This window comes from Oxyura jamaicensis, chromosome 2, assembly GCF_011077185.1.
Source record: "Oxyura jamaicensis isolate SHBP4307 breed ruddy duck chromosome 2, BPBGC_Ojam_1.0, whole genome shotgun sequence".
In the NCBI taxonomy this organism is placed as follows: Eukaryota; Metazoa; Chordata; class Aves; order Anseriformes; family Anatidae; genus Oxyura; species Oxyura jamaicensis.
This window is the reverse complement of record NC_048894.1, coordinates 148,633,906-148,778,084: the sequence shown is the minus strand read 5'-3', so window position 1 is coordinate 148,778,084 and position 144,179 is coordinate 148,633,906.

Genomic DNA, 144,179 nt, shown 5'->3' with positions numbered 1-144,179 from the left:
TGACTGATGTTTAAGACTCCCCAGCACTGTCTGGAGCACTTCAGCTGAAAGGGCAATTCCTCTTGGTTGGGGTGAGCACGTCAGCCCCAGTCCCTCACCTCTGGAGCTGAAATTTTCTTATAAAAATGCACCTGCAGCAGCTATGCTCTTATCTTCCCTTGTCAGTCATAGCTATCTGCAGGCTGCTTCTGCATTTTTCATCTTCCATGCAAGTTGGAGGGAAAAGAATAATACATAGCTCAGCTGTTTCTGTCTGTAGGCATTTAAGCTGGTAAGACTCAGCTGTGTAAATCTTCCCAGCTGTGAGAACCTCAGTGCTTTTATTCCCATGATAAAGCCTTTGGCTCTAAATGTGTTTCAGGGATATTCAAAGTGGAAATCTTTCTCTCCATCTGTGGAATTGCTTGGTGTCGACTGACAAGGAAATGGGAGGTCAATAGCATTAAAAAAAAAAAAAAAAAAAAAAAAAAAAAAAAAAAGATCACTGAATCCCTGTGTTATAGAATTAACTTTATACTAAACCTCAGTGTGTGTTTTAGGAAGAGAGAAGAGGAGAGAAGGCATGGGGGAGGGGAAGTTTGACTTATGCGAAGCCTTTCATTGGAAAAATAACACAGCCATCCCCAAGGTGCTGCGCTGCTAAGATCTGCCATTTTTGTGCTCCAATGGAAAAGGAAGACCGATACTTTCTCTTATAGTAACCTTTGCTGATTAATCAGTGTAGTGACATTGAAGTCAGTTCCAGTGGGAAATAATTGCTGTCACTCTCAGACACAATATGGAAATAAGATGGCATGGTGACAGCAACCGTTTTGAAAGGCTGGCAAGAAAATCCAGATCAAAAATCAATGTCTGGCAGGCAAAGCGTTTACTTAAAATCAAGGAGGGAAGAATTTAGGCATAAAGATTTCTCCTAAAACTGACAAGATTTGGACAACAGATGGACAAATTTTGATAAAAATCTGGATACAATAAAATTTTCGTTGCTGCATCTTGGACTAAAACCCAGGGCTCAGACTTGCAGCTGAATATGAGTGTCTCCAAATCTAAAGGATATCGCAAAGGTCAGCTACTTAGACAAGTAAGGTAGGTTCATTGCAACAGTTCTAGGTCTTGGCTTCCATACCATGTTCCACCAAGGACTCCCTGTTGGTGACCTTGCACATGATCCTAGGTTGCTTTTGTTGCTTCCATTTCTAACCTTTAAAAAGAGCAATGAGCGCTCTCCTATCTGTGTTGAAATGATAACAAAATGCCTAGTGTTTGGACACATGGTAATGACCTGAGATGAGCTTGAGGTGCTTTTGTTTTTCAGATTCAATTAATTAAAGAAAGATATCCCATTGGCATATAACTCTCGATTTTTTTAATGTGCCCAGATAAGCTCTATTTGTGGGGAAAAAATATACTAGCTAATACGTGAAAGCAATTCTGAACGATTAAGTTCAGTTTTATTCTTGAGTTCCCCAAAATAGAGCCAAATTATTACTTCTTCACCTCACTAAGGACCACTGTTTCAAGATTGAATACCTTGCTGCAATCCATGTCCTCAGACAGGACTTGGAGTCTATGTGAAAGCTAATGGGAATCCCTGCTGCAGAGACAGAAAGTGAACAATGATAATAGCCTACAAATAAAATTGATCTTAAATATGTAACTGAGAGTTTTCCAAGCTTGTAATATTGCAATTAGCTGAATTTTTAAATAATAATAATAACAAAATATTTTACCTTGCTTTAAAGAGGAATATATGTCAGCATTAGTAATATCTTAATGATGTTTCTTATATGGGAATAAATGCATGGATTTGAATAATATACAGAGTTATCAACAAAACAAAGGCAAATACAACACATCATTTCCCCTGACTCCCGTATTTCTAGGAGGATAGTGGAAACAAACCAAAGCAAATCACTGTGATCATGAAAACAAGGAACTGCACCACACTGGTTACATGGGAAACAGAATCTGATTGCCACCAAAATTATCAGAATTTGTTCCCATGTTGTTCTGAAAATGCAGACCTCATCCAGAAGGATAAACCTGCTGGTACGTGTTGATAAATTGAATTATTTTATGTTTCCACTGAACTTTTGTGATCTAGGAATGTGACTTTTTGTTTGTCCATTAGCAGGACTTGGATTGCCCATTGCTGCCTGCAGTAAATGAGCCTGGATAAGCAAGATCTCTCAGGATCCTACTACAAGAAAACAAACCAACAGCCTTCCCTTAGAAACACCCAGTGGCGTAGTCAAATGGTGTATGGGCAATAAAAGCATTAAGACCTCTGGTACTGGAAAACCTTCAGCTACATAGGTTCAGAGAGGGAGGAACTGAGAAAAGTGATGAATTTGCCTGGGTAGGAAACATTAATAACTTGAATCATAGTCTGTATTTCACCACTGATGTCTCACTTCTAAGACATTTGGAAAGAAAGATATAGCTCTCATGAACTAGTGGGGTGTACTCTTAAAATGTTGCCTTCAAGTCACAACAGTGACTTGGTAAACAGTCAAACCAAGAAGACACCCTGAAGGAGGGAAATTTACTCACCATGGGAAAGGTTTTACAGTCCAATAGAGACAAGACTATTACCCTTCCTTTTAAATCAGGAAAAATACACACACACACAAAAAAAGTTATAATTCTGTACTAAGACTTGAAAAGATTTTGGCTGTAGACCACAAGTTTCCCATGTGAGAAACAAATTGCTCCTCTTCTCAGTGCTGCCTACTGAAGTTATTTTTGAAAATTGATTTAAGTGGGAAATGGCAGGTAAATTCTTTTGAAGATGGAAGTTAAGCAATTTTGGAACAAAATATGGTGATAAAAAGATCATCTACCAAAATGAGACTTTTCTGAGGGTTAATGTAATACTAAATTATAATCTTTTCACTATATTTGTAATGGATGGTGTATTTTACTTAGTAATTGAAGTAGCACTTCCTGTGTCCACCTTCTCTTTTCCTCACCTATTATGTCATGGATGTATGATGACCATCAATCACTATGAGTCATGTGTCAGTGCATGTTTTAGCCTGCTCTGAGAAGACTGTGCACTTAAAGTGGCAGAAAGTAAATTAATGACCTACAAGGCACAAATCACAACTGCAACATTTCAAAAGTTTTATTAAAAAATCTAATTAAACTTACTGCCATACACCCAGGACAAGAAACTGGGAAATGTGCCAAAGTAGTTCCCAAAATGCCTCCTTTTAAAATGAAGACTTTTTGGTTGGTTGTGTCAGTTTTTTTTGTGTGTGTGTTTGTTGTTGTTGTGGTTTTGGTTGGTGGTTTTGTTAATGTTTTATTATTATTATTTGTTTGTTTGTTTGCTTTGCTGGTTAGTGGTTAACTTCAACTTTATAATAATTTGTCATTATTGTCTAACATTGCACATGGGTTCCATTACTTGCCTCCCATTTGTTGCCACCATCCTGACGTGTATTCCTGCACAGAGAATTCAGACAGCACCTTTCTTTCATGCTCCGTAGCAAATGCCAAAATTCAGGGTTACTATACTGAACATAAAAACTTTATTCCCCATTGAAATCTGGGACATCTCACAGGAAAGTAACATACATCTGATTGTAGCAAAAAGCCATCCCTCTGTCAGCACTCTGGCTAGATAGACCTCTACTTTGTGACTTAGAGAAACAACAAGCAAGATGGAGTGCCGTGACAATGAGATGAAGAAAAATAAGGTGAAAGAGCAAAAATAAGTAAAGTCCAGTGACAACTGTCTGGAGAGAGGTGACACACATATGAGTTTGCAAAGAGGAAGAAATCTCCTCATCCTACGGTGTTAGACAGAAGATCTATGTGTCATCTCTGTCTGAATATTTCCTGTATATGACACTGGAAGACTCACATTTTCTGTGCACTTCAATGCACAATCTAGAAAATAAAGTTATGATATTTGGTTAGGCCGATAGTAGCTCTTCAAAAAATTCTTGTTATTTATCCATGTAATAATGTTCTCTATAGATTCTTTAGTAATAAAAATTGTACAGCATCCCTTTGTGACTACAGTATCTCTTCATTTGCAGTCTAGCATTCAAGTACAATTGAAAGAAACATCTTTGATTTACATCAGATAAACATATCCACACACAACTTTAAATATGCCATTAAACTTCTGATGAATTATAATTCAGAACTGGAGCATTGTTATAAAGTGAATAAAAAAATCAGGAGGTATTTCTGTATCCCAGATGTCAGAGTATACCTTACTTCCAAGCTCATGTAACTGAGAATTCCTTCTCTAAAGACACTGTAGTCTTCTAAAGGGGAAAGGCTGTTTATTTTCTTGTCCTGAGATTAGTCTGAGCTGGTAGTAATACCTTTACCTTCAAAAACATGCTTATTTACACAAAAGATACCTAACAGAGAGAGAGGTATAAAATAGCTGTTACAGCTTAATCAAGACTCCTATTTTCAGAAGACAAATCTTGAGGAAGAGAACTGTCTAAAGGATCTGGGAGATGGATGCATTGTTTTCACTTGACATTGGGAAGACAGAAGACACCTTGAAGCAAAGCTGTTAGAGGGTAGGAAGGCTCTGCAGGAGGATCTGGATGGGTTGGACCGATGAGCTGAGGCCAACTGTTCAACAAGGCCAAGTGCTGGGTCCTGCACCTGGGGCGCAACAACCCCAAGCAGCGCTACAGGCTGGGAGATGAGTGGTTGGAGAGCTGCCAGGCAGAGAAGGACCTGGGAGTATTGGTTGATAGTCAGCTGAATATGAGCCAAGAAGGCCAGCAGCATCCTGGCTTTCATAAGAAATAGCGTGGCCAGCAGGGCTAGGGAAGTGATTGTCCCCCTCTACTCGGCTCTGGTGAGGCCGCACCTCGAGTACTGTGTTCAGTTTTGGGCCCCTCACTACAAGAAGGACATGGAGGTGCTTGAGTGAATCCAGAGAAGGGCAACAAGGCTGGTGAGGGGCCTGGAGAACAAGTCTTATGAGGGGCAGCTGAAGGAGCTGAGGTTGTTTAGTTTGGAGAAGAGGAGGCTCAGGGGAGACCTTATCACACTCTACAAGTACCTGAAAAGAGGCTGCAGCGAGGTGGGGGTTGGTCTACTCTCCCATGTGCCTGGTGACAGGACGAGGGGGAATGGGCTAAAGTTGCACCAGGGGAGGTTTAGGTTGGATATTAGGAAGAACTTCTTTCCTGAACGGGTTGTTAGTCACTGGAATCGGCTGCCCAGGGAAGTGGTTGAGTCACCATCCCTGGAGGTCTTTAAAAGACGATTAGATGTAGAGCTTAGGGGTATGGTTTAGTGGGGACTTGTTAGTGTTAGGTCAGACGTTGGACTCGGTGATCTTGGAGGTCTCTTCCAGCCTAGATGATTCTGTGATTCTGTTCTGTACGTCTTCAAATGAAATATCTAGTCCACAAGCTTAAAATTTTAAAGAATAAACATTTTTATTTTTTTTAACTAACTTTTTAATCAACAAACTCAATAGAGTTTCTCCATACAGGATGAGAAGTTTCCGGAGTATCATCAAGCCCTTCTCTACTAAAATGAACAGGCCAACTCGCAAGTCATCATCATCATCAAGATGCTGATTAGGAAGACAAACTTTACGATGACAATTTGAACCACTTTTAACAGGAGGCAGCTGGATCCTAGAGCCTGTGACACCAGCTCCTTAATCCTGTGTCTTAGTACTAGGTAATGCAGTATAGGTTCACTACTCCATCCCAGTGCAGAGCTGGCATGTAATTCATACCAGAAGACATAGGTATCCTGCAACTTGGGGAAAGTTTCTTTATTTATCACCCAAAAGACATTCAGCTTTTTTTTTTTTTTTTTTTTTTTTTTTGTCCAAATGACCTATTATTAGCCATTTCATTTTTTCATGGAACTAACCCATTTTCAACATGAAACTCTGCCCACATCAAGCTATGTGCACAGTCTGACACAGGTTAAACCCTGATATTCTTGTTCGTGTCTCACCTCATATAAAAATTTCAAAATCAAATAAATATCTTAGAACCCTGATTCACTGTCATAATTTTAACATATATGAATTTACATCTCAGTGAAGTTGCAAACAGTCATGAGCTTAGATGACTGTTGGAAAATAATTTCATTTGTCTTAAGTAACTTAGGCACTTTTGAAGATGCTCTCTTACTTTTTAATTGAATGAAAGCCCACAGACAGCCTGAGGGAGAATTGAAGGGGGCTTAGCCCATATACTTATGGTCTATGTTAAGTATTTTGTGTTTGGATTATTTTCTCAAAAAAAGATTAAATTTTTTAGACCAAGATACAATGACAAACCTCAAACATGTTTACTTGTGGGTGAAGAGCAGCAACAATTTAGAAGATAAATTTCTAATCCTTTATGCAATAGATCCAGGGCACAGTGAACTAAATGCCATTTCTCCAGGCTTTATATATGCACTTAAATCAGCCTTCTGGGATATAGGAGTCTGCGCTGGAAGTTCACCTGAAGTTTAAAGCACTAAAATAGCATTTCAGACATAGCAGAAGTCATTTGATTTTAGAGAATTTGTGACCATAAGATTAACTATTGCTTAACCAGGTTTCCCCCAGCACAGTATCCTCCTCTCTTTAGCAAAAAGAGGCATGTTCGTTGGTGGCCCCTCTTTAGCAGAGAGGGGAGGGCCATAAGGGCCACAAAAGGAACATGCCACACATTGCATGGTCAAACTGGCAATGAACTTGAGCTCTGTCATTTTGTTTCCAGATAGCTCTAAATTTCTGCACAGAAGAACACTTGCATCAGCAGGTGGGATCAGTAGGAGGCAGAGATATATCAACAGTCCACATTTTTAAATAGAATATGCATATACTTGCACACTCTAGCCACCTAAGCTGACCCCTATTTCTTTCTGATTCTCTTGTCCTCATATTTTCTGCCTTGGAGTGGTGATGGCAGTAACCCCCTGAAATACAGACTACCAGCAAGACACTGAACTGCTGCTGTCTGTAATTTCCTAGGTCATGCCTGGGACGTAGAAGTTGTTACAGAATGCTCAATTGCTCTGATTTTTGATGTGTTCCTGTTCCAGACCAGTCCAAAACCCAGAAATAGCAAGGTGGTCAATAGCTCTGTCTTGGGTCCATTTCTCCCATGGTTAAATGTAGTTTGGGGTAAGTAGTTTCTTTCTAACTGATCAGTCTTGTCAGAAGTATAGTCAGTTAGTAAGTATTCACTCATTTTTCTGGATGGGTTAAATGAGTCATAGACATTAAATGACTGGCTTGGGTACCTGCAGCTACCTCACATTAGTCCTAGACAATAGCTGACATCAAATTCTGACTATAGGACACAGGATTCACCATCATGTCCAACACAAATATGCACTGCAAGGTATAAAGACAAAATTAAAAGAAATCCTAGTCTTAATACCATAAAATCTGATTAGTACATAATGGGAAACTCTGACCTGATATTTGATAGCAGTGATGATCATATTTAACCCCATTAGTCATTCCTGATTTGCTTAGCATGTGGATCATGCTGGACAAAAAATATTCACAGAGACACAATCAATATGCTTCTTCTAACACTGGGTGTGCCCTAGGTTCTTTCAGATCACAATGACCTAAAATGCTAACATCCACTTTTTATCCAAAGTTTTGTTTTCCTTTACAAAGGTAAGCAGAATAGAGAATTAATTCCAGCACTAAGGGAAACAGGAGTTACAGTATTTCTGCTAATATAATACATATTATTTCATATATCACTGTCTATCCAGTGGCATCATTGATGCCATTGATCTTCTGTGCCTAAAAGGTTGCAACAGAGTTATTTGCCAGCATCTATTAAGCATAACAATAGTTATGATTGGGAAAATATTGACCACTTTCAATGCTGATATTATCCCTTCTCACAGCCCTTTTTTAGCTGGGTTATTATACTATGACCTGTCTTGAAACACCTGTTTTCAAGCAAATTCTTGTTATATTTTCTCCTTTTCTCTTTTACTCTCTGTGAAAACATATCTCTAACAGGGACTTTGGAAAGCCTCACAACTGTTTTGTTTATTCTGAAGAAAAGTCACCCCATCAGTTCACAAAGGAACCAACTTCGTTTTTCTTTATGACACTGCCATTGTGTGGGTCCATAAAACATCCTGCTTCACAAAGTTTGCACAGCCAGCAGCTGTCATGTTATTTGATTTGGCTCTTTGGAATTCTGGTTTTGGTTAAAACTGGAATTTTACTCTTGGAAAATGTTGTAGGGGGAGAAAGGGAGCAAAATTTAAGAAAGAGAAAAAAAAAAAACTGATGTTCAATAAATAATGAAAAACATCGGTGCTGCCAGTGATGCAGCCGAAAAGATGTCATGACTCAATGAGTCAGCTGGACAAAGGCATGTCGAGAGCTAGGAGTCAGGGAGACATGTAGACATTTGGCAAATCTAATAAGCTCTAATAATAGATATATTTAGCACTGTTGTATGATGTGAAGGATGAGTCCTGTAATCAGGTTAACCCTTTCACAATGACAGGCACGTTGCTAGTCATCTTCCTAAACACTGGCTGAGATGAGAGGTAGAAAAAGTACCATCTTCTCATGGGGAGATATTCATGCAAGTTGGTGGATAAAAGAGACACTTTTCTATTCCTCTATTGTATTCATGGGATTGCCATCCACATGCAAAACTCCTCAGTAGAAGACTATCTAAACAGGTTCAGAGAAAAAAATATATATATATTTGTTCTAAGAATGACAGTGTCTTTATGCCTCTTAACAAGGCAGATGGGAGGGGCTTTCTACTATGATATTGAAAGCCAAACTGAGATCTGACACTGCAGGTTTTATGAAGTCTGGGATCAGTAACAGTGCCACACAAAGGTGTAGAAGGGCAGAACAGAACTGTCAAAATCAGTCTATTGTTTCCACAAATGGCCAAGCAGAACATTGCCTAGAGCAAATCTGTCTGGGAAAGTCTTGCACAAGAGACAGGAAAGTAAGCTACACTGAGCCATGAAGCAGTCAAGAGATTTTGAATTAGAACTATTTGAAGTACATCAGAGAGGTGGAAGATTAGATTCCAGTATTACAACTGCTTTATTTATAAATTTATCCATCATCTTCCACCGTGAGGAAACCTGCTCAGCTCGGGTAAGCTCTTGGTAGGACAGACTACTTCTTGCTTGATAGTATTTTTCAGGTTGTTGTCTAGTAACTACAAGTGGATAGGTTATATATATATATATATATATATATATGTTTTCTCTCCAGAATTTAATCTCAGGGAATATCTTTATATTCCATTCAATTTCCAAATTAAGAAAATGGAATCCTTTACCATGAGAGTGGTGAGGCACTGGCCCAGGCTGCCCAGAGAAGCTGTGGATTCCCCATCTCTGGAAGTGTTCAAGGCCAGGCTGGATGGGGCTTTGGGCAACCTGGTCTGGTGGGAGGTGTCCCTGCCCACGGCAGGGGTATAGGAAATAGATGATCTTTAAGGTCCCAACCCAAGCTGTTCTATGATCCTGTGATTCTATGAATAACAACCACTGTTTACTTCTCTCTGAAAACCTTGTTTCTGGTCACCTCTAAGTGATATGGTTAATATGCTTGTGAAGTCCACCCAAGGTCACTGAGAAAATATTTAGCTAAATGTCAGCCCTAGACACTCTGGGGGAGGTTACCCTCTTTTAGAGAGGTTAACACAATGCAGTTTTAACACAGAAAAAGGTTAACTGTGTTATTGATACTTGTGCTAACTATTCAATTTTTTTCACCCCAGGGTAGGAAAAGACTATGACAAACACTACAGAAAGACAAAAATAGAAAGCTTAGGAAAAAATAACTCTATGTCCACAAAAAATGTGTTCCATTTCACCAATACTAATTGAAAGAATATTTCCAAACATAAGAAAGAATATTTCCAAACATAAGAAAGAATATTTCCAAACATAAGAAAGAATATTTCCAAACATCTCTGTTTCAGTTAAGTGTTTCAGTTAAGTGTTTTTAGTGAATTCAGTTAAATGTTTCAGTTAAGTGAGAGCAAAATTTATAGTCTTGGCCACTCAATCATTGTGTAGTTCAGGTCTTCATCAGTAAAATGAGTCTCATGTTGCTTATTCCCTGATCATTTATTTTCCCACAGGATTGAAGCCCAGTGTGGCCCCCCTTCTTCCCAGAAGGGGTACATGAGCCCAGGGCAGAAACCCCAGATTGTTGTCGTCGTGTTATCTGTAGTCATACAAATGTCCTGCTAGTGCTGGAGGGTGGGGACATGGTCTCTAGATGTTACTTCAACATACACAGTTGCATGTTACTCCATAGTAACAATAATATTATATTTGAACTATACATTAGCTTTTTATAACCACATCTAACAGTCTTACAAGGATCAAGAAAACAAACAAACAAACAAACAAATAAATAAATAAAGTAAAAAACACCACCACAGATAGATTAGTAAGTAGCCCAACTAAAATTTCAAACATTTGCAGTGTATTTCTTGTGAGCAATCTGTAAACTAAGAATGATGCAATTCATTAGAAAATGTATTTACTGGTAAATTTACGTAACAGAAAGATCTGACATCTCCTAAGTAATCATAGCAAATGATTTATCCAAAGTCAAAACAGAGCATGAAAGGTCCTTCCTTCCACAGTTTGTAGAGCAATTTATAGCTGATAAAAATGGTAGCATTCAGGCAGTCAATCTCTATCAAACCCAAACAAATTTATTACAGTAGCTCAGAGCTTAATACTTCCTTTTCACAGAGCAAAACCACAAAATATGTGTAAGCTAGGTCAGTGGCATGTGTTAATGACCCAAAAAAGAGTTTTTGAGATGGAAGGAATACCACACAACATACCTTCTGTGCATTTAGTGAACATCAAAAATAAGCAGATTCTAACTGCAGTGTTTCTTGTTGCAGTTTTCTGGAAAGACAGTATACCTTGAAACTTCAGCACACAGAAAGATGGAGGAATGAGTACAGGAGTACTTAGCCAGTCTCTTTTCAGCATTGTCTGATAATACAGACAGTAAAGCCAGGCAGATTTGTGAAGGGGAAACAGAAACCTTACTGTTACCATTGGAAGTGCCATGCTTTGGAAAGAAATGAAAATAGAAGTCACAGTTGAGTTATCTGTCCCTAAACCTTGCCCTGATGATCTATATATTTTAATAAAAATCTCAGAACTCAAAAATGCATGTCTTAAAGGCTTGCAAAGTCTCCAGCAGATGGTGTTTTATTTATGCATCACCATTGGGTCACATTTGCTAAGGCTGGCATCTATTTATTCTTCTGCCCCAAAATATTATTATTGTAATTTGTATATTTAAGTGCCAGATTTTCTGATCTGGCTGAGCTGCTCTCATCACTAGAACAGGCACAACTGGCTTTAAGCCACTTATATCTTCCCCTGGAGTCTGGAGGCAGCCAGATGTCAGTCCAGTGCCTTGCATAAATTAGAGCAGCCTTTGGAATGCTCCGCCTGTATCTACACACACAAAGGGCTACTCTGGTGCCCAAGAACAGCCAAGACTGTGAGCACTCCATTTATGTTTCTTTAGCCCCTGATATTTCTTTCCCACTAGGGGAATAAAAAACACAGTGCAGATCTTGAAAAGTCTCTGCCTTATGCTGTGAAGAGATTTCATGTATATGGGAAATATTAAGGGGCAAGTGCCACCAGTTCCATGGTTGCCTGCATTGGAGGACTGGGAGAGAGAGACAGTAGCATGACTGGGGTTTTATTACCAAGTATTAGATTTGTCTTTCTCCTTAGTACCAAAGAATACAGAGGAGGGGGGAAGTTCTGCTTACTAAAATATATTGGATACCTTCTATGACATCAATGAGACATTATATCACCTAATGTACATTACAGCTTGGTAATTTAGGGCATAGTCTATTGCTACCTGTTCCAGGGACCTAAATTACACCAACAAATTGCAGATGCAAAATTGTACCATAATTTTACAGGCTTAAAAATCAGATTTTGGGTTAAAGCCAGTCTGAAAAATTGAATATAATATGTGTGCATGCATACAGATATGGGATGTAAATTCTGACTGGTTTTCAAGGAAACATCAGTAAAACATTGCCAAAGGGAGAGAACAAAGTTAGTATGTCTTTGATATAATCACTCTCAGACATTATTTCATGACCAAAGTAATTTTTCTGTCTCTTTGGCAATATTTTACACAAATAATGCTAAAGAAATCTGTCCCTATTTGTTTCATTATGCTTCTCAGTGTAAATCTTCATCGAAGAGCCTTCTGAAACAGAAAGTGAATGCTGAATTGATGGGCTTGTGTCTGCAAGCATGGTGTGGGACAGCTAATGCCTGAGTCACTGGGAAATGACAATTTTTTCTACTGTATAATCACCTCCTCACAGGAGGGAACAGGTGTGCGCATGTGTCTGTATTGGTATATATCTTTAGCATGGAAAGTGAATTTTTCTTTCATATCCATATCTTTCTGCTTCCTTGAAACATCTTAACATAGCAGGTGGCTAATATTTCACACATTTCTTCTTTAATCTGTGCCCCATTCCTTTAGTCTATGTTTCTTGTAGGGATCCTTCTTTAAAATCTCTCTTTCTACATAGTCCTGATCACACCCATTTTATATAATGAATGAAACATATTTTTTTTTTTTTTCATGAAAAAATCCTTGAAATTACATCCATATTATTTTCATATAGTTCCTAAGCATGCAGTTTCCCCACATTTTAAATCATCAAATCATGAAATGGGAAAAAAAGTAGACATTTTGATGCACAGAGTAATGCTGACACCCACACAAGTCAATTGGAGGTTGGTAACTTGAGATCTACCTCTGCCACAAGGCTTAAAGGAGAAACTAATAGCAATAGCAGGTTGTCAAACTCTCTGTGAACAGCTCTGAAGTAGAACTGGACATTTTTTTGCAGAGGGTTTTATAGAGGTTTGCTGATAGCAAACTCAAGAAATCTGGGTTCCACTTTGGGATTTGATGGGGAATACAATCTAGAGAGTACGCTTTTCTGAAGAGTAAACCTTTCTGTATTTTCTCTTGTAACTTTTCTTGTGTCTGTTTAGTCTCCATTGTTTACCCCAAGAGATGCACTCATCTCTCAGGGTGGGACCAAAATCCTGAACTTTTCACCTGTATCATCTTGCCCTAGTGGAAGCTCCTCTACCAAGCAGGCAATAGGGGATATTGCTCAGGTCCTAGTGGCTTTTTGAAAGAAGACCATTGTCCCCCACCTCATTGTATAGTTACATTATATGGGTATAGTTGTATTCACCCTAAATATGAAATGGTGTGGAAGTGTGTATCCACCAGCTCTGAGTATGAGCCTATCTTCTCCCTGTTGTCACAATCTCTTTGCCTTCTTTCTACATCTTAATTCCCTCTGAACCCTCCTACTTCCTTACTGACTGCTTTTGTCATTGTCAATGTGCCTGTCTCTTCTCTTACTGTGTCATATGCTCTCTCACCCTGAGCCTAGTTTCCTCCATCCACCCTATTTCTGTCTGTGGTGTTCTCCCTATTCCAGGTCTATTCAATGTCCTGTCGAGAAGTAAATGGCCTGTCTTCCTTCTCCACGTAAATATTAAGGGCCAGAACAACAGAACAACCTGTAATAGGACTGAGTGAATTTCATTAGCAAATCAGCCTGGGTGACAGCATAGTCAGGAAAAAAAAAAAAAAAAAAAAAAAAAAAAAAAAAAAAAAGATACCACCGTAGAAGACGTAAACCAATCCATGGAAAGCCAGTATAAGGTACCATAAGGTACCAGGAGTTTCTAGAAGTAATTTCACTTCTCTTATATATATACTTATATGATAAGTGAATATGTGAATACATATATATATGTATGGATAATATTATTATTATTATAGTATATATATATATATAATAATAATATATATAATCTTGAGCAAAACCAAACCAAACTACCTCTTTCTGGTATTTTTTTTCCTAACTTCATTTATGCAATTAGCTGACCCTATCTGGTTAGGGAAAAAATGAAGGCATGTAACAGGGAATATCAAATGCCAAATTGTTAAAGATTAGAAAAATGATAAGCAGATGAAAAACAAACTTCTTTAATGGGATGCATCAAGCTGACATTACCAGCTGGCATATGATAACATATTCCACATTCAGTGGCTGAAAGATTCAAAAAAAATTTGGGGAGTTAAGTCTTCAGTACAAAATTGGACACATAACACCTATTGCCTTTCTTGAAAATCATACACATCTGTAATATGAAAAAAAAAAAAAAAAAGCATTGAGTTTAAGTGTGTTCTCATAGCAGAACAGATAGCAGGATGCTCTGTTTTTTTTAGTGGTGATTGAGGCAAGTTTTAGGACAGTCGTTTCATTTAGTGCCTGGAAATCACGTAAACAGAGCTCATTTGCTTCTGTTACCTAGCATGGCTGTTTCAGGACATAGTCTTTCAGTTCCAGCTTTTCCATGAGAAGTTTACTCTCCACAGACATTCATCACTGCATTCATACTGGAAATTACTACCCTATCTGATCTATCAGTGCAGTGGCTCACACGAGAAAGTCCCCAGCTTTGTCTAACCAGGTTAACTAACCTGGTGAAAATGGTGGTCCTCTTTGTCTAAATTATCAGGGAAACACTCATCATGCAAGTGGGAGAGGAAGAATACTCACGGGCAGGTGTGGAAAGAACAAGTGAGGAACAGATAAAGTGATCTCTTTAGGAACCACATCTGGAGAATGAAAGGCAGGTCTTTGTGAGCAGCAGTCCATTGCCATTTCAGTGCAAATGCAGAATATCAGCATGCTTCAGCTTCATTCCTGTCTTGGAAAGTATCCCATATCTACCAGGTAGTCTGAAAATTTTTGCTTTGTGTGGGGTTGGAGATGTTTCTACCTCTGGCAGGTTAATCACATCTCCAGAGCACTGGAAGCTGTGGAGAGAATGTTTTCCTTTTAGAAACAGTCTCACATTAATACCTCTATGAGTAGGAAAATAAAGAACTTGGCAAAGATGATTTGAACAGATCCCAGAAAAGAGGCAGAGAGAGGTTATAGGTTAAACAATATCTCACATTAGGATGCAAGTCTATTCTCTTCCTCTCCTCACCTTACTCTTATCAATTTTTCCTACAGAAATCAAAGTTCATTACTTCCCAAAGGTAGAGGGATCCACTTATTGACAACAGAGCCCCAAAGACAAATCTATGTCCTTGGTGAGCCATGAAAAAGTTAGGGATTGCAGAGTTAAAAATATTCATGGAAAAAATGAATCTCATAACAGATTAGAATTTAGTAGAGAGTGACTTGTCCAAAACATATCCTGTTTCCAGCTGCACTTGTTTGGCTGGCACAATTAGTCACATGTATAGCATAGTATTGTTATCTTCTCTTCACATTCCCTGTCATCCTTTCTTTGTTTTCTCCTCCTGAAAAGAGGAGGGATGGATTTGATGACTCCTAATCTCTATGATTCTTTCATAGTAACTTCCAACTTCCTAGCTAAAGTGTTTATCAGAGTGAAATTAATGATTTAGAACAATAAATGCACTGCAAAGGAAGTGGAAGTATGATGGCAAGACCTAACCTAGTAAAGCTAAAAGTAGACTGTACAGAAATGTATTCTTCATCATAACAAAGTACCACAATAAGGATAAAAATCATGAAGAATCGAAGGTGCCAGCTGAAGTAATACTCTCCATGGTGGCAATTCTGTGCACTGAATTCTCTTTGCCGTTGTTAGATTTTGAAAGCTTATGGTTGAATTTGTCTCTCATATGGTTCTCAAAACACATTGTTTGACTTTCCATCATCTCCTAAGGTCTGCTAGGGTGATCTGAGGAGTGTATGTTGAGAAGCATACAGATTTTTTTGCCTCTTGCAAACAGTCAAACAAGGTAATGTTCTCTTGCTTCATTGAGTGGGCAGAAAAAAGGTCTTGTCCTCAAACATTTTCACAAGCTCTTTAGTAGCAGGTGTATCAAAGGTAATTTTCCTACTCCTTTATGATGCTCTGAAAACAGTCTGTAGGAGGTACACATTAATACAAATCTTACGCCCTTCAAGCTTATCAAAGTGTACTTGGATCGGTATCATTAGGGTTTCAGAGTCTTTATAGTTTTTGTGATAGTGAATAACAACATGTACTTGAATTATAGATTGATATATGTGTTGTTCACATAACTTTTGACACAGTTGGATCAGAATAACATCAAACCTGTTGCAGCGATAAGAGGGTCAGTAAATGATTAAGCGATCTTCTGAAACAGCCCAAATGACAGCAAATTGTTTATAGCTTTTAATATACTTCTGACTGCATTAGATCCATGTATCACTCCCTTCCCCAAAAATTCTCATGTACATTTTTTGTAGATTTGTTTCCCTAGAGATTGTACTGCATTTCTGTGAAACAAACTGGCTGTGAAGGCTAAATCTGGTCACAACCCAGAGGACCCTATTCCAGCCGAAGCCTATTTAGGAAGGGAACAGCAATTTGTTTTCAATGACTTCACTCACCCTTACTGCAATGTTTCCAGTAAATTCAGGCGTTGTTCTTCTCATGTGAGCTCAGCATGTCATTTCTAATGTGCCCCTGACTGAAATTTTGCAGTAGTTACTGAAATAAGTTTTTTGTTGTTGTTTAAATGTTCTTTATCTCCCATGTAATTATGCTGAATCATTGTAAAAAGAAAAAAAATCTGATGAGCTATCCATATAAATACTAAAAGACATTAGATCATCACAACTTGTGCTGTTAAAGCAAACGTAAATACCTAATTATTAGCCAGCAGATCTAAATGCTGCCAAATAGGTTTTGGTCACTATGTTTATACAGTGACAGATTTTCATGTTAGTCATATCCTTCTGAACAAATGTTTTGGATGGACTCTTAAATCAGTGTCCACAAGGAAATAGAAGGAGGCAGCCAAACTCTCTTGAATGTCTGCCATTGACAAAGGTTAAGCATTTACAGTCACTCTCCGCCTAAGTATTCTAAGGAAATATTAAGGAGTGAAAAACAGAAGGCGAGGATGTTCTGTACTCTCAGCAACAATGCAGCAAGGGCGACAGAAACAGATCCAAAACAGCCAGTTACTGGGCCAGATCCTGTTCCCATTAACGTCAATGGTAAAACTCCCTTTTGGTCTAGAGGGACTAGGATGGGGCAATGGGTCTTTAAGCTGACTGAGGAAGAAATAGTGAGGTCTTGACTTCTCTCTTTTTGCTTCCACTTCTTGTTCATGATGTGGACTTTTTTTTTTTTTTTTTTTACTCAGTCCCAAAGGGGACTGAGTAAAATTGATTCAGGATGTACCTTAACCGGCCTGTTAGGAAGGCTAATACATTTTATATCTACTTAAAGTAATTTCCCTAAAAATTATACCCATTTTCCCCGTTTCTTTTTTTGGACATTTATAACATTTAAATCTATTCTGTCCCATTTAGTTTCACTCACAAAATCAGTTGGAGTAGAACAATGGAGAAATTTGGTTTGAGGGAAAATAGCAATAGGGCTGGGACACATTTTAACCTAGGGGAATATTGTTGTTGCAGTCACCACTTCATATGGATATAAGGCCATATATTTTCAGATGAGTTCATGGTCTCTGCCCCAGCTTTTAAACTTTACCCTTCACATAAATCTCATTACAGGGCTTAAGACAGATGGATGGATGTAATTTGCTGACCGAGCGGCCAGGTCCTGGTATTTCTATAGTAAAATGAATATACCTGCAGGCATCCCAAGGAATGGACAGGGATGGAGAACTGCTTGCAAGCTTACAGGAGACAGGAGATATGTCCCTCCTTCTCACCTGAACTACATGTCCATTATTTTGCCTTTTCATCTCCTTCTCTCTCTCTCTTTTTTTTTTTTTTTTTTTTTTTGACAAATAGACAAGACAGAAGGACACATTAACAGGTACTTCACCATTCCTTGTCTTTCAGCACTGAAGATCCAAGGGCAAAACTTCTCTGAATTTTGTATACTTATGTACTTGTGAAAAAATATTGCAGAATAGGGGAGACAAATATATCCGGAATTTAGATCCTCACTGTTTTTATCCTTTAGTATTTTACGTTTCTTATCCCTTAATGAGCAAGAGATGAAGATATGTGCATAAACTGAAAATATAGATTTTACTCCTGAAGTCAGACAGTGTCTACAGAATGAAAAATTGCTTTCCTAAATCTCTGTTTTGCAGTCCTTAAAAGAAGTGTCATTGAGAATATAAAGCTATTAAGACATTACTTTAGTCTTTTGGGGCTTTTAAAGATTGGTTTTTATAAATTAAGATATGCTTCAATTTGCACTGTAGTCAATGACAAGACCTGTGAATGTATGTGGAAGACAGATTGCACCTTTGGTCTGGAGGCTGCAGAATGCACAACAGCTGTACCTGTGATGTACCTGCTGTACCATGGAAAAAGCAAGGGCAGAAACCACATAGAAAACTTTGATGAGAAGGATCAACAGGCACTAGTGGACCTGAAAGCCACTGCTCCCTTGCTTTGCTCTGATCTATTAGTAGTAACTTCTTTAAGAAAGAGATGATGGAATGGAATGAGTTATCAAATATTTCATGTTCAGGCCATATACTGACCCCAGCATTAATTAATTCTCATTCCATCACCGTCCTTATGAGAAACATAGGGCCCTCTGAGCCAGAAGTTTCTTGAAATCAGCCAAACCTTCCCAGGTCAACCTCTTGCACCATGAACTTAGAGTTCACCTTCCCCCTTTCCCCCCTTATTTTTTTTCATTTATTCTCCTCCAAATAGAAAAAGCTACACGTAGTTCCTCTGTTTCTCAGACCATAGAAACTCTTCCAAACAGAAGGAGAAATCTTTGCTTGGCCCTGGCCTTTAGCCTTTTTACAGGTCTATAATTGTTAGCAGTGACATACAAAGCAATTTCACGGAGGAACAGAGCCAGGGGGAATCTGGGCCACAACCTTATCTCCTACATCAGGAAATTTTCCCTCACTAAGACTGACACATGGCAGACTTCTGCTCATATCTTGGTATAACTGGTCAGTTCATTCCTCTGCTTTGTCACATTTCTAAGTCCACTTGAACCAGTAGCAGCATTAGTGAATAAAATGTTTCACTGATGGGAGACAAATCAGACACATTTTGTGAGCATGATACACTCTGAGAGAGATTTTAAGTATGCATTTAGACCAAGAGATGTGAGGGTTATTTGCATGACATGAGGGTTCATATCTGTACAAACATGTTGAGATAACCACTAATATATATATATATATTATTTGGTTAAGAACCAGTGACAACACTTAGCTAGCCCAGATGGGTCAGTGTTTTCACTAGAAAGAGTTAAGTTGTAAGACCTTATCCATACAAAATACTCTAAACATGAAACTCATGACAGCATTCTGCTAGAACCAAATCTGAGTGGGGTTCAACATATATATTTAAAAGCAATATAATCCTGCAGGTTGTTGGTTTAAAAATTTTAGAACAAAGGAACAAAGAATTGGAAGTCTTCCAGAGGAAGTGTTAATTTGATGATTCTCCATATAAATACAATAATTTTTTATCTTTTATAAATGGAATTTTGCAGGTCATTAGTCCCTTAATGTTGTATGTCTATCAGTTGTGGGGATTTTGTGTGTGTGCATGTGTGCATGTGTGTGTACAAAAAAGAAAAAAAAAAAAAGACATTAAAATGGTTGAGATATAGAGAAAATTGACTGCTGCACAGTCACCACTTTTCATAAAGATTTTTATGGCACCCTTGGTATTATGGATCTATAATATGCAAATGTGTAGCATCATTAATATGCATTTGCTGCATACACCCTCCTTAACAGAGTATGTTATGGGAATACAAATTAAAAACAATACACTCGACTCAGCTAAATTTTAATGGCCCATTGTAAGAGCAACCCCTTATTGGAAGATACCTAGAGTCCTTTGTCTTCAATACTTCCCTTTCTTTCCCACATCCATTTTCTTTCTTTATTTTTGTTTTTACTGACACCTCCATATTTGAATTATTTAAACCTCAGCATAAAAAATGCATACATAAGTAGTATGCATGTTTCTCCTTGTTACTTTCAGTGAAGGTAGCTGGCACAGAATGGGAAAACAAAAATTAGAAATAATTCCAGCCCAGACTCCCCATGGTGGAATACACTGTACAGCCCAATCTACTGGGTGAATGTGTCCTGACGTTACTTTGGCTCCTATTTGTTGCTGATGGGAGGTTAGGCATTGCCTAACGGAGGTGAGTCATCTGAGCACATCTCTTGGCACACTTATCTACTCATCTTCCCTTTCTGGCTGTTTGTCCAGGGAAAAGAGTCTTCTGATACCCTTCTCTTCAGGAAAACAAACAAACAAACAAAGTAACAAACAAACAAAACCTCAGTGCAACATCTCTGCAGAAACAAGCTGACTTCATCTAGGAAAGCAGACCAAGAGCTGTCTCTGGAAACCTAAATGGATTGATTTACTTATACCAGAAGCTTAAAAATTATCAGCAGATGTGATCACTTGTCACAGGTTTTTCATTCTGCGTCTCTGCTAGAGTTGACACCTGTGCAACAAAGACAGATCTAAACATGAATTGCTTTTTAAAAAAAATGAAAATTACATCCCAGCATTTTAAAGTCAGCTGGTGTTGATTCTGGCTTGTCCTAAGAAGGTGAGCTTTAGAATAAAGCCTTTCAGAAGACAGTTCTCAAGCAGCTCAGACAGGGGTACAGTTGCTGTTAAGGAAAGTAGATGCTATCCAGAAAATACCCATGCCCTTTAGTCAGTGCATGCAGTCAAACTTAATAATGAGCTTGCTGTTCTCATCAGAGCTCTTTGACTGCAGGCAGTAAACTTCGTAGGTCAGATGAACCTCCAAAAACGCTGTGGGGAGAGTGCCATCTGACAGAGGGTATGACAAGGATCAGTAGGGAAGGTAATTCTTTCCACTGCCCCAATTAAATCCAATGAAGATTTGGGTTAAAGCCCTTAGTGGTCACTAAGTGTTTAACATACTGCCATTTCATCATCAAGTATTTAAGGTAAACCTGCCAACTTCTTTGTGAACATGCAGGCTTATAAAAACTGAAAAAAAAAAAAAAAAAAGAAGAAGAAGAACATGCATGCACCTCTATAGTTTCCTTACAATTAATTATTTAGTGATGGACTCTGGTGTTATTTTCCTTTACTTGGCAATGACTGTTCCAGAACTTAATCCTTTCAAAATGCAATGGGGAGAAAAATAACACAGCAAGACACAGTCTGCTGTGTTAATTGGTCTTCCCAATATGGTATGAGGACATTTGTCGCTAAGCCTGCTTATTCAGAGTGCTGCATATTCAAGCTGTATCAGCAGGTCTAGCTACTCTTATGGGAAATTAAGCTGCAATCAGATTCTGCAGTCATCCAGGTCTAGACTGTGATATTGATCACAGCAAAAACTGAAGGAACAAGGTTGAAATGGCCTCTTTGTATACAAATGCAGTTACTCAACAGAAAATGACCTTTTGTGGATGCAAATCTGCTATATGAGGCATAATGTGGCTGATTCTGAAAGCTGCAGAAGAGCTGGGAAGCCATTGCATAGAAAAGATCCTGTTTATTTTCATTACACATTTTTCATTCATTTTTTTCCGAGTCATACTTGACCAAGAAGCTGCATTATATTGAACTTTAGAGTAATGATCAGGAACATTTCTAGATTTATGATCAGGTAATTACTATGTGTTTCACAAGTATTTCATCACAGATGTAAATAAAAGAAAAAACATGCTGCCCGGCTGCAGAGATTGCAGAATCTTAGAAGCAGCTGTTTCATTGCCAAATACTTTGATATATCACAGCTCCTACCTACTACAGGAATCTCATATCTGAAAGCTCCAGGAGACTGAGACAAGTTCCCATCCATGTGGCATATTTTCAGCTGAAACACCTATCAGTTTTTATTCTTTTAGCAATATCTGATAACTAGTGAACACACATTGTTGAAGTTCTTCATAGTTTTAAATTTATTTTGTCACAAGTATAACTAAGATGTTGACTAATGAGGAAGGAATAAGATGACATAATGGAAACAAATATTTTATTCTCCCTGTTTCAACTAGCTGATAATTAGATGTGAAATGTAATATTGGTAACTTTCTAAATGTTCCAGTCCAGAGATGAGTGAAAGGATGTATGCAATGTGAACAGACCTCTATTTGTATAAATATAATTCTGGCCAGGACAGGCAAAAAACCCTATGTAAAAATAAACACCTTGAACCCAGAGATATAAAACACATTTAAATTTCAGGGGACAAGTGATGACAGAGATAAACATGATAGTTGTGAACAAGGGTATTATTAGTTCCTGAATGTTACTTCATAAAAAAATATATATAAAATCAGTCACCATATATTTTATTCTTAACCAATATTTAAAGTACCTGTTGTATACATGTCACTCAGAGAAAAATGATATATCCAGTGCATTGACACAGTAAACCTAGGCTGTAAAATAAATACAGTGAGCACTACTATGAATGAAAAGAAAATGACTTTTACACGGGATAACCATAGCTGTAGGTTTTAACAAACCTCCTAAAACATAACTACCCAAATAACATTTGATTGTATCTTACAGACTCACAATACTCTTTGTATAGTGTTTTCCTACATGAAAAGAATGACTGAACTTCACATACCTGTTGAAATAAAACAACCAAACATAAAATAATCACCCTTTAAAATAAAGAATTTCTTTCATTTCTTATCAAATATGGTCTGATAAACCTAAAAGTTAACAAAATTGTTGATTCATTTAAAATAGACTCAAAGAGATTTTAAGTCCCCTTGCAACTTGGTCTGACTCTGAAAGATATGATCTATTACTTTCTTCTCAGTGGATGAATGTATCTGAAGAAAGTCCTTGGTTAAATCTTGAATAGACTGCAAAATGCTCAGAAGTGATTTTCTTTTCAGATCCCCACAGTATCTGTCAGCAGTGACCAACTGTTGACTTAATTGCTGTAACTGCTGTGGAGAGTCCCCAGGAAACCAAAGACCTTCACGGAAGCCTCATTTTGGTGTGCTACAGCAAGGTTTGCTGACAGTATTGTCCAATGTTTGGGTGGCTTTCTAACTTTCAACATAAAATGTTTGTGCCAAATTCCTTTCTAGGACCTCACTGGTGCCAAAGATCTTCCCCCCTCTCACCCCCCTGAAAAAACAACAACAACAACAACAAACAGTACTCTGTCAGAGAGAAATAGCTTATATGTCTTACTGCAGTCAAATGATCTCCTATGCTCTAGTATAGAGTTGCTTCACCTTATTGCTTCAGAATAAATTCAAAGCAACAGTTGGTAAAACAGACTGGATTAATTGTGTCTGCCATCCATAAGAGGAAGATGGCAGGTCGCAATACCCCTAGCTAAAGGTGAAAAGAACTTCACTGAAATTCCTGTGCCTCTATAAAGACTTTCCTTTCAAAAGAAGATGAAAGATGTGGAAAATGATGGACAAAGAGGCTCAGTCTGGCTTGGATTGATTGGCTTTGAAGCACCAGCCTCTGAAACACTTATTACAATTAACACATCTCATTGCTCATTAATATTGATCCCAGCTGGTTCAAGCCCTATGTGCATGGTTCATCTGGCACCCTGATGAGATGAGTGGAGGAACATAAATACAACAGAAGTTAAGCCATCAAAATAAGTTTTGATGGCAGTATAAGAAAATAACTACTTTATATACACACACACACAATTTCTCTTTCTGTAACTGTTAATATCAGCTGGGGAATTACTCAACACCCTGGGAAAGAAAAAAAAAAAAAAAAAAAAGCTAAAAAGCTAATAGATATGACACAGTACTAGGGAGGATTAAAATAAAGGAAATAAAGGACAAGAGGAAAAACAGTTCTAGCTCAGTACAGAAGTTTGTTTTGTTTTGTTTCTTATTTTTCCTTTGGGAAATTGATGACTTTGTTTCTGTTAAAATGAAAAAATATTAAGCCAGATAAATGTATAAATACAAAACTTTGGAATTGATAGGCTCAGTATATAGTGTTTTCCATCTAGGGATATCTAAATACTTTAGAAGATTTGATTAGATTCAAATGCATTTGAGAATGTTATCTGCCTCATCTGAAAAAAACTGAGAAACAAAGGAAAATATATATATATATTTTGCTGCTGTCATAAAACAAATGTGTAACAAAGTGTGAGCCAAAACTGCTAAATCTTGACCTCTGTTTCTGAGGGATGTTATGCTCAACTCCATTAACTCTGGGCATTACAAACACTTTCTTTTCATAGACTAAGTCATACACATGCATATTGATAAAAACATGTTAAACAAGTTCTTTGCTTCTTTAGGAAGCCAATGTTTTGACTGATCTAAACAACTGCTCTGTAAAAGCTCTGCAATAGCTTTGTTTTATCAACTTCTCTCTTTTTGAAACAGAAACAGGGAAGAGAACATCTCTTTTCATTAAGTTGACATCCACTGCAACGCTCAAGTCTTCAAAACATCCAAGATTTCCACTTCTGTAAATTAGCAAAGTGGCACCTGTGCACACTCACTCATTTTTCACACAGGCCCGTTAAATAGTGACTGCACTGATGAGTTTATAATACCTGCACTTCCTGCAGGTGATGTCTCTTCTTGACAGGCATCCTTGTTTTGAGTGTTTCTCTGGCAGAACCTGGAGCCCAGGGAGCAGTGCACCCTGCTAAAAATGCGAGAAAGTAATGACTTCCAGAGCTGTTTAAAAGGCTTATTATGGGAAGAAAATTGTTATTGCAAGTAAGATCATGAGTATTTTAAAAGCTTAATTCTTCATAAGTCTGTGTTCAGTGAACTTGACAGGCTGTGAGGGCATTTGTCCTGGGGCAAATGGTCATACTGTCATCCCAAGGGATCCCTGATCTCCAGAAATTTATCTAGAATACCACAGTGGATGAATCACTCTTCTGGTAAAAGCAATCCTGTGTGTACTATTAAGAAGGAAAATAGGACCCAGAGTGAATTTAGCAGATCTTTAGCAGGAGTTGAGTAATGTGGCCTAGCCCCAAACTTTAGCAACACATGCTGCTCTGCCCTCCCAGTACTCATAAACAAAGTGTTTCCTTGCTGCTTTCCAGCCAGTTCACTTCCTTTCTAATCCCAGGAAGTCACTGCCCACCCTTAAAGGCTGAAAGATACATTTTAATCAAGCGGGCAACCGAACAGTAGCATAGTTTTACTTAAAGCGCACATCAGGCCACACTTTAGAGCTATTTGGGGAAGAAACTAACCACAGCTTGGCAGCCCCCCTTACAGAGTTCAGGCTGGGTGGTCATTAAAGCCAGGGACAATGTAGTCAATTCAGACAGATGGCTGCTAAGTCAGCCCAGCATGTTCAGGGAATTCAGCCCTGCCAATATCCAGGACATCAGAAAAGGAGATGTACACCTTCAACTCCCTGTCTCTGACCAGTCCAGACCTGCAGGAAGAAAAAGATGTATTTTTTTTTTTTTTTTTTTTCAGTAGCTCACCTGGAGAACAAAAAAAACAAAACAAAAAAAAAAAAAAAAAAAAAAAAATGCAGTTCAGGCTGAAGAGATTTTTTTTTTTTCCTAACAAAATATGTGTGTGTGTGTGTTTATGCACATGTGAGCTGAGACTGTTAAAACAAAATATTTTGACATTTCAAAATTCTCCCCACATTTTTTTGGTCATAATATCATTAGTTGAAATCAACCTGTATTCACAAGCAGCTTAACAACTCAATTTTTCTGTGACTCCATTTTTTTTTCTTTTTTCTTTTTTTTTTTTTTTTTTTTTTTTTTTTTTTGTGACTTTTCCATCCTTCATTATCCACTCTACCTGTTCTACTCCCTAGTCCATATCTTTGGATATATTCACTGGGGTATGTGTGCCACAGTTCTTGGTATGTTAACTGATATGAGAGAGCTGGGACACCACTCTTACACATCTCAACAGCCATTTCAGAAGATGGAGAAGAGAGGAACTGGACTTTCATCCCTTTAGGACATAATGAGACCCAAGGAATTTGGTGCAGAGGACAATGATCACCAGAGGCCTGCTGAAGACCTCTAATTGGAAGAAAGATGGGCTTTCATGCCTGCAGAAGACAATGAATAGAAAAGGGACAGGAAGAATCCACCTTGCATTAAAGGAGGAACACCAAAATTTATCTTTTACTGCATCCTCCAGATGATGTCCACCCATAAAGCAGGGGAAAGAACAGAAAAATCTAAAAGATTCATATGTGCTTTACAGCCACTATCTGACAAAGACTTAGAGAAAGATGGGACAAAGTCCCCATCATACTTTGTCCTTTCATGCATGTCATCTCAAGGTCAATAACTCCCACTACTTGCTAGCTGTAGTCACTGAAATTAAAATTAGTAGTCTTTGGGTCCCTTTAACTATCACAGAGGGAGGCCCAAACCTCTTTAACCATAAAGATAACATCTGCTTCAAAAATGCAAAGCCAGAGAAAAATGCCCAGACAAAACCAGTTGACTAACATCCTAATAAAGCATTAGGATGTTCATGAAATACAAAAGACATGCATGCAACAGAAAAACCTGTAACAGAAATTCAAAAAGCCCTGAAAACACTGGATTTTTGATATCTACATCTCTGTGTTGTATATCATTAAAGATCTGGGAAAAAAAAAAAAAAAAAAAAATCTGCTAAAAATAATGTAAAAAAAAGGTATCTTTAACATATCTAGAAATGTCACAATTTTACCAAAGTCACTTGGAAAGTTAGCAAAAAGAGGTCATGTTTCCAGTCAGATTAATGTACTAACGTGCCCAGCAGTAGATTTCATTAATTTTAACAGTAATTTTTAATACTTGTAATGCATTACATTGCTTGATAGGATTTCTAAGCCTTCTCAGAGTTTATTAGTCTGCCTTTATAAACCAAATGTCAGCTTTATCAAAGCCAGACATTAATTACTAGTGATGGGTGAACCTCAAAAGGTTCAGAGGTTTGGTTTAGTTTGACTAGACAGGCATAAGACCAGCTGTTTTTGCAGATCATTTGGACGACAGATTTAAACTCCTGATTCCACAAATGTTGCACACTTACTGAAATGTAAGCAGCCAGACAGAGCCAACTGTGTTTGAGGAGACTACCAATGTGCATTCAGCTCAGCAAATGTGGTGCAGCCTGACTCCAGGCCTGCAAAGCCAGTGTTAGGCTGCAACACTGCAAACTTCCCCACTCGATGAATGGTGCAAAGGGTGTAATAGGATAGTTCATTGTAACAAAACATTTATAAGGAAAAAAGCAAGGAGAAAGAAAATGAGAGGAGAGGAGTTTATGATATCATGACTTATTATACTAATGAGGAGTCATATAAATATCTGAGGACAGGTCTGTAGAGATGTGTACAGGCTAAATGACACATTAGAAGCCATAAACCTGTAAGCCTGAACCCAAATCAATATATTTGCAAGTGCTGTGCTTGAGCTAAGTAGCCCAGCCTCTTAACAGGGTTTACTGGATCAAGCAGAGTGACTTATTGCTTGAACAGTGCATGCCAACCAACATGGTTATATGGCTTCTGGGCTGAAGCTGGTAATAAAGAATACTGGGTGTGACTGCATACATCCTGAAAACAGGCCTGAGGGGGGACATGTGAGGGGCTGAGGTTTTGCCTGGAATTATGATTACTTACAAGAAAATTGGAAAGTTTTTCTGTTTGTTTGTTTCTGTGCTTTTATGAGTAAGCAGGAGAGCTTTACTATATGGCAGAGAGATAGTGAGAAAACCTGTGAATATATAAAACAACAGTAGGATTTCATTAACTAGTGTTCTTGAATGTCCCTCAATAGTCCTTCTTCAGAACACAGTTCTAGTGTTGCTTATTTAAAAAAAAAAAAAAAAAAAAAAAAAAAAAAAAAAAACTGAAGGTATTATTCTACTTAGGTATCTTCAGTGCCACTTGTGGGACAAACTTGCCAGCTCAGATTTCTTTGGACGAGAGTGCTTGGATTATAAATACTGGAAGTGTGAAGTACTATTCTCAATCTGATTTCCTTACCAAGTAGAGGTTGTTGCTAACCACAGGATATGGCAGATTCTGGATGCTGAGTTTCTAAATGGCATACCAGTATCACAGTGAGCAGGTCTAGGTTAGATTTCACTGCTTTGTGTGGTTGTCAGTTGATGTCATTCAAGGCCATCAGGGTTATCAAAAATGTCTTTTAAGACCTCTTTTTGTTAGTATTCTCTCAGAGCATGTTATCATGAGTGAGCACACAAATATTAGTTAAGATTTAGTAAGCTTTTTAGGCTCGGGGGATGTTATGCAATACATGGGCAACTTTCAGATCACGGGCTATATCATAAAAAGGCTAAATCAACTAAATCTTACAGAGATGTGATAAAACTTACCCTAGTCCCCCTCTTAAAATAATAATAATAATAATAATAATAATAAAACAATTAAACAAACCAAATAACAAAAACTACAAAACACAGAACTTAAATTAACCCTTCACTGGCTTTTCTCTATCCATGGATTCCTGGCAACTCTGAATCACTTTTGATGATGAAATTGTTCAGGTGTCCCATGTCCCATGTCCATGCTAAAGAGCAACATAAACCCAGTTCCTTCCCAGCTAATAAGAAAGCTGATTATTTGGGGCATATTGCCACATTTATCAACTAGAAGCACTTTTCATCAGTGGCTCTCAGTGCATGTATAAACAGACCAGCCTCTGCAAAGAACAGAGGTGAGAAATAACTGCTGTCCCATGGGATGGCTCAGTGCTTACAACCAGAGACATCAGAGAACCTTCTGCAGTTCTGCCTAAGGAGGATTCAGGCTAACACCTCTCTCCTTGCCCTAGAGCACAATGGTATGGATACCTTGCTTAGCTGTGCTCCTGTGTGGTCCATCACCTGATGAATTTTTAAGTACTCTATGCAGAGCTTGTAGAAGACAAAATGAAAGTTCCCAAGAAGCAGTTACCTTCCCCCAGGGGATGGATTCAGGCTATGAATCCTCAGTGAAAAAGATATGCCTGTGTCCTACAATTTCCCATGGGGAGGCACTTCCTCAGTGTAACAGCTTATAAGAAAATTCCTGAGATTCTTTTAACTTTCCTCATCCATTGCATGGAGTAGGTAAAGACATTTGCATTCTCACAGGGAAAACCAAGCACCAGAAAATTGGCAAGTATGACACTTTGCATAAAGCTCCACTGTACACCTGACCCTGAGTAACCTGTTTGGACTCAGTGGCAAAGCAGAAATCTGAATCTAGCTCTTCCACATCCTAGGCCAACACTATATCAAACTGCAACAACTGCAGGTGTAGGTAAAGATCACATTTGCTGATTGTAGTTTCTACACATGCATGGGGATAGTCAGTGGCAGAGAAAACATGGGTTTAGATTGACCCTAAATTCAGTCCAGTCCAACTATGCCTGCATTCTTAAGTAAACACAGTGGCAGATGTTTTAAGCAACTGTATTAAAAACAGAGTTGGATGTCAGTGTCATTACAGCAGTAACAGCAGCAGAAAGTGCAAGAGTGTATAGCTTTATAGCCATAATGAAAACAGCAGTCAAAGGTGGAACAGATGTGATTGTAATCATATCAGAGACAGAGACAGCCAATGTGAGACAGGTTAAACTTCAATTTTAACAGAGGCAGCTATGAGATGGAAGCTGCTGCTGCAAAGCTGTCAAGGCAGATGGTGCTGTGACCGGAACAGATCTGCAGAAGAAACTGCAGCAGCAGCAGATGCTGCAGCTATCACAGAGATAATGTGCACACGCTCAGCAGGTGAGTGTGTGGCATTTAAGTTGCAGGTGTGAGTGCTCTTTGCTTTCTGAATTGCTAGTGGTCACCACTTGCTGAACAAAGCAAGAGTTTTTGCCTTTACACAGTAATTTCCTCAAATCTTTGCTAACAGAATAATCATATTAATTCACTAAATTATTTGACTCTGAGGTTTTAAGGTCAGAAGTCACCTTTCAGTCACAAACAGTGACTGAAAGCTCTGAAGTGATGATAGTTGTGGTCACAATTTTCACCTCTGTAACTGGGAATTATTTTATTCACCAGCCATCTCTCTCCCCTGTCTGCTGAAGGGGAAGGTGACTGCGAAACTCTTGAAAACAATCTCTACAGATTGGGGTGCTCCAATGATTTCACCAACTGAACATCTCTTTCCCCAGCCTGGGTCCTCTTTCAACATGGTGACAGTCCTCTGTTGGGTATAGACAGGGATTTGAACTTTTTATTTATTTATTTTTCTCCAGAGTCCAGAGAAGTAATAGAAATCATGCAATTTTTTTGCAAACACCACCAAATAATGCCCTTGCTCAGAATCCATTCATTTAATATGGAAAAGTGGTATTCCCAAATTATGTTTTTGTTTGTTTCTTTGTTTTTTAGAAGACAAGCTTGAAGACTGAAATCAAAGTTTTGTGAAATTTGAAAAATAATATTGTTCTCCAGGAGTCTTGAGATCTTGGCAAAGGATGAGTAAATATTATATACATTGACAGTTACAAAGACATAAAAGTGTCTTGTTCAGTTAGAAAGGAAATTCTTAGCTCTCTAGCTCTCTTTGAAAAAAAAATAAAAACAAAACAAAACAAAACAAAACAAAAAAAAACAACAAAAAAACCACTATCCATTAGAGCTATTTGAATATTTCTTTAAGTTATTTGCAGTTCATTCTAGACAAACATTTCTGAACTGTGTGTACAGATGATGAAGACAGGATATTAGCCCCTGAGAAATAATTTGAGTCCTCCTAGTTACACCGTGATAATTGATATGACAGGCTCCAAATTTCTTCCTTTTTCTGTTTCTTTTCTCCTTATTTCTAACTGCAATTTCTATTCAAATGAAATCTTAAATATCCTACCCTGACCTTTCTTAGAAGGAATTTAATTACCTGCATAGTTTACATAAATTATATGGCCTGTTTGTCTAAGATTAATCCTATACAGAGATCAATAAAGCCATGGAACATCAGGATAAAATAGCTTCTTGCAAATGCCACCAAAGGTCACAAAAATCTTTCTGGAAAGGAGGGAAGAGACATGGTGTGACACATTCCTTTTGTCAGTCCAGTGTATGTCATTGATGCTGCCTCTGCAACCGCTCAGGGATGATTTATCAGCTGTTAGAGGACATTTGGTACAAATGCACTGTAAGAACAAGCTGAGTGAAATTAATTGAATACAGTGATGACTACAATTCATCATTCTCAAAAAAATGACTCCAAAAGTGTGAGAACCATGATACATTGACCATATAGCACAGATAAACTGATTTTCATATCAGTCTTTGGGAACAAGCTCGTGCTGCCACAAATGCCATGCTAGTTTCCATGCTGAAAAGACAGCTCTTACTCTGTGTTTATGAGATGGAGAGGACATGAAGAGTATGCTTAGCCAGGAGACTCATTACATATAACATGTCTGCAGCTCAGCAGAGCTGCTTTCTATGTGCCCAATCTACATGTTCAATAGCAAACCTGAGTTCATTCTCACATTAGCTTAACAGAATTAATGCAGTGAAAGCACTACACAGTCAACTTTTCCAGGCTCATCAAGGCTAAATGGTGTGTCAGGAAATGTTTTTCCCATGTCAAAAATAAGTCAGGTGGAGAAAACAGAGAAGAGAAAAACAGCCAATATTCAGCCTGTTAGAGCACTGAAATAAAAATTCTGCCAAGGCTTTACTATGCCTGACTCAAACCACAGAATCCAATCTCAGTTTTCCACTGAGAGAACCTCTGATCTTGATCATGAATAATTATATTCAGGATCCTTATGGTATATAAACACCAGGTAGAAAACCTTTTGCTAATATCGCTGGTGTGATGGCAGATTTTCTCAAGTGTTCACCATCCAGAAGCTTCCACTGTAAAAAGTTTGGAAAGAGACCAGTACACAGCATACACAGTGGTTATGACTTCTAGCCAATTAGCTCCATTCCAAAATAGAAGATGAGTTTTTATGAAAATCAGATCCTCACTGTGTTGACCAGATTTTATTTTATTTTACTTATAAATCTGCCCTAGGTAGACAGAAATTTTAACTTGACTTTGAGAGCCATGGGTTACATTTTTTCCCTCAGAAAGAGAGAAAAAAAAAAAAAAAAAAAAAAAAAGGCAGACATATCCTAATCTGTAAAAATGTGATGGAGGTCTCTGGTGAGAACCATATTTTAGATCACAGTGTGAACTTCTTTCTCAGCTCTACTTGGGATAAACTTCTACTGGGAAGTAGGTTTTACCAGTCTTGTCTCCAAGGCATATATTGTTGGAACTGTAATAAATGTAGATTATAAACCAATTGGGAAAGTTCATTTTATTGCATTTCTTCATGACATAGAACAACAGTACTTGACCAGGGACTTCTATTACACAAATCAGTACAACATGGAATTTCATACATAGGAAGATGACTTGAAGCCATACAATCTGGATTTTCATTCAGACTATGTTGGATTCAGGCCCTTGGTTTGATCCACTATGGAGGGGAGGCTCAGAAGCTGAATTTGAAGTGGCATAAAACTTGGATGTTTAAAATGTCCCCAAAAGCCCAGCAGTGTTTTGATGTGGAATTATGCTCTGAACAACATTAGCAATATTAACAATCTTTTAATTACTGCACAAGCTTCTTTTGGGAAGCCTGGAGTCAGAACACCATGCTGAGGGAGCATTCAAATAGAAATGATACACTCAGGGTAATAAAATGTCCATTGTTTCTATGTCCTATAATAAAGCTTGGAAACCACAGATGAGATCAGGACCATATTTCACAGGGCGTTGCATAAACTAGCAGAATGAGACAGATCTTCCTTAGCTAACAGATTAAGTGAGAGAGGGGCTTAAGAAGAAAAAGGGACTTGTCTCCCTTGCCCACTTTGGTGAGAGCTGCAGGAGCAGAGTCCAACTTTACCTTCTCGTTCATGACCTTGAAGAGAGGACAGTACTGCCTGCAAGTACAAACTACAGCTCAATTGGACGTTTTTGGTTCCTATCATAATATGAGGCCTTCATGGGCAGCCTTTTTTTCTAACTTAGAGCCTGCGGGTCAGAAGAGTTCTGCTCCCTCTCATGAGCAGATATACACACTTGATCCATGGTTTTGCATTGTACCAATGGGTATGCAGCTGAACCTGGCACCTTGGATAGGGACACTTGGAAATTGTCTGCTAAACATCTGGCAAGCAGCAGGGAACAATACTTGCTGGTGGCAGTTCAGACAATTAACTAGTGGGAGTATTCTTGAGCTTTTCAACACTTTCTACTTGGTGTTACACAGGCAGCGTGTGTTAAGCTGACCATGAAAATATCCACATACCTTTTGTGCTACTGCCAAACTCCTACTGACGTTGCTAAGCTTGCAGCAGGCTGGGCTTGGGCTACACTTGGGCTTCACAATAGGCCTCTTTGTATGTCTACCTTTTTTTGGTATATTTTGTGCTTGAGAACCTAGAGAGGTGGCAATTTAATAACAGCTCATTTTAGCACAGCACAAGATACAGGCTGCCAGCAGCCTGGAGATGAACTGCCATTCAAGATGTGGTCCTGTCCTAAAGCAGCCCAGTGGCTTGTCAGGCATCTCGGGCATGCCTCTGTCTTCAGTCTTGTCTCTGAAGGCTACAAGGCAACCTTTGAAGTGTTTCTTTCCACTGATTTTCAAGAGAGACTTTAGCTGTGTTTTGTTTTTTGAGGATGGGGTTATGGGATAAGACATCTCAGTGTCACTGAGAAACATCACTGTTGTAAAAGTAGAACATAATAGTCATGCAGTTAGCTTTTGCCAAATTTATATTTTCATCTCATCTGTCCCAGTAAATCAACTCCAGTTTTCTGCATTTTTTTAAATTTGCTTTTATTTTAGATTACTTGAAAAAAAAAAAAAAAAAACTATCAATCAACACTGGGCAGCAAAATGTCTTGTCAACAGATTTTAGATATAGTGACACAGCAGGTGAATTCATGAGGATATATCTACATTTCTTTTGTTCCCTTAGGGACTATGTTATATACATGCTTATGTAAAAGACTCAGAAATGGTCCACAGAACCATGCTAAAGAATGTTTCCAATGCAACTAAATTAAAAGTTTTGACTGTCTATGAAGAAGTGTTAGGATGGGGATGCTGGTTCATTCCTCCTCTAGGTCAGGAAATCATCACCAGTGATCATAAAACAATTTTTAATTTATGAGATATGTGTTTCAGAGGAAGAAACATGATAGAAAATAAAATTTACAAAAGGATGCAAACTGAGTCATAGCAGTTAGTTATTTGTGCATGTTACTTCAGTGCAAATTTGTGCAAAACACCTGCTCAGCTCTGCCTCTTTAGCTATTTCAACATATTCTCAATTAATACATATAATTAGAAAAAATTATTTACTCCTTTAAAAAGTATTGCAAATATTATCATTCTTGGTATACTATAAAATAAAATCAATAGCTGTTGAACATAAAGCATATTTTACCACATCTAACTTTAACTCTGACCACAAATTCTCATCATTCCTTCACCAACAATTTCAAATATTAGCCCAAGGCAAAACTGTTTTGGCATCCTCCTTTTATTGACCATGATATAGGTTTTAGTGCCTCAGTCCTTCGATTTGTCTTTCCTTAAGGTGAAATTATTCATTATGAAGGGACTGCTGTACTTCTCCTCCTCTTCTTTCCAATGTCCTTCATGCAATCCCAACTGGTAACCAAGCACAGCAAATGTTTATGCACAAAACTGAAACAAATCAGCACTGAAGCCACCACTGAGAACTGAGTGACCTTTGGCAGAGGAATCCCACTTCCAAGGTCCAGCAGGCAATGAGGATAAATTTTATGGTCTGGACAGAGTCCTGAATTCCAAGCATAGAAATTGAATGCTTGTAATAAGCTATTTAGAGTTGCAGTTCTATTATTTTTATTGGTCCACAAGGACTCACAAACAATGCTGCAGATTTTGGTCACCATCTCCTAACGCACTGTGTATTCAATATCTCCATAAATAGATGTTGCTTTTTGGACAGCATCCTCCATATCTCTCTTTCAAAAGAAGGAGTAATTGGGCTATGAATTGCAAAGGCTGAGAGTTAAAGACATACTGTGCCTCAGATCCCACATTGAGTGGTTACAATTGTGTCACCAGAAGAAAAGGAAATGTTGGGAGCTACAAATGAACCACAGCAATCTTAGTGACACATACTTATTTACAGAATGTCCAAAAGAGGAAAGTCCTATCAGAATTTAGAGGACAAAACATCCTGATGAAATCTCTTCATGCTGTTGCAGTCAAAGCCTTTCTTCATCTCTGCTTGCTGGTACCTGAATAACAGAGGGCTGATACTCAGCACATTTTCTCTTAGCATGCAGTTTTCACCCAGTCCTCAAGCCCAGACAAATCACTATGGGCAACACATTCTGGGTGCATAAGGTATGTTGGTCTATGAGGTACAAGTCATTTTTCCTGCACTCACAGCCTACAGGCTGAAGAGAATGAGACTGCAGGGGCTATTTGGGAGCCATGGATACAGTTGATATTATAAACCTTAACTCCAGCAGGCACCAGCTTCCTATCATTCAGTTTTTGTTCCTCCCTGAATTTATAGAGTATTTCAAATGCTCAGTACAGGCAGTACAGATTTATCAAGTATGAAGCAGGGAGGCTTCATCTACCAGGAATGTCTTGGATTTGCAGCATTTCAGGCAGAAAAATTGGTCCATATTCTGTTCTTTGAAACAGTTTTCATGAATCAGCCACAAAAAATGAATGACACTATGTCTTAATATAAAAACATTAAGGTTATGGCAAAAATGAACAGGAGGGATTGCAGCAAACACTTGCAGAAAAATCACAGAATAACTTATAACAAAAATTGAAAAGATTCCTTGTTTTTCACACATTCCAAATAAATAACTGGAGACGCTAAACAAGAATAATGGGGAGAGGGTTTATTATATATTGCAGTCCAAACCTGTGTGTCATTTGAAGCATTGGTGACATCAATATAATATATTTTCAAATAATTACAGGAGTAAAAGTAAAGAAACCTGATGGGAAGAGGCAAGATCCTCAGTCAGTGTGTTTGAGGGGAACAGAAATATAATCCCATAGTCAATTATTAACCAAGGTCAATATTTATGACACAGGGAACCATTTTAAGTTTACATTATTTATGCCAAGACTTATAATGAGCACTTCATGCTTGAGTAGAGAATGTATATACTAGGATAATTTTAATAAGAAAGCTGCCTGTCATAGGAAACAGGATGTATCTCCTCGGAAATGGCCTATGTGTCTGTCTCTTATTCTTTCTCTGATTGAATCAGTCAATATTTTCCACCATTACAATTCACAGTCAGAAATATCCTTTGGCTGGAAGTTGGCAGGAATAGAATGAGATGTTTATAACTTTAGTTTTGAAGCTCCTATTTATGCAAACTAAATCCAGATTGTTTTTTTTCTAGGAAAATGGTAATGTGACCCAAATTATGTGAGGAACTCCAGCTACCCATTCCACATGTCCAAACAGACGGAGGCGACTGCTGGGAACATTTTCATTCCTCAACTTGATGTAGTATCTGAATCACACTTCCATTTGTCTTGTGAATTCTTCCTCCTTACAGAGTATGAGTCAAGGATAGGATGTGATAAAGACTCCTGAACTAGAAAATAACAGCTTTGCTGTAACAACTTCTGAAGAAACAAGTGCATGGGTTATATGACTATAATATATGAACTCTTGCTTTGGGGATTTGGCTTGTATTTCACACATTCATACAGTATCAGTCATTCACTGACAGTCTGCTCTTTATGCTGTTGCTTTCGCACACAGAAGAGTATCACAGCATGCTGAGTCAGGTTTTAAAGGAATTTCAGCCTATAAAGATGTTGAATAGCTTCTAATAGGATTTCCAAATATGCCTAAGCACACATCTTCTAAAAGACACCTCTGAAAACTCCATAAAGCACCTCTGTGTACATTAAATTGGAAGTAATTTTTTTGCACTTTTGCTTGTGATTTTCATCTGAGGCTGGAGAACTGTCAGTGTTCTGGACTCTTCAGTTGCGTTCCTTTGAAAATCCTGGTCTAAGACCTTATCCAATGCTAATAACATCAAAAAAAAAGGAAACTCAGAAACGTGTTTTAGAAGCTGGTACTAACTAGCACTCTAAATCAGTCCAAAATAAGTCTCATGCTGGGTGACATCTGCTATTGATCAAAAGGACAGGACAACTCAAGTCAAAGAAACATGATCGGGAAAACAATAAAACAAGACCAATGAATGTATCAAGCTTTTTCTTAGCTTAAGTGGCTACACTACAATACGCTGACGTCTAAGAGGCGACATCCGTGAGATAGTCCCTAGACAAAGAGGAGACAGTGATCTCTAGGGGACCAATAAGAGTGAATTTTCCTCCTCCCAATCCTCTTTGCTATCTAGAGTTTATTCATGTTCTTCTTAACATTAAGACTATACCTCACTAATCGCTTCCTGACAAATCATACTTTGTTTATATAGCATGGTAGATGGGGAATTTTAAGGACCTGGCAAAGTAGTTGATCCTTCAGTGTAAAAGCTATGCATTGATACTCTCTGTTCACTGGCCTATTGATGGAGTTAAACAGGATTATATCCTGAAAGAGGTAGAGAAGTTTTGGGGATCTGCTTCCTAGATAGGGCCCTTCTCAAAAAGAGATAGCTAGAGGGACATTCATCTTACCCGGAGGAAGCTTTTTCCCTCAGATGACTAAAGGCATCTTCTGTCCCAATGGAAGGCAGAGTGTTGTTGTTGTGTGCTGAGGAGAGTTGTGTTGTTTCTTTTTCTGTTGAATCTAAAAATCTGATTAAAAAAGAGCTTACTGGCATGATTTCTGAAGGCCACCCACACATCCCTGTAACTTAAATTTCTGTTGCCTAACATAGAGGTAACATCTCCCAAGAGAAGGGGAGGAAGGGATTATGTTGCACAGTTACAAACATCTGCAGGGAACGAAGCACATGAAGCCTGTAGGTTTTATAGAAGCAACTCAGGAGAGGAGGAAAAGGCAGCTCTTTTTCTCCCTCTCTTTTTTTTTTTTTTTATTTTTTTTTGTCTAGAAGGAAGGATGTTCATGCTCCAGAAGGATGTGAGGAAGGGGATGTGAGGTCATCACTACAAAAGGTGAGGTGAACTTGGGCTGAAAGTCACCAGATATGAACTGGAAAAGGAAGGAGGTGGTCCTGTTTTGGTATGACTCTTTCCTCACAAAGTGACCAAGTGACCTCACTGCTGGTTGTCCTGGAGATACCACCCCTGTAAATGGCCTTTGGGCTGAACAACACTATTGTGCATCAAAAAACTGCACAAGGAGAGAACATGTGTCAGGACAAAGCAGCAACCCCCCACCTCCTGTCAATGTCTTATACTTGGAAGGGGCTTGTAGCAGGACAGATCAATTTGCACTCTTGTTTATAAATTAATTTAGTTAATGAATTAAAATATTAATAATAATGAAATAAAATAAAATAAAAGCTGATGCAAGCTACTCCATTGCAGCTGTAAGAAAAATTACAGTGGTCCAGCTGGGCTGATGTGGAATAATAAGACAGCTGGAGACACAGTTACAGAAACATAGTCCTCCACAGCTGAGACTCCTAATGAAAAAAAATATCGTGTGACGATCTCAGAGAACTGCTACTATAGAAGAGAGAAATCCTGGAAACAAGGGAAAGAAACTCTTTGGGAGGTGTAAAATTCTCACAGTTATCTAGAGAAAGTAGTTGCATGTGCAAGAGAGCGAAAGTAGCCTGGCTTCCTATGAGTTTGTGCCTGTGGTCACATTCATATTGGTCTGATCTGAAACAGATGCCAATCGGAGCTTTTATCAAAGCTGGGGAATTAAAAATCTCTCTCTCACAGAAGGATTCTCTCTCTGCCAATAACGGGATTAGCAGTCTTTGTGTCTCTTCTACCTGCCTTCTTGAGACTTATAGGAATTTGTCACTTATGACACAGCTACTGTTTTTCTTGTGATTAGAATGAAAAAAAACAATGGGTTAAAAGCATATCAGATGGAGGAAGAAAACACATGATCCACTTTTTAAGGAAAAAAAAAAAAAAAAAAAAAAAAGCTGAATATACAGCTGATGGGAAACATGACTACTACGTAGCATGTGACTTCGTTATCCCCTGAAGTACCTTCCTAATTTGGAAGTTTTCTGTTATATAAGGACTGGGAGAGAAACGATAGTGCTCTGCAGTAAGGACATTGAGGATGTCCTGGCAAAAACAAACCTGTTATTTCCAGCTACTCTCTAAAGAGTTCTGGATAAGAACAGTCCTGCAAGCTGCCTGCCTGGCCTACATAACAGGAGTTTCACTGGCTTGCATCAGCCAGCCACTGGCTCTTATACTATCCAGGCCAGCATTATTGTATTACATTAAATAGAGCTCCTTATGTCATCCCAGCCTTGCTTCCGTTTTCTGATCTATGTGCTCTCCCTCCTTCCCATCACCAACTCCATCTCAGCTGGTATATGCATACGTGCTTCTCTTCCTCCTGTACCAGACACCACTGCAGTGCAGTGCTTATGATTACAAATCATCTCATTAAAGCCAGACAGCCACTCAGCTGGATGCAAATTACTGACCTCCTCAATTTATGAATGTCAGACTTTTCAGCGTGGGAAGGGGGGGGGAAGCAGAGTGGAAAATGTTCCATTAAATGGTTTCCATCAACCCTATTGCATTTATAAGCTAATAAAAAGCTAAACTGAAGTTCATTGGGACCGTCTGGATCTCATAGTACCAGCTGGTTCTATGAAATATTAATAGAAACAAGATATGTCTCTGTGTTACATACTGCTAGGTGAAAGGATGATGCTGTTATTGATAAGTTACTGCTCTGACCATTCTTCTGAGTGGCATTTCACTTCTGGCTGTGTTAATCTTCTTATCTACATAACAAGACAAGGCTAAAAACACAGGAGATCCTTCTACTGAAGAGTAAAGGCCCAGATTTTACAGAGTATCAAAAGATAGTCTTGACTTCCATGTGATACCTACTATTTTGAATCTTTTTCATCATTTAAAAAGATCATTCTATTCCTGTGACTTAAACTTGTATCTCTGGCTTGAACTGGGAGAAAAAGATGTGTCAGGAAAGGTCTTGAGCCTGAACTCTGAATCCTGGATTAAAATCTTCAGGCTGTGTTGAAGAGTTCAGACTGCCAGAGAACTATTTAGCAGTGCAGCAGAAGAGCTTGTATCAGTCTCGATGATGGAGGTTATCCCACGGTGGTAGCTGTTCAGTTCATCAAGTTCTTAGACTTACTTTGAATTAGGAATAAATGCATGCTAAAAATCTGCAGCTTGCTAGTGTATCTAAGCAACCTTGACATTCACATATCAATGTGATTAACACAGCAGATACAGACAGATAGGAAAGCAACAGAAAAAAAAAAAAAAGAAAAAAGAAAAAAAAAAAAAAAAAAAAAACAATAAACAGGCCTGCACTAATCTCAAGATCTACAGATGGTCCTTTCAGGTTGCATGAGCACTATACCATTAGAGGGAAGGAACATGTACCAAATGACGTCTGTCCGATGGATGAGCAGACCATTTCCATCCATATTAATATCAATTAAGCACTTCTCACCAGCACTGAGAAGCATTCTCATCTTGCCTGGGCCAGCCAGCTGGACTGTTGGAGGTGGTCTCTGCAATTACTGGGAAATACAGTCTGTAAAGGAGAATGAAAGCAACTAATGGAGATCCCTGAGATTATCTGAGCAAGAGTTTCCACGAAGACAGGAAGATGCATCACAAAATTTTTGTTATTCTCTGTGTCTCTCTTCTCAAAATAATAGCCAGTCACAAGCTTTTAGGAACAGAATAAATGCACTGGAATATATCCTTTGGCAGAGCAAGGCAGATGCAATGATAAATTAGCTGGCGGGTGGAAGACTACCTACTGTGAGGAGAACAGGTTGTCATACAGATTCATTTATGGCTGTGAGAGTGATCAGTTGGATTCTGAATGGTTAGTGGAAATAATTGTATCACATATAAACAGCTTGCTACTTACAAAGGACAGATATGCCGTTGACTACATAGCAGAAGCAAAACTTGTCATTCAGCAAACACACACACAGTAAATTTGAAGCTTAAAATCAAATTCTTTAAATTTTTCCCAAAAAGTTTAGTCCAGAGTTGAGCCCAAATATAAGTAATGTCAGTCAAAAGGTAACAGTAGCAAGTGACCAGTTAATAGAGATATGTGTATTTTTTCACCTCACCCAGAGGGAAAATGGGCCAAATGAGTCTTCCAAAAATGATAGCTATTGCACACATGGAAATCTATTTGCCAAGTGTTATGCTGCACATCTGCATATAGCCAAAAACTATACATTAATACAGTGAACAGATGTAAGCAAGCATAACAGGAAACGAGTGCTATTTAAGAGAAATTTTGCAGTATTATTCAAAACAATTTAAAATAGAGTAATACAGCCAGGAATTTTCTCTGGGCCCCACTAAAGCAACTGCATCTTGGCAAAGTCTTTATATTAGTCCCACTCTTTACTAGAGTTGTGGGCATTTAAAAGCATCTTTCAGGAGCACCGAAAGGAGTTGGTACCCCTGAAAGGATGAACACTGGCTTATTAGGAAAGGGACTTGAACCTGGATCACTTACATCCTGCGTGTGCACTTCAACCATTAATGACTGTACGAAGTGTGATGGGGCAAAGAAAGCTCTAAAGTGACAAATTAGAAAGTCAGAGAGACCTTGACAGACTGGAGAGGTGGGCTGTCAAGAATCTCAAGTTCTACAAAGTGCAAAGTCCATCATCCGGGCGAGAAAAACCTCAGACACCGTTATGTCCTGGGAGCCACCTAACTGGAAAGCAGGTCCACAGAAAAGGATATGGGAGTCCTGGTAGACACCAAGTTGAACATGAGACAACAATGTGTTCTTCCTGTTAAGAAGGCTATTGGTATCAGGACTTAGGGCTAAAGTTAGGCTGCACCTGAAGTACTGCGTTTAGCTCAAGGCCCCTCAGTACAAGAGAAATATGGACACACTGGAAAGAGTCCAGTGGAGGGCCACCAAGATGATCAAGGGACCAGAGCACCTCTCCTATGAGGAGAGGCTGAGATATCTGGGACTCTTCTACCCAGAGAAGAGGGGTCTCAAGTGGGATCTTACAGTGTTTATAAATACCTGAAGGAATGGTACAAAGAAGATGGATCCAGTCTCTTCTTGGTGGTTCCCAGTGCAGGACAGGAGGTAATGAGCACAAACTGGAACACAGGAGACTCCATCTAAACACCAGGCATCACTTCTGTGCTGTGTGGGTTGTCTGAGCACTGGCACAGGTTGCACATAGAGACTGTGGGGTCTGCATCCTTGAAGATCTTCAAAAGCTGTCTGGACCTGGTCCTGGACAACCTGCTCAGTGTCCCTGTGTGGGCAAGAGTTGAACCAGATAGCCTCGGGAGGGTCCTGCCAATCTCAGTCATTCTGTGATTTCGTGACTCTGTGAAAACATGGTCACCATATTAGAGGAAACAAATGATGCTTTGTCAAGTCCTCCAAAAAAGGACAGTAAGCATCTACTTTTGAAGTTAGTGTCCCAGCTGTGGATCTAGAATGAGGAGTCTGGAGACTTGCATCCAACCTCACCCACCCAGGCTGTGCATTTCTCTCCTGGTTATCTCTAGGCTGCATACTGCAGCTCCCTGCTTAACATACGACCTGCTCTGAATCCCACTCTAAGCATTTAATCTCTCTGTAAACTGTGTAGTGAGACACAACATCTGCTTAGAGGTACTGCACTAACGTAGACAAGCTGGTTACTGGACATAGTCCTTACCAGGTTACTACAAATAGCTTCTGATGAAAAATTGAACTAAGGCCTGCACAGTGCATGAGATTGAAACAATGGACTATATATATATATATACATGAATATGCATTCATATTTTTATGTAAGACAAAAAGTCAGAAAACCAGTACTTTGATTCTAGAGCTGAGGGTTGTTTTAACTCTTTGTGAGCAAATTTTACTAGATTTGAGGGTATGTTCCTCCAAAACACAGGCCTTATAAAGGATGTGGTCTTTGATTGAATAACTTTGCCAAAGGAGAAAACTTTTGTAAGATCACATAGTATTCACTTTGGGGCATTTTTTCTAGTGCTTTTTCAGCCATTTACTATCTATTACCAAGGTAATTCTCCCAGTGAAGCCACTGAACTAGAAAATAGCATGGTCTCCATGAGCAGCATCTAGACTATATTTAGCCAAGGACTGTCAAAAAACAAACAAACAAACAAAAAAAAAAACACTTTTTTTTTTTTTTTTTTCCAAAAACTTGGAATAAACATGCCCCTGAAAATGTTGAGGTAGATGCACTTATGTGGATACTGATCCACAAGGCTTACCCAGACTATTGATCACCAGCATTTTGAGCCAACAAAGGAGAAGTATATTGATCTGCAGAAGAGTGGTTGGAGCCACTGTATCACACTGATCATCTGCACATGGAGCCGGAGTATAATTTGGGTCAGAGCCCAGCTCTGGGATGCTTCCAAGTGCATTTTATCCAAGAAGAGCTAGTACAAACATTCACCTGGTAGGATAGTCTATTTTTGTCTGTCTTTGCTTAGCTTTACAGCATGTGCCTTTACTTAGCTTTACAGCATATGCTTGGCTGATGCAAAACGTGCTGAAAACTCTACCCCAGTGTTCCTGCAGCAGACTTTCCCCTTTGTCCCTTCAGTTTTCTGTATCCTCTTCTCTTTTTATATGAGCTGTTCTCACCCCCTCTTTCTCCTCAGTGTGGTAATGTTTCTCTGAATTTGTACTTTGATATCAGGTGCTCACAGTTTCTCCTTCATTTCATCAGCTGGCTTTGTCCATGATGCCAAATGACACACCAGGTGACAGCAGAACACTTACTAACAGTTGCATCAGAAAAAGCTTGTGACACCTGCTGCTCCGTAATGAAAAAGAAGAGTGATCTCACATCAAAGGTGACTCAGCAAGACTTCTTTGCTGCTTATTACAACAGAGACAGACATGCTTTTTATCGGTCCAAAGGTATTCTCCCCTACAGCCTTTTATTGTAAGAGGATTTAAAGATTCTTTACATGAACCAAATGACAAAAACAGCATCAGCTTATGTAGACTCTTCTGTCTGCACATGTTTTTATTACCCAGGGCTTGATGAGTCTTGCAGTTTCTCTTCCAGCCAAGTTAGAGTCTGAAAAAGCCTGAAATGGCTGATTCATTATTCATTTTTCTAGTTAAGCAATATCCATAACAGGTGGGAAGGAGGAGGCTACCGAAGGCTGGTGATACTTTCTAATTCTGAACAGCATGTTGATATCCAGTTGCTTGAGATTTACAGACAACAGAAGCAGTAGTTAATTTCCTTTACTTTTCTGCTGTTCTTAGATAAAATGAAGAAATCATTTTGGGAATTGCTCCATATTCAGCCCATTTATGCACTTCACAAAATTTGCATAAATGAAAATGTTGTGAGATTTCATTGTCCTTTGCCCTGTCTAGACCCTTATATTATCCTTAATCTTCTACCTGAGTTCAATGGGGACAGTTCCACCATAGGTGCAACAAACCACCAGACTGCAGCAGAAGTTCTGATCACAGTGCTTGTTACCCTCACTCTCAGCTCTCAGGTATTTCCTTTTACTATATTGTAGAGCTCACAGAATGGGGAAAGCCATGGTATGTTGTTTCATCACCTGATGGCTGAAGGGTTCCATCTTAACTGGGCACACTGCCCCCTGTATCCCAACACTGCCTTCCCAATCATAGGCCTACCTATCACAGAAGCGTTGGGGTGCAGCTATGTGGCACACAGAGCAGGACAAAGATATAAACATCTGTCTGAGATCCTGAAACACATGCATGAAAACAGGAGATGGGACTTTTTTATTTGTGTGCTTTTGATCCCTAGTGCCATGAGCAGAACTGTTTAATAAGTCTGCAAATTGGTGAATCAAACACTATCCTGCTATGGAAGGAAGTAGGGGAAGACACATCTGATTCATACGCTGTCTCTATATCCTGTCTACCTTTGTATGGATGAGGTAACACCAATTCTGCCACATCTTAATGAATAAGAGATTAATTTTGACCCTCCTACCTTATTCTTTACTATGGCTCACACCTTTATGCTTCATTGTCCAAATTAGTAAAACAAGGATGAATTAAAATTAATTAAAGTCTCAACTTCTGAAGCTGCAACCTAGTACTATAGGTTAACAGCCGGTGTCTCAGAAAAGCCCCACTTCTAGGATGCCCACACCCTCATAAATTAACAAGACAAAATCAGAAGGACAAGTCAAGACAAAATATTTCTCAACCTTCTTATGGCTGCATGACTAATGTTACTGTTATCATGGAAAGATCAGGTGAAAAGTGAGTATATGCGTATATATATATATTATATATATAATATATGTATATAATATATATATATTATATATTATTTATGCCTTTCAGCCATCACTTGTTTTCTCTTTATCGTGCATTGTATTAATGAGTAGGATAATAGTTATTTAATATCCTTTTCCAAAAAAAAAAACATTCAACCAAAACACCTGAGAGCTTCAAATAATTAGGACAATATAATTGGGTACATTATAGAGGGCATGAAATTAACTGTAGTTAAATTAACTCTTCTTTCTCAAATGAGCATAAAGGAGAAATCACTGTGAACATATCTTTCTCATACTAATTGCAAGCAGAGGAATGCAGTATTTTATCTTTGCAAGCTTTAACTCTGAACCACAGCTGTTCTTGTACACTCTTCCATACACCACCTATAATTGTGGCCAGTTCTCGTTTCAGTCTGGTGGAGTTTCTTCTGTCTTTAAACAGCACTGAAGGTACAGGTCACAGCTTTGTGCTATGATCCTATCTATGTCAACAACTGAATAGGATATTTCTAAGAACATTTAAATATGCCATTGATTCATTAGATTAGGATTGGATAAATGTTCCAGTTTTGTGAGCGGGAACATGAGAGATCATTTTTCACAGTATTCATAGAAATGCTGGTCTTTCGTCTCCTATGCCTTCACTATACTCTCCCCAGAGATCTGCCTGAGCATTCTGGGATGTGTCTGACCCCAGTTTCCTGAACCCCATCTTTTGGCTGATATCCTGGTGTGAACTCAGTTTATCTCCATTTCCAAGGAGAATCCTTACACCCATGACTGGGGTTATTACTCACTGTCCCCCTGCCTGCCTGTTCCCTGCATGGGGACAATGGGATGAACCCTGGTTGTGAGGTCCCTGTGCTGCCAGTCTGGAGGAATCCCCATGGCACCCAGGGAGCCCCCATCCCTTTCTGCAACATGACAGCTGCCTTCTTCCAAAGCAGAAGTCTTCATTACATTGTAAATACAAAAATGCTTGTGACAGTTCTGTTCCCTCCAGAAGTCATAATTTAATATCTTTTTGTTATGACACTCTTTTCAGTCCAAAAAAATGGAGATGCAGCTGATGCAAAAACTACAAATTTAGGTTGAATTGTTTTCAGCCACAAAAGAAAATGGAAAAGCACTGAAAATAGTGAAAAGCTTCTCTCAGATTTTCAGAATGAAAAGTTTTATTTATTTCTTTATTTTTATTTAAAAGAGACATTTATTAGTAAAGAAATTATTTAACTATGAAACAAAATCTTAGGGTTTTTACATTTTAAAGGAAAAGTTCTTTTAGAAGATTTGAAGTGACATCTCATGAAATCTGTTTAATGGGCAGAAAAACATATTATTTTTGTAGTCTTTTGTAAATATGAACAACTATAATAGTCAATCTGTAATGACTTTTAAATATTTTAGTCCAGTTAAATAACCTCGAAATCCATTATTTTTACAACTCTGTTTTGTAGACCTCACTCACTTTCTCTCTCTCTTAATCTCTCTCTCTCTCTCTCTTTTTTTTTTTTTTTTTTTTTTCAAGTGAAAACAGAGATTACAATTCTTCAGGTGTTGGAGAAAAGAGGAAAGAAATACTCATTTCCCATAAAGGTCTTCAAAGTTCCACCTTCCTCCTTTCACTGCAACTTACTCAATGCCCTCCCAGAATTTAAAGTAAACTTTAACATTTTTCAGTTTTCTTGTATATTATGTAGCAACCCTGTCTTTTCTCTCATTTTTTCCTTTAGAGAGGGCTGACTTGAGCAGCTCAGTGTTCTCTCCACTGCCCTGTCTGTTATCTCACAGGGTATATGTAGCTGGTCTTTCCTATGCTTGAAACAATTTGGCCCAAAACTATCTTCCCCAGCTGCAGCAACCACCATGACCATTTCCCTATCCCATGATCCTGTATGACAATGGGAAAGATGATTGAGGTCAAGGACATAAAAAGGGGAGCACATCAAAATCCCTGATCCAATGTCCTTTTTCTCCTTAGCTTAATCACTTGCTGGCCACAAGCAGTGTAGGAAACTCTTCCTTTCAAACCATGCCTCATGGACAGCTTTTCTCCCCCAAAGTAACATGGCTACTTCTCAGAGACTCCTGTGCCCAGCTACATGGGGATTTGTATTTTCACAGTGTCTCTTCTGAACAGGAGATACAACAAAGGTCCTTCAGGAGCCTGAACAACTTGTCGGAACTGGGGAACACCCTGCTTGTGGAGCTAATATTCAAAGAGAAGACTACAATTTTAACTGATATTTTATACTTTTCTACCCTGCAAAATTTTGAACCATTGAAACATTACTTTTTATTATTATGAAGGAATACAGCTGGTCTAAACACAGGGTGACATTGTAACTGACAATTAAAAATTCAAAATTGAAGGATAATTTGCTATACAGTTAGGGAGCTGGAAGCAGCTGTTTCATATAAAAGTGCTTATTGACTCATTTGGAATTAGTCTGGCTAATAATAACATGGGAATAACATGCTGTGGTTGTCCAGGAAGGCTTAAAACATAATCCAGAGCAAACTGCTGAAACTCAGCCATCCTGGACTCATCCTGAACCCAACAGGAATTTAACACTTGGAGGTAGAGTGGTGGAGTTTGTAAACAGGCAGAACTGTCTTGAGGGAGGGAGAGGTCAACATGGTGGAGATGCAGAATATTTCACCCTGACATGATGCCAATATTTTACAGTAGTCAGTGAGGTAGTATTGTTTGGTGGATAGAGAACAGGGCTGGGAATCGGGGAACCTAGTCTCAAGCTCTGTGTCTACCACATACCAGCTGCACTATCTCAGGTAATTTCTTTATTCATACAGATATTTAGAGAATGGAGGTAAAGATGATGTTGACTCTTTCCACTCTCTCTACTACCCATCTACCTTTTGGGTAGTATAAATATCCCACTAGATGTGAGGACATGAAGATTTTCTCTCTCTCTCTTTCTCGCTTAAATTGTAGTTGTCTTATTTTTTGAACCTTTGTTCCCTCTGTCATCCCTATTGAAGATATACATTCCCAGAGATGTTAGTTAAGTCATGGCACTGCAGAGTGCCACTGCAGAGATGCATAAAAGCTGGGTTCTAGGCCATTCTAGGTGTAACTACTAAAAATGATCTGAAGTCAAGCAGCAGCAAAGAGTAACCAGAAGAACTTAGATAAAATTAAATGGATCTGGCCCTTTGCCCTTATGTTCAAATAACAAAGTCTATATTACAAGAGAAGGGCATCACACCAAAGGTGGTTAAAGAAGACAGCAGCAAAACACATACATATCCAAAAGTGAGAGTTGAGGGAGTCAGTCTGTCTTATATCCAGGTCATTCAAATAACTTTTCTGTGATTGGTTTTCAGTGAGTGACATAGGATATAAGAACAGATCTTCAGCTGTTGTCGGTTGGTGTCAGTCTCCTGAAGACTATGAATGGAGCACCACTAGCATTCATCAGCTGAAAACCTATGGCTAATTTTGAAAGGGGCTGCGGTCGTGTGCATCTATAGCTTGGTTAGGTTTTAAAGCAGGCTGGCTGAAATCGGTTTCCCATATATAGGTTTTGAGATGATGTCGACTTTTCAAATGCTTAGCAGTGGGGCATCTCAACCAACCCCGAAAGTCAGTAAATAGGAAGTAGAATCAATGGATAACATTGGGAGAAAAGACCAGCGATAGGAGGAAAATGTGGATGACAGAAATTGTTGGATATAGCCCAAGAGAAAGGAAAGAACTGAGGAAATTCTGTAAGGGGAAGAAATAGAGGGACAGAGTTAGAAACCTGGGTAACCTCAAAAGGAGCTGCACTGGATGGAGGAGGAAAGGAGAAAGGAAGAGAACGTGCAATATTTCAGTATCAATTTGCTTTTCCAAACAGTAATTTTATTGAGGTGTTTTAGTATCTGGTACTTCCATGTGAAGGGATTAAAACCAATAATGATCATCCAATCTTCTGCAGTTCTCCCTTGGCTTTTAAGTAGAGATTTTATACATTACCTCATACCGTTGAAATTAAAAGTGTTCCTAATTTATTTAGTTATTATTTCAAGGTAGTAGGTGGGGACGGAAGCGACACTTGTATTGGTATAACACAACCTCAGATGTTGAGGCAGATAATACCAAACATTCCTTCAAACATTTTTTTTTTTTTTTTTTTTTTTTTTTCCGTTCTGGTTAGCTGGTTGCAGTATGAATACTATAACTATTTCAGGTCTCCTCCCCTTAGGAAAGAAGCTCTGACTCTTTCACATCTTGAAGGTGGTCCATGTTTACTTTTTCTAACCCAAAGATGTCAACATCCATGACCATGCGTGGCAGTGAAAAATCTAAGACACACAAGGCAGCATTACCATTCCCAGTCAACAGGGAAGACTGAAACCAGGCTAAAAACTGTCTCTCCCAAGAAACAGTGCTGAACATATCTTAGAGGTATCTCCACATATATACACACACACACATTTTTATGTATATGTATATACACACAAATCCATTTTAAAATGTCTGAACAGAAAAACACTTGAAAGCTTTTAACCTCTCCCAGAAGACTATGCAATGTTTTATTTGAGGATCCATAGGATTATTTGACCTCTAGAAGTCAGTGATGTACCATATACAACCAGAAAGTTGCAAAGTGTCTCTAACGATTAGATCTATGCTGCACTAACTCCCATTTTGCAGAACACTGGCCCAGCTTTGAGGATATTCCTCCCATAAATCCATTAATTGGATTTAGGTAAGAATTTCTGAAAATCAAAAAAAAAGCTTGAGTTTGAAAAGCAAAATCTTTGGTCTACTTGTACTTTAATATTTTCTTAGAATAATTTTTATCATACAGAAATATTTCCTCTTTATCTTGCATCAAAACCTTTTAGCGTGAAACTAAATTACAGAAATAAATAAATAGTATTGTGAGGAGGTAAGCAATACCAGTAAACAACTCCTGCTTTAGCATGCATAATTTGCCCATAAAGAAGTTACCCACTACTTCCAACTTCCTGTAGATACAAATTCTTCAGCAGAAGTAACTTCTAAACTGTCCAGAGCCTCCTTATATTCATATTTAAATACTAGAATACATTGCAAAGGCCTTGCTTTTATTATTTTTCAGATGAACAAGACAAAACACAAGGCTATGAAGTAGCCAATGTAAAGTTTTCAGGAGAAAAAAAGAACTATAGGAAAAAACATCACCAAATCTGAGTTCAGCTTCAGTAGGGGAAAATTTAGCCTTGTAGAAAGAGAGTATGGTCAGAAATCATATTACAGTCTGACAATTACAATTCTTTATATGCCAATACCAGGCCTGAAAGTGGTTTTATGCTTTAATGGAAAAATGTCACAACTGACAACAAAACTATTACTCATGAGAAATAATTTGATTGCTATGAAGTTGCACATAGTACAACTGCTCATGGGCTAGAGAAGCTCCCTGTTTTTTTTTCATTGAAGATAGGGGAAAAGGCACAGGCAAATAGGAGTCCTTACCCATACAAAGCAGGTGGCACATTGGTGCCTCACTGAAATGGCAAGCCCTTCTATTTTCTTCAAAGGAATATCTTTTAAATATTTAGTTGGAGTTGAAACGTGTACTACTTTTGTTTATTGAAACACCAGCAACAATTTTCCTGCTCTAGAAACTTTATAGAAACAAGGTAGAGGTAGCAGTTACATCCACATAGGTAGTCTCTCACCCTTTCAGACACCAAACACGCTTTAACAAACCTTATGTCTACATATTAAAGTATCTGATTATTTATTTATTTATTTATTTATTTATTTATTTTTTCTGTTAAGCCCATGGGATGAACTCTGCCCTTCTGGAGAAGCAGAGTCAGTGCTCTAGACAAGAAGCCTGACAGCTCACATGATCCCGTTCATAGACACCAAGCACTACCAGAACACAAGACTCTTACTAATTTATCTTAATAATACTAAATTTACTATTAATTAACTGGATAAAGGTGTTTGTGGGACTTGTATATCCTAACTATCTTTCATGACTCTGAAATTAGTCAATGAGCAATACCAGTACAAAAACCCTACCACAGACATTAAGAGAAGACATCCCAGTCTCAAAGTCCAAATAGAAGCTCCAGGAAAGGAATAACCACAAATATTTTGATTTATATTTAGATTATTGTTTGAGACTCCCAGGCTTCATGAAATGGCAAAAGAAATTCATATTTACACAGAACAGAAAACATCCATGGACAACTTTCCAAAGAGACTGGCAGACTGATGTGTAACACATATATTTATATTTCATGGGAGCTGAAAGCACATTCATCTAAGTCATTGCTGTTGTATTCTTTGACAGCTTTTGAAAATTGCCAGGCTAGGTTTTTGTGTTTGATCTTTTGACATTATTGGAGGTTGTATAAACAGGAAGTGATGAATAGTTTCAGCATCAATTAGGATAATTCTAAACAAAAGTGCTGTCATGGCACTGTCAGTTCCTTGTGGTGGGCATGCTCACAGACATGTATTAAGACCAAAGTGAAAACTCACATGCAGTGGAAACGGTAGTCATGGTGTGTCTCCACTCTGTATCTGCAGCTCTGGCTATACTAGTATAACTAGTAACCATCATATAGCCAATAACATGGTCTTAAATACTATGGTCCCTACATATTAATATTTATTATATTATCTGGCATGGTGGGAAGAGGGGTTTAGCCATGTGAACACAGTTATTGCTGTGCCACCTGCACTTTGGATTGGAGGACAAATCTTGAACAGCTTTATTTAGCAGTGGCCTATGACTCTTGTTCTGCTACTGATCACCGCAGGACATACCACATAAAGCCAGGATTTCTCTGGCCCTCTTTGGGTTTATCTGTGTATATTAAATAATGCACAGGACAGGGTCTCTTGAGATCCCATTTAGAGTACTGTGTTCAGCTCTGGGGTCCCCAGAACTAGAAGGACATGGATATATTAAATGAGTCCAGAGGAAGGACACAAAGATTATCAAGGGGCTGGAGCACCTCTCCTACGAAGACAGGCTGAGGAAGTTGGGGTTGTTCAGCCTGGAGAAGAGAAGGCTCTGGGGAGACCTCATAACAGCCTTCCAATACAGGAAAGCTGGGGAAGGACTCTTTCAGGGAGTGTAGTGGTAGAACAAGGGAGAATGGTTTTAAACTAAAATAAGGTAAATTTAGATTAGATATAAGATATGCTTTACTCTGAGGGTGGTGAGATACTGACACAGGTTGCCCAGAGAAGCTGTGGATGCTCCAAATGCGGTCAGGGTAGAAACTGGTCATCATTAGTCCAATGACATAAGGAGCCAGATTTATTAAGGAGTGTATTTTAGAACTTTTTGAAGAAGAAAATTGCACAGGTGCTCTAGTGGTTAATCTCCCAAATAAAAATGGATAAATTGCATATCAGAAACCTGGGGAGACAGCCTCCATTACATTTCTGTGCAGAGGCTGTAAACCCTCTCTAATCATTTATACTTTCCATTGTTTCAGACCAGAAATACACTCAATATTTCAGCTCTGAAGCTGGTGGGAAGTTTCCCACTGCATTCAATGAGCTTTTGATTAGACTATTCTTTTAGCTGTTCAGGTCCTGCACATTTACCATGACACCAAGTATGTAACATTGCTTGACATTTCTCTGAAAGATAAACTTTCTTTTCCTGGCATTAATTCTAAATGCCAGACTGAGGGCCCCTTCTGCCCGCCCCCACTAAGGCTTTACGAGTGTGTTGAACATGATTCTATCAATAATTTCCGTGGCATAATTCTCAACAGCATTCTGCAGGAGGACTTCATAAGGGATTGCCTTCCAAGAAAACCAAGAGGTTTTCCAAGCTAAATAGAAGATTGGAAGACAGCTTCACTTAGGCTATGTGGGTGTTTCCTGATAGATTTTGGGTGGACATAAAGAGATAGAATGAATTTTCTCCAACCCATAAATCCTGCGCAGACAGGATTCTTCCTTCATACCCATTGCAAAGCGTGGGCTAGAAAGACACAAAGGACTGTCTTCTGAGCAAGGGACTGCAGTGATACTCAGACCATCTAGGTTTGCATTCACACTGACATGCTTCTTCTATGATTATAGGCAGTTCACTAAGTGTATATGTCATTGTACACAGTTCTGTACAGAATTTGATCTGGAAGATGAGTAAAACAATTTCTTACAATGCTTTTTTCCTGTCAGCTAAAGGTTATGCTTCAGCCTCATCTCAGAATGGAAAGTCAAAAGCAGACAGATTTTTCTAGGTAGTTTCTATGTCTGTTTTCCTCTCCTCTCAACCTGCTGAGCCATCAGTATTGAACATACTGTGCAACCAGGTCACAGGGAAAGGGAACATGAAAAACCATCTAGAAGAAAATATTTGATTTTTGTTTCATTGCTACAAATAACTTCATGTCTACAGATTCATGATAGTTAATTTAATGTTAAATATATATATATATAGTGTAATTTATAATCTGTGGAACTGTCTGCCTACTATATTACCCAAGAGACCCACAAAAGCTATGCCCACTCTCTGAGATAACCAGAAGCCATCTGAATGCAGTTATCACAGCATTGGGCTGTGATAATGCACTCTACCCTTCAGGAGAACAAAATAGCTCAGATTCAGCGCTGAGATAACTGTGTGCATCTAGCTTTTGCTTGCTCTATTTAAAGCACAGGCAAAACAAGTTTGCCTCTGCCCACAGTCTACTATGCATGCCTGCCCACAATATTGTAGTATGCTGTGTAAAACAAATGCTGGGATAAAGGTAAGGAAAATTCTTCTGTATGAGGAATATGCAAGAAATTCTTCAATAGTCTAGATACATTTTTTTTATAGTGCACGACACAACATTCAATAGGAGGGAAAAAAACACTTTTTGTTGTTGTTGTCATTATGCTGTGTTCCTTACTTCACAAAACATGCCATTAATTGAAAAGAGAAATAAATAAATAAATAAATAAATAATAATATTAATAATAAAGATGAAACTACTGGTGCCTTTAACCTACTTTCAGGAACAGAAAAGATTTCAAGAACAATAGCTTTAAAGATTGCCCCTGCAGAATAGTCTAAAAATTCTCATCTACGAATATGTATGCACGTGCATGCCTGAAAAATTTTCTGAGTAACCATTCCTGTAGCAGGATGCAAAATACAGGTATATTAGGAGTTAATTTAACAAATAGAAAGTGTGCAATAAATGTCCCAAAGGGAGAAGAGGTACATAAAAAGTTAGCAGACTACTGCATATAATCCTTCCAAAAGCAGTGTGCATGATTTTAAAAGGGTTTTTATGCATCTGTAATCAAACCTGAACTTGTTTAATCTTGACACCCATGTAGACTTCAGAGCTCATATGCACAGTCCAATTTCCCATCAACAATTCTCTGTTCAGAGTTTTATAATAATTTCAAGGTAATATTTTATAATATAGGCCTTTAAATGTGTACCAGTATAAACATAACTCGTATTGGAATTTGATGTTTCTGCTTGTTTTTTTGGGGTTGCATGAGAACAGCATCAAAATATAGAATTGATATAAACTAGAGATGAGGAGAAAATGCTCTGTTTTGAATGACCTAGATATAAAACAATAGACTAGCTAGTCCAGCCTGGAAGAGACACATCACTTCTCTTTAAAGCACTGGACTAAATACCAGGCAATCTGTATTTGTTTTTCCTGGCTCCCTGTGAAAATTTAAGCAGAAGCCACTTGAGCCTAGAACTTACCAACATAAACATCCTTGCATGCATACTTACATGATTACTGATTTTGAATTCAATAGATGGTCATGGGAATTAACTGTTTGTTGGATCAGCACCTTCACTACTATGGTTTATTAGTTACTCATGTTTCGCTAACACATCTAACACATAGAAACACTGTGTGAGGTGCCATAGAGTCCTACAAATGTAAGACAAAAATATATTCTCTGTCCCAAAAACATTATACTCTGTTCTTAAATTGCTGATTTGCCAGTTTCTGTCATTTAAATGAACATGTAAAGCTCTCCCAGCTTTTCTTCCTGATTACACACTACGTTTTGTTCAATGTGGAGAATACAAACCCACACTGTTTATCTTTTGTAGCTTCTTCATAAACACATGATCTCTGTTTTTGTAGACAGTATCACAGCAGTTCCCAAGGGGATGTTTGTACACATAATAGCAGTTATCTATAATCCACATAGCAATTATTATCAAGTCAATGCTGAGCATTTCCATAAGGTCTGTAGTATAATGTGATCTATATCACTACACAATTCTACCTAAGGAAATTTCTGTTTTCTTATATTAAATGAAACAGCATTTTTGCATTCCAAAATATGTAATCTCGTTACAATGAAAAGAGATTTATGCATCAAAATCCCATTAGTGTGATTGAGAGGAACACAAATGAATGCTCATTTATCAATCATTACTATAATTGTTATTATTATTCAGGCTGATTTATAGAGTTCCTACACTTCTGTGTAGGAACTAAATAATCAATCAAGTGTGCCAGACAAATAAGAGGACACTAGCTTTAATGCCTTTAGATGTTAGTGGACAAATTCTCATACCACAGACATAAAAAGATATGGCACACGGTTGTATTTGCAGAAGTAGTTGATATGGTATTTTAACCATGGGCAAAATCCTACACTTGTCTGCCTATTATTTATAATAATCTTACATCTGCCAGAACTGCATGGAGATCTGGGCCCTCAGAGACAAGTAGTGTAAGAACACTTAACAATAGGCAGTTAAGAGTCTGTAAAAAACACTCAGCAGAAACCAGCAAATCACAGCAAATGTTCTTCTTTTAGGAGACAGGGCATAGCTCAGGGTCACACAAGGTTTCTATGGTAGGACTAGTAATTCAGCTTAGTATGTTAAAATGTGTTGAAGGCACAGCATTGACAAATGATTAAACAGGTAGGATTTTTGGAGATGTCTATGAAGAAAGGAAGTGAATGTCTAGTGACGTCTATAATTACCAGTGTTAGAGCAATTATTGCAACAAATGACACACAATAGGGTTATATGAGTATGAAGGAGGAATAAAAATCTACTATGATGGATAACCAGAACAAACAGATTAAATGGCTTCCAGTCTCCCAATCCTGGTATTGATTTTCTAGTAGTTCCATTAACATGATACTTCACATAAACACTCTATCATTCTCAACATTTTGGGAGTGTAAATAATTATACCACTGTAATCCTAGTTGACAAATCTCACATCTGTCCTATATGGCCATGAATCAGTATGTATCAATCAAGGCTGATGTGTATTTTGACATGGGAGCCTCTTAGACACAGCACATCTTCCTTGTGTTTACCACCACCACATTCTGCAACATGATAATAGCCATTTGAATCAATCTTGAGATGCAGGCGTGGGGCATGAGTCATAGCATCCTTTCATGCTGCCTGCCACACAGTTTCTGAAATGCATCAACGATCCATGTCTGAACAAGGGCAGGGTTATTTTGAAGAAGGAAATAATTGGTTGCCTTGTTCTATCAGGGGTGTAAAACAACTTGTAATCTTTTTAATGCTATATCTTTCTCTCCCTCATGGCACAATAAAACGATACAATCTGCATTTGAGATTTATAAAGGCCTGGAGTGTATGAACACATGATGGAGAAGGAAAGCCAAAGCTCAAGACAAGGGATTAGGAAAAACACAATTTCTTAACTCTACCAGTGACTTTGTGTGTGACTGTAGAGAATGCTTGGCCTGTTAAAATGGGAACTGAAGCTGTCTGCCATTTTATAGCAAAGATTTCCAGGTGAAGAGAATGATCCTAACACAGCTGAAATCAGTTGGTAGTCTGAAAATCTGACTCTCTCCCTATCAAAGCAGTTGAATCTTCCCAGCTTTGTGCTAAAGTCATGAGTCTTTCAATTCCAAAGCCAATGTCCATTTATCCTGGTGATTAGGATGAGGACAAGAAACTCCAGATTAAACTCCTTCATTAAATTGAACAGAGGAGAGATTTAAAGCCAAGCCTACATTTCAAACAAGAAATTTACAGCTAGGGACTGAGATATAACATGGGCCACGTTTCCAGATCCACTTAGCAAATTAAGGATCTTGAGATAAAATGCAGGGAAAAATAGGGAAAAATACTCAGGGCTCTTTCACCAAAGAATTCCCCTTCTGCAGCCTCAGCCTTTTTTTGTACAGCTCTAACAGGATGGATACAAAATGACACAATTCTAGGACTCCCCTGGCAAATCCAAACAACCAATTTTAATCCCAGCAAGGTGAGGACACGCACCTTGTCTGCCACAGGACAGATTTCTTGTGAGGGAAGTACATTAAAGGACAAAAAACAGCAGCATCCCTTCCTCTCCATCCTATTGTGTTTCTCAGCAAAGGGGAGCATGCCTGTCAGGCTGCACAATTCCTGATGGGTTCTTCACCTCCAGGGACTTTCAGGGATTCTGAGTTTTGCTTTGCACATCTCTGAATTGGCAACTGAATGCAGGAAGAAACCAGGCACTTAGCTGTTCAGCCCATGATTCTGTAAGTGAACTTAGTTTTCAACTACTAGAGAAACAAGAGAAAAATAACAGAGCAATGATTGATTTTAGGTGCTTCAGAGCTTAGCTGATATAGGAGAGAGGGCTGTAGGAACTGTTCTCTTGGATTTAAGCATTTAATCCTGCAATATGAATCTCAGTCTGTATCCTCATAGCCTTTTTTTTTTTTTTAGAAAAAAAAAAAAAAAAACATTTTAACTATGAAAACTCAAAAAATACTAGATATAAGTAAAGTAACACTACATTAGGGTTTTTATTTTTAGATGTCAGAAAATCTTTACCTGACATACAGTTGAGTCCACTTAAATCAATACATGTTAAAGGAATACACCTATTAAAAGACCAAAGTTAAATTATAAGAATAACTCAACTTTATAAAAGGAATAAAATCACTAGAAGAATTTTAGTTTAAGTCAATAATCATGATGATGATTATAGCTATATGAAATCCTTCTGAGCTAATAATTCCTAGTGGCATGAAAAAAAATAAAAAGTTAAAATATACTTTCTGTGAACAAAGGTTAAAAACTCAGCCAATTTTAAATGTGTTCTTGATGGCTGGAAATCAATGTATACCTTCAGGCAGATATTGTGTATAAACATACATAAAAGCCATGACTAACACAATATTAAAACTTGAAAGTGCCCAGTAGGTGTGTCTTATCAACAATGTTATCCTACTTCAAAATCACAGGCACAATTTGTTGACTAGGCATCAACTGTAGAGCAGCAGAATTGTTCAACCAGTGTTAAACAGGGTTCAAATCCTGAAGGCTTTGAACAAGAATTTGCTACTAAAATATGTGAGAAAAGATAACAATGGGGGTGATCTTTTCCACATTTCCAGCCTCTGTGTTGGACACAGACACAATGAAACTGAATCTACTCCACTGGCTCCAAATAACTCTTGGCTCAGTGGCATTTTTCCTTCCCCATTTTCAAAGCTTTTCATAGCATCGCTGCCCTTTTCAGGTGTACACACATTTAGATTTCTGAGTGGGAAAAGCTCTGAAGGACAAAGAGGTAAGTTTTCCCTTAGAAACTTCTAAAGGCAAGGGAACTGGATAGACATTGGGAGGTCACAGGGCATCTTGGCTTCACAGTTTGGAACCATTTGAAGAAATTCAATGAAGTACCTGATATCAAAGAGATCTTCAAAGTTACCTCAACTAAATATAGTCACAATTAGTACTGGCATAAGGAGGCAGTATCAGGCATTTTCTTTTCTCTCCTACTTCTATTCCTATAGTGACTGGATGAAAACTGAATCTCCTTGTCTTCAGAGCGATTAAAAATAAGCTGGTTTAGTTGCTGCAGTCATTAATTATGAGTTGTGGCTGAAGGAACCCACAGATTTCTAGTGGACCTTTTATGGTAAAGAAGGTGTGACAAATGTTTTCAGAATTATGCAGGAGGGGAAAAGAGGCAAAAAGGGTGTCTGATGCTATGAAGAATTTTTTGTTTCAACTAAAAAGTGGGACCTTTGTGGGGGAAAGATTGGAGTCTGGAGAACAATTTTTCCGTTTCTAAAGTGTGTGTGGGGGGAAATGTTAGTGGCACGTTCACAGTTCTCTCACTTGACTAGCTCATGAGCATGGGTCATTTCTTACATTAGTGAATAAATCCAGCTCTAAAGCTCAGGGTGCCTCTGGGAAAAGAATTATCACAGGAGCTCCTGGTACTACACCTAAGGGCACGTCAAAACAATTTTCAAATTGACAATGGTTCTGTCACAAAAGAAATGGATGTATGTTGTACTGCTGTTGTCTTCTTGTCCTTTTTAACATTCCACTATATATTAAAATAAATAAATAAATAAAAATAATAATTTTAGACTTGATATAATATTTCTAGACTTGATTTTCTAACACAAAATCCATTTACATAGGCACCAAGATGGTACTCAAATATTTTGGCAATCAAATAAGTTCTTCACTAGTAGTGCTGAGAGCAATTGGATCCATTTACGGAATTTCTGCTTTTGCTGGTATGTGCTTTGATAAATGCACAATGAACACATGCTGCAAGACTATCACTAAAGTAATTGACATGTACTACTTCCTCCACCACTGAAAAGAAATCAGAGGAGGAAATGTGCCTATCACTAGACTGTATAAAGAAGCCTGCATAGCAGTACAGAGACAGTAAGTAAAGAAGTGAATATCCATTATAACAGCATGTAGTTTCATACATAAAGCATGGAAAGTGGCCAAGACATTGAATGACATCAATACTGTTACTAAGACACAGCTGCACAAGTACTAATATCCTTGGTTAAATAGTCTTGTCTCAAACAGTGATGTGGCTTTTGATGGGATGAGCTAGCAACAGAGTCTAACAAACTCACCACTTGTCAAATTGTGAACTAGTGTGCAAGTGGAGAAAATTCCATCCCCTTCTTCTGACCTGAAGCCTTGTATCACCACTTAAACTCCCCTAGGCCTGCTAACACCTCTTCTGTCAATGAGCAAGGGAGCTTAAATGGATGCAATTTAAATATCAAGGCTTTCAAAAAGGGTGTAGGCAGAAGCAGCCTGGAAACATCTCTGTCATCTGTGGTCTTGTGGATTATCTTCTGTCCTCTCAAAATGCAAGTTATATGTATTCTGCACTTCATTATACAGTGATAAGGTAGGAGTGAGGGAGTTTTATAGTTAGGCCATTAAGAAGGCAGAAGTCAGCTGAAATACATCAAACTTGCATCTACCTCCTTTTTTTTTTTTTTTTTTTTTTTTTCTGGGAGAGCATCTAACTTTCCACACTTTCAGCACCAAGAACTTGGAAAGCATACAGCTAACTAGGCTCTGGGGATAGCAGAGGTATTTTCATTTGTTTATAAAAACTGTCAAGCACCACCCACAGTCTGTCCTCAAGTGACCTAGTTATATTATGCTGTGTGAAGATGAAGCATTGAGATATTTACTGGCACACAGAGTGCAAAATGTGTTTTATGTTCCAACAGGATAGATGAGCAACCAGCACAGAATAACAATAATAAACACACTATCCATAATAAGACCTTTGAAGTCCTCTTCTCCTGAACGGGGTTAAGCCTTGTTTAATGTACTAAAATATTTGTACAGTGGGTTTGGGTTTCAATTTTTTAACTTTTTTAGGCTTATTCTGGCTAATATGCAAAGTAGAAGAGCCAAAAACTATACAACACTCAAATACAAAGGGGAAACCACGTGCTAAATATAGATCAGAACAAGAAATAGGCTGATGAGCTGTTCTTTAGGCATTTCTGCCAATGGTAGGAAATGGAAATGCTAGCAGATTTCTGTGACAGCTTTGGTTAGCTCTGTCCCAGCTGAGCAGGTTCAAATGGTTCAGGTCACTGCAGCAATTTAAGAGTCATTGTCTTTTCTGAAGTCAAAGTTATGTATAGAAACTTCATCTGTAATCAGTTGAGAGAGTTTACACCTTCTGGTCTTCCCTACACAGAATAGGTAAGTAAGATACATGGGATCCACTGTCTGTTTTCCAGTCTCCAGTGACTACGTTTCTTAAACAGCTTAAGTTTGATGAGAGAAACCTGATTTTCTGTCCTTTTCCCATTCTTTCCATCTTTCTTCTGCCTACAGACAGTAAGTGTTTATGCCAAAGATATTCTTGCTCTCGCATTTCTGGCATAACCTCACACAGGGCTGAGTGTCTATTGGAATACAAATATTTAAAAGCCTCAGATCTATTTTATTATTTCTACAAATTGAAGCTTCAATATTATTTTCTGTCTCCAGTTTATATTTTTTTTCTCCTTCTTACATGAAAGCAACAGGTTCTTCTGTATGACTGCAAGCATACAAGAGTTAAATGAGCCTCCTGAGAACCAAATGATGCTTGCTGGAAAGTGAAAAATGCAGAAGCTGGAAACTGTCTTCGGGCTTGTGTGACAACTGTTTCCATCCTACAGTCACAACAGAGGCAAGGTGAGACCAGGTGATAACAGAGTTTAAAAAGATGCCTGAAAGAGGGAACAAGGAAAAACATATGTAGGCATCAAATTCCAAGTAAGAAAAGTCTATTATATTTTTTGGCCAAAAGTCAATTGGGAACATTTTGTTGGAGCTTGCCAAAATTATGAGCAAATGTTGCACCAGAAAAGTAAACAGTTTACACAGCACTGGCAGTCCAGAACTGAAGAAAAGGAGCTTAGTAAGTATGGAGTAAAGCAGGTCACAGAGCAGTGATTAATGGATGCTGGAATTTCAAATATAATCATACACCTGAACAACATGGCCTGAAAAGATGGATTGCTGAATGGCTTCTGAGAAATTAGAGCAGGGGAGGAAATATGTTTCAATGCGACACATTCATTACAATAGAGGAGAAAATTATTTCTGAATTTCACCTGTTGTAGGGTGGGAAGGGGAGGCCTGTTCTTTAGGGGAAAAAAAAAGAAAAAAAAAAAAAAGAAAAAAAAAGTTATCAGCAATTCAATAATGCTTTCATTTGTCTCTGTTATACTGAATTGGGTCATCTATTCTCTTCAATTGTATCTTCTTCTCAACTTCCTAGTTTGACTGTGAATGATGAAAAATTCCTAACTTAAAATATTTGGTAACAAGAATTTAGTAACAAGAGTCGGTGAAAATTAAGTTCCACACAAAGGAGTGATTTGGTTTTTTGTTTGTTAGATTGGAAAATTCATTTTTAAAGCTGCTAGAGACACAGGTTTTACATCGCCCTATGAATAACTTTAAATTCAAATTCTAAAGCAACTTAGGCTAATAAGCATTAGACTTTTCACGTGGGTTTTTTACCAAATTTAACAGTTTATTCTATGAAAAAAAAAAAAAATGGCATTAATGAAGAGATTTTAAATAGCAGATTCACATACCAGTCTTGTTTTTTCAAAGAGAACTAAGAGAACTAGAAATAGTCCACAAAGCTTTTCAGAAAATTTGGTATTACCTGTATTTTCTTGGTCAAATAAGAGGACTCTTAGTCTATAGTCTTGGATGAAATTTTCCCCACGTTCATCCCATCCTAAAATAATTGGACTAAATCCTTAGGGTGACAGATCTGACTCCTGATATCAAACAATGGATTCAGAGTCTCAGGCTTTTTTTTTTTTTTTTAAGGAAACCTCACAATCATTTTATTCGTACCCATTTTTTTAAAAAAAAAAATTAATTAAGCTTTAAAGTAAAAAAAAAAAAAAAAAAAAAAAAGTGATAATCAGAAGGCATCTAAAATGATACTCCCGGGAGATGTGAACATATGTTTTTAATTCTGCAACCTGTTGATCTTGTGAGTAGCAATAATACCAAAGCTCTAGGTGTCCCTGCTTGTGCAGAGGGGGTGGACCAGAATCACCTCCACAAGTCCTTTCCATCTTCAACCATTCTGTGATTCTGTTTGAAAGCACCTTGTGATTCTGTGTGTGAACCTACCTCAGCACACCAGAGGGGAAGGTGAAGGTTTAAACCTCTTAGCTATAAAAAGCCCTGTCTTCTCTGATTACAAAGTAAAAGGGGCAAAAGGTTCAGAGGTTAGGAGAACCAGTCCCACCTGCACAGAGAACAAAGCAGAGTGCATGTGAAGCATTTGTGTTTCAACAAGAGGAAACCAGTTATGGACTTGCCAAGCTCATGATTGCCTTTGTAGGCTCCTGCTCTTCTTTTATCTCTAGTCAGGAGTGGCTTAACTCTTGTTAGAGACAGCATCACCCATGTTCCCTCTCCAAAGACCTCAGGTGACCACATTGAAACAAGTGACCAAATTGCAGCTTTTCTTTCCACATCAAAGATCCAGAAGTGCTTCAGTGAGAACTCTGAAGTTTATAGAAACAAGAGGTCAAATCACTTTGGATGTTCTGTGTTTAGGGAGAACAGCTGCAGCATACAAAAAGGGAAGGGAAAACAGCTATGAAGCTGAAGGGGCAAAATTAATTTTCCTACACATTTAAATGATTAAATGTGAGCATCCAAGTCTGAAAATATTGCCCTGTGGAAGTAGGACAATTTGTTGTCTCGTTTTGCTGTTGGTGTAGATAGATGGAGTCACATGCAGTATTTGCCACAGGGTTTGTTTGGCTTCTTTTCCCCTTTTTAATAATCCATTTTACAGGGCTATTTCAGGAGATGCCTGTGAGCACACCAGGGAGGTGCTATATCAAAACAAAGTACATCTGATTAATTATCTAACAAGGGAGATGTTTGCACAACCAGTACCATTCTTTTTTCATGTGCAATGTAGGTTTTAAGAATTAGTAACCACCAGTCCTGCACTGCCAGAAGGATACTGTTGTATTCCACACAATCTTTTTTCTGTCTCATACACATGTCAGTGTGCTGACAGGAATGTCCCAAGTTCCACTCCCAATCTTCTTTTGTACCTGTCTCAGTGACTTGAGAGCCATTTCAAATATGGATTTCATCAATGGCATTAAATAGTGGTTCAAGACGATTTAGTAGAAGCATTTAAAAACATTGCTAAATTATTAGGCAACAAATTTCCTTTTCTCTCACGTTCATCAGATTCATTCCCCACTAATAAACACAGAGAAGAATGAACCTCCAGAGAATTTAGATTTGAGTTTTAAAAGGGGTTTCACATTTGGATTTAGCTATAACTTCAATTTCCTTTCATGAATATTTTATTTAAATCCTGTATTAATCACAGAGTCGCAAAGATAGCCTGCCTCCTGCTTCTGCTTGCTCTCATTGTCTGTCACAGAAGCACTTTCTCTCAACCTTAAATATCTCTAATTAAAATTTTCCCTGAAGCCAACTGATACCTGTGTGATTAATGGGCTGGCTAATAAATAAAACGCACCATGCGACTTTAAGATCATTGTACCATAAAAGCACAGAAAGGGTGCCAGTGGCCTCATCATTTTGAAAGATGTTTATTAAAGCAACAATGCAGAGATCCTAAGGGTCCTGAAGTGCTCCACATCATTAATAACCAGATAAACTATCCACTGAGAAATCTGCTTTAGACACGTTCATTACTCTGTATGAGGAAGCTATAAAAACAGGGTAAGAAAAATACAGGAGACTGAAGAGAAGCACAGGAATAGTTTCTCCAACAGATAAACATCTATCTCCTCATTGGTATAAGTGAGTGCAAATAACAGTAAAGTGCTGGATATTGCTGGGATAAAGGATTTCATTCCTAGATTTCAAGTTCAAATGCAAGCCAGGTTACTGAACACATCTGATGATTCTTCTTTGGGTTTTGGGTTAAGGATTTAACCCAAAGGATTTGGGGAAACCTCAGTAGAGGTTTCAGGCAGTCTGAAGCCCATACTCAAAACTAGAGCAGCTTCCATAGACATGGGTATTAGAACTCAGCTACTGCCTCATCTATGCTTAAGGGACAATCTCTTTCAATGAAAAGAGGCCAGGTAACCACACTGATGTCAACTTATTCTGTCAGTCAAAGTGGTGCACAGAGGTTTCCCTGCACAAAGATAGTTTCCACCTTATGGTAATATATGTTGTATCACTGTGATGGCTCATCTTGGGTTAGTCCATCAGATGGCAATAAGCAATAAGATGGCAATCTACTCTGGAGTAGATCAGAGAGAAGACATAACCCTGAAGCCAGATGAAACCACATATTCATGCTCTGAAAGAAGGTGCTGAAATAAAGTTTGGTATAGCTAACTCCTGTTATGCCAGTAAGAGATTGTTAATTTTCAATAAATAACAGCATTACCCCTTCCATCTCACCTACCTTCAAGAAAAGACATCAGGCCCTGTTTCCATCATATTACACGTACTTTGCTTTTCCTTGCCCCCTTTTCTGTCACCGTGACTGCTGGTTAATAAGTCAATTCCTTGCAGCTTGCTTAGCCCAGGCTTCTCACATGAGCAGCATAAGCCACTCTTGTATACCATGAGAACTCACATGGATTACGGATCCATGGGAAAAGCATCAAAATCCTCTACTGTTTCTTCATCAGGGCAATGCTCACCCTTTTTCTTGCACCCGGGTTTGGGCTGTGGAACAGGCAAGGAACATCCTCTGTCTCCTGCAGTTTGACACTGGTTAGTGAATAAAAATAAGAGAATCTGGAGTTGACTTTGCTCTTAAAATGGGATTGTGCTCCCTCTGCAATTGTATAAATTGAGCATGACAACAGCCAGTCAAGTCGTTTATGGAAAAAAATCCATATCCTAGAATACAAACCTGTAAATCACTTTCCATCATCCTGTCCATTTCTGACAACAAAACCTTTGGGGACAGCTCTAATTAGTAGAGAGATATCAGTAGTCCTTGTAGTAGCCTGGAGTGAGAGGTCAAGTAGTATCCCCAGTCATTCCCTTTTTCTCTAGCCACCAAAGTGAAGGTCACTTCATTCAAAAGGGCTAAATGAGGGTCAGCAAGTCATACACAAATGTCCAGATGATGTGTCAGTTTATTATCAGTGCCAAGACAAAACATTGTCCCTGACCACATCCATGAAACAGACGCCATTCATCTGAACACAGTTCATTCTCTTATCCCTGGTTTCCTTTGGCCTCCTGAAGCATTTTTATTTTCAAAACTTTTAAATACTTTTACTGAAATCAAAGTGAAAGGCTAAATTCAGCCATGGCTACATAAAATAGAATTCACAGTTGGCCAAATTAAGTCCCATCCAACAAACAAAATTTACCTTATCTACATTCAGCCATGCTTACCCAAGGCCTGCAATCTCTCTCTCAAGGTGTATGCAGTGTAAGCATCTAGCTTCATGCTGGAATGAATGCAGTACTGTACTGACAGACTCTGATTCTTCTCTGGCCACAGAAGGAGACTGATGTGAACTTCTTAGCTGTAGATGCCTGTATACTCAAACACATATTCACTTAGATGAATCCCGCCCTGGAGTATCCATTAATTTACTTAACTGTTCCACTGAAATGACTAGCAATAATCACAGTCAAGCTTATACAGTGCTCACTGAGAAAGATAGCTCATAGAGATATCACTGGGATGATTTAAAATCTAGACTGTTTACTCCATCCAGAGCTGATCAGAATGTAATATAAATAACTCCCACCTGTTTGCACTTGTGTAGGAGGCCATACAAAGCCTCCAGTGGCATATAAGCTACATGCATTTTTACTGACCTCATATCAGTTACATCATCAAGACTTCAAATGTCAGCCACATTTCACCAGTCTGACACACATAATTGCATGAGACACGTCTGTAAACACAAGTCATTTACACTGCATAAACATATGCTTCAGCTGAAGCCTACTTGATATTCATATGGCAGATTTATATCTGCTCAGTTGTTCATGTGGAGCTAATAATATAATGATATACTATACCTGCAAACAGTGTTGGGTTGGCTGTAGTTAAATGAGCCAAAGGTTTTCCTTGGTTCTTCAGAGAGGTTATGGTTATGTAGGCTTGACAAGAGGGAAAAGACAGAATATTATATATTTGTGGTTATCACTAGAACCTGTGGCATATGGAACATTTGGAGTTGCCCATGGTGAAAACATTTTCAGAAACAGTGGAGTTAAAAAGCAGTAAGACTTAGTAAGTTTATAGAGATGCTTTTAAGAAGTCATAGGACATTTGAAGCCCTTTTGTGAAGCCCTTTTGCTTGTGGAGAATTCAGAAGCTTTTCTTTTCAATAAATGTCTTTCAAATTAGGGAAACAGTTCCACCAACACCTGATTCCAATTCCAGCCCACAAGTGAGAGGTGACTCCATATTGCAACTTCCAGTTCCTCGACCTCAAATTATTCATCATTCAGAGTAAGTGGCCTGCATGTAATATTTCTTGTCAGGTTCAGCTCAACTGATGATTACACATTAGTCCACGAAACTAAGAGAGCTTGTAAGATATACAATGGTCTGCTAGCTAAGATCTGCTAATGGGTTAGTACTGGGTCCAGTCCTGCTTTACATCTTCATTAAGAATATGGGGATAGAGTGCACCCTCAGTAAATTTGCAGATGACATATAACTGGGGAGAGTGGATGACTCACCAGGGGCAACACAGACATCCAGAAGGATTTAGAAAGTCTGGAGAGGTAGGCTGATGAGAGTCTCAAGAAGTTCAACAAAGAGAAGTGCAAAGTCCTGCACCTGGGGAAGAAAAACCCCAAGAATGACCCAAGTGGAAAAGCAGAAAAAAGACCTAGGATTCCTGGTGAACACCAAGTTGAACACAAGCTAAAAATGTGTTCATGCCATTAAGAAGACTAATATTATCCTGGGCTATGTTAGGCAAAGTATTACCACCAGGTCAAGGGAAGTGACCCTTCTCCTCTACTCACCACTGGTGAGACTGCACCTGGAGTACTGTGTCCAGTTCTGGGCCTTTCTGTACCAGAGAAATATGAACATACTGGAAAGAGTCCAGTGGAGGTCCACCAAGATGATCAAGGGAGCACCTCTCCCTTGAGCACCATAGGAGCACCTCTCCTATGAGAGGGAGAACTAGGACTCTTCAGCCTGGAGAAGAGGAGGCTCGGGTGGGATCTTCTCTGTTTATAAAGAGCCAGGTTCTTTTTGGTTGTGCCCAATGCCAAGAGAGAACAAATTAGAACACGAGAGGTTCCATCTGAACACCAGGAAGCACTTCTGTGCTGTGCAGGTGACAGCACTGGCACAGGTTGCCCAGGGAGGGTGTGGACTTCTCCTCCTTGGAGATCATGAAAAGTCACCTGGACTTGGACCTGGGGACCCTGCACTGGGTGTCCCTGCTTGAGCAGGAGGTTGGACTAGAGAGCCTCCAGAGGGCTCTGCCTGCCTCAAACATTCTTAGATTCAGTTATTCTTTCAAGATCAAGAAAATCAATAACCAGCTATGTAATATTAAGAATGCCAAGTCAGTAGAAGGGACTTGGTAAAGAAAAAAATAAAATAAAATAAATAAAGGTTGAAAGGAGGTATAGGAAGATTGAAAATCCCCTTAGATTTATTTATTTATTTATTAATGAAAGGATAGAACATTATCTGGAGCAGCCACAGAGCACATTTCAGAAATGCTTTAAACCATCCCCACAAAGATAAATAGTTTGCTATTTAAATGTATTTCCATCCACATACTCTCTAACATAAAGTAGCCAGCTACTGAAGAGGGTTGCATAAAATAAATATGTACTGTTCCACTCCGCATCATGTAAAGGCATCCACTTTCATCTTATGAAGTGTGCAAGTCAACTGCTACTTCCTCATCTGTGTTAAACTTTTAAACTCATCTAGCATTGGATGGTTTCAGAATGTACATGGCATAATCCATCCAAATGATAGAAAAAAAAAAAAAAAAAAAAAGTACAAGAAATGAGAAAATTTACATGTTTAAAATTCATTCTGAGAGTCATCATTGCCAAATCATGCTCCTTATATTTCTTCTCCATTTCTTATGGAAATCATGAAATAAAAATATTGATAGCTCACGCTATCATCAGAAGTGATCGTTTCATTTCTAATTTACAATGATGGCTGCACAAAATACCTTAGATTGTATTTAATGAATGAATGGCATCATCAACTTGAACCAAGAACTGAATGAGCATAGCAGTGCTTTTTATGACTTGTCAATAGCAGCTGCTAAATATGAAACATTTGTATTGCAGTCACATTGTATTTTGTGTGATACTTGAGACAAATTCTGGAGCAAGACAGTCAAAAACTCATACATGTCATGTCTGGCTTGCTGTTTCACCAAGTATTTTAACTCTAATCCACAGACCAATGTTATTGAAGTTTCTTAAAGAGAAATCTCCTAATCCTGGTATCTGAGACTACACTGCATTCAAATGATAAAAGCCTGGCTTCATTTTAATTTTTCTCTGTTTACAGGTGTCATTTCCTTTGTGGATTTCTCAGGAGGTTGGCTGTAGAGTAAGGCAGGAATTAGCTTTCCTTTCCTACAAAAATGTTAGTGATTTCAATTCCTTCCTTTTTTTTTTTTTTCTCTCCATGCTTTTATTTCAGATGAAATGTAGACCATTTATGAAGAAACATATTCAGACAATACTTTGAGCAGAAACTAGAACTTTAATACTGCTTTTACAAACCATTACAAACAATTTTTGAATGATTATTACTCAATCTTCTCTACTGAAGATGCGAAAAAATATTCAATAATTGTAATATAATTGCAATAATTAAATTTGTTTTCTGTCTTTTTACTGATTCATTACCTTCTCACAGATAACAGCACTCATAGGGGAGAAAAAAAAAAACATTTCGGTAGGGAACTGCATTTATAATCGGGGGTTTCAGTAAAACCAGGAAAAAAAAAAAAAAAAAAAAAAAAAAGTTCCCATACATGATGTAATTCATTATTTAAATTATTTATATATTGGGAAACAATCATAAGTGGAGAGTCAGAAATATGCAGCTTGGAGTAGCTAGAATTTTAAATCTCAGTTACAGTCTATGATATATCTGTACACCCCTGAAGACTATGTAGTAAAGTAGTGATTTTTCTGGGGAAGATCATCCTTCATACTGTACCTCCCTCTTGCTCTTCTTTAGCTCCTGAAATATCTTCCTCAACCTGAAGCACTTTATCTGAAAAACTCCTTTTTTTTTTTTTTTTTTTTTTTTTTTTAACCTATGTTAAGTTTAATGAATGGATATTAATGACTTGATATTTCCCGGTGGAAACTTAATTTATCAGATAATTTATTGAAAACTCCAGTTAGCTGCAAATGTGTCACATCTAGCTGGATTCAACAGCTGTCTTTCATAATAAGGTGACAACAATGTTCAATCAAACAAGCAAATGAGTACAGGATCACAGATCTAACTCTGACCATTTTCTCTGATCATTATCATAAACCCACCTTCTCACTGCATCGGTACTCAGACATGCTATGTGTGATCAGAAGTGGCTACTAACTATTTCTGCTACTTATGTCCATGTTCAGTAGGGCATGTGCAAGGGAAGGCTCACCCAGGAAGGTTTCAAAAGGACATTGCAGATAATTTCTAAAAATTCTCCTCTACAGGCAATGCTTAGATGAATTCAGAGTGAATGACAACGTGACCTACATTTATTGCTGTTTCTAGGTGGAGCTAAGTGGAAGGTTACAGTCAGATATCTGTATCTGGAAATGCTTTACATTCCTGTAAAGAGCACAGCAGCACTACCTCCTCTGTGGACAACAGAGATTTGTTGCTGTGCCTGATCTCTGGACTGTGTGGGTTCCGTGTTGTCCTGTCCACGATAACCCTGAAGGTCCACACTGAAGTACTGGATGGACAGTACCAGGACTGCTTTCTGGCATTCTTCCCATGATGTCTACAGTACAAATTTAGGGAAAATACAGACATACAATGCTGTATACCTGTATTCGATCTTGTTCTAGTTTTGCATCAAGCCTCACAGCATACATATAATATTAAAATATGACAGTTTCTCCTGTCATAATCAAAACAATATTGCTATTTAGATGTTTTTTTGCCAGTATAACTGCCTGTGCACTTCAACCTGATTAACAGTAGCCAGCTAGGAAGCTGACAGTATAGGTGGAGCTGAGACATTACAGCAGAATGGCAGAGCAGAGAGCTATTGATACTGTCTGTAGAAGAAAAAGGAAAGGTACAATAGGAAGGGAGAGGTCCTTCTGTCCAATAGAGAAGCCTAGACTATAGAGCAGAGGAACAAGGGCATCTTTAGAGTGATCTACTAACACTGGAATACCCTTTCATTGTGTTGCATTTTATCAAAAAAAAAAAAAAAAAAAAATTCTTCCCCAGAAGGGTTTATAATCAGATAAGCAGATGTTATCCCAATTTATGGATACGGAAACTTGAGTTATAATTACCACGAAATGATTTAATTCACTATCTTTAGCAAAGGAAGAAGGGTAAACAGAAAACTAAAAGCAATGTATTTTGCAAGGGCGAACTTCAATAAACACTGTAAATTGGTGGGCAAGATCTCCTCGGAAACAAGTTGAAGTGACAAAGGAGTGCAGAAGAGTTGGCAATTCTTTAAAGAAATGACAGTGAGGGTACAATCAGAAGCCATGCCAACATGAAGGAAGGATAGGAAGTGTAATCAGAAAACAATTTGGCTAAACCATGAGCTCTTCAATGACCTGGAGCTAAATAAAATGTACAGGAAGTGAAAACTACATTGAAATACTAAAGACAAGTACAAATGAATAGCATAAATATGTGGGGGAAAATTTCAGAAAGGCGAAGGTACAAAAAGAGAGGAAATTAGCAAAGGAAGCAAAAAGCTTTCTGTAAGCACATTTGCAGTAAAAAGAACTCCAAGGAAAAACATTCATTCAATGCTAAACAGAGAGAACAAGTTCCTGCCAGATGAGTCTGAGAGAAGTGAAATATTTAGTGCCTTTTCTATTTCAGCCTTCACTAGAAGGATCAACTATGACCAGATGGTTGATATAACTAAGGAACAATAATTCAGAAAGATCAGATTAGAGAATTCTTAGATAAGATAGATGTTTCCAGTTTAGTTGGGCATTGAGAAATTTATCCCAGGATACCTTGACAACAGACAGAAACAATCTGACAGCCTAGATCTCTTAGAGGACTCTTGTGTGGGTTCAGAGGACTGAAGAGCCATCACACCTATCTGAAAGAGCAATATAGGAGCCAGAGAATTATCAGTCTGGCAGTCTAACTTGATTCCTGGAAAAATACTGGAACAAATAATCTAACTACTTGTAAGCACCTGAACAAGGACAAGGAGAGAAGTAGCAGCTAACATGGATTTGTAAAGAACAAATCATGTCAAACCAATCTAATTTCACTCTACAACAGGATAACAAGCCTTGTGGGTAGATGAGGAAAAGTAAATGTCATACATCTTGACTTTAGTGAGGCTTTTGACACCATCTCACGTAATATTCTCATAAGTAAGCTAAGAAAACATGGTCAAGATTAAACTACAGAGAAAAGGTGTGCAAAGCTGACTGAAATTCTGCACTTTAGGAGTAATTTATCAATGTTTCACTGTCAAAATGCTAGGATTATATCAAGTGGGAATCACAGAGGTCTGTCTTAGGTCTGGTACAGTTCAATATTCTCATGAATGATGAGGAAGAAGGGATAAGTGTGTGTTTGATACTTTTGTGGATAAAATCAGGCTCAGGCAGGCAGTCTGTAAACACACTGAATGATAGGACAGAAATCAGAAAATTTGTGGCATATTAGAGAGGTGATCTGGAAAAATGAGGCCCATTTCAGTAAAACAAAATATGTTTAACAAAAATATCACATGTGAAAGAGCCCTCTAGCTCTGCTCAGCACTGTAATACTGCACCCAGCTTCAAGAAGGAATGACTATGAGGGAGGAATGATGTAAAACCAAGAAAAAAGGGTTGTAGGAGGAAAGAATTGAGAGCGTCTGGATTAATAGAGTCCAAGAGAAGACATGAAAACTGTCATAAAGGGAATAAACTCTTCTTATATGTTGAGTCCAGGATAAAATACATAGATTTTAACTGTAGAAAGAAATCCAAAAATTGCTTTGACAAACATTTCTCAGGAGTAGTTTAGGTAGAGGTGATCTTACTACTAAATAGATAGATAGTCTAAAAGTGTTGAAAATGTACCTTTTCTTCTCCTTCAATGACACAGTATGGTTTCAGGAGCACAGATTCTGGGTGACTAACCCAGAATGGGACATCACATGGGACATCTAAATCAAGCAGAAAATTGAAGCCTGACCTTATCCATGCCAGTTCAAGTGTCTTAACCTCATAACAACTCCTCTCTTCTCATTTCCTCTCTCTCTCAATGAATAGATAACACATGTAAGGTCTTTATTCAACAAATGACATTAAAACCTTTTCAAGTACAAGACGAAACAGCATTCAGATTGATTTATTTGTTTCTATTTTTGCTGTCTGTTACCCTAAATCAACTGAAAAGCAAGTGATGCCAAAACACAGTTGTGTTTTTTTGTTGTTGTCATTTTGTTTTGTTTTGTTTGTTTCTTTGTTGTTGTTGTTTTTGGTGGAAAATGCATTTCAAGTATAAAAATATAACATTGAACTTCTGCATAATTAGATACTAGTTGATTAAAGATCACCAACAAAAAGCTTTTTGACACAGTCTGTGAAAAAAAGCTGTTTCCTCATGTAGCATGTCAGTATACATCAGATAAATGATGCACACAGTTTATTATACAACATTTACAATTTAGGACGGATTATTACTAAGAATATTTCTTTTATAAACATAGTTGATGCAAATTTTGTATTAGAAATGCAGTGAATAGTAATTAATAACCTCCTTTGCTGTGTTAATAATACACTTCTCCCAGTAAATATTGGATAAATAATTAAGTGAAGGAGTTTTTTCTTTCCAGTCCCCAATGCAATTTGCTTAACTTGATAGATTTTAATTGGAAAAGAGAAGACTTGGTTAATATTTAAAAGAAAAAAAAAAAAAAAAAAAGGAAAGGAAAGAAAGAAAAATCAGTTAATCATGATCATTTGCACTGCTTGTCTGTATCAGCTCCATTACATGAAGCAAGCTCTTCCAGGAGGATGGCCAAAGTAGGATTGGGACACCATAGGAACCTAGAAGTATCTTTGAAATGTGGACTTTAAAATAAATAAATAAATAAATTAAATATGTAAATGCTTTGCTTCTGGAATGAATTGGCTTGCTAGATATATTTTTTTCTAAAATACTCTCAAACCTCTTGAATGCTTGAATGCATTTTTTTGGCAGATATGTTGTCTAAAAGTCATGGGAATTGAACATCTAAACATTTAGGTGCTTTTGACAGTATGACTATGTGCTTAAATAACATGATAAAGCTCTTCTGATTTAATAACTACTGATTATGGTTCAAGTGGATCAAGGAAATCAGAAACAGATTGCTATACATATACACACTATGTCCATTTATAGGTTTCCTTAATTGTTTAGTACTCTCCTTTTAATCTAACCTAGCTAAGATTTAATCTGAAATGGCAGTTATCAATAGCACCCATAAATCATTTTCTACAAATAGTGGTGGCAGGGAAAGGTGTTTTCAGTCCTCTGCAGGTCTGTCAAAATGTTTGTGGATGTAATTCATACTTACAGTAATTGAATGTATGAAAATACCTCCATTTGCTTCAAATAAAATCTTTGTAAGCGAAAGGTTAACTCTGGGCCTCTCTTTTTTTTTTTTTTTTTTTTTTTCTTTCCTTATTCAGGGTCATTATAGGCAGTGAGTTTGCATTATAGAAGAGACAATAACACTAGACCTTGTTAGCTATTATGAACTCCATGGTTTTTTAATGATTATCTGAGATTTGAACATTTCACTCCTATTAAAGGAAAGTGGGTGTTTAAAATCCCTTGATGACTTTGAATTTTCCAGCCAGCTCATCTGAATTCTGCTGAGGAACTGATTCTATATATGTTCACACAAATCCTATTAAAGTCAATGGAAGTGGCAAGCATGTCTCTGGGGCAGAGGGAGACCCCCTGCTATCTAGTCAGTGCAAATTAACAGCTGGGAGTGGAAGGAATGTAAAAAAACAAAATCTCTTCACAGGGCCACATTGATATGCAAGGGATTTGCTTGTCAGGGTGAGATGTGCGATATGAAGTGAATGTTTATTGCACACTGCAGGGAGCTTCCAATAGTAGCCAAAAGGAGATATCAGTAGTAGATCTAGATTGGAAGACGTCTAAAGGCTGAGGCAGACTGAAAGGCTTTTTTATAAAGAATGCCTTTGTGACATTGCTTATTCCTCATTAGAGGTAGAGAAGTTGACAGCACTTACAAATTGAGGTAAAAGAAGTTGGGACTTCTGACACTTTATCAGTATCTCTAACTTGACTGTTTTGCTGTATTTTGAAGCATGCATGTCTATGGCTGTGGGTTGATGATCAAACCCATTAAACTCCATCAATGTTCCACAGGAATTCAGGGAGAGAAGAGGACATTTTCAGCTGAAATGGTGTGCACTTCAGTCTGATCAGGTGGGTAAAATGCCATGGTCCCTGGACACAAACATAAGCTTGGTTAGTACAGACAGGCAATCCCTACCTCCCCTACTGCAACACATCCTTTTGCTCGCCTGTCTCCTGGAAAAAACATTAAAGATTTATAATCTGTGTTGTGTTCGGTGTGGCAGAAAGACTTCAAGACCCCTTTCAAGACCCCTTCCAACAAGGGCCAGAGGCAACAAACACACTCCTGTGTATTTCTGCTCTGCTCCATTCATGTGTGTGGTGCAAAGGCAAAGGCTGTTGCTACCTGGATCACAACACTACGCAACCCCCATCTTTCAGGGGGCCAAGCCGTGGGTGCCAGGTCCTTGCTCAGACATGCAGAAGACACAGAGTGCTGATTGCCCGAGGATTCACTTCTCTGACAATGTTTTATTTCTTCAGATTAAGCTGCCAGCCAGGTTACCAATACAGCAGTGGTTTTATAGACTGAAATCAGCTATAGTACTTGGAATTCAAATGCTTATTTATTTATTTATTTATTTATTATTAGTTAAATAAGTTATATACATTGGTTGCATAAGTTACATACGTTATAACACAAATTATACCTGCAATACCATTATGAACTGCCATCCGAATGATCTCCTGCAGATAGGTAATTGCTGTCTGATGCAGCCAGCTGTCCCCACTGTCCCCATGGCTGGGACTTTGGAGCTTGTCAGTCAGTGTCCAAACCAACATGGTTTGCCATGTGGCATGTTGAAGTGAACCCTCACACTTTGCCTCTAGACATTTGCTCTAAGCTGGGCAGATCTTGATTGCAGATTAATTAGCAAATGCACAAGACCATCACCGGACATTAACAAATGTTTGCAAAGCACTTGAAGTGTGAACACATAGGCAGATGTGAAGTGTTGTGTGTCTACAGCCTAGCGTCACACCAAACTTGCTGCCTCTGAGGATTTTACTAAGACTAGCATGCACTTCTCCATGCATCTGCTTTTCCTCCCTGCTGAAGCACAGTTCAAGATCCCTCTGAAAAGAGGGACAAATACATCCTCTGTGTACCAGCAAGCTGCTACACTACTGTGTCATGAATTTTAAAGACAGAAAAATTACACATGCTTGTATCCAGTGGTTAAAGATGTGTCTTTTATGATTTCCCTATATGCATAAACTCAGCCTGGCTATTGCTCATACACATGTGCAATCTGCTTCTTCCAGTCATGGCTTGCATTCCTGTGGAGCCAGCTTGGATGTCTGCGGTAGAGGTGCTGGGCAGCCACACCAGTCAGCCAAACCATAGCAACTCTTTTCACGGCCCTGTTGAGCTCCAGCAGCTGACTGCACAAAGGATGTGTGAGAACAGAGAGACTCTGCACCATGATGGGCCTATCTTCAAATGGATCTGCTGAGTTTGTCTTGTGCCTGCCAGCCCCATCGCCTCTCAATTCTTTCGGTAAAGTCTGTCTCTTCAAGTGTAATTACCTACTAGTGCTAACTGGAATTAGTGAAGATAGCTATCTAAATGCCACTAAGGTTCAAACATACAGGCTGTGGTCTGCTGTCAATTCCTGTGAAGAAACATAGGGGCTTGGGTCTTCTTTTATACCATGTCTTTCTCTTCTTTCAGACTAAAAAATTCAGATTTCTCTAGTAAACGCTGGGGCAGGTTTATGCCAGACCAGCATTACCTACCCAGATTTAATCCTAATAATTTATTTCCCACTGAACATCTGCACTTGGGCTTCCTTCCTTGAGTGGTGCTGGGTAATGTTTTTCTACAGTCTGTCTCAGCTTGGGTTTGTGTTCACATTGGTGGGGAGGTTCAATGGAAACCTTTGGCATCAGCAGGTCATTTCCCCCCAATCTCAACAGCAGCTCTAACTTGGAAAGCAGAAGCTGTCAGCCAGAAGCCCTCAGCCCCTGACACCATATTTCTTTCCTCCCTTCCACTGACACTGAGTTCAAAGCAAAACTTAGCAAGAAATTGTAGTTATGTCCCTCGAGCCCTGTGACCTGACACCGGCACACCGGGCTTCCACGTGAAGAACCATAGTACAAAAAATACCTTCCAGGATGCTTCTTCCTGATGCTGGAAAGCACTGATGCACTCTGGCTCCAGGGAGAGGTAAAAAGTTGATTGCCACCCACTCAATAACCGTTTCCTTCTGGGTGATGGATGAAGCATCATCAAAGACCCGTCTGGTAACAGGCGCCCATTAGCTATCAGAGGCAGAGGACGAGGGTGGCTGCATGATAGATGCTTATGGAGAGGGCAGCAGCAAAGAGCACGGGAGCAGTTAAGGGACTGAAATAGGCTTCCTGCTGAAGGGAGGAGCAGGCAGCAGTACAAGCGAAGGGGCATCGATTTAATCTGAACATTTCTTTAAACTCAGAGCCCTGGCTGCTGTTTCTTACAGCCCAGTGACATCTTGACGCACCAATCTGAGTATTGCTCACTCTGTAATCCCCAGGGGAAGATATCTGAGCTCTGAACAGTACTTTTGAGTCATACCTTCCAACTAAACCCATTTTCCAGCTCTCTCCCTGCCAAGGTCACTGAGTTTCTGATCTCACAAGTGAAAACTTTAGAGAAAGGTGAGTAGAAAGAGGAATGAAGGCTCGTGCTGCTCCTCTGAGGCAGCAGCCTCTACAGCTCATCCAGTGCAGTCTGCTGGCAGCACACTAAAGCTCTCCAACACAGGTAGAGCAAGGGGACAGCAGGGAGCAAGGCTACCTCAGAGACACAATCTGCCCATGTTTTGCTGTGGAAATTTCACAGTGAGAAAATCTTTGCACTGGGCTGTATGCAAAAGCCAAGCGACTCGTATATCTACAAGAAAGGCAGCAGAGCCCTGAAGGGGGGGGGGGTGTAATTGGTGGCAGGGAAGTGGCTGTAGGTGAGATGTGAGTGTCTCCATGAGGTGCACCTCTGGCCATGCACTTGGTTTTTGCACTGGGGGCTGGAGGTGCCCTCCCATGTCATCACTGCAGGATGAGAGAGGTCCCAAAGCAAAAATAAATAAACAAATAAATCAGGTGTTATTAGGAAGGTCTTTCCATCCCTTGCCTCATCTAAGTTGTACTACAGCAGTTCTTTGAATAGCTTCCCTAGCTGTGTCTGTGAGATGCTGTTACACAAATCTGCATGTTTTTAAACACATGGCCTCTACCTCTATGTCTCTTCCACTTGTCCTGTTTGTAGAAGCCCTGATAGCAGGAGCAGTGCATACACACATGCACATACAGACAGTGCACACATACACATGCAGACGCACGCACACACATGCATGCCTGCATGTGCATGAACACAGAGTGATCAAAGGACTTAATATTCTTTAAGCACACAACATAAGAGTCAGTAGTTCACATTCGAGCAAGGAGAGTACAGCAGGGACTTCACATGGACATGCAAATCATCTGGTGTCCTATTTTCCCTGTACATTCATACACAGACAATATTCTGTTACCAACATGTGAGTGCAGCTGCATCCTGCTGGAAGAGTCATTGGTGTGATGGTGCCTGAGCCCTCATCACCGGGGTCAACCAACTTCCAGCTCCTCCCCAGGGCAGTGGATGATATTTTGTGGTTCATCTCCTTTCATGTTATACACTCTGCAAAGTGTGAATGACTGGAATGGCTGGGGGTTAGGAATTGGTGTGCACCAACAACACACTCTCAGGGAGGGGACTTTTAACTCTGAGCCTCAATGCAGGACCTTGGAAACATTCATCAAACAATCAGACAGCTGAAACAACCAGGTGAGATGAAACCATCTTCATTTATTTGGTAGGACTCCATCACATTGAGCCTTATGGAATTAAAAGAACTTCCACTCTGGAAGCATGCAGAAGAAGACATCATAACCTACTATAAAACAACTAAAAATAAAAATTTAATAAATAAATAAATATATAAATAAAAAATCCTTCCATCTGTTAAGATTGGGAAAAATACATCCAAATTAAGACTTTAGGGGATGCATTTCCCGTATGCAAAAATAAATAAACAAATAAATAAATAAATAAAGTACATTCACTAAATAAATAAATAAATAAATAAATAAATAAATAAATAAAGTACATTCACTGATTTAGGACCATCACAGAACTATCTGGAGTTACCAAAAAGGCAAAGACTGATGGACATAAAAAATGCAATAAGTCTGTGCCTAATATTTTGGCTGTTTCATAATAAGTGCTCAAATATTTTTGTACATCTGCAAAACGGACTTGGGAATAGCTTGATACTATGTTCTGTTTAATATTATAAGGAAAATTGAGGCTTCATCTTCTACATTTTTAGTATTAGGTATTAAAACTGGGTGGTGGGGGTGGAATTCTTTGTTTGTTTTCTTTTCCAGGTGACTGGCTATTTCCCATTTCAACCAATCCAAAAATAAAAATAAATAAATAAATAAATAAATAAATCACTTTGTATTAATCTGGAAGATTTTATTTAAATTAAAATAATTTTAAGACATTATCTATCATCCTTCAGATCTCTCTTCAGAGTTAATTTCTAAATTGAAAAGCCACAATTGACTGAAAAGTCAAAAGTTGGCAACAGATAACTACCAAAAAGAAATCTTGCAATATTTAAAGAAAATCCTTTGTTTTTGCTGTTGTTGTTTTTCAATTAAATTATTCTGTAAATTTTCACCAAAGCTGGTAAACAGTTCTCTTCTGAACATTTTTTTTTCAGCAGATCTTTTACTTGCAAAGAGAAAATTAACCATTGATTTGTTTTGATCTTTGTTGAATGTCCATCTTGTTTTACTGGAAAACAGTGGAGCAGGGAGTGGACCCAAACACTGCATACTAAAGAGTGGTGCATCTTGTCTAACTCTGCAGTGATTCAGGATGTTTTCAGAAGGGACTTCTGAACACCAGTTTATCCCAGCTTCCAGTAGGGAATTATATTTCTTCACTTAAGGGTGCATATAAAAATGTATTTTAATTATATATAGTTACATACTTTCAGATGTATTTTAAAATGAGCTTTTGAATAATTGCTTTATTTACTTTAAAAATTATATGAAAGAAAAGTGTGTTTCAACTATCAGTGTAATATATATTCCCACAGGCAAACATACATACATACATATATATAGAGAGAGATATAAACCATGCATTTCTTGGTTCATAGTGAATGTTTTACTGCATGTCTTAAATGTACCAAAATTGCTGTAAGGAGATAGCTTTGAAGATTTTTTATTATTATTATTGGTATCCTTGGAAAATTCAGAAAATGCTGAGATATGAAGGACACATCAGAGAATTTCATTATAACTCCATAACATTTTTTCTTATGCTACATGAAAGGCTTTCTTCAAAAGGTTGCAACATGTTGTACTGCTTAGCTGAACTGAGAGCATATTTTCCTTCAAACATCATCAGCCAGACCTGGGAGCAGAGGACCCCAAAAGATGTACAGGTTCAGCAAAATGATTAAGAACTGGTGGGTTGTAACAGGTGTAAAAACACCAGCCAAATCATCAGCTCCTGAGCCAGCCAGGATATGGCAAACCAAGAGAACAAAACAAAAAAGAGAGCACAAAACAAATAAAATAGTTAAAAGACTTTATTTCTAAAATTGCACTATGGGCTTTTCTTTATGCATAAAATCCATGAAACTCCAGGGAAAACCTGTCTGCCCTACAACCCCAAGATCACAGAAGTCCCTCCCAGCCTCAGCCATTCTGTGATTCTCTGACCCGCCAAAGCCCCCTGGGAAATCAGAACCAACTCCAATTAGGTTTTCGACCTCTCTCTCCCACCCGTCTCACTTCAACAGATTGAATGAGCCCACTGATTTGAAGGCCAGAAGGGACCACCCAGTCCTATGCCCTCTTTCAGTCTGGGGATGGGAAAGGACAGGAGCAGCACTGGTGAGCACAGGCTGAAGTGCAGAGAGTGGAAGTGCCATGCCCTGTAAATCTTCAGTAAATGTCTCTCATCACACAGAAATCTACTTGCAACACCTGTGGGAAAACATAAGCTTCTAATACAAAATATACTGAGAAAGAGCAAGCTTACTCCATGCATTGCTGCTTTAAGCCCCAGCTCTGTGTCAGATGGTACGGTTGAGGAAAGGAACATGCTGGGTTTCTTCCTGGCACCAGTTTGTTAGGGTAACTTCAAGACCAAGGGTCAGATCATTAGCTGGTTTAAATCAGCATTACTATATCCACTTAGCTGGAATCAAGGAGATTTATTTCAGGGTCCAGTTCTTCACTTAACATGCAGAAACCACAACAACATGGCTTGATGCATACACCCACCACCTCACCTGCCTTCCATCATGTTGCAAAAGCCCCATAAAAAGTGGGTTTCGCAACCACCACCATGCTGGGCCAGTCACGGTGGGGAGATAAGACCCTGTTTTCCTCAAAGGTCATGGCCTTTGGGATTCTGCATCTCACTTCCAAAGATCCATAAAATGAAGATGCTTACTGAAGTAATCTCAGGCCCTTTCTGGGGAGGATGTAACAGAGCCGTCTCTGGGACTCAGTACAGAGGCATCTGGGATCTATCCACTCCCCAAAATTAGCTCTTGAAAACGTCCTGGGCATCTTAATGATCTGTGCTTAAAGGGGCTGAATTAGCATTATGCCAAGCAGCTTCAGCGCCTGCCCAGGAGAATCTGCTGGTCACAAGGTGGCTATGGACCAACAAGGCCATAAAACAGCCTAAAACAGTCTTTTAGCTTGCCAGATGAGGGCAATGGTAATGTATCATAGCCAGACCTGTGAAATTTCCTCAGGGATATGGAGTGCTACTCTGGTCACTCCTCGAGAAAGATGAATTATCAGTGAAAGATGTGCATGGGGAGGTTATTAAACTGATCAGGGCAATGATTTACAAGAGGAGATGAGGTGGCTAAGTTTTATTTAGCTTCACAGAATGAAGGCTGACACATAATGCATGGGCTGTCTCCAAATATCCCATATATAACCCATGTTGCCAAATGCTGTGGAAGAACTGTTTGAAGTAGAGGATGACTAGGATGACTGTTGGTACAACTGGAGCAAGCTACCTGTGGGGAAAAAAAATAAAAAAATAAAAAAAATAAAGGGAATAGGACTTTTCTAACCATCAGAGAAAGGAGGATTTTAAGAACGTAAGAAAAGTTGTGAGATTTTTTCATGAGATCCAGTTAAATAAGTCATGGAAATCCCTGTTACTTAAGCTGGGCAATGGACTCAGTGGACCTTCCCATCCCTTCCAACCCTATACCATATAAAAGTCAAAGGGACTTTTTGTCATGGATCTAACTGTGTTCCCCTTGAAATGTTAACCCTATCAGTATGTACATTTGACATAATCAACTCTGGATCATCAAATGATTCACCACAATTTTTTCAGACCAGATATGTACCTTAAACTAAATGAATGCAAAAATTATATCTTCAGTAGAACTGCAGGACTGAGTGCAGAGATCTTAGTGCGCTGAGTAAACTGCACTGGCCACAGATACAGTTTGTTAATCAATTATCTCTGTCTATTGCAGACCAGGATCTTCCTGCAGCTGTTAAACCCAATGACATGTAATGACAATTACGTAAACTTTCATGGAACTCCAGAAAAGCTATCAGTGGCTTCCTGGCTGTAATTATTGAAATGATTCAACCTAGAATATGATGACTTTTTGACTCATTTGAAAGTGTGGAGAGCTAAGAAAACCCTTTTCCAAACAGATCTGCAATTGTGGCTCTTGGAAACCCAGAAACATTTCACTGAAAACAGTCATGCAGGAAGGATTAGATAGTACAGCAGATCTTGGCCATGGGTGCATCAAACCCTTTAAAAACCAAAATATGTTTTCAGGTAAACTACGTGTTTTTGTAAAAGTAGTTAGCCATCTTCAAAGAGGTCATGACCCTTCATCAGAAAGTGCAAAATGTAACAGCCAGAACTATTCATCCTGATATAGCATGATTGCATTATTGTCAGTGGTACACTTGCTGCATAAGCTCAGTTTTCAGACATTGAAAATGAAAGCATTTGTACAGGGGAGCTGAATCTTCAGTAAAAAAGTGACTTTAATCACCCTTCTGGAAATGGGGGAGATCTATTCACAAATACATTTCATCCATACATTTTCAAGGTCCGTGTCTTGAAGTCTGCCTTAGCTGGACTCCTATATCTTGCTTTAGCTTAGGTCATTTGATCCTCTGAGAAATGATTGATCCTGTAAATCCACTATCTAGATACCTAAAGAACCTAAATTTCAAACTTCAGAATAAGACTGCATTTCCAGAGCTGTCTCTTAAATATGTGGGAAATGCATACAAATAGAAAACTTCAATTTTACAGTTTGTACCTACAGAATGAAAGGAAGCTTAGCCTAAAATATATATTTTATTAGTTTATGCTGAACTGCAGAGTTTGCTTACAGGCAATGCCATATCTCAATTTAGTGAAAATGAAAATGTTCCACTTAATTACCTATTGCACAGAAAGATAAGCTATACCGAAGGACACCTACTTATTCACATCTCTGTAGCCTGATTTCTGCGGTGTCAGGGGATCTCAAAATCTCTTCTTCATTTACCTTTAGAGCACCCTGAGAAAAGCACCACTAGCTTTCCTACTTTCCAGGCAGAAAAAGGAAATACATAAAAAAGTGTCTCATGATCATGCAGCTACTCCTGCCCAGAATTGAACTCAGTTTGTTTCACCTCCAATAGTATCTTAATAATAAGGACACTGCATGTAAATGAGGTTCATTGTTTCCACAGAGACTATCTTGCTTAAATTTGCTGGACCTGATTTACAAGCCAGTGACCCCATGCACACAGAGAGGAAGGTACCAGGGATATGAAGGGATTTGGTCCCACAAGCAGGAGCAGCCAGTGCCTGTTCCCTGAAGCAACTGGCCTGTGGGGAAAAAAAGGTAAAGAAAAAGGCCCATCCAAAAAGCAGAAAAAAAGGAGTTGTCATCATGCCTGTCCCCCAGTGTCCCTGAGCCAGTGTGAAGCTGATTATGTGCCTGTGGCTGAAGGAGAAGCACAGAATATCAAATATCAGAAGGAAGTTTATCCTCACAAGCTTACAGACCCATTTTGCACAACAAAGAGATCTGGTTGGTTCAGATAAGGGTTAGATGAGCATCCCAAGTTTCAGTTGCTTATTTATCTGTGACACTCCACCCATCACTAAACATCTCCATCCCTAGAATGATGCAATTCCCTTGATTAAAACAACATGGCCCATTACCAGAATAGCTCCATCTCACTGTGTTCCGCCTGTCCCACCCCCAGAAGTCTATCAGAAAACCTGATTCTGTCCCAAGTTAACAAAACTCCCACAGACTTCAGTGGAAGCCGTACTAGACCTGTATCCATCCATCCATAGGTTTCCTCATCCAGTCTTTCTCAACAAAAGAGAATATTCCCTACCCCACGCTCCTTCCCACCCGGTATCTTTCTTAAATAAAGTTTTTCTTTGGCTTTGTTTGAACAGAAATGCAAGCAACTTGCACAAAAGAGATCTTTTTTTTATTCCAGCTGCCAGAATGACAACTGCTCTCAGAAACTGACAACAGTTTGTATTAATAGGTGCCTGTGAAGAAGAGAAAGGACAACATTGTCACAGCAGTGACCTGCTTGCCTTTCGAAACTTGCATGCTTCTGTCATGTTCTTGTTTCTCTCCATCTGTATGTTCATCCTTTTTTGATATGCTGACCTAGAAGACCCTGCTTAATCAAAGAGTAAATCCCTGTATAGCAAATGTGAGTCCATAAAGAGTAAGCTCACTTTTCTTAGCTACCTAAATTAGCTTCTGCCAGTCCATTAGAAGTGTTCCATAGGCTTACTTTGATGATCCACATGTGGAAAATAATTTCTCTTCACCATCCTTGCAAAGACATCCCCCAAAAAAAACAACGCTGACTTAGTGAAATGTCACTTATCCATCACAGAGATGGAGTTGCCTTCAGGAAAGCTGAGCTGCAAATCACTTCCTCAAGCTTCAGTACATTAAAACTGTTGTTTTGCACCTGGCTAAAAATAAAGAGAGGGCACAAGTTCAAATGCATATCTAAACATGGTTAGTTTTTCTCCGCTGAACTCAAAATTATTATCTTTAGGTGAAAAACTCCCCTCAGATTCACCCCATCATCTGTCACCCTGAGGCTGACACTGTCTCACCTTGCTCCTCTCATCTGGCATCTGCCTCCTGCTGGGTCCCACTGACACTGTTAAAAATCTCTACTCTGCATTCACATCTAAGTGAATTAGTTCATTATTTCTTCCAACATTTCCACATCTTTGGATGCGTCACTGTAACATATCCTGCTTTTAGTGTCTATTTCTATCTCTTCCACTTGGCTGCTATACATCAACCAATTTAGCCTGAATAATCATTTAGTTTGATTTATTCCATATGTAAATCAGTATGTTGAATTATTTGTTTGAAGAAATTTTAGCTACTGGTTGTATGCAAGTTGTTACACATTATTAAGTTCCATCCTATGGCAACAGCACAGTTTTACTTCTAACCTAGTTTGTCTCTCTGACAATTCAGATTAATCTTTTAATAAGATAAAAATTAGCAAGGTAGGTATGGGTCATTAGGAATGTATATTCATCTCTACCAAAAACAAATTGTACAGCTTTGATAGAACACAGTAGAAACAGACATAAATTCAGGAATTTAAGGCATTAAGCAATATTTTTTTTTTTTTCTAAGACTTAGATTTATCACAGTATGCAATATGCAAAGGAATTTTCAGATAAATTGTCTGCAGATAACCTACAGCTATATAGCTCTACACAACCTTAGAAACTGACCTAACATTTATGTTATAAATATGGTTCCCTTTTTTTCTCTACACTCACATTTAAAATCCTGGCATTTCAGCAGCTTGCAGCTAATTAATAGGTCACTCATAGACTGTAATGTAGTCACATATTAACATGTGAATAGAGCAGCTGACCTCCTCCCATCACTGCAAAACCTTTGCAGTGGTGACTTCAGTGGGTGAAAAAATATTAACCAGCTCTGTTGGGATCTCCTTGAATGAACATCTCACTCTCAATAGTCAAGCTTAACTTGCCCTCTGGAATATTGCAGCATCAATCTGTCACGTATTAGGGATTTTCCCTTCAAGCTGTTAACATAGTTCAGACTCAAACAAATACCAGTAATTAGCAGGCTTTTTGAGGAAAGAGAAACAGCTTACTTAGAGCTAGTCTATATGTGGAATTATTTTCATACTCATAAGGACAATCCTTTTCCTTAACCTCTGCTCATCCTGAGATTGCTTGCTTATTAGTTTGCAGAGAGAGGTAGGACTGCAAATCTAGTATGTACTCCGGACCTGTTCTCTCAGAGGATGATCTTTGTGGAAAGTTGTTCAGGTATTATTCCCTCAAGATAGCAAATAGATTGTTTTAAGCTCATTTTTTTGTGGGGGAAACTAAACTGCTCTGGATCTGGATCTTTTCCAGAAAAAAATTAGAAGCTGTAGGTCATGGTTTATGCTCCAAAACTGGTGCCAATGATTTCATGGCAGATAGTCATCCATCTGAGTCAGATCAAAACTAATGTGGCTAGATTGTGTCAGAAGGGGACAGAGCCACCACAGGTGCTGTCTTTTAGATTAATCATAAAAGTAAAGTTCAGTCCTTGCTTCAGTCCAGGTATATTAAAGCTAGTCTCTCTGTGTAGTCTTTGTGGGCTACTAATTCTCATGTCCTTCATAAATCCCAGCCTGGTGAAAGATGCCAGATTCCCCAGTAGACATCATCAAGGTATTTTTGTTCCCTAGGAACCTGTAGTTGAGGTATTATCTTATCTTCATGGGCTTTTCCTTTGGCAATGACATATATACATCAGTGAAAAAGAGAGAGAGAGAAGAGAAAGAAAGGAAAAGAAAAAGGAAAACAAAGATAAATGAAAAAAATAGAGAAATGAAGAGAAGCAAAGGAAAAAGGAAGAGGAGAGGAGAGGAGAGGAGAGGAGAGGAGAGGAGAGGAGAGGAGAGGAGAGAAGAGAAGAGAAGAGAAGAGAAGAGAAGAGAAGAGAAGAGAAGAGATATATAGAATAAATTGTTAAATAAATAAATAATGAAATCCTCAGGTTCCATCAGTGGAAGTGGAACTTACTACTCTTAAACAGAGGCTACCTTCCACCTCACAGACCTGCCTGAACTCGAATGTCCTACTTCAAATTTCTCATAAAACTCACTGTTTCTATTACAACTGCAAATCTGTGAGATCTGGCCTGGTGTTTCTCACCAGGTTTCCCACTCTGCTATGGAGTATAATTTATGAGCTGGCACAGGCAAGACAGGCTTCTGCAGTTCTTGCAGACCTACCTGCAGTTCTCTTGTTCTTTGTGGTACTATTTGTGGAAAAGATGGAAATCTGGTAACAGCAACAACAACAAAACCAAGGTACAAAACATGTTGCAATAATGCAGGGCAGGAATGGGGCATCCTCACTTCTTCTGGAGGCTACAAAATTTTAAAAACCACATTTGTGAACACCAAGACAATGTCATGGCTCAGTCATTTTTGCAATAAGAGTTGATTATGAGATTCTATGAGATTCTCTCCACAGAACCCAAACCTAGTGATCTTCCCAAAGCCATCTAGCTTCCAGAGCCATGTACAAAGTCAGACCTGTAATTATGGCTATGAGAGACAGACAATGAATGATAAAAATGAGTCAAGGTTAGAAAAAGCACTGTAACTTTCCCTCAGTTTGTCATTCACACATCGGGTGTAACTATCAACAGGCAAAAGTGAAGGTAACAAACCATGGAGAGCAGCCACTTCTCTATTCCTCACTCCATGGTACCAAGGGGAAGGAAAATTGGGTACAAAGGGTCATAAAGGAAATGTAGAGAGTATCTTCTGGCTGCAATTTTAACCCTGTGCAGGAGAATATGATTGCCTGGGAGGAAGAGCTACCAGTCTGTGTCACCCCTCGGATGGCTGTAGAAGGTGGCAGGAAGGAGCAAGGCTTGATCATTACAAATTTCTTCTAGCTAGAGACAAAGAAAACAGAGTACAACCCAAGTAATGACAGGAGAAGCTACTTAAGGAACCTTTAGGAAGTCATGATGCCAAATCCCAAACCAGGAAGGTGTGTTAAGACGAACAGAAGATGGTCTGATTTAAAGGGTGGGATGGAAAAAGGTTCTGGGCCATGCCTGTAGTGTTAATTTCCAGCCATCGGGAAAGATGACAAATCACATGCAATAGTGGTTTCTGCACTTCATTAGTGAGTGAGCAAAGACTGCAAAAGGTACTTCACTTGGGTCCTCAGGACAGATATCCACCCATTGTGGAAATGAAAAGCTAGTTGTTCTTCTACACTAATCTGCTGCGTGGCAGCTGGCCTCTGGGTAAACAGTGAAAGCTTCTCTTGCACTAGCAACAAATTCTCATTCAAGTGACTACCCAGCTGTACAATGACAAGGTTTTTAAAATAAAATAGACAAAGAAAAAGAAACAGGAAATAAAACTTTTCAATATTATTCACTTTTTTAAATTATGCCCGTCTTGTTCCCGTAATGACAGTCCAACATTTGTCCAACTCTCCTCTTTATAAATTAAACCCCAAAAGAAAACCCTTTTCACTTTTCATCTTAGAATGTAGCTACGTTAAAGTACTGACCCTGTGAATCAGGGGTCAATTATTATTTCTAAGTGTGTGCTTACAGACCGGCAAGTAGACACTGGACAGACCCCAAAAGGTTGTGGACTGTGTTCTGGCTGCCTATTACAGTTATTAAGGAGGTGATTCATTGCCTAGTATTTAGGGCTGTCAGAATGTGCCTCTCCATGCAATAAAGAGGGAGAAGTAGTTGCAACATTAAAGCCACACACTCATCATCAGCTGCCTGACTAACGTTTTGACTTATGTCCCTTTATTGTACATGGGTCAGGGTCTACCATTATCACTTACCAAATACCAATACTATTGTAGGTTCCTGTGTTTGTAATCAAGAGCAACTCTGTCTAAGCAGGGACATGAACAGAGTAGAGGAGAATATGGTGAAAAGTGTATGAAGAAAGGCTGATGTCTCTTGAGAGAGAAATGGTTTTTATATTTGGTTGTTTTCACCTACTACATTTTAGGATTCATGGAATGGAGTGGACAGTGGGATGGGAGCCCATGGCAATGCAGGACACTCCCCACTCTCCCAGCATCTCTCAAGGGCTGACCTCAAGGTGCTTTGCCAAAGGGAGTGAATGTAATTGGTCCCCATTTTCCTAGGGAAATGGAAACAGCGCACCATCACTGAGGTTGTAAACCCAAAGTGTTTCTCCCTGGAGTCCTCCTTGACATGGGGAGGAAGAGCTGTAGTCAGATCTGCTACCAGCCTCCAAAGCAACAGCTGAAGCCAGGACTGCACTGCTGGTCCATGCTTAATCCACCCCAGTGCAGTGCAGTAGCAGGCAATTAGCATCTCTTTGTTGTGCAAACTGTCTTTCACTGCACCAAGGGCTGTCAAAACCGCAGGTCTGCTGTGAGCCTCTCAGTTCAGACCAGGCATTATCCCTGCAACAGAGGGAGCAGGCGGAGATGTTTTGGCATTTTGGCAAAGCTTCTCTTCCCTCAAGAGTCACAGAGCATTGCTTCCCGAACAAGCCCAGCCCTGCTTCCTCACTTAATTGCACAGCTACAGGTTCATTTTGTAGCTCTCACTCTTCTCACGGGGCTGTGTAAGAGCTGTCAGGTTCACACGCTAGCTGAGACCTGCATGCTGGGCTCCCGCCTCCTCCTGCTGCACGTCAGGCAGTGACGGAGCAATGGATGAATCACTGCCATGCAGAAAAGCTGCCCTGCTTCCCTGGACACCCGAGTGGCACAGCCAGGCCACCAAGCAAGTAGTGGCAATAAACTGCGTGTGGCTCATGATTACCCTGCAGTCTTGGTTGCCACTTCATAGGACACATCCCTGCACACAGCCACTGCTGCCAGTGAAACGAGAAGCACAGTGCAATGTCTGGGCTACTCTTTGATCAGCTACCTGTGAAAACCTGGTAGCTTCCATGGGAGCTGGTCAGCTTAATGTACCCTGAAATATTTTACATATCTAGTACTGCAGACCCCATCTGGCTGGGTAGACAGTCTGCAAATTGCTTCTGAGGACAGAATTTAGGAAATATTGTTGCAATCGTGCTGCATTTATTGCTTCTTGCTGATTTGGCAATTTTGAGCCACACCTGTTTTACTTTGTTCATTTCTCTCCTGAACACGCACACAAGCTAAATTCATTGTGCTCACCTAATCTCTTCTGTTCTGTTGCTGTTTATTTGAGATTCACACACACAGTCACTGGAAAGGGAGATAAAATCACCCTGAGAGGCTTATCTCACCTATCCATTCCTCAAATAGGCCCATTTGACTTGGAAAGGAAGAGGATAATTTGATTCCTAACAGAAAGTGTCCTCCTTTGATCTGATATTCCTGCATAGCCACCCATTCCCCCAGATCTTTTCTGTGTGATATTTTCCCTTTGTTTTTCTTCATCCCTGACTCATTTTACAATAATGCATCTAAGATAACCCACTCTTCTCTGAAGGAAACATCATATCTCGCCCACTGGCAGTCAGGCATAACTGGAAAACTCACAGCACTGCCTCTCTCCCAGCCTGCATCTTTAAACGATAAAACTTCATCTGGCCGGTCTTGCATTTAAGGCAGCAGATGTGAGTATTACCACATTTCAAAGGACCCTAATCAATCCATTTCCTTCATTGTCCCACTCTTGCAAAAACCTAGACAGAGAAGCCTGAGGCTTTGTAGTTTTTGAAGTGCTCTAATCTGGACAGATCTTACCAATGCTGTCATAATTGATTAAGCTGTTGCCAGCATTCCCTGCATCTCCTGAGAGCTGTCATGGTTCACATTCATCAGGGCACGCTCCAAAGTTCACACACTTCCACAAGGCACAGCTCAGCAAGAGTCAGGCATCATTAGAATAATAATGCTTTGCACTTGCATCTCGCCTTTCATCTCCGGCTCCCAAGGCACTTTGCAAATAATCAGAGTCCATTTCTGCAATCCATCGTCACACTTTGTTATAATGCACAGCAATCCCCTCCTCTTCCAAAAATATTCCATGAGCTATTTGCAGTGACATACACTAAGAGCAAGTAAATACTTATCAAATAATTGTCACCACACTTTTGAGACAAAACTGTTATTCCTGTTTTACAAATGGAGAAACTTAAGTGTCTGCTTGTACTGGACTGCTAAGGGTGGGTGAGAGCTGCCCTGAGACCAGACTGGTTCATCTCCCACACAGAGCACCTTCAAGCATCACCTCAGGCAGGAGCAAAGTATCTCCAAGCAGGATTTTTGAGCCCAAAACACAGACTGAGACATACAGGCTGTTTGCAGGCAGACTGTGAAGGAGCCATGTGGATGGGAGGTCGGTCCAGTGGGGAACATATTACATTTACAGGTGGTCTCGAGGATCTTCTTTCAGTCTTGCAGATGATTTGCCAAAACGGATGCAGATAAGTCAGTGTGGGAGCTAATAGACAGTACAGAGTTCCTAAATTCCTGCTCAACTTCCCACCTTTCACTGCCCCATGGATTTATTAGCTATTTCTTTACTGGCTGAAAAAGAATAAGTTCATATTAAATGAATTTTTACAAATTAATAATAATAATTACATGATCCAAAAAAATGGAAGGTACTTATCCCAATTGTGTAAACAGACAGAAATGCAGGGGATAAATATATTCTATAGGTTTATTTAAAGCAAAACTGGAAGAGAAAAAAACAGGCACGTGTTGATCTTGGTGTTCATTCTATAGGAAAAGAGGCTTGCTGTGTGTCAAGTAAATTTACAGCAGCGTTGTATAGAGGGGATTATTCCCCTCCATAAATGATGGGGGGCAAGAGAGGGGGAGGCTGTTCTCTGTTCATGCTGAAGGTCTGTCAATAAATGGCCAAGCAAGAACAAGGAAAGAGGCCACAGATGGAGATAAGGAGGCAGGAACAGGCACTGAAGTTTTACTGAGGGAGTCGGTGCCGTTACTGGCTGCCAAAAAGCACAAATGGAGGACTCAGCACAGGTCAACATGAAGCAGAGCCCTGACCCAGGAGACTGAGAAGCTGCAGTTTTCTTTATCTCTACTTATTTCTTGGATGCTTCTTAAGATGATGACTTTGCACCTCTGCTTATCTGCTCCCTCCTTTTCTTCTGTTTGGACTGAAACAGAGAGAAGACAGAAGGTTACTAAATTAAAATGAAAGAGTTTACTACAGAAAAGGCAAGCTGACTTGGGAAATCAGGAACCATGTCTACTCTTACCAGCTGGAGTTTCTCCCAGTTCTACAGCCATTAAAGTTATGAAATGTTTGGATGTTTTACTAATTCCATTAAGAACCAGAAAGACTGTTCCCACCATGACCAGAAAATGAAGCAGCAACAATCACACGGGAAAATGCTCAGCTTTCCAGACTCAGCAGTTTTATTAGTGCAAATACTCTACAGATAGGCAGCCAAACATTAGACTGCTTCTTTACATTGAATCCTAACTCAGCCTGCAGAAGCTAACCCAGCATTATGAGCCTGCTTCTCCGGCTCATTTCATCAGCGAGAAGGAATGGCCCACCGATGAGGGCTCTGACTTGTGATTCAGATGTGTGCTGATTTATTTATTTTTTCGCCTTTGTGGACTGCCTGAGTGACTTTGGGTAAGTTGTTAATTGTGTCCGTGTCCCAGTTCCCCAGCTGTGAAATGGAAATAATAGCATTGCCATGCTGTGAAATGGTATTAAGAAGGTTAATTTCAAGGCACTTGGTATATAATGCTAATTCAAACCTTGGAACCACCACTGCCTGCCATTCCCAGGCTCGACGTCTAGCCTGGGTCTAGTTCTTCCCTGGGACTTCTCTAGCAGCAGCAAATGCTAATGTGACAGGCTCAGGGCATTTCTTTCCTGAACTTTCTGGTATTGTGTGTGTTTTTTCCTTGATCGCTCAGCTCCTAAAGTCAAGCAATTCTGGATAATCTCAATCTTCATTAAAATAAAGCCTGAAGTTTAACTGTCAGAAGATTGCAGGATAGGAGGTGGTAGAGGAAAGAAGTGAAAGCCTGAAAGTATGAATAACAAAACAGCTGAAACAGTTCAACATTAGTAATTTTAAAACATCATGATTTCTAAATTGATTGATTTTTTTTTTTTTTTTTACAAGGACAAAAAATGTTTTGTAAGTGCAGAATTGACAACACTGTCTTTTTTTTTTTTTTTTTTCCCCTTCAGGTGCTGCTACAGACCAGTACAATTCATTCCAATTAACCCGAGCATGTAACCAAATCACAAGCCCAGCACTACCTGGTTCTTTGAGTAAAACTCAGTGAGAAACTGAGTTTCGCAGTCAGCTCACACTATGGCAATCTTGCTCACCAGGCAGCAATATTACAAATGTATTAGCATTTAGCAAAAGCGTATAAAGCCACAGTGCCTGCCTTGAGGAGCTCACAGCATCACAGTGCAGACAGAGGGACTAGAACAGGAAGCCACATTAAAAGCAAAAGAATTAAGCAGACATGTTTGTTACGTATTCCTGCAACCACATCAAGCCCGGGCAAAGGCAGGAAACTATCGTGTCCTTGAATGCGGTCCCCACTCGTAAATCCAGGCCCTTGCAGTCACGCGCGGCTCGGCATGGCCCGGCACGGCTTGGCATGGCTTGGCATGGTTCGGCACGGTTTCCCAGCGCCTTTCCCAGGGCCACCCCCCTGCACCAGGCTATGCGGCATGCAGCAGGGAGGCATGCGTAAGTTAGCTGCAAGCCACACACATAATTAAATTACTGGCTGGTTCAGCTAGTGAAAGCAGGCACAAGCTACGTACAATCTGCTAACATTTTCAAACCCTGTCATTAAAAATTCCTCCTCCCAGCCTGTGCCAAAAGGAGTGAGTAAAATCTGCAGGTCCTCAGCTCCTCCCAGTGCAAACTGTCTTCTTCTTGTAGCAACCCTATTTCTGGCTCAGCTGCACAGACCCATCCTAGACCCTTGTCCATCACAGATGCCAAGAGCCTCCTGCTACCTCTTCTACCCCAGCACTGGGGTGGATTGTGTGTGGTCTCAGCCTGAGAGGAGGGACAGCTGTGTCTGGCCTGGATCTCATCAGAGAGGCACTGCCTGGTCTTCCGAGGAAGCTGAGAAATTCCCAGGCAGTGGCACAAAGGAAAAAAAAAAAAAAAAAAAAAAAAGATCTCGAGCCAAAGAAGAGTGTCAGACACACAGGACCATGGAGGGACCTTCTTAAGGTCATGCAGCAAGTCATTGTTAGAGCTAGGCAGAAAATGGGGGACCCCCAGTCCCTAGACTGAACTATGCTCTTTTCCCTTAAACCAAGTCAGGCCAAGGCAAATCAAGATTAAAAAATAAAAAATAAAAAATAAAAAATGATCAGGCTAAAGAAATGTTCTCTGTATTAAGGATGGCAGCACCTCCAGGTGATGTTACTGGTAGCAATAACATGTTCCTAAAGCTGTACAGAGCATGATTTATCCTTGACTGCTCCATGGAGCTTAACTGTAACTATGATCATTCCAGCTTCTTTGGGTACCTCAAGTCCAAAATAGCAAATTTTACAGTTTAATCCACACAGTAGAGACACAAGGGACAATATAACCTGACCTGACTGTGCAGAAGCAGTCAGTATGTACCAGATATTTAGCATTCCTATGCAGAAACCCATCAGGCTACTGAGTAGAGTGCTGCACATCCTGCTCTCGCTCTGCATAGTTTATTGCTTTCTTAAAGAGAAAAAGTAAATGGGCCAGATCTGCAGCTGACGTAAATCAGCATCTCCCTCCTGTAGTCAATGAAGCTACACCAGCGGGCACTAGCTAAAGATCTGGCCCAGTGAGTTTAGTGCCACGAGGTTATGAATCACTGTTATTATGTGGTGCTGCATGTAATTGCCTGATCCCTTCTCCCCATCTCCCCGAGGGGTCCAGAGCAGCCCTTCTCGAAATGCTGCCAGCAGCAGGGGGAGAGGAGAGTGTAATGTTCAATTATCTTTTGCATGTTTTTCCAATAGTAAATCACAACAGGGGATGTGACCCCCTGCTAATTGGAAGTCATGTCCTGTGGGGTTCTCTTCTTCCCTTTTGTGCCAGCGTATGTATTTGTGTTAAATAATGATAAATGGCACAAATGAGGAGAAGTAGTATATTCCATGCAGTTATGGATCTAAAGAAGATTCTTCTCATTGTCCTGTTTTTATCTAGTTTCAGAAATGTTCAGACAGCCAGACTGTTTATGCTGGGTTTTAACAGGAAAAGCTAAATCTGATGGAGAATCCTTCAGCCAAACCTGACTTAAATCAACTGAGCTGTTCCTGTGTTATGGGAGGATAATGTTTCTTTCACTACCATCCACCACATGATCTGAAATCCCTCCATGACCGCTTTGTGTTTCAGAAAGGGCAAAACCTGGAGATGGTAATGCAGTACACAGGAAGCATTTCTGTGTAGCTCATCAGCAAGCCAGTTTAAGTTTTCAAAGGGATTTAATCTGGGTGAAATTCAATCCCGTGGTCAATAAAGCACTCACATTCCTCCCAAAGCTCAGCAATGAGGCGTGGGCACTGTGGGCTGAGATTGGCCTGCAGAGATATCCCAAGGGGGCTACCCAGGCTGTGACATCCTGCTGGCTTTGTGAGGCGAAGGGTGTGCTGTCCCATGTCACTCAGGTCCAACAGTAGTCCTCCCTTCCTTTTGGACCAGGGTCACCTCTATGTCTAAGACCTTCTGGTGGTGAGGTCCATCCCAGTGCAGAGCTGCTGCTTCAGGCACTATACAGGGAGATCACTGCACTTCCTTTCCCCCTTTAGGGCTATGTCTTAAGTTTTTACAGTCTTGCAGGTCCATGGGACACAAGTACTTGGTCAACCTGTTCTGCAGGATGTCCCCAGCAATTGGCTGCAGCTCTGGAAAGAATCCATGGCACTGGACCATGACCAAGCATGACCTCCTAGAAACGTTATCACCAACCTCTTCCTCCAACCTGTGCCAACATATCAAGCATGCTCTCATCCCATCAACCAACCCAGCCCTGTCTCACGCATGGAAGGGTGATACTTGAGAAGTCTGTTACATCACGATGTTGCGAGACACAATTGTACCCCTTTGAAATGTACCCAGCACCTATTTCATCATGAGAGATGTTACCAAGAACATGATTCTAGAAGGATAAAAGGTGTTTCTTTAATAGCATATTAGCCAATGTATTTAATGAATGCATTTTAAATGCCAACAGCAGACGGAACAAGGTGTATTTCGACACATATTAGCTGATCAAGGAAAACCTCACGAGGAAGTCTAAAGGGAACAAATGAACTTGGCAAACTGGAGAATCCAGCCCACAGATAATTTAACATGATTTAGGGCTCTAATTCAACAAGGTACTTAAAAACAGATTTTTAAAGGTAGTTAGTTAAAAATCTCATCCACAAATATGTAATGACCTCTAAGCCTGTGCTCAGATGCGTCACTATTTCAGCAAAGTAAGCAGTACTACAATGCTCTGCTGAATCAGGCCCTAAATCAACGCTAATCCAGAAATTATCTAAATCTTATGCAAGGTACTAAAGGAAGATTCCTCCTCCCCTCCTTTTTTTTTAGGTTTTGGAAATCTTTTATAGAATAACATCTCAACATTTTACTAAATTCTGTGTGTTAGTTACAAAAATAAAAAATAAAAAAATCCATAGCTAAGTAATCATTTTGTGTCAAACACTGTCAGAACTCCTGAGAAGAGTAGAGTTTTGAATTTCAAAAAGCAGAATCTATAATCACTCACTGTACAACAATTTGGAGATTTGCAGCACAGAAATATCCACATGACACATAGAAGCGAGGTTTTATAAACAGCTCTTCTCCCTTTTTATGTCTAATTATGAATACAAGTCACAGTTGCCTCTGAACACTAACCCAGCAGGAATCTTAGAGGGGGAGGAAGTGAGAGGAAGCGGATGTTCAGATACCACGGGGATGGGCATTGTGTAAGAGCAGGAATCAAATATAATGAGTCCTACCCTCAGCAAGTGAAAGTGGCAGAGAACTAGGGCAAGCCTGAGGTTTTGGCATCTGTCTCAACTGGATGGGTGGAGGGTGAAGAGGTAAAGATGGGGATTCCATCACTCCAGCTGGCTGCTCTTAAAAATGTTTCCAAAAGCATTTTAAGAAACAGAGGGGGGGATGAACAAGGTGACGAAGAGATCCTTGACACTCTGTAGTTTTCTCACCCTTGCAGTGAAAGCAAAAGATATCTTGGGCAGATCTTGAGAGAGTGAGATCAGATACTGATGAGAGTGCTTTAAAGCATCTCCAAAAAAAAAGTGGCTGACTCCGCATGCTGCAATGAAAACTTGATAAACATCAAGCACTCAAGAAAGTTTCAGATAAAAGAGGCTGAAGTGTAATGCGTTTCTTTGCACCCCGAAGAGTCTCTTCCCACACCTCCAGAGCTCAAAGTGCCTTGGGTGCCAGTTGTGCTGCACAAGCTCCCCAGCTTTGCCAGGGCCCCAAGCCACGCTCAGGGTGACACGTGCACATGTAGGTTACAAGATGTGAACACTTCCTGTCCCTGCTGGCCACAGGGGACAGCAAGTTCCACCGCTGGCCTGCTTTTCCTTTCGCAACCCCCACCCTGGCATAGGCAAGTGTTACCCTCAAGCAAAGCTGATAGTAATTGTTCAAGTCGATACGGGAAATGTTTGGGCTTGTGCTGCAAAAGTAATCATTTTGCAAAGAAGAGCATGTTGTGCCTATAAATAGCCCCCAAAGGTTCTACTCTCAGAATGCAGAAGTGTAAGAAATTGGACTACATTTCTTTTACTAGCATTGCTATGTTGGGGAAGTTAAGTGGGAGTTGCTGGAGTGTTTTGTTTGTTTGTTTGTTTTGGGGGTAAGGGGGTATTTCTTTTGAAAAGGCACTTTAAGCCATATTTTTACTTCCTAGGGAAAAATATAATATGCTTTGGACCCAATCTGGGCTATCAATATTAGCAAGTACAGGTAGGTGTGTGGAAGCATGACATCCCTAAACAACGTTGTGCTGTTAATACTAACCTGTACTGATATAAATCCTTTAAAATGCTCATCAGCTAGCAGAAGGTTGTTGGTGTGATTCTGGTGCTGATACTTTAACAGTGAAGGAGAATAGTATTACAGAACGTTTTAGGCTGAGATGGTATTCTTGGCTCACCAAACAAGTGCAACAAGGTAAAATACTGTCATATGGGGAGTTCTGTGGATGTAAATACACTAGCATAGTTTTAGTGTACATTTTACTGTTCAAACAGTGAAGTATGAGGAGGTTTATATCTACACCTTTCTCTCAACAGATTTCCCATAGCTTACCTGCACAGTCCCACACAGTGGTGAGAAAGTCAAGGTAGCCAAGGCTACAGGGACCTGCCCACCACAACCACACATGCGGTGTGCATATGATGTGCACTGCCTGCAGAGAGTCCTTCCTCATCTGGAGCTGGCTGTGCTGACTGCCCTTGCCCAAGAACTGCAGAAGACCACCCTCCAGCTATGCTGTTGTAATAGATAGAACATGTGGGTTTTCCCTGCTCCAATCCAGGTCTGCTTCAGCTCAAGTATTTAGGCTGTTTTAAGTGTACAAATCAGACAGTACTTCTGGAGACCCCTCCACTTGCAGCCCAGGTTGAAAGATGTCTTTGGCAGAGGGTCCATGATAAACAGACAGAAGATTTAAATCATTCATGATTTAAATCAGATATTTGCAGCCAGAAGCTGTGTAGCTGGAAAGATGCTGGCAGTTCTCCTGTGTGCTTAGTGACAACACAGAAAGTCTATGGAAATTTGTTAATGCAGTGGCTTTCCCTGGTCTTCACTTTAATGAGTTTTGGAGCTCTCAGCTCTCCCCTCTGAACTGCCCACAGGGACTGTTTCCAAGTGTGTATGACTAAAAAAAAAAAAAAAAAAAAAAAAGCAGTTAGAGCACAGATGTAACTTCAGTAGTCACAGTCTAGTGGCAGAGTTGCAACAGGCTAAGGCCTAATCAAAAGCTGGGGAAATTTCAAAATTTAGGCGAAAAAATTACAATGCTCCATTTTAGAAGAAAAGTAAAAACCTAGAAAATTTCCTAAGTGTAGAAAAATGGAAGAGAAAAAGAAGGAAGAAAAAAAAAGGGGGGGATGAGGGGGGGAGGGGGCAGGGGGGAAGGAAAGGCAAAAACAAGCAAATGTTTTACTATTCACCACTATCAGTAGTGGCTCCTAATGTTTCTCCATATCTTCATATGAAAATCCTATGATCTCTGAAGGCCTGACTAAATCCAGACTTCTAGAGTTGGAAAAAGTAGCTGCTGACTTTTGTGACCTGTGAAGAGAAGTCTGGAAGAGTCAGTGCCCCAGCATAAGCAGAGATGGACAGATTTTCCAGAATCCCAGGAGTACACTGGTGTGATGAGCTCCGTGACCTGGTGACATGCCAAGTCCATTTCTCTGTCTCTGTGGTGGTTTGGTATCAAAGAACCTAGAAACCATAGAAAACTTGTTTTGTTTTGTTTTGTTTTTGGACTTTATTCTTGATATATGTGCTCTAGGAGTATATTTCCTGGGAGTCTGAACTCAGCATTCAGCAAGCAGAGAGGAGACTACATGGATTTTGACATACCTCCTTGGTCAACACCTGTGAATTGAATATCTAATTACTGCTTATAATTTTTTCCTGCTTTTCTTCCTAATGAGCCTGTGGAGACCTGGAGAAAGCAAAGAGTAAGCTTCTACTCCCCACAAATCCAAAGGAACACACAGACTCAACTGTTGTAATACTGGGGTCAAACCGTGTCTCCACTATAGGCTTGTTGTGTGGCTTTGGGGTGATGATACCACTGCCTTGCCTAAGATTCCTCAAAAACATGAAGATATCTGATCTACCACCTGTAAAACACTCTGACAACATACAGTACAGAGCCAGTGTAAAGAATTACTCCTACGAGTTAAGTTTTGCAAGGCTGGGCTTATAAATAGTTCTTGTGAATTTCATTTGTAAGTGGGTTTCATGTGTACATTTTCCCACAGAAGTGTTTCTTTTGGTGGTTGTGTGTAAGTCAGACCTGGCAGGTTTATTTTCATGTGTTGTGCAGAAAGCAAGAGCAGATTGAAAGTGTCCTACAAATCTTAGAAGAAATCTTTACAATAAATCTTTATTGACCAGTCTGTGAATTTGCATTACACTTGAGCAGACATTTCTCCTGGTTTTCTGTAGAGAAAGTGAGAGGAAAAATAACTTTTGCTCTCTGGTGAGGTTTTAATTTATGTCCAAATGTTCTTTGGGTTTCCTGTAAATGGGAAACCAAACATGGAGAGGAAAAATAATAATAATAATAATAATAATAATAATAATAATAATAAATCAAGCTGGCACTTAAAAGAAACACGATCTTTGATTTTTATCAAAACATCTCACATTTCTGGTGCTTTTCAGCAGCACGTATTTAATGTGATACGTCATCAGATGGCAGTGAGGAGGCAAATTACATAAATAAAGCAGTTCACAAAAATGTATTGCATCTGGAACAAGCCTGCAGGATGGATTAAGAAACAGAGTCTCTAGTATGAGCCTGAAGGTTCATAAGTATGAGGTTTCTCCTATGAAGAAAGGCTGAGAGAGCTGTGAATGTTCAGCCTAAAGAAGAGAAGGCTCTGGGGTGACATTACTAAAGCTTTTCAGTACTTGAAGGGGGTTTACATAAAAGATGGAGAGCAATTTTTTTACTCAGGCACAAAATGACAGAACAAGGGGGAAAGGTTTTAAATTAAATAGGGTAGATCTCGGTTAGATATTTGAAGGAAATTCTTCACTCAGAGGGTGGTGATGCACTTGAACAGGTTGCCCAGAGAAGCTGTGGATGCCCCATCCCTGCAGGTGTTCAAGGCTGGGTTGGAAGAGGCCATGGGAAAAGCTGATCTGGTGGGTGGCATCCCTGCCAGCATGGGGGGTGGTGGAACTAGATGATCTTTAAGGTCTTTTCCAACCTAAGCCATTCTAATATTAATACTTCTAATAGCAAAGTTACTAATTTAAGTTCATTAAAAGGAGATGCCTGAAAAGTTTTCACTTCCAAAATGTAGTAAATTCTCAGGGATTGCTGGAAGATGAACCTCTTTCAAAGGCAGACATGGGGAAAACAAAAAGTAAATTAAAGCCCATGAGATTTAGGTACATAAATAATTTTGAATATCTAGGTCTTAACTGCTCCAGTCCCAAAGTCCCAATATTCTGAGGATAAAATCTAGGCCTGATTCCCAGAGAAAAAGCTTCTGGAAGTACAACCGGAAGGCACCAAAAGCATCACATTACTCTTGCTACTGGAAGAGATATTTGGGACTCAAAGGACCCTTTCAATACTACGACCCTTAAAAAAAAAAAAAAAAAAAAAAAAAAAAAATCCAAGCTGTGCTGTGCTGATTAAAATTTCCTAGTTAATGAATGTCAGTAGACATTTGCTATATTTTCTGTCTGAGAAATGAAAAATATGAAATATGAAGAATAGAGAATACTTTTCTCACTTCATGTAGTATGAAACGCAACCTGCGTTTCTTGTATCCTATCACAATTACAAGAAGCACCAAATTCAGGAGAAAGGAATGGTAAAAAATTTAAATCCCTTAAGCACAAGATCACGTTACACTTATCTCAATAACACAGCAGGCAGCCACCAAAAGATGTCCAAGTTTAGCCTGCTCCCATCCCCAGCTACCTTGTGTCAGATCTAACAATCACCTTGAAGAATCTGGTCTGTTTGCTAAACCAGCAGAAAAGATTTTATTTTTTTTATTTTTTTTTTCATATGTGTGGTTAGTTTCCATGTCAACTTACCACACGTTCGCATGATCACTAGATGCTATGTGAGGGAGGGGCAGGAATATGTGAGTGAGGGCAGAAAGGGGAAAGTAGATTACATCACATGAAATTGAACACAAAACTGCACCCCAAATCCCCAGTGACACATCAAAGTGTACCCATACAGTCATCAGAAGTCTGAATGGGATGCTGAATTATGTGATAATCCATGAAGGCTCATAACAATATTAAATAGCAAACAAAACCTGGAGGCTTGTGGAGTTTTAGCTAAAAGTTTCAGACTATAGCAGGCACCAGAGAATTAACAGCACAAACACAAGAGTAAAATTAATCAACCATTAATACTTAATGGTTTATTTTAATAGCAAAGATCATTTCATTCTAAGAATAATAGTAATCAACCTGCAGTATATAAATATTTAAAGACTGAAATGGTGTTAAATTAGAAAGTAAGGATACTTTATTATCAATAGACCCTCTAAGATATCCCTACGGTTAGGATTAAGTTTTAATTAAACTTGTAAAGTGAATGTTTGACAACTCTGTGATACTGTAGTAAGGTAAGTACTATTTTTACCAGTTATATGAAAGGAACCAAGTGTTACCTAGACTACCTAGCCTATAGGCATAATTCATAAAGCACATATATTTTGGATGATTTGGAGACTTTTAAGAAAAATAATGTGTGTTTTTGGTAGTTAGAGGAAAATGTAAAAAGATCTCTAATAGCACTATAGATCTCACTTTTCAGAGTCTGGTAACAAACTTAAAATCTCCAGGTATTTCTGTGAAGGTTGCGATGAGGAGTAACAAGGGGTGTTTACCTTGTAATTTGTCATTTGTACTAGAAAAGCAAACAACAATCCTATAATCATCCAAAGACCTTCCACATGACAACAAAAAGTTGAACCTTACTAAAAAGTGGCCTATATTCATTTCTATCATTATAAATATTATACAATATTAATTAGGGCTTCGAAAGCATTACAGTAATATACACAGCATTGATGATAACTTTGCTAGAATATAAAGTTCAGCCATCATATACATTTTCAAAAAGGATTTTGATAAATGTCAGTTCAGAAAATAGCTGAGGATAATGTGCTTTATCAGCTAGATCTGTCAGAATCATGGTTGTTGCATACTCAGAGAGTCTGAACTAGTTTTAGCAATTAGTTCAGGTATCAATTTTGAAGCCTACGTTGAAACATGGTAATTTCTGCCTGTGCCTATGCTAGCGCAATTACAGACAGCTTGAGTACCTCTGCAGATATACACAGCTGCACTCTAGGCTAAGCCATAATGACTTCTTAAGCTAAAGCCAGCAACATGACCTTACTTCAACAAAGCACATAAACCCTACAAACATTGAAGTCAGTGGGACAGAAAAAAAGAGTGTATGATTAAAAATGTAGTTTGCAGAATCAGGGCTCATAAGATGCACTAGAACTATCAAATGCTCTGTAGATGACCAGAAGTCCATACATATTTTGGAACTGACCCTCTGAGGATCTGCCTGCATTTGTATCTCCATAGTTAAACAACACTTGGTCATGTAATGACATTTTTGAATTTTGCATCTGTCAGTAGGGAATCATATTGGCCCAGACATTCATGTTGCAAAACTGCTTGCCCTTTTCCAGGCTCTCACACTTAGAGGTACACTAGGCTTATGCTCTTATGCTACTAGCCAGACAAGACCTTGATGCCTGGACATAGTGTTTACTAATGAAAACTGGTAGCATTTATGAAAGGTGTGATGAGCTCATTTGTTATGTCTGATATTAGTAGATTGCTTCTGAGTGACATGAGTAATTAATTAAAAATCCACTAAATTGCTTCTCATGGACAGAATACAGATATTTGGGGGGGGAGGGGGGGGTCCAAGGTAAGTCCCTGTTTCTCCTACCAGCAGATGGTAGTGGAATGCTGCTGCTGGAAGACTGCATTCCCTCCCCGCTAATTCACACCTTTGTGAGTCTTCTTTGAAAAATGCAGAATCACCACGATGTAAAAAAGAAGGATTTGTCCTTTGGCAATGCACTCATTACAAAGTGCTGGTTCAGCACAGCAGAAGAAGAAACAGAGGACATGACTACTGCTAAGACAATACTTCCTCCTCACTTTCCAGTAAAAGTTTAGTATTAAAAACCAGTTCCTCCATACAGTATTTGTTTCATTTAACAGACTTATGCACGTGCAAAAGCTAAAACATTTGCTGAAGCTTCTACAAGTGAAGCAATTCCATTGAGGATGAAAAGGTGCCTATAAACCATAAATTTGTTGAAAAAAGTCCTCTGCGTTTAGAACACGGATTAAGTCCATGTTTAACCTTTGTGTCACAGCTGCATCTGGAGACCTTAAGAGTGTTATATCCTTTACTTTATGGTGTGCCAAAGGAACTGAGAGGTGAAGTGACTTGGTTAGGGGAAATAATGATTTGGTAGCAGTGCTGAGAGGTAGGTGAAGTCAACACAAAACACTTGTGCTGCTCAGTGCTAACCAGCATTGCCAGACTTTGTTAGCAAGCCCAAGTTCAGCGTGAACACCCTTCTCCTACCCCAGTCTTTCCTTTTGACATATCTTATTTCTTTGAGGTAAACAAAAGCATACTTCAAAACTTTTCTAGTGCATCTTCTGTGCGAGAAACTGTCACTGCATCCAGCCCATAAATCCTTTTCACTTTACAGAGACTATTTGCTGTAAATTTCAAAAAGTATTTATAATATTGACTTTACGGAGGCATTACTCCCACCAATTTCTGATGATTTGGTCTTATGAGTTTTATTTTTCCAAGGTGTAAACAGAAATGGTAGTCTTTAACTTCTTAATTTGAACACTATGATTTGTTACTTAGTGTGATATCACTAATTATTTAGCACAAAGAACTCACTGAGATCCTTTACGCATCATCTATGCCAATAAATCGAATAATGCTGGAGCAAGTCCCAGGCAAGGAAACTTGAACATCACCACTGTTGACAGCCCCTGGTGTAGTCTGGGTTTATACATTTTCTCAAAAAAAAAAAAAATCCCTAGGCACAATACAGAGACTAGCATGGACTGAAGACTATTCCCAATATGTGATTTGGATGCTGGGTTTGGAGCCAACCCATTTGGTATGATAAAACAGAAAAGAGGCACAAGAACCCAGTGCCAGAAAATTGTCCTGCATACAATTACTTGCCTGGATATGTGTCCAAAGAGTTTTTCAAGCCCTCAGTAAGGGAAGAACAAGGCAATTTGTTAGTGGTTTTAAAGCCATATTCATCAATGCCCTAGTCAGACTCATAAATAAAGGCACAGGATGTAGCTATCATTAAATATCCTGATGCCAAGCCTCTGTGGATATGTCTATACTAAGTAAAAAGGCCAGGGGCTGTCCCAGGATGGGATGACTGATGCCCAGGCAGCTAGACTCTCCCTTTACTCTTAGAAGTACCTCTTGGTCAGCCTGCCTGTTAAATAAAAATAAATAAATAAATAAATAATAATAATAACAATAATAAAAATGGCATGATCTGTCCCTGAACCAAAAACTCTCCAGGAAGGCTATCCTGGGTAGGTTTTATGGACAATGGTGTGCATGGGCTTGACCTCGTGCACTGACCCTTTACATTAGCAGTTCGTACATAAATGTATTCTGGAGCCCTCTGCAAACACAGACATCACAGCAGGATGAACACTTAGATTTTCATTGAATACTTGCAACACAGTAGATTTTCTTCCCCGTTTTCTTTGACCTCAAACCAAAGCATCATCTCAGCAACTTGCCATGCGGTCTGTGCATCTCTGCCTTGTAATGAAACTCTTCACCTAGTGAACAGTGTGGGTAGAAACAGTCTGGGGCTCCAACAGAAAAATCCCTTCTATGGAAATCTGTAGGCAAAAGTGCCCAGCCATGGATCATTGTTATGTTGATTCAGCAATATGGAAAATATTTCTGTCTTCTTTCAAGGGATTCAGATTTTTTTTTTAACATCTTTAAGTGCAGAACTGAAAAGTAGGTCAGGTAGAATAAGTGTAGCAAGACAGCTCCTGGGGAGGTGGAAAGTTCAGCTATTATAAGTACGGTCATGACAAGTTTAGATTTGGCATTCACTGATCAGGATCTCTCAAATGTCTAATAACTTCAACCTTCTCCTTAAAGGACAGTGTGGCTGTGTTTCTCCTTAAAACATTTGTGAAATTAGCAGCAGAAAGGAAAGGATGTATTTTTAAGGGCTGAATATTCCATTAAATAAGCAATTCCATGGTACTTAGGACAGCATAATACAGTAGCTTCAGAAATTACACTTAACATTACATAGTCAGTTATAGGGTAATTCTTTTTTTAACTACAGTGTGCTAATGAGAGGAATCTGATTAACAATGAACCTAACAACTTTGTGTGACATGATCTATGCCTATGAAGAAGTATTAATGTAATATAATGAAATATTTTCAAATCATGACCTTATTTATTATGTACAAACCACCTAAATTTAATTTTTGTTCAAAAAAATAAAAAAATAAAAGAGCAATAGTGTTGTTATTTGCTATTTTGCTAACAACATAGCTACCAACATTCATGGGGATCTCAATTTAAAAAATAATTATAATAAAACCATAATTTTAAAGCTGGCTCTTTAATATTCATACTAACGAAGCTAGAAATCTTGTAAAATTTATAACATGAGGATAGCTATAAAAGCCAATTCAAACTCCAAATTCCAACCATAACAGCTGCAAGCCTGATCAGTTAAAAGTTAATGGATGTTAACACAGAGTCTGTTCATATATTTCTGCAGTCTTCATACCAGACCCCCCTCCAACATGTATAGAGCCACATGCATCCAGCTCAACTATCACTCACAGCATAGATCAACTCCAGCAAGGCAGGCACAGCCTGATGTTCCCACTATAATATAGAATTTGTTACACCATTGCCACCAAGATTAACAATAGGAGGAAGGTTGATTAGTGGGACACTAATGCAAGATTTTGAAGATGTCGATTCTTTCCCCTCCTGAGTCACAAGCTCTGCATCATGGAGCGTCTGTATTTAAAATTTTGTGTTCCCCTTCCCACTGGGGAGGGAGTGTGAGGAAGAACAAACAAGGTGCTCAGGTGCACCAGTGATGAGAGTCACACAAACACGCTCAGCGATTCAGTTCTTTTTGTTACCACGACAAGTCTTTCAACTTTCGTGCACTTTTTACCAGAGTGCTAACTAGAGCGTTGATCTACAAGTTTTGGGTGTCCTCAAAACAATCTAACAATTCATTTGAAACACATCAACTGGTCTACTATGTTTACTAAAAGTCTGTAAAATTCCTTTGTTGTTGTTGTTGTTTTGTTTTGTTTTGTTTTGTTTGTTTGTTTGTTTTTCTCTCTCTTTTCCACAAATCCCAAAAGCCTGACATGTTTAAAGGAGAGCTAAAGAGATTCTTCTTTAAATTTCAGCCTGTTGTGTGAACTCTCCAGGAGTGCCACCATGCTACTGAAAACCCTTTACTCACTTCCCTGAAGCACAAAGATACCATATTATTGGTAGCACTTCATTTTGGTTATGCTCAAGCCAGGCTAAGCTTCAGAGATAAAAAATAAACTTTCAATCTCACTTACATATCTGCATTATACACAGCTTGCTGTGATGCTCAGAGCCATGAGACTCCCTTGGGAATAGACTTTTCATGTAAATTTCCCCACATGTGCACTGCTTGCAAAGGAAACAGAAATATGATAAATTGCACAGTTAGTAAAATTACCAAGGTTTTTTAGAATTATTTGCTCATTGCTTTGCAAATTCTGGGATCAATAGTTGGGTAAAGTGAGTGTAAAATCCTTTTCAAATTAGATAGGCTACATTTTTCACTTCACAGTCACTCCGGCATCATTAACTGTTACACTACATATTCTTCATATTTTATAGTGTACATTAATAATAATCTGATATTCTGAGTTCCTTTTCACAAGGAAAATATGACACATCTCTCCTACAGCCATCAAAATTTTTGTGAGATACCGTAATTTTTGGAATTTCCTAGTTTTACAATGCTTCATCTCACATGCGTCAGACAGTGCAAATACTGGGGGATTTTAAGGGTGACAGGAGGTAACAGGGTTCTGCTTTTGTTTTGGCCTCTTATTTTGAGGTGATGATTTCTTAATTCTTGTTTTGCATATAAGTTTGTAAGTATTTTTAAGCACAGAATAAGGAAACAAGAAAATCTAGTTCAGTGTCTACATTCTATTTCTTCTGAGTTTCTAAAAATGTTATTCTGTATTAACGCAGTGGACAGGCTTCTCTCTGTGGGCTTCTCCAGCTCTCACCTGGCATCCTTCATAAATGGAGAGTCTTACTTCCTTTCCTTTAAAGTTTTTTTTTTTTTTTTTTTTTTTTCCTTTAGCCTATGATGTCATTTGACTTTCCCAGCATTTTTGTTCCTCTTTGAAATGATCAGCATAGCAATAAGTCATGCACACAAGTCACCCCACACACATTTAGAATTCAGTGGAGCTTTCATGTGAAACAGTGGTGAAGCTCACATGATAGAAATGTGTGCTGTGCTCTAAATCAGTGGGGTATCACATGCACAGACCCATATTTATTAATCTAAAGCTGTGTTAAAGCAGCGTGTAAGATCCAGTCCTTTCGCAGAAAAGTGGAAGTGTTTACTGTCTTTGTGCCCTGTCCCTTAGTCACCATCCAGTCCCCCATTGTTTCATCTGCAAGCAGCATTTGAATGGGTCAGATTTGCACAAGCTGAACCAGGTCAAAGTAAAGGTCCTTACAGAGACTTAGGAGATATCGAGGTTCTTCAAGGCTAGTCTTCAGCTCACAAGATTTAATATCTAATGAAAACTTGGTCAGAATTATTTTATAGAAGAGCCTTCTATTCTTCACTTCATTTTGCTCATACACTAGGCATGTCCACACCATGAGATCAACAATACGGAGACACCTGAATCATTAGACACATCAAGCAGCTTTTACCTGTTCATGGACAAAATTAGTTCCCAAAGCATATTAGGCTTGATATAGAAGACATTTACAACCAGATACAGTGTTATTAAGACATATACATTTACTCCATTCCTGGGGCAGCTGAGGTTTCCACTGAGTTGTACCCCACCAAGTAGGTATGCTGGCTAAATCTCTACACATTCCTGTCTCACTCCAAGGACAAAAATGTCCAGAAGTATTTGAGCAGGAGTTTCCAAAATCAATTTACAACTGGTAGGATGTGAGTTGCTTTGAGCTGCACTGCAGCATGGTCCAAAACCAGGAGATGTCACAACAATACTACCTGTGCCTGGCAGTAGAATTTGGAAACCTCTGGTTTACAGACACTGGAAATAGGCTTCTCTTCATGTCAAGTCTCATCCCAGGAAATTCGATGCCAAGACAGGAATGTCCCTAATAGCTGTAGGCTTAGGTACAAAAGAGGGTCTTTCTAAAGGACCTCTTAGTACCATCTTCCTTGGGGAACTGTAGGCTTCTCTTTTTTAGGTATTAGGTATTAGGATTTTTGGAGTTTGTTTGGCATGGGATTTTTTGTTGTTGTTTTGTATGTGTGTGTGTGTGTTTAGGACACTGGTAGCATGTGATTTCATTAGACGTGAGTAAAATTGTGATTTTTGTGTCTTCCTCCTGTGAACTCCCCTCCCACCTTACCCCACTGCTTCCGAGAAAGAGAAGCTGAAAATGGCTACTCGAGATTTTCCTTTCTGTCGAACTGAAAATGAGAGAAAAGCTAAGACTTTTCTGAGTGCAGCTGTACTTTCCCAATCAATAACAACTGATCAAGAGCCTGAAAAGCTCTGCACACAGCTACAGTCTTGCATTTCCTGTCAGTGCCTGAGATGAAACCTTCCATTGCCTAGTGCGATGATTCATTTCCAAAACTTCAGTTAAGTTATCACAACGGCAGGTGACCTCTGATTTTCACCCATGTCTTTTCCCCACCCTTGCTTTCTTTTATTCTGTTTCAATTAAAATGTGAGTCATTGTGACGGAATTTTGGCAGAGTCCATTAAACCTTGATCTTCTTCCTCCCCAAACCCTGTTCCTAATACATCTGTCACAAACAGGTATTTTAAGTCTTGTTTGGTGTTGTGATTTTGTTGGATATGTCTGTAGCTTCTAGAAGCTGAATTCAGAAAGGCTCTGTGTGCCATGCACTGTACAAACATAAAAAGACCTTCCCCCAAGAGCTACATTTTAAAAAATTCATCCAGATCGTTAATGTTACTCCTTCTCTCTTTCTTTCTTTCTGTTTCTCAAACTATTCCTGGGGATCTCATGAAAACAGTAACCTGGCTACACATTTGCCTTTTGCTATACTAAAGAAAACTGGATTGTTTTATTGGAGATGTTAGAACTACTCTAGATTTACATTCTGGGCAACTGACAGCAAGACATCACCACCCCACCCAACCCCTTTCTTTCACTCTTCAAAAGTCAGTCATAATGAAGTACTGTGATAGGTGCAATAGCAAAGTCTTTTGAGGTTAGAGATCCAATAAACCTCTTGTTGTTGTTGTTGTTGTTGATTCCATGTGATATTACCTGCTCTGAGATTTTTTATTACTAATTATCTATGATGCGCATTTATTATGTTATATTCATTCATGTTTTCTGCTGGGATTTCAGCATCTGTTGAAGAGGAAATCTTGGAAAAAGCACCCCCCACCAAAAAAAAAAAAAAAAAAAAAAAAAAAAAGCAGTAGGAGGTGTCAGCAATGTTCTTTCCATGTCAGAACTGGACTACTGCCCCCATTTGATGGTAGGTACAGCAACATCATACTGTCTTGGACCACGTCTTGGGAATGTGCTCATCAGAGCCTGGAAGTCCTAACAATGTACTAGAGAACAGTACAACAAAGGAAAAATTCAAGGGTCTAAGTGAAAAGGAAAATAAAAATAAAAAATAAAATAATAATAATAATAAAATTCTTATAAATTGCCCTGTCTAATGAAGACACTACCAGGAAAACCTTAACTTGAGCAGAACCCTTGGGTGGACTCATAAGAAAAAAAAAAATACCACTTTCCCTATCAAAAATTATCTTCACTACAAGAGATAGTAGGCAACAGCCTGGTGTACAGGCAGCCACATTCTCATGGTGGAGCTAATTGATGCAAATGGCTCCAGGGTACTTTGCCCCTGAAAATCTCAAGAGGATCTTTGCTGTCCTCATCCTCCTAGATATTCCTCTGTTAAAGAAATATGCAACCTTCATAAAACTTTCCCGACAAGGAGAATCTAAACAATGAGAATTTAGCACCAAACACTAGTACTCAGTAATTGAAAACTGAAGGTAGGTAATGTTATCTTTAGTCTCTTAGACATCTAATAATAGGTTTTCCCGCATAAAAGGGTAAATGATCCTGTGTATCAGAGGTTATACCTTCACTTCATAATTAACTCAGAAGAAGCTGTTGTCTCTTCCTTCTTCTGGTTCATAGAGAGACTCAAATCTGGGTGTGTGTTTTCCATTCACAGCAGGATTACTAACTGAAGCTCAGGATTTGTTTTCAGAAGGACTGTTAATCTCATTTCTGAGGAAGTCGTCACTGCATTTGAATGCTGAGTTCCCCAACACTTTCCCACAGCTCTGTGAACACAGAAAATCACTGCAGTTTGCATACATTGACCTGGGTGGGATATATCTGCACTATTATCTCACTCTCTATCTCACCCTTGGTCTTGATTCCCTGATCTTCTGTTTTGCATAAACATGAATTCATTCCCATGACATTTTTGGATTGTACTAGGTAGTTACTCTAAAATAAACTCAAAGTGTTTTGTCTTAGATATTCTACTTTGAAAATATCTCCCAGCAGAGTATGGACAAGAATGTACCAGGATTGCTCTGTTCTGCAGAGACCTCCAGCATCTTCCTTCCAGGCTTTGAAAACCCAAGTATCTCAGTTTTGTCATGACTTTTATAAAGGACCAAAATATAGAATCTCAGCTTCATGATTAAATATATATATATATATATATATAAATAAATACATACATACATAAAAAAATGGCAGGGCTGCAGCACAATCCACACATCCACACTTTGAACTGAAAAGAATGGACCCAAAATGCTAGTTATGCCTCATGGGAAGAAGGACCTGCAGGAGACACAGGGACAAATGTGGCATGGAGTCAGCACAGCTACACTGCTATCAAGGAGACTAGCCTGCCTAGTGGGGATGCAACCACTGCTGGATCCATTCATCAGGGAAGACGTAACCAGAGTAGCCCTGTTTAGTGCAGTAAAAAGAATTATAGGACATTGCATTGATGGGTTCAATGACACACACAAACTCATGCAATCCCATTGTAAAAATGATGAGTAAGGAATATAGCCAAGGTTTGTTAATTTGAGGTTAGATCCATGATTAATTCACCCACATTTTTGCAGCAAAGGTCTTCCTGACTGATTGGTAATGGTCCAACTAAAGTATTAATTGGCCCCCAGATTGGAACTCTGTCATGAGTAAAAATATGACAGACTCCTCAGATTATGATTTTGCTGAAGAGAAAGGCCAGTGGTACACCCTCATGAATCAGAGATTTTGTGACACTGTTCCTCACCTGTGAAGTTTTGTCTGATGAGTTATATAGACCATGAACTTTGCAGACAGCAGCAGCCAGGGAGGTCTATTAAATGGATAATTCAACCTAGTCTTGGTTTGAATGTGGATTTCCTTTCTTGATGCTCTTACACTCAAGAAGTGTATGCATTGTGGCTTGAGTAACACTTGGAGACTAACCTTAACTGAAGATATCCTACCTGCAATGAAAACACAAACCTCAATGGTTGTCAATGTATAGTACTTGAAAAATACGCTACCTGCTAGGCTCTGTCAAAGACCAATTCCCACAGCCAGGAGCTCCCCAACCAATGTTGAGATCCTGATTCAAGAAGAGACAAGAGGTCCAAATCTAGGGAAATTCTGAGTAATTAGCTGTGGTCTGTATTGTGACAGAAGGAGAACCCTTTGCAAGTGTGGACAAAGGCTGTCATCACTGCCCTAGCTTAAAAGTATAAAATAGTCTTCTGTTTGTCTACACAGGTGGGAAGGGATGGAAGTCCTCTATCCTCACTCCAACTGAGGATCCTGTAGGCAAAGATGTGTGCTTTTAAAGCAAGACAATTACACTAACTGCACTATTTCTAAGGACTTTCTACAGACAGGATATTATCTGTGGGTGTACCAGAGGGATAAATTGGGAAATTTTCTCCAGTTTCGAGACAAATAATTCACTGTGCTTTTATCTGCTTTATTCAAAAAGCTTAGATCTGCACATTTCTCTTGGATGTCTTGGAAGCACGAATATTTGCATAAGATTTCTTCTGATTTTTACTTCCAGAAAAGCCAGAAATAGTATAAGAATATCAAGAATAACCTCCTTACTTCTGTTTTGGGTTCTCTGTAGAAGGAGGAAGTACAAATCTCCCAGTGTGCTCTGTTCAACATCAGTTTTTCTCTGTTTCTTTATCAAAGTATTTTCTCCAGCTTTAGCTGTGGAGAAACTACAAACCCTGGAATGGAAGAGAAAAGATACACAACAAAGTTTGGTGAAAGAGTAATCATCTGTCCTGTGGTTATGCAGAGGGATCATGATATTGGTGGAAGACTCAAGACTTTCTTTTATTCTGGACTCACTGCATTGCACTGACTCACAGACCTATTTATTACATGGTATGTATTTTTTCAGACAAAAGAGAGAGATGAAAAAATCTCTTCCTGAGTCTGCCAAGAGCCTTGTTTCAATAGTAAAATGTTGACAGATTTTAGATTTATGCAATCATCTTGTTTAAATAGAAATTCTCCCAGACCACTTCAAGTGATCTGGAAGAAAACATCACTGTAATTGGCAGCACTGTACCTCCTCTGTGCCTGAGCACACACGAGAAGGGCTAGGCAGCTTCATTTAGGACAAAGAAACATTTACAGCTGTTTTCCTCAGTGGTTTGTCTCTGCTCTCTCATTTGATGTCAGTGACTCTTTTTCCTTTTCACCAGAAACGCAGTTCAATCTGCTTGATGCAGAATTACTGGAATGTGACTTTTACTGTTGAAGGTTTTGTGCCATGGATGAAATTGTGGCCTATTGTAGGGTGGAAATCTGCACTGCAAATAAGACAGGAGATAAGGAATTTCTTCACATCTGGGGTGGCCTGCATATCTCTTTTTCACTGGCAAAGTAAGCAAATGTCTTTGCTAAATGACAGCTGTTGAATTTGACAAACCACTGGCTCCATCCCTTTTCGCATACTGTAAATATCCATATCAGAAAACCCACAAACACCTGCCTATATGGAAACCTGGGAAGATAAAAATCAAAGGAGAGTTACTGAAGTCTGATGTCTTCATCCAAGGCTGACTGAAGTCAATCTCTCAAATGATTTGTCATTTATTGCTATCCTTAAATTACCCTTCATTCTTGGGGAGGGTAGCAGAGGTCGAAATCTCTCCAAAACAGGCTTAGGAAGCATTAATGTGATACTATAAAAAGTTTGTTGCTTTTCTCACACTCTGCCCATAAAACCCATAGGACAAGCAGGAGGCTGCACATGTATTGTCAACCTTAAAAATTCAAGATTATTATAAAATAAATTAAATATATATATATATATATAAGCCTTCCTAGTTAAATTGCCCCTTTCAAATCCACACTGGTGACAGAAACCCTATTACTAATCACGTACTAAGTGTGCTGATGTGAGCACTGTAGATCATTTCTAACATGAGTTACTGCCCATTTTCTGTGGCTTGTGCAATCAGTGGGTTTTCTAATTGCTTTGGGGATTAATAACACAATAGGAGGCCATTTCACATTGGTTGACAATTATTTTATCTAACTGTATAAAGAACAGGTGATAAATTAATAAATTATAATCAGCCAGTTATTAAAGCTTAATGGCAGATGGCTGTAACAAGAATAAAGAGAGCCTGAGCTTCACAAAATGGTATTTTGATAGTATTTTTCAATGCATTTTTAATGAGAGACATATAAAATGCATAAAACTTATAAATCATTTATAGAAGAACAAACTACAGAGTTGAATGGTCCAGTTATAATGCTGTCATTATATTATTAATATCACAAGATCACACAGCAGCCTGCAAATCTGACTGGCAGCTCATCGTGTCAGGTGCTGCACGAACAGCCAGTGCTCTCCTGGCACCCAGGGGCCGTACGGCTGGGACTGGAAGGATGCACAGATGGAAAATGACCTGCCAATGTCGTGGGAACATCCTGGGATTAAAGCTCACCCATCTGCAGAAATTTTACATTCAAGGCCTTAGCAACTGTTAGACCAAGTGTAGGCCTCCAAAATTTTAACCTAAATGTGTATGTATTTCTAGTGTATTTTGGGGTGCAGACCGTGCTGAGCTGTGAGACCAGAAGACACAGAAGACATCCCACATGCAGCTGGAGGAGTGGATGTGCAATACCTTTTTCGTTTTTGTTTGTTTGTTTTGTTTTGTTTGTTTTGTTGTTGTTGTTGTTTTGTATTGTTTTGTTTTGTTTTTTGTAGATATGTTTTTTCACAACAGAAATTCACATACTTGCACCCTTTTTGGTATAACAGTCTGAAAACATGGTCAATCAAATCAGTGTAGAAAGTCTACTGTTTTCCTTCATTGTCTTATCTCACTTTCTTGGAGGCAATGTCTAACCCACATATGCATTTTATCATTTTTGTATATTTGGATGAAATTGTGGCCTATTGTAGGCTGGTGGTAAAACACTTTTTGACTATAGTTGAGCCAGGATTTCAAATATTGGCTTTACTTTCTGGGTTGGAGGCCTATAGAATATGATTTCTTCCAGTGTGTTTACACAGCACCTGGCCAAATTACACCTTGGAGTCCTAGTCCAATACATATGTTAAGAAGAGATAGTAGTCTCTGAAGTTTTTTGCTTGTAAGTGACTGGCTCAGTCACTTATAATTTAGGGTTTTCTCCATGGGCAGTTTGGTGCTAGGAGGACACTGCTTAAGGGGCACTGATGCACATCTGTAGATGCATACAAGAGTTCAAGTTCCTCCACCTCAGAGCTCACTTGACATGAAATTTGCCCTAATTCCTCCCTGCTGAAGGTTAGCTGCTGATTTAGGCAAAATGACTTTAATATTCCAGCTCCCCAAAGCCATACGTGTTCCTTACAGAACAGAAATCATGGGTAATATTCCCAGTGGTTTCATTAAGACAGAGATCAAGAACTAAATAACCTCTGGAGACTAAATTATGCTTCTTGTCCTGGAGGTAAATGCTTTGGCTCTGCAAGACTAAATATGTGATTGACAGGTGAGTAGTCATCCCAGAACATGGCCTGTCATGGTCACCAGCTCTGTCTCATGGTTCTCCACGCTCCTCTCCCTCCCTTTTCTGGCCAGCATTGCTGTTTCTTGCTCCTGTCTCAAGCCCACATCTGAGGTTCTGCAGGAGCAGTCTCTCTTTGTTTTCAGAGTTTGTACAGCCCTTAGAGTCATGGGAAGAGTCTGGTCCCTGAAAAAGGCCCTTTCCATGGCACAAATTAGAAACCAAGGACAAACTTTCAGGAAGTCACTTGGCTATGTCTCCCTTACACTGCACTTGCTATAACCAGCCCACAGCTGAGAACAGGAGCATCAGTCTGGCACCTTTTGCTAGCAATGACATTCATGTTGTTTTGGTGGTTTTATGTGCAGACAAGGAAGAAAAAGGAGAAGGAAAAAAAAAAGTGGCTTTTCTAAACCTGTGCTGGCAGATGGTTTGAGGGAGCAGAATAGCAGCAAGAGACCCTTGCCAGACCTTGAGGGGCAGGGGCAGCCCTGCAGGGCTGAGGAGATGGAAAGATGCTCAAGGTGGGTTTGACCCAGCCCTCATCCATGATCAGCCTACATGCAGCACAGCTAGGTTGCTTCACCGGGTCTCTGTCTGGTGCTTCACAGGCATGTTTTTACCTCCAAGTGACCATCTTTTGACTGAAGAGTGATGTGTGCCCAGCCTCAAGCCAAACTGCAAAGAGATGTTGTTGAAAGAGACATACTAGAGAGATAGCTTCAAAGCTCATCAAATTTCATACATATTAATAGAAGAGCAAGGATTTCCCTATTTTCTTCCCCTCTGGTACCTGCTTTCCTCTTCTAATACATATATCTTTGCTATAAAGGGAACAAAACCTCTTGTGAATTACAGGACTGTTTCTCAACCCCCTCATATAAGCTCTCAGTGTCCAGATTATTTCTTGTAACTGCAGGGCCATACCTTATTTTACCAAGTAAGCAACATAGAATTACTAGTCATGTAGAAAATAAAGGGACCAAATGTTTTTGCAAGCTCTGAAGAGCACAGACAGGTCAAAAACATGCATTTTTGCTGGCTGTGAAGCAATTTCCAGGTGGCTGAGAGCTTGTAAGAACAACCTTCCTCCCAGCAGATGAGCATGCAGTGTGATTCCCAGGGATTGCAGGTGGAGAGCACTGCACTCAGTTGGTCCTGCAGCCCTGGGGGTGGCCAAGCAGCCAGGTGAGCAGCCAAACTGGTCTTGTGCCATCCCCTGGGCAAAAAAGAGTTCAGAAAACCTCTTTGCCTCCACATCCCCACCAACCCTAGTCCCACACCCCAGCCCTGCCTCCACCACAAGCTCTCCCTCTCCCTTTACTACAAGCCCTTCTCCTGCTGCACTGAAACTCTACTCTTCCCTAGACAAAATATACACGTTTCTCCTTTTCAAGTCACTTTTCTCTCCCAAGGACAATGAAGCATTTTAGACTCAGTTCTGCAGAGACCTGGGAACTACATCTCCCACAACTCCCACACTATAAAGCTGTCAATTCACAGAGAAACCCTCCACCCACCCTGCCTTTTACCTTTCCTGGTTCTAGGGTCGTTGGTTTATTGTTGTGATGTTACATTTATCTGACCTTTATTGGATATGCCATCTGCTGTGCTAGAAACTTTAAAAAGCATTTAACTCCATCTGTATCTAATTGCAATTTTCCTCATTGCCCTCCAAATTTAGCACAATATCATCTGCAAATGCTGTGGCTTTGGATTCGGCTGAATCACAAAAGCCAATTATATCAATAATAATAATTTAATTTAATTTAAAGAAAAGATTAAAAAGCAAGAATGCACCCAGGATTTCAAGAACTAAGGAATAGCTACACTCCCTGCAGGTTTAACTATCAGGTAATTCCATCTTATATTTTTACCCACTCCGAAATGTAGGTATCAAACCCAGACTTTCCTAACTGGTTTATTCTCCCCCAGCCCACCAAGGTGCACAATGCTCACAGTGAGCTGCCTTTTTTTTTTTTTTTTTTTGGTCTCCCTCAGCAGCAATATCCTCAAAGTGTTCCAGCCAGTTAATGAGGCATGCCCTTCCCTTCCTGAAACCATATTAGATATCCTTAATTAGGCCATGCTTTTCTAACTGTTCCTCCCTTAGTATCTCAAAAGAGGAGCTGAAGACTTTCAACTGCACAGATCTACAGCTTCCCGGTGCATCCCCAGGCCCTTTATAAAAATAGAAAAAGAGATCACATTACCTCCCCCTCCACCCTAAGATATCTCTCCCCTGAAGGAAGCAAACTTGTAAAAATAGCAACTACGGCTTCTCCAGTTTCCCATCCAGAGCAATAGCAGCCTCAATAGATGTGTATTTTTCTTTCCTTGGCAAGGATGAACCTCAGAAAGGTTGGAAATGTGTTTCAGATGAGCATGGGAAAGCAAGGGAGCACATTCCCCTGCTTGTCCTGATCTCATGTTTCTATTGTTTATTCTGTTCACCTGAAACTTCACAAGATAATTTTATGGTTTTCTAAGACTGAAGTTTCTTCTGGTTTTCTTGTTTAGGGTTCTCATTGCTAACCAGAACTGAAACATACCTCTTCAAACATAAAAAAATTGGTCTTGCAGTGGAAATACCAGAAGCTTCTGGAATTTCTTCATTTTTATTTTTATCCAGATGGGCCCAACACAGACACTTGAAATTCTCTTGATTTGGAGAAGCTGAGTTAGAAATAAGGTTTGCAGACCATAACATAATTGACAAATTCTACCAAAACAAAATGATCACAGTCTATTTTACTGCTCCTCTTCTGGAGTTGCTGACAGAAATCAGTCATTTTGGGATTGTTTTTGAAAAGTAACCACAAATATGACCCTTCTCTGTTTACAATTACAACACCACCCAGCCCTTCCCCTTCACTTTTGAAAAATCTGTTTTTCTTGTTTAACCAACAGGGAAAATAATTTATTGTAAAGATTCTTTTCTTGCCTTTCCCCCGGCCCCCGGGGGGGCCGGCCGCCCCCCCAGCTACACAATTTAATAATGAGAGGGCATCTTTTTCAATAAATATAATAAATAAATATATATATTATTATTATTTATTTTTGTTCTTGCTTAGTAGGACTAAGGATGAATGTAAGATTAATCCCATAAAGACCAACCCCAAACCCAGAGGAGACTGAAGTTCACCATCAGGCTGACGGTGCAGCACCTAAGCAGAGCCCAGGTCGAAGGCACGCGAGCTGACTTCAAAACAGCATCTCACATCATATAGGCTCCACAGCAGTTGTGGAAATGAAAATTTGCTGCCCAGAGAAGGCCACACAGACCTATAGGGGTGGGGATTATATAGTATGAAAGACAGCACTGGCAGCTCGAACGTGATGCTGCAGAGGAGAAAGCTGAGCTCATCACTGAGGCTGTGACACTTGGAGCAACAGTGGAAGCAGAACAGCTGCCTCAGGGGCAGGGTAGGGTTTCTGTCAAAAGAATCTTCCTGTTTACTGATGCCTAACATTGCTTTTTGCAAATTGCACCAACTGGACTAAAAGAGTGATTTCTGTGATCAATATCTGTACTATAAAAATTATTGTCCCAATGGGCTCCAGATTCTGCTGTCGCTCAGGAGGTGGGTGACAATATCTATCTGGGGAAAGTCTCGGACATAACTCAGGAATTGTTTGATCGCATGGAGAGGAGTTACTTCCAGTACTATGAAAACATTAAGAAAATACTTACTTTTAAAAATAAACTCACAATTAACCTTGATCACTTTTAATATTAGTGACTGTCCAAGTGAGAGAAGAGATGGGAAATATCCAGAGATCACAGCTTTCCAGCCTTTTTACGGGCCTCTGAAGTACAAGCTGATATCTCAAATCCCATAGAAAAACATGTCTTATTGGGTTGACCCTTAAGACACCCCAAACCTCTAGCTAGCATTTAATTGTATAATGATGGTCTACTAAAAAAAAAAATAAATAAACAAACAAACAGAAATACATTATTTGTGACCTCTGAGAAATAACCGGTGTGTTTGAAGCCTGTGAATACATACCACAATTAAAGGCAGTCACAGATATATCTGTCTGTTCCTATGTGGGAGACATTCATGTTTACTTCTACTTGTTACAATTATGATCATCAAAATGTCTTTCAATTGTGTTCCTACATCAAGAAAAATGTTCTTTCCCCTACCCATTGTCATTTCTTTTGATCAGTGTGAGAGAAATTTAAAAACTTTCTATAAACTAAACATGTATCTTATCTCCAACACACTCGCTTCTCTGTTTCTTCTTTTGTTGAGGACAATACTGGGCTTATCTTCTTATCTCTGTGGCTAATAACAGTTTGGGCTTTTCTTTAGGGAAACGCATACAAGGCACCATGATGTAAAAACACGGCACAGTCAAAGTATTTCAGTATTACCTCAAGGTAAATTCATAAAGGTCAATAACAAATGTGTGTATGAACCTGACCCTGGGTAAGTCAATCTTGCATTTAAGTTGAAGTGCCTTCTGTTTCTTTTGTGTGCATACATCCTATGTGCCTGAGAGGTGCTGCGTGCCCATCTCTATGTGCCAGAGAAGTGCTGGGTACCCAACTCTACAGGACTGCTTGCTCTCCAGCCTGCTATCCATTCAATCCAATGAAATTCAACCTTTTGCAGAGGGCTTTCCCTGGGTTTGCATGTCAGACAAAATCCAATATTCAGATTTTTTAAGTCGATGTGCATAGAGGAGACTGACACGAGGTGCAAAAGTGAATGTTGCCCCTACAGTTGTATCCCCACATCCCTTGCTGATCAGGGTTCTACTGTTTCTGGATCAATGAGTGCACACAGAGAGCCCTCGCCCTGCTGCTTGGGTTTGGCCACAGTCTAGGGGGAGCATTTTAGTTCCCATTTCCTGTGTTGCACCTTAACTCTTGCCATTGTTCATCCCCCTTTCATTGCTCTGGAAGGACGTTTCTTTCACTGCAGATCTGGCTGCATCAGATAGCACCATGAGAGGCAGCTGGAGGCGTGACTCCTCTTTGGAGGTCACCCTGCTTTGCAGAGAGGGGGCATTATTGTCTCACCTTCCTCCTTGATTGAGCTTCCCCACTGTGCTGAGCAGTGTTGCCTGTCAGTCCTGCCTGCCCTCCCTGCCACCGCAGCCTCTGCTCCTTGCTTTCCTCATCCCAAGGAGAACATCAGAGGTCAAAGAGACCTTCAAGAGCAAGATCAAAGCAGGGCTCACTTTTGTGTGCTGCTGGTCAGCCAGCTGGCTACCCAGTCATCAGACATAAGTCCAATGGCCCTATCCCTTCACAATTTAAATCTAAGCATCTGTAGCACCCTCATCACCTCACTACGAATGGATTTACCATCACAAAACTTCACAACATTAGAGAAACCTCTCTTTTTATAGATGAAAACTGAGAGTCTCTTAATTCAAACCTCCTAAATCCCACCAAGAATTTTGGATCTACTATATCCTACTGACTTGTTCTATACTAAAGGACAGCCATCAAATGGGAAGCCCCAAAGACACATAGGAATAAACACCATCAGAATACATCCCTGGTCAAATTTGCCAAACTATACATTAATTCACAGAAGAGCACAGATAGGACTCAAGCGACCACACCACTTCCTTTCCATCCCATTCTTCCTCTCCACCTCAACTGTTAAAAGTGTTGCAATAGCAGAAGTAGTAAAAATTAACCAATTTAGAAGAACCACTGTGGCACATAACAGGCACTCTGTGCTGGATCCCTCAAAAGCCCGTAAGCCATTCATCAAGTAAGAGTGCAGTTAGCTCAGTGATAAGCACTTATGAAAATTCCACTGTAAAATCAAATTAGAAAAAAGCATTATGCTTTCCCCTTCTGCTGTACTCTGGAAATAAAAATATTTTCTTTGATAGGTCACAAGCAATTCCTTGGAAAAAAAATTGTGGGATACTCCACTTCAGACTGAAAATGTATAGTAATAAATAGTCTTCTGAGGACAATTTACATCATGAAAGAAACCACAGTGCCATGTGAACATTGGATTAAATCTGGCTCTGTTCCCTGAACACATCCGTGATTCGGAAACTCAAGTACATTGTAAAAGAGTTTACATAAAAAATGTTAAGTCCTTACATGTAATATTATCAATATCAGAATTAAAACTAGGTGCAGAATATTAAAACTGCAATGCATCCTTCTAAGAAATAGCCCAACAGAAGAAGTTCCATAGGAATTCAATTACTGAGTGCTGGAAGTTAGGCTGGGGATGAGATAGAGGTTTTTAAATCGTTGTTAAATTTTTTGTGTTGTGAAGACATTTAGAGACATCTAAACACATGAAGACCTCATGACAGTTTAAATTGTTACATCCAGCCACGGTTTAGCATGAATGTAAAGACCTAAGGATGTAGGATGTTTGTGCAACAACCTGAGCCTAACTGCAGAGATGAGGACATGTCATTTATGTCACACCTGGTCTTACCACGTCACTGCTATTGTAAAACTACCCCTTGTACCTGTGCAAAATATCCTTCAAGGGGAATAGCTACACAAAATAAAACAAAAACTGCACCAAAGCAGACAACCTCCCCCCAAAAATAATGCTTATGGTTGCAGATAAAGTGGACTGTAGAGCCCATTTGTGCCTGCTGGGGTTTGGTTACAGCTGGGGTTGCATTTGCTTTTGCAGCCTAAGCCTCACTGTGGTTATGGAGACACAGAAAACAACAAGAACCACTAAAGCAAATGGCAACTCTCTCCCTTATGAATTGACAGCATCATGCTTTATACAGATTTTATAGCCTTGGGTCTGCTGCAAAGGGTCCTGACCTCTTTATATGAGTTCTTACTCCTTTCCATGAATTTTAAGCCACAATAAACTACAATCACTAGATGGGATCACAAAGATGTACAATCACAGTAAGAAAACTGTAAAACCAGACCCTGCAGGTTTTTGTTTGTTTGTTTGTTTTGTCTAACATAAGAAAAGGGGACAAATTTCCTTTTCTGTAGAGGATGAAATTCCTTTAAAGTCACTGGGAATTCACATGCAAAAATAAGACAAAAAGATAATTCTGTAGATTAATTAAAAATAAACTTTCTGAAATTCTCCTGTTTCCTTTTTAACTTCAGAACTTTCCATGCAGAGCACATCCAGCCATGGTATAGCTAAGACCACGATGTTATTTTAATTATCAAAACACAACTTCAACAGTTACCCTTTGTCTCCCTTGGTATGAAATCCAGAGTGCAAAAGAAACAATTCAGTGAAGTAATCCTTTTTCCTGTTTTGTGTTTCAGATGTCCTGTAGTTGCGCACATTACAGCCAAAGGAATCTCATTTACACTTTTTTTTTTTTTTTCTTCTTCTTTACAAACCATAAACAGCCCTTTAATTTATTCAAAAGTTGTACAGATGGGTAAGGATTAGCAGAATCAAAGTTAGATAGGAGTAGAAGATTTTTTTTAAGACTTCCAGTGGCAAATACAGGCAAAGGGGTAATGCAAACACAATTAAACTCTTTTGTTGCAAAGGAAGTAAATGCTCATATTGTGACTTGCAACAGAATGAGTCAAGAAAATAAGACAATCAGGCTATGTCATGTTTTAGCTCACAGTCACTATAAAGTCTGGGGTTGTAAACTCTTTCAGACAGGCAAACAGTGAGAGCTCTGTTCTGTTTTCAAGGGATGGATGCTATCACTCAGACAAGATCCTAACTCCCTGTGGGTGATAAAAGCTTATCACCCCCGTGAACAACACAGCCCAGTAACTGGTGGGTGCCTCTATCTCACAGCTCCAGCTGCTGGCTTCCTCTGCCTTGAAGTGAGGGAAACATAAATAAAACAGTCACCATATGGGTATTGCATTATGTAAATGGCAGTGGCTGTATGAAATGCAGCTTCGTACAGTATTAGCAAAGGACTGAATTCATCACTGGCGGTTTGGGGTATGTTGAGCTGAGAGAAATATTTCTTGGGCACGTTCCTCCAGCAGCAAGGCACAGCTGCGCATTATCTTCAGGACACAGTCTTCCTGGCTAGCTGACGCGGGGAAAGGATCAGTAATTAATAGGAGGTGGCTAAGATGGATGACTCAAATGGCCTGAAATGAGCAGGACTTGGTACCAGTGGATGAAAGGGCTGCTTCTTGCTTCTAGTTGCACAAGTTATTACCACATAACATCAGTTTCCAGTGTGCTCATGCAGCAAAGGGTGGTTTGGAACAAAGAGCTTCAGGAAACTTCATTGTGGGCCTGATTCTCTCTCCAAGTTAAAATCAATAATAACACAGAAGGATATAAGACAATCATGAATTGTGACTCCCAGACTGCAGCAGAAAAAGGCCTTTATATTGTGCTTTAGTATGAAAAAAGGCTTTCCTAAGCTTTCTTTCATCTCAGCTTTAATTTTGTTGGGGCTGATTTGCTGCTGTTCACATCCATTTCCAGCCAAAGTCTGTTATTCAGTTAAACCAATGCAAATCAGGAGCAGACTCAGATGAAGCTTATGAGGTTTCTCCTGACTTACATGGGTGTATGAGCCAGCAGATTTCAGTCTTCTGTGGTCAGTGTTTATTACCGTAAGCAGGGAGTTGCTCAGCTCTGGACAGAGAGCCAGGACCATGCTGTTAGTCACCAAAACACGCCAGGAGCAACCCCTCAGAAGGACAGCCAAGGACAGAAGCTTAAACCTCACACATTTTTTAATGATTTCAGCACCAGCTTTGAATCATAACTGGCAAGCTAGAAGCAGTTCAGGATTTCGGAATCTAGAATGGGACTGAAGCTGAGCTTAGATACTGAGATCTCAAAAGGAGAGCAGCACCATCCATATGTGAAATTTCTTCAGAAGATCTGTGGGTACTCAACACTCTCCCAGCCTTGACTCATGCTCTGCAGGGTCAGGGCTGTTCTCTAGCCACAGCCTGGTGCTCAGGTCTGCGGGTACATTCAAAGCATGCACAACACGTCCTGAGAGGTAAATGGCTGAACAGTTTTAAATTATATTCCAAGGGCTACAAACAGGGAATTGCAGAGCTCTGCACCTGCTATCAGACCCGGCCCCTCATCTCTGTGCCTGGCCACCAGCACAGGTGTGAATTTCAGCCTAAAACAACTTGAGCAACTTCATTTAAATAAGCGGCCAGCCTGAGTTCCCTTTAATCTCTGTGATAGGGGATTTTTTTGCTTGTATGTTCTGTGGTTGTAAGAATGAAAAATGAGTGGTCAGACCGGTAGTTTGCAGTTATATTGGCTGTTTCCTTTTCCAAAGATAATTTTTTTTTTTTTTTTACTCAATGAGTTGGTTTTCTTAATGACTTGCAGTGAGGTTTTTTTTTTTTTTCTAGCTTTCATTGTTAATAATAACTTTGAAGTAGTCTACACACATTTTTGCAGAAGTATGAATGCTCTGCTATGAACCCCAAGCAAACAGATTATAGCCCCTAAAAGAGATATTAATGTCTTAGAAGTGATAGAGCAAAAGGAGTAAACCTGCTAACACAAACCCCACATGGACTAAGAGGCAGCAATTGCTCACCATGCTTTTGTTGTACTTAAGCAGAAGAATCTAATACAAAGCAATAGACTCCTAAAAGCTCCTACCAGCTATGAGACTTGAAGAAAGCCATCCCCCTTGTTCAGTGCAGGAAATTCATTCCACAGCCAAGGGAAGTTATCTTGTGATAAAGTTAGGAAGCACACAGCAATAGTGGCGACCATCCAGGGTTTTTAGAAGCAAACAAATTTCTGGGGTCCTTCCCACTTGTTACAAGTGTTACTGAAAATAGTCATTTTGCCCATTATGAGTGATTTATGAATATTCACCTTCCTTTCTTCTCCAACAAAGTCAACACTAATATAAATGAGATCAGAGGCAGCAGGGCCTCAGCTATGAATGTGATCCTAATGCCTATTGTTCTCTGTAGAGGATATGTTGTCTTGAAGACTGGGAATAGGAGGGGAAAAAAATTCTGTGATCCTCAGGTTACACCTAGTAGCAGTATATATATACATATATATATATTGTCTGAATAAATCTACAGAAGATGTGAAGCTTCCTCCATCTAGGTCCTGACAGTGTGCCACAATGTAGGGCATAGAGACAAGCCTCTGAGATCAGTTTATTGAATTGTACCTGTCCAAAGGCACTAAGGATGAGATTTCTGCAAGTCAAAGGATGAACACAAATAAACATTTCACACTTCAAAGTATTTACTGTTTATCAGTACTTATTATTCCAGTGTTTACAGTTTATATTTTCAACCTTTTTATTTTTATTAACAGAAGATAAAAACAACTTTTGGAGGGGATATCGGATCCTTCCTGTCAACAGAGTCTGATGGGGTCTATAAGTCTGCAGATGACTAGAGGTGTAGGGCCACTTGATTGTGCAAACAGACCACCTTTACTGACATTATCACATCATTCTCTCTCCTGTCTCTATTTTCACCCCATCACACTTTGCTTTGCTTGCCTCTGGTCCTTGTACAAGCTGTTAGCTTTGAACATCACCCTGTCCTTTAGATGAAAAGTCACAACATGCGTATAGTTTAGGTCATTTTTTGCATTACCCATAGACCTTTTGAGGTGGTGCCTATCCAGGGACTTACAACTTAGCATTTGTCAGACACACCCACAAAAAGAACCACCTTCTTCCTCCACAGTCCTTTTTTCTCTTGCCAGCACTTGCACTTTCTCTTCCATAAGTAAGAATGTGGTTCCTGGATTACTCACGAGGTATGTCTAATCTGTAGTCACTATTGGTAGTTCAGATGCACAGCACGGGATTCATTTAAGGATTCAGACTGGCCTGAGCAAAGTAAATACCCATGCAATTAGTCCGCACAAAGACACTTGTTGCAATACCGACTTAACTCGGAGCACATGAGCTAACTTTGTTCAAGCTAACTCAGATGCCAACAAGATACAGCTGAGAAACAAGTAGCTTCCTAGAGCATTCATATTAAATTCTGTCTTACTAATGATATCCACTTTTTTCCCCACTGGAAAGTAAGTGCTCTTGAGTTAAACACAACAAGCTCAGCATAATTTTAGTCTTAGTTTTCACAGCACAGAGAAGAGAAATGTGGCCTTATGAGGTGTGGATTTGACCACCAAGCCTTCTGGAAGGACTTGTATCTCTTTGTGTTGCTGCTTTGCTTGATTTCAAGTTTTGAAGCCTCTAGCAGTTGCAGTGCTTTCGCGTGCATATCAAGAGCAAGGAGGATTTCCAGAAAACGTCGTAAGCTGCCTGTCTTCGTTATTGCTACATGCTGCTGAGCATACAAAACTATGTATTACTCTTTTCAGAGTCTGATAAGGGATTTCTTACTTTCATCCTTCAGCAGAAGAATGAATTACAATAACCAGTAGAATTTCTTCCCATATATAGATCTCCCAGGCTGGCTGAATGTTTTTAGTTCTCTATATGATTATGTCAGTGTATGAAACCATGTGTGACAAAGAGTAGATGATTAGGAAACAATTATTCATTCTTTCCCCTAAAACCAGAACTAGAAGGGTAGCAATGAACTGTCAGGTAGAAGATCTAAACCAAAGAAAGTACCTTTTCACGCAATGCACACTTAAACAAATGGAGCCCATTGCTGCAGGATGTTGTAGGTGCCAGGAGTTGAGATGAATTCAAAAAGCACTTAAACAAATTTGTGGAGTGAAAAACTACTAATGATGATGAAAAATAAATATACAACTCCTTCCTTTCCAAGGGGGTGCTGGGAAGAGATGCTGGGGGAAGTGAAACTGGAGGCTTGACTTGTTTTTATACCTTATCCTTTAACGTCACAGCAAAGCAATGCCAGAAGCAGAAATCCTGTGGTACCTGGATCTTAAATCTAGATCTGTTCTTCCACTTCTGTTCTTAAATGATATTACCATTCCTCAAGTACTGGCAACCCAGTTTCTTCTTGAGCCAATTCTTCCAACACCTTGTCTTTACAACTAGCAAGTTCCCGCTGTCATAATTACTAGGCTAGGGTTACTATTTGTTTTTTACATGCTGTAACTTCAGTTGCTAGCAATCTCCTAATTGCCAGAAATGGCTGCCATTTCATGTTTAGCTTAGATATCAATAGACATCTTACAGAGCTGTTGGGCACACTTGCCCTATACAATTACTTATTGTGACACTTCCACCTGAGTTAAAAATTTTGACTGAATATATGTGGTCGTGACAGTGTGGCTTTCCAGTGTCTATGGAACATAGCTAACTATATACAGTATTAGTGAAGCTATTGGTTTTCCCCTTCCATAGTCATGTCAAGGTAGTTTCAGGGAAATTCAAATGAACAGCATCATCAAAGTTCCAGGAGACAGAAAGAGTCTGGATTTCCTTTATGGTGTAACATACCTTACAAAAAGCACCTTTAAAAGTCATAGAATCATAGAATCATAGAATATCCTGAGTTGGAAGGGACCCTTAAGGATCATCAAGTCCAACTCTTGACACCGCACAGGTCTACCCAAAAGTTCAGAGCATGTGACTAAGTGCACAGTCCAATCTCTTCTTAAATTCAGACAGGCTCGGTGCAGTGACAACTTCCCTGGGGAGCCTGTTCCAGTGTGCAACCACCCTCTCTGTGAAGAACCCCCTCCTGATGTCAAGCCTAAATTTCCCCTGCCTCAGCTTAACCCCATTCCCGCGGGTCCTGTCACTGGTGTTAATGGAGAAAAGGTCTCCTGTCTCTCGACACCCCCTTACGAGGAAGTTGTAGACTGTGATGAGGTCTCCTCTCAGCCTCCTCTTCTCCAGGCTGAACAGGCCCAGTGACCTCAGCCGTTCTTCGTACGTCTTCCCCTCCAGGCCTATCACCATCTTCGTAGCCCTCCTCTGGACACTCTCCAACAGTTTCATGTCCTTTTTATACTGTGGTGCCCAGAACTGCACACAGTACTCGAGGTGAGGCCGCACCAGCGCAGAGTAGAGCGGGACAATCACCTCCCTTGACCTACTAGCGATGCCGTGCTTGATGCACCCCAGGACACGGTTGGCCCTCCTGGCTGCCAGGGCACACTGCTGGCTCATATTCAACTTGCTGTCTACCACGACCCCCAGATCCCTCTCTTCTAGGCTGCTCTCCAGCGTCTCATCGCCCAGTCTGTACGTGCAGCCAGGGTTTCCCCGTCCCAGGTGCAGGACCCGGCACTTGCTCTTATTGAACTTCATGCGGTTGGTGATTGCCCAGCTCTCCAACCTATCCAGATCCCTCTGCAAGGCCTTTCCACCCTCATTCGAGTCCACAACTCCTCCAAGTTTGGTGTCATCAGCAAACTTGCTCAAAATACCTTCTATTCCTACACCCAGATCGTTTATAAAAATATTGAAAAGTACCGGCCCTAAAATGGAGCCTTGAGGGACCCCACTGGTGACCGCCCGCCAGCCTGACGCAGCCCCATTTACCATAACCCTTTGGGCCCTGCCCGTTAGCCAATTGCTCACCCATTGTATGATGTTTTTATTTAGCTGTATGGTGGACATTTTGTCCAGTAGGATCCTATGGGAAACCGTGTCAAAAGCCTTGCTGAAGTCCAAAAAAATCACATCAGCTGGTTTCCCTTGGTCCACCATATGGGTGATCTTATCATAAAAGGAAATCAGGTTAGTTAGGCAGGACCTACCCTTCACAAACCCATGCTGGCTGGGACCAATGACTGCTTTGTCCCCCAGGTGTGCCTCAATAAGTTCGAGAACCATCTTCTCCATGATTTTACCAGGCACTGACATGAGACTGACAGGCCTGTAATTGCTAGGGTCTTCTTTCTGACCCTTCTTGAAAATCGGCACGACATTTGCCAGCTTCCAGTCTACCGGGACCTCTCCAAATTCCCAGGATCGTTGAAAAATAATTGAGAGAGGTTCCGCGATGACGTCCGCCAGCTCTTTCAGCACCCGGGGATGAATCCCATCCGGACCCATGGACTTGTAGGGATCCAGGTGGAGTAGCAAATCCTGCACACGTTCAGGGTCGGTTGGGAGTTTGTCATCCCCACCGTCCCGGTCCTCCAGCTCGGGGCACCCTGGGTCCCGAAGCCCATCATCGGCAGTGAAGACAGAGGCAAAGAAGACGTTAAGCGTCTCTGCTTTGCCTATGTCATTGTCTGTGAGGAGACCTTCCGTATCAAGGAGCGGCCCTATGTATTCTTTAGTTCTCCTTTCTCCATTCACATATCTAAAAAAAACCTTTTTGTTTTCTCTCACAGACACAGCCAGCTTCAACTCTAGGTGTGCTTTGGCTACACGAACTTTCTCCCTACAAACACGAACAGCATCCCTGTATTCTTTCCATGACACCTGGCCCTCCTTCCAGTAGCGAAACACTCTCTGTTTCCGCCTAATCTCCATTAGAATGTTCCTGGTCAGCCACGCCGGCCTCCTGCCCCGCCTGCCTGACTTGCGATATTTAGGAATTGCCTGATCTTGTGCTTCTAGGAGGCATCGCTTAAAGAATGACCAGCACTGGTGGACATTGAGGCCTTCAAGAGCAGTTTCCCAGGGGACCTTGCTGACTAGTTCCCTGAGCAGCCTGAAGTCTGCTTTCCCCATATCTAGGGATGAGGTTTTGGTGGCACTTTTCCTTCTGTCACCGTAAATTTTGAACTCAACCACTTCATGGTCGCTATGACCAAGGCGGCCACCAATCACCACATCTCCCACCAGACCCTCTCTGTTTTCTAGCAACAGGTCTAGGAGGGCACCTTTCCTAGTTGGCTCCGTTAGCACCTGCACCAAGAAGTTATCATCTAGGTGCTTCATGAACCTCCTGGACTTGCTCGTGTCAGCCGTGTGGCACTCCCAGTTAACGTCTGGCAAGTTGAAGTCCCCCATAAGGACAAGGGGAGTTAATCTCGAGGCCTCTCTTAGTTCTGTAAAGAATAATTTATCGGCGCTATCGTCCTGGCCAGGCGGTCTGTAATAGACTCCCACAACGACATCCCCTTTATTCGTTCGTCCCTTGATCCTTACCCAGAGGCTCTCAACTTTGCCATTGCCGACCTGAAGTTCCACACAGTCCAGCCCCTGCTTCACATACATCGCCACCCCACCACCTCGCCTACCCTGCCTGTCCCTCCTGAAGAGCCTGTAACCATCTATCGCAACACCCCAGTCACAGGACTCATCCCACCAGGTTTCGCTTATGCCGATGATGTCGTAGTTGCGGGACTGGGCCAGGACTTCTAGCTCATCCATTTTATTCCTCATGCTGCGTGCGTTCGTGTAGAAGCACTTCAGGTGCGTCTCCTTACACTCAGCACCTTGTGGATCTGACCGAAGGACCTCACTGGCATACAGCCCCTCTGATTCTAGCGTACCATCCCTTAGGTCTTCACCGGCGTGCCTGGTTTTAGCCCCTTCCCCCTTCGACTCTAGTTTAAAGCCCTATCTATCAGCCCTGCCAACTCCTGACCAAAGATCCTTACCCCTCTCCGAGAGAGGTGCATCCCATCCGGTGCCATCAGGCCCGGTGTAGCATAGACCTTCCCATGATCAAAGAACCCAAAATTCTGCCGGTCACACCAGTCTCGAAGCCACGAGTTTATGTGAACAGCACGCCTTTCAGATTCGATCCCCCCTATCGGAAGGACAGAGGCAAACTCAGCCTGCGCCCCTGATCCTCTAAGTAGTCGCCCCAAATCCCAAGTCATTTCTATAATATTGCTCAGCCTGTGTTCTTCTGGTATTAAGATGTTTTTTTTTTTGTTTGTTTGTTTGTTTGTTTGTTTTTTTGCACTGCGTGAAGGATACCAAAGTATCCACCCTTGCAGTTGCTCCTAATTGTCTCACACAAACACCTCATAATATGACTTCCTGCAAAAGACCGATGGCAAATCCTTCAAGCAGCCTTGTGAATTTTATCATTTATTGTTGCATCAGAATATGGCCCAGGAGTAAAAGCTGTCCCTGATATGAAGCTGCTTACACTTGAAATCTGTCCTCAGAATGGATTGGCTTTTCCTTTTAATTTCCAAAACTGTTCCAGCAGTACCTGGTACTGACAGGAAGACACGCTGGTAGAGAGATGTGATAACTGCAGACACAAACTCTCACCTCCCAACCCCTGACAAAGATAAAGGTGCACATTCCTCTTGGGATGTCCCCAGGAACTCTGCTCTTCATCTAGGGGACAGATTGGAAAAATCTTCTCCGAGCCTTTCATTTGTTCAAAAAGAAATAGGAATTTGAGGGTAAGCATCAACTTCACATGTCTACCTAATGAAAGCACAAACAGCTAAAGAATAATTCAGAAGAGGGGATTAACTGCAGAGATATAGAGAATAGTTGCATTTTGGCTGCCAGTGAAGGTAATTTTTCCTCTTCAAGGAGAAAATATAATTACAAAGGTCCACATACTGTGGACTGAAGGCTTCAGCCTGCAGTCACATCCCTCTCCCAGGCAGTGCAATCTTTCTGTAGGTTATTCTCTGGAGAGCTGGGTACAAGTCAGATGTGCCCAAAGTCCCTGAGAATGGCCCATAAATGCTGATTTAACTCTGGAGCTGGCTGTTCTGCACAGGTGCAAAATTTGCCCTTGGCAAATACAAACAACATAACAGAGACAGAAGCAATGACTTTGGTGACCCCCCTCAGATGATTTGCATCTGAGGAGAGACATTTCTGGAAACAGAACAGTTTTGTCTCAATGTCTTGAAAATAAAATGATTTGACTTTTAGATTCAAATTGACTTTTAATTCTGAAACTTCATTCAATGTTCAGGTATTAAAGTCCTGGGCTTTTTTAAAGGTTAAACTCCAGAAGGATTTATTTTTTGTCTTTTGATTTTTCAACCAGCTCTGAGTTAAGAGCAAATTGCCAGAAGGGAATCAATCAAACTGAGTTGTTAACAGTTGTGTCAAAGTGAAATAAGGGTGAGCTTATCACAAAAGGTGTTGCCCACAAAATTTCCAGAGCTTTGCTCAAATCACAGGGTCATTTTTGCACATTTTGAAACTATTCTTTAAATGTGTGGACAGCAATACTGACATATTAAGAATTAGCAGCTGAGCCTACAAAGAAAGCTGTGTCCCTGCAGAATTCTGTTCCAGCAATCTCACTGTAGCACTGGTCCTTTGATATCCATGGAAATGTGGATTCCCAGGAATTGTAAGTAACCCTGTGGGCACATTTATCTTACAACACTTGGGAAAAATAAAAGGCATCTAGCATGAGGTCATCACTTCCTACTGGCGAAACAATTGGCAAGATGTAGTTTAAAGAGGCAGAATTCACTTGAAATCCTTCTACATCTGGAGCTTACTTCTCATGTTACAGAAGTTACAAATGTTCAACCATTAGTGGCTGACGGAGCAGCAAAACATCTGTATAATGCATGAAATGTCTGGAAGTGTCTGACTCTCTGGGAATCAGCTGAAGTTTTCAATTGATGCTTTAATGGTGGTAATTGAAGTTTGCAGCACTGACACATCCTAGCTCAGTAATTAGATGGATTACAATCTTTCTAGTTTGGCAGCATTCTTTAAACAAGTTTCAACTTTTCATATAGTCAACACTCCAGCAGAGATAAATGTCACATCAGTTCAGAGTGAAAAGTAATTTAAGGAAAGACTCAAATTTATCTTCACTGTGTACCAAACCGGAGATATTTCAAAAGCAGGACAATGGCCCTTTCTGTCTTAAAAGAATGGCCCATTTCTCACATATAAAGACTGGCTTGTGAGTGGGAATCTATGGGTGTGCCTTCCCTGAAATCACTGAAGCTAAACCTGCTTATAATATTTCAGGATCCAGTCTATATATTAATGAATGGGTGAAATTCTGATAAATGGAAGTGTGTAGGAAGGGAGAAAAGGGAGAATCCCAAGGGAGAAAAATATATTTCCTATCACTTAGCAAGATAAAATTTGTCACTATGATTGGTAACTGTATGACCAATGGGGAAGGAAAAAAAAAAAAAAAAAGGACAGAAAGAAAAAAAGAAACAATGAAAGAAGCTCCGTGTTGGGATTTTTTGAAGTGAAATTATATAAAGGCAGTAGCCATCAGGAACTATCCTCCACCCATAGGTGAACAGAAGACATGCTTTTCAGTCACTTGTATCCAAACCCTGCTAGACTGTGCTTGTTTTACAGCTACTAATCTATCAGCGTCCTTTGCAATTTCAGAAACAAGGTTTTGAAATATGCTCCATTCCTAATGCTCGTCTAGATTTTCTTCTACCTGCATAGGTAGAAGAAAATCTTCTTCTTTTCATATCATCCATTCATATTTGGATGATATGAAAGCTTAGAAACATCCGTAGATTTGTTTATCTAAAGAACTGAGCAGCTTTAGGATTTCACTGAACAAATCCATGTAGCTATGTCCTTGGAACTGGATCTCATGGCTGTGTCACCACCATGATAGATGCAGACCTCCAAAGCAGAACAGACAGGCATGGCTGATCTTCGTGTAGTCATATCATCACCTAATTTTGCTTTACTGCATCTTTCACCCCTTTCCTTGGGCTTAAATAAAACCAATCACATGAATTTCATCTGGAGATTGTTTAGTATCTGCCACCATCATTACTCCTTTATTACAGATTTTACATCATGCTTGGTACCCTCATAACTGGGCAGGGTTTTGCAGTACATCTCCCAGTCATTTGCAGTAATAGCTTGAAACAAGACCTTGCTACATGAAGTAGTGGGGTCTATTTAGGGGAAATTCATTAAGCACATACAGACTAAAATCTGAATCATTGAAACCTCTACCTTGTACTCACTTCCATTCACAAAGAACCCTACTGACAGTAACAGCCAGGCCCTCACTCAGGGTTAAAAAAGAAAAAAGAAAAAAAGAAGAAAAAAAAAAAGTGGGAGAAAAGTGGGAGGAAAAAAAAAAGAACAAGAAAAAAAAAATACTGCAGGACATGCTTCATTTTGTCTATAATTTGCAAGGTAAACAGGTAATTTGGTGATCAACCCAGAACAAGTAAACAGAAAAAAAAATGAACAAAACAGAGACATAACAGAGACATAAGGAGATGACTGACAGAGATTTTCTCTTGCTGCAGCAAATCACTCAAAGTCTGGATTAAATTTCCAGTTTTGCCACAAGCTGATGTCTGATGTTTGGAAAGTCCCTTGAAGGCCATTTCCATTCTGAAAACTGTGTACCTGAAAATGACACCACCTTACTCAGCAGATCTACTTTCTTGAGTACTACCTTAATTTCATAAAATAAAAATAAATAAAAAAATAAAAATAAATAAAAATAAAAATAAATAAAAAGGATTGTGTTTTTTCTTCTGTTAGGACCTGAAAAGCCAACACAGTTTGAAGAGCTGAACTCATATTCAGGTATTCAGGTCTTCTTGTGCTTGCTCAACAAGGGGAAAAAAAAAAAAGTCCTTGCAACCTCAACATCCCAACTGTTTCAATCCTGGTCCCTGTGGACCCATTGGCTTGCACAATGTCCAGTCAAAATATGCTTTCAAAATATGCTTGTTTTTCCAGTAAAAAATTAGTATTAACTCATGTTAATGTGCAGCACCTATAAACACCAGGGCAGTAGTTTATCAGAAAAAGCTTCAAGACCATTTGGGTATAAGACATATTAACTACAAGACTGAGTTTAATCAGTTCATAAAAGGGATTATATAATGTGATTGCCTGCACACAAGAGACCCCTTTCAGGCCTGCACTCCTTAACTGCAGAATATATCTTAAGGATAAGAGATCAATCGATGGTAAGGACCCTTCAGAGATTTGTCCATGTATGGGAGGCATATTTTAAATGTAAGTGCTTCAGCTGTGCATCCATTCCCATCTTACAACATATTCAGTAATGTAACATTTAGGAGGATTATGATAAATTGGCAGTGTAGTGATGGGGCTGGGATGTCCCGGGGAAAAGGAAACCCTGGATAATGCTGGTGGCAGAAGTGGTTTGAGTAGGGTTAAATCCTTAAACATTTTGGAGTTCTCCAATGCAAATTGGTGCAAAAGAACAGCACCACCTGGACTGGAGATACAACAAAGAGCACAGAGCCAAAACCAGCCACTTTGAGACCCAGTGGAGATGATGGACAAAGCCCCCACAATGACCTTGCAGTAGCAACCCCACTTTCAGAGGCATATAAAGTCTCTGACGAACATCCGATGATTTCCGCATACTTCAGCCCTTTCTCAACCTGCACTGCAGAAGGACCTCAAGAGCTGACTTAAACTACTTGGGCTTACAAATGTGAACTCAGCGCCACATAAGTATAGCTCCACTGCTTTGAGACTGGCTGTGAGAGCAGCACACATACGTATACTTGGCACTGGGCCTACACCAATAAATGATGACATGAGTAGTTCGGGGCTGGATCTCTCAGCACCTACTGCACGGTTTATGGGCAAAACCTACCCACGGATAATGGTGAATTGACTGCTTTGCTAAATAACTTCTGCTCCCACGCACACAATATCAAACAAATGGCCACACATACAGAAACTGAAATCTCCACACAGAGGCAAGGTAGAATTGCAACGGCTGCAGAAATCACTGCTGCCCAACACAGAAGAATCACAAGTAGTTCCATTCACCTGTCCACAGTCAGCTATTGCAAAGCTTTACAAAGATGATCTCTATCCCTGTATCAACAGCTTGGCACTATAGTTCACAGTCACACTTTCCCCATGCTCCAGGCTAGAACTTTGAGCAATGAAATTTGTGAATAAACATTTCAAAGTTATTCCTCAAAGCACAGGATCTCACCACACATGAACATGACAGGGGATTGTTCAGGGTGACAGTGGCTACCCACAGAATACAGAAGGTGTAAAGAATTATGATGACTCCTGCATCAAGTGTAGAGCATAGACTGGATACTGAATAGTTACCACTATCTCTTGATTCAGGACATTTGGCAAAGGTGAGATATACAGGCTGATAATTTTGATTTACTGAAGTGTTCTGTGGAAAAAAATATTATAGAGAATATTCGCCAAAACATTCAGCTTCCCATGTCTAGCTCAAGTGGCACAGAAACTATACAGACTTGAAATACCCTGGAGGTCAGACCTGCAACTTTTGGAGGTCTGCAAACAGCACAGACCAGATACAGCAGGATTGCACCAAGAACAGGTGATGCTTCCTGTGGGACAACTGCTAATTGGATCCTCTAATCTGATGAAGGGCGGCTAGAAACTTGCTGTAACCCCTGTACAACATTTTACTTTCTTTATATTCTACAGAAATGTACTGCAGCATTTTCTTTCTTCCTTTGGGTTTTGCTTGTGCCATCACACAAATAATAGGTTTGCTATTTACATATACATCTATATCCTAAATATATAATTTTGAATATGTTTGTGGCATTTCTCTATGAATATTTAATACCTGTGTACCTCACACATGCTTGTATGGCACAGATACAAGTCTGATTAAGGTAGGAAAGAAAATATGCAAATTTCAGTTTTAGCTTAAAGAAGTACAAGAAAAAGAAAAAATAATAATAATTTAGAGGCATTTTCAAATTGACAAAATTTTATTCATTGCTGTCTATAGAATTCAAGAGGAGAAGGTCAGTTGCATAGCAGAAAAACTAATCACTGTGGCTAGAATTAATTTTCATCTGAGATTAGCCATCTAAAAGCCTAGCATCTAATCTAAGACAGTTTTCTAAGCTTTATGCTCAATGAAGATTGAAGGCAATACCCAGTATTGGCAGGATCAGCAACCCTCTGAGACAGCTCTTTCTCTTGATGACATAGACAGTTTGGATGTCTAGGTTGCTTAAAATGCCTGGCTTTTATGCAGCTGAGGTTCTCAGATGCAAAACCTCTTATATGCATTTTGCATCTGCAGTATTCAGAAATAATTCACAGCATGCCATTTTGCTCCAATGTCATGTTTTCTGCCAAGGTTAGAATATACCAGATCACACAGGAATAAAAGAGGAAATCACCTCCGTGCTTCTCTGAATAATGTACATATATATGGCAGGGCTATTCCTTTAATCTATAAGAAAATCATTAGTCTTTAACACATTCAAGAGGGGAACAAATCCTTATTTCAAGCGGATGTTCCCCAATAACTGAATCTGCAATGGTCAAGAAATGTGTATTGTTTGGTAGAAACCTTGCTTAACAGAATAGGAATAAGAACCGTAAAGCAAGCAGACACTCTTGGGCCTTTGTATCCTTAGAAGTGTGACTGAAAAGCAGTGACTGGTTCAGTGCACCATTGTTCAAAGATTAAGGCAAACAGAACAAAGAAGCAGCAAGGTCATCCAGTCCATCAGAGAAGACACGCTTTCCACAGTGTCTTTTGAGCATTTTGTCCAGTATCTTTTTAAAAGTCTCATGCTGGGGGGGTTATACCAGCTCTTTTGGGAACTTTTCTAATAATAGATCTTCCTCTCAAGAAGAATTCCTTGGTATTTGCCCTGTTATTCTTTCCACAGCATTATGTTGCTACAATCACCTCTTTGATAAGTGAACAATGTCTCCTTCATTTTAGGGCCTTCAAGCAAGCACTTATATATGAGCCTCACTTAATTGTTGTAGATGACAGTTCTTAAACCTTTGGTGGAAGACTGTGAAGGCAATGAACTTACAATGTCTTGATGCAAAGCTGGGGATGTGAATTCAAGCTCACATGAATACAATAGATACATAGATTTCTACTCTGGACAAGTATCAATGTCTTCTCCCGATCCACAGAACATGAACAGTAGCTAGAGGAGTCAAGGGCAGTCCCTGATGTACCTCCAGCTATGGAAACCTCACATGATTTATTTGATCAAGTTAATCCACTGCACTCAGGATCTTCTCTTCATCTTGACTCAAATTCACTCTTGAATAGCTTTCTGTTTGCCAACATTGTTTTGATCTAATGAGTGTCCAACTTTGAATATTTTATCATATATTTATGGGAAACAGAAGACCCTGTTCCCATGAACATCATTAATGTTGTTGTAGAACCTGGAAACTTTGATACCATCATGCAAAATGTTGTAAATGAAGAACAGGGTCCCTGTCTCATAATTAAAAATGACCCAGTTGCATATGGGACTGTAAGACAACACGTCACGCTGATTTTCATTAACTTGTTGATGACTCCCTCATTTTGGCTGCATGTTCTTGTCAGACATCAATTATTACAATGTTTTCAATTGAAAAGGGTCCAAGTATTGAAAATGAATCAAATCTAATTTAAATAAAATAGGAAAACACTTTCTATTTCAAAACAACAACAACAAAATGTTCCAGGAGAGACAAAAGTTTTTGTTTTTGTTAATATTACATTTACAGTTAAAAACAGAATCAATATTTCAGAAGAAAAATAAAATAACACTGTTTTTCCTTAAAAAAAGATATTTTCTTTAAGTGCAAGCAATGGAAAACAAACTTGAAAAGCAGTCTGAGAGAGGTTTTAAATACTAGATACAATGAAAGAGAAATAGCAATTCAAGTAGGGAAACAAAACCAGAACAGTTTTCATTTGAAGCTTGTATTCATATGAATGCATTTAACACAATACTCTGCACTGTAAAAGGCTTTACTTACAAAAAAGTTACCACCAGCAGGGAAAATAATCATAGGAGGAAGTATATGGTAGGTTTAGAAATTCACACACCCACATGTTCTTCCTCTGTCCCTCCACCCTAGTTGTGTTTGTCGTTTTTCTCATATAACTTAATTTATTTTGCTTTTTTGACCTATATCTTGTCAAGATCTTGGTTGGAGTAAATCTAAGTCTAGATTTGTTGTGGTGCATTTGCTGTGCTGGAAGCAGAGGTGTCTCACTCAGGAGCTCACCAGCATGAAGGAATTGATCAGTGTTTAACTCATCCTAAATTCATTTGCCTTCCTAACCTTACACTTTTCTTTTTTTTTCTTTTTTCCTTTTTTTTTTTTTTTCCATTCCACAATCCACCATGTCTTGCTTTCCATTTCCATCACAGGAGTTTTTTTGTTCTCCCTTTTTTTTGTGTCTCAGAACAGGCTCTCATGTGCTCAGAGATGCTATGTCTTCCTTGTATATGTCTTTTATTGACAATTTATCCTGGTGCCACTCTTCTTGTGATATGGGGGGAGATAAGGCTCTTGATGCCAATCAGTTACTCTACAAAGGAGATACAACATTCCGCTGACAAATATTTGACTAGCCTTTCTCTTGGCTTACTGCCAGCCATATATCTCAGCAAACCACTATAAAATCCTGTGGCCTACCAGATCCATGTGGGATTTCAGGGAGAGGACTTACCGGAAATTTTAAGGGGGGGGAGGGGGGGGGGAAGGAGTGGGGGAGAAGAAAAGAAAACCGAATTATGAGCTAGAATTTCAGATGGTATGAATTAACAGAGTTTCACTGAAATCAAGTGCTATATCATTTTCCTTTGGGTAAGAATTAGGTCACAGAAGTGAATCTCTCCTGGTATAAAGTTTTAATATTGAGAATTATTTCAGTCAGGCAATGATTTGTCATCAAGTTCAGCCACTTAATGGGTTCAGAATAGAAAAAAGTTATATGTAAAAGGCAAGATGAAACCAATGCACACCAGTGTTTCACAAGGATATAATGCAATTCCTTCTTGGCAAAGACCTGAGTCTTTGACCAAAGATACAAAGACCAGCTCTTCACTCAGTTCACATGAATATCTTAGCATCAGTTTGATCAGCAATCCTTTGTAAAGGGAACACTCTTGGAGGATGAAAGAAAAGGAAATTTTTTTTTTTCCCCTCAAACCAAAAGAAGTGGGCAGGGAGCCAGCTGATGGAATGACCTGAACAGATGAATGAAATGTATATGCCTTCACTGAGGACCACCAAACAGATTTGAGATTTAGGCAATGAGGCACCAAAGTCTACAATGTGTGGGGAAGGACTTGCATCCAGAGATCAGCCAGAAAGTACTAAACACACATGTCTGGCTCAAAAATCAGCTGCCCTTACCATACTTGAGCTGTGACAAGTGCCTGTGGCTGGGATGCAGTGACAGTGCAGATCTGAAGCGAGAGGCACTGGCCAAAGCTGCAGAGAAGGAACTGACTAACGGGGAGATGACAGTAGCCTGTGCACAAAGGGGAACTGATGGGCTGCAGAGAGTATTTTTGGAGTTCCTCAAGGATTGGTCTCAGGACTGATGTGACTTAATAATTTCATTAATAACCTTACCACAAAAAAAAAAAAAAGGACTGCTGTAAAAGGAATCTGCTGTTGAGAAGCTTAAAATATCTGGTATTGCTGAGGAGGAGAAGGATGAGGAAGTCATATAGAAAGCACCAGATAGTGTCAGTGATGGGAGTAAGAGAAAGGGAATGACTTTCAATAGGGAGAGCAAATTTGGCCCTTCCCTTACTGGTAAATAAAATAATAATATATATATATATATATATATATATATATATATATATAAAGGTGGATCAATGGTGTGAGTATACTAACACAAACCTGCAATAACACGGATCCTACTAAATTGCTCACTCCCCAGTTCAAAGAAATGGATCAGATGAGCTAGCCTGAGCTCTGGCACCTCTGTTAAGGGCTGACTCTGACTTGTAAAATCACTGGTATGAAAAAGAATTTGGGATGAGTACCCTATGTCTATCCAAGCACTTCTGAACATTTCTGATCATTTCAGAGACGTTGTAAGGAACATTTTATATTAAGAAGCACTCTCAGTGACATGAAGCATGTCATTACTGGGGGCTCGTCCCTCCTGTGCTGATGACTTTTCAGCCTTAAACAATTCATGTAATACTTCCTTCCATTTTCAGTATCACTTTAGTGAATATAAGCAATAGGCACAGGGCAGGGCCTGCTGGGGAGGTTTCTGTTGTCCAGGCACTTGAGAAGGACACTGCAGATGGAGGCTTCCACTCCTCAGACAGCCTGGGACAGGTTCATAGGCACGGGAGAAGGAACAAGACACTCGGGGACAGACAGACAAATTTCCCTGCCCCACACTGTCTGATACCCCAGCAAGGTAACACAGCACAGCCAGTGAGTCAGAATGGAAAAAAACAATGCTCCAGAGATAGGGATGTGAACCAGACTGTGTGAGCCTGCCTCCAAAAAAACATAGCTAGGGCTGCAAAGAGGCCAAACCCCAGAAATATCATGTAGGTGCCCACTGCAAGCCCCCTCTGTCTGAACTGCTATATACCCAACAGCAGCATCCTCTAAAGGTTATAAACCTTCTTATAACCTCCCCTGAAGGTTATAAAACACAGAGTGGTTGCTTTTTGCTCTACAGGCTGTTTTTTGGCACCAGCATTGGAACCCTCCTTGCTCAAATCATTTAAAATGTGATTTTTGAGGGGTGACTCACATCAGGCTTTTCAGAGACTTTGTGCCAATACCTCTTCAGTAAGAAATTGGAGGCATTATGATCTACAGGCTGAATTTTACAGAATGAAGGGGGGGAGGGGAGAGGGGTGGAAATCAAGATTATCATTTAAACTCAAGGGAAATTAAGCCAAGGTCCATAGATTTCCCACTCTCCGCTACTTCTCATGAAGAAGAAGAATACGCCTGAGCAGTTAACACCTCACTACTTGAATAAGTGAAATCACACCTTAAAAGCCTAAAGCTTCCATTAAGAGACAGAAAGTGTTAAAAAGGAGAAAAAATAAAATAAAACTACTGCTGACACAAATACTGACACTTACTTGGCTCAGGATTTTCAGTCAATCAATTAAATCAATACAGACACACTTGCAAGTTCCTATTTAGCCACACACCCTCAATCTTAAGATATTCAAACACAGAAGTTTGGTTCAGACCATTCCCAGTAAAGATGTTATCAAAACTAAAAGTGTCTTACTCTGCTGGTAAATTTATTACTCAGAGAGACTACTTGTCTGGTTTCTTGTCAGCCTACAGAGGCTTTTTTTTTTTTTTTGACAGTATAGTAACATTTTCTTTCTTCAATGCTTCATTAGCTCATCTTACTCATACAATTTTCCCCATTTTATTTCATGTAAATCAAATTACTCATCAGCTCTGCAATGCCATCAGTGTACAAAGAGCCTTCTATAAAAAAGAATAATAAAAAAACCTACCTATTATATCCCCAAAACAGTACTTATGCAGGTAGTATAATTTGTTGGAGAAATTTTCATAAAAAGTTTATAAACTTCAATGCCCTTATAAGGGTAGAAGGATGTGGGAGAAATTATAACACAATTAGACTCTCCAGTACGTGGCTGATGTAAGGTGGTCAGGAAATATTTTCCCAAACCAGGGGATTTTTGCACTACTACATTTTTATTTTATTTTATTTTTTGCCAAGTGTGTCTAATGGTACTCATACTTCACAGCCTTGTTTCATCTG